The 144,179-nt window shown below is 39.5% G+C and overlaps 1 protein-coding gene, 2 long non-coding RNA genes and 1 other non-coding gene across 6 annotated transcripts; 2 read left to right on the top strand and 2 right to left on the bottom strand.

Moving 5' to 3' along the window:
- Window positions 1–24,599: 24,599 nt before the first annotated feature.
- On the bottom strand, window positions 24,600–111,473 carry LOC114498124 (androgen dependent TFPI regulating protein). Of its 3 annotated transcripts, XM_036026507.1 has the most exons (7): window positions 111,259–111,473; window positions 84,758–85,010; window positions 74,945–75,079; window positions 73,363–73,464; window positions 44,265–44,380; window positions 30,442–30,593; window positions 24,600–25,791 (listed from the first exon to the last, which is right to left on the bottom strand). In XM_036026507.1, the coding sequence occupies exons 2-7, from the start codon at window positions 84,908–84,910 to the stop codon at window positions 25,757–25,759; spliced, it is 693 nt and encodes a 230-aa protein (XP_035882400.1). In that variant the 5' UTR covers window positions 84,911–85,010; window positions 111,259–111,473; the 3' UTR covers window positions 24,600–25,756. The 3 variants fall into 3 exon arrangements, with proteins under 3 accessions (XP_035882400.1, XP_028370019.1, XP_035882401.1); XM_028514218.2 differs by lacking the exon at window positions 111,259–111,473 and having other exon boundaries at window positions 84,758–85,086; XM_036026508.1 differs by lacking the exons at window positions 73,363–73,464; window positions 111,259–111,473 and having other exon boundaries at window positions 84,758–85,092.
- LOC114498375 lies at window positions 43,914–44,108 on the top strand. Its single transcript, XR_003684791.1, has one exon. It is a non-coding gene; the product is annotated as a U2 spliceosomal RNA (small nuclear RNA).
- On the bottom strand, window positions 61,610–68,263 carry LOC118500729. The gene is made up of 2 exons (XR_004903306.1): window positions 65,241–68,263; window positions 61,610–65,029 (listed from the first exon to the last, which is right to left on the bottom strand). It is a non-coding gene; the product is annotated as an uncharacterized LOC118500729 (long non-coding RNA).
- LOC118500728 lies at window positions 84,936–101,380 on the top strand. Its single transcript, XR_004903305.1, has 3 exons — window positions 84,936–85,012; window positions 90,648–90,654; window positions 101,366–101,380. It is a non-coding gene; the product is annotated as an uncharacterized LOC118500728 (long non-coding RNA).
- Window positions 111,474–144,179: the final 32,706 nt, after the last annotated feature.

Below are 144,179 nucleotides of genomic sequence, written 5' to 3'. Positions count from 1 at the left end.
TAAATAAAACATGGGCATAGGATCAAGCAGTGTGCTCACTGTAGAAGGTGATTGTTAAAATTAACGGAGACACGTATGGATGATGTCAGTTTGTGGGAGCTGTGCAAGTCTACTGTGTCTCCTATTCTTCTGTCCCCATACAGGCCGCTCCTCTCTTCCCCTGTTAACCCAGTCACTATGTGTACCGTCTTTGTATTTCTGGTGTGTGTGTGTGTGTGTGTGTGTGTGTGTGTAATTCTAGATAGCTTGCTATATAGCTATGGAAAGTAATTCTACAGTAGACAAATACCACAAAATAACCAAAGGGGTTGGATAATGTTCTTAGTTGAATGTAATCCAAAATGAGATCAAGTTCATGGTTCTCTGTGGTTCATGTGAAGTAACATTCTCCTATAGAGATGAGAGAGGAGGACAGTTTTGCCTTAATATTGACTTTTGCACATTAGCCTATTGAAGAATTACTGAATTTTAAAGTTGAAAGGGCGTTTAGAGATCCAATTTTCTAACATTTTATTTTACAGGAAGGAAAATTGAGGCCTAGTTAAACAAAATTATATCTTTAATGCCACACAATCAGATGGTGGCAAGGCCAAGGTTGGCACAAAGATTCTCCAGTAACTTCATTGTTCCTTGTTACACGTGACATACATATGAATAGAAGAGGTCAAATACATTTTTATGCGTTCAGGCACATTTGAATATTTTTTTAAAACTCTGCTCTACTACACACTTAAGTGTATTCCATGCACAGAAATGGATTTAAAGACCTATTAAGCATTTACTTATATATTCTTAGGCAACAAAATTTTGCTATTTGTATAATATCAAACTATATCATTGAGAACTTTGCCCCTTTTATCTTTCTATAGTCTGCCTTTTGAAAGCTTCTTTGGGAACATTTCAGGATGATGATGAAGGGAATAATAAACTCATATTCTCTTTGGTAATCCTGCTGAAGGAAAGATTCCTCTTGAGGCAGTGTGGTTTCTGCACCGTGAAGGGGGAACAGGAAGCATAAAAACATACCAAAGGGTAGGGAGAGAGAAAACAGCAGGGCCTTGGTGGCAACTCTAGCTTCTGCTTGGTCTTTTCTGGAGACCTTTATCACCTTGAATCTTCCCTTTTGAAATTTGCTATGTGTTGCTTCTTTTAAGAATAACAGTCATGTCACAGGTGCATGTCATTCTGTCTAACATCAAACAGACCGCTCGTGTCTTTGCTGGCATTGTGGCTTATGACTGTCCTCAAGTGGCAGGCCATGGACTCACTAATCATCATTTCTAACCTTTACTCTTCCTTTCCCATTTTCATCAAATCCTGTAGCATCAGTTGTAAAATTATTCATTGTCATGAATGTTTATGTTTATGTGTACTACTATTTATTTCCACTTGCCATTGGAAAGAGCACTGTCAAAAGTTCTAATCTCAAGCTTCAGCTCAGCCTCTTCTCAACCCTGTCGCTATAACCAAATCACGTAAATTCTCAGACAGATTTATATTTTTCCTCTATATAGTTGTAAATTTTATACCTAGCCTGCCACTCCAGTGAGATAATGTGGGAGGTGCTTGTCATTCTCTGGTGAGGGTGATGAGCAGAATCCCCACCCCCCGCGGTACATGCCCTGTGTAATCCCATCCTCTTGAGTGTGGGTGAGACCTACGAATATGATAAGATTTCATGCCTATAATCTAGTTACTAATCAGTTGACTATGAGTTAATCAAAAGGGAAATTATTATGTATGGGCCTGCTCTAATCAATCGAACCTGTGAAAGAGGAACTGAATCTTTCTTGAACGGAGATATGAAACTGGAGAGAGATTTGTGCTGGCTCTAAAGAAGTCTATAGCTTTGTTGTGAACATGCAATGAAAAGAGGGGACTCTGAATATGGCAAGGACTTGAGTGTGGCTTCCAGTAGCTATGAATGGTCCTTACCTAAGAACTAACAATAAAGCAGAGACCACAGACATACAGCTGTAGATGATTGAATGAAATCTGACACCATCTGAGGGAGCTTGGACACAGATGCTTCCCCAGTTGGGCCTCCAGATGAAATGGCAGCTCAGTTGCCACCTTGACCTCAGACTTGTGAGACCCTGAGCAGAAAGCCCAGCTAAGGCTTTGCCAGAATTTTGGTTCACAGAAACTGTGAGATAACAAACTAGTGTCATTTGAAACTGCTAAGTCTGCAGTAATTTATTATGCAGCAGTAGAAATTAATATATTTACTCACTATTGAACACCAAGACGTAAGGGGTGGGGAAGTGAATATTGTTTCTTCTTGCCCCATCCCCATCTACCAACAGCTAGGGCATAAATGTCCCCAATCAGATGTGCACACCTGGGACTTTGAATCTGGAACGAAGGACACAAGGACATAGGGACTACCAGAGGTGAACTTCAGAAGGTAGTGGTAGTGCTGACAGATGCCCAGTGTAGCAGAGCCTAAGACAGCTTTCAGACCAAGTGTGGCTGTGGCAGCACTTTGGCTGTGCTACATGGAACAGGTCCCATAGTTTGTGACTGATCAGCATGCTTTGGTATGTATGTAAATTTTGTGAACTGTCCATTGTTTATTCAATACATTTATTTCTGCTGCTCCTGCTATTTGTCACCAAGAAACTAGATTATTATAGATCATATGTGTTGAAGTGCCTTGTAAACTGTGACAAACACTACAAATGTTACCTACTATTTTCTTTGTTTTCACTTTTATTCGGGCTCATATATATGACCTTAGGCTCTCTCTGAGCTGTTGTAATTCTTGGTGCCATTCTGCATGCTTATATTCCAAAAATAAATGGAAATAATATGTAAACCTATGTGGAAATTAAGAGATTGTTATTGAAAAAACTGAGTGAGAACATTTGGAGACTAAGAGAGGGTCCATTTTCTGGGAGTTTGAAGGGCTTGTTTAGATTTAAAGGACTGGGCCTTCAGTCAAACTCAAAGGTCAAACAAGGCAATCTCTGCCTGCCTTAAAAAATTTATAAGACAAGTGTTTGCTACTGTGAGGGTCTCCAGAGAAGATGTTCCCTTAATCATTCTTCAAAATGGGCTTTAATCTTAGGAACACATTGTTCCATTGGGTCAAATTCATATCTAGGGTTCGCACTTTTTACTTTGAGTGAACCAGAAGTCTGTACATATCTTCATAGACTCCCCACATTTTGGCCACTGATAGAATGGTAAATAAATGGAATGAGAAGCACCATCTTCAAAAGTAAATAATCACAAAACAAAAATTTAAAACACACACACACACACACACACACACACACACACACACACAGAAACCACTGAATTATCCAAGCCATCTTAGGGGTCTTGGGGTTCAGGGAAAGACTGGGTGGAGTTTGGACAGCTAACCACACTCCTTGCAGCTATGTTCTTAGATTTACATATTGGGGTTTTGAAGGTATAAAACTTTTGAGAGCACCCAGTGGCAGATGCATTTGCTTTGACTATATAAATCCAGGGCCATTTGGTCAATTTGCATATGGCCAGTGGGTTTCTGGAGACCCTTTATGCAGAATGGCCTCTGCATTATAATGGAAAAGCCTACAACCTCAACTTTCTTCTCTCATCACATTTGCATCTAGAATCCAGCAAGCAGAAATACGTTTTTGTTTTTGTTTTGTTTTTGCCTCTGATCCTTAGAAAGAGATCTCTGGTGAAGTAGAAAGCTTACTTGGGGCTGGAAGCAGTCAGAGAAGACACGTTCTCTTTAGAGCACAGAGAAAGTAGTAGGAGGAAGAGGAGTTGGAATATTGTGTGGTATTTGCTGAGTATCTTCCTCAGTATAACCACCTGAGGTTTCTAAATAGAGAAAAAAGCTGCCCTGATGACATCAACAGAGAAAGCTTTAAAGGTGAATAAATAGAGTAGATGTGTCCATGCAGGTAGCATAGGAGAATGCTGAGCTTGCCCCCTCCTAAGGACATGTCAAATGTACACCTATATTTACAGCCATTCTTCCTGAGAGACAACTGAAAGCCAGTTGAACAGCCTCTGCACAACAAACGAGAGAGAGAGAGACAGAGAGAGAGACAGAGAGAGAGAGAGAGAGAGAGAGAGAAACTGCATAGAGAAGGTTAGGGAACCATAAGAGAAAGAGCTCTCTGGGAGCCAAGGGAACTATCCAGCACCAGAGAAATTGGTGAGCACCATTGTTTATGTTTCCCCTACACTCGATTGCAGGTGGAAGCTCTATCCAGGTTCTCTGGCCAACCTACAGGGCTGCTTTAGCACATCCCACCCTTCCCAGAGTTAGCTCCAGCAGGAACAGTAGGGTAGTGAAGCATGCAAACAAGAGGCCTCTCTACCCAGAGATTGATCTAGTGGGTAGAGCAGGGCACTGATGCATGCACACATTGGGATACATGCGCATGTCAGGCTACCCTGCCTACAGAGTGTGTGAAACTAGCAAAGCATTGTGGTACACACACACAGGACTGCCCCATGTGGTAATAGTGGGGTGCTGCTAGCACACACATAGGGCTGCCCCACCAGGAGAAGGTGTGAAACTAGTAAAGTGCAGCCATGTGCACATAGAAGGCTACCCAGTCGGGAGAAAGTGTGGAGCTAGTAGAGTGTGGCAACACTGGTACTCAAAGCAGCCCACCCACAAAGACCCTGCTCTAGTGATAGACAATTAAAGCAAGAGGACACACCATACCTGCACTGGGCAGCTGTTCCAACAATGGGCAGCCCTGCCCTGATCAGAAGGTCAAGGAAGTGCACACATAGCAGGCTACCTCATCTGGAACCCACTCTTGGCTAGGTGGCACACCAGACACAGCATGCAACCACCCTGAATACAACCAGTTTGCCAAAACCATCTGGCATCCATTTCCCACGAAAGCCAGTTTTTCAGGATGGGGGATATAGCTATTTCATCTAACTCTTAGGAACAAACACAGAAGGTCAAACAAAAGAAGAGACAGAATGCATCACAGAAGAAGGAGCAAGAAAAAACTCAGATAGAAACTCTAATGAAACAAAGATAAGTAATTTACCTGACAAAGAACTCAAAGAAACTGGTATAATGATATTCAAGAAACCTGAAAGTAGAATAAGGAATTCAGAAGGAACTTCAACAAATAATTAGAAAATGTAATAAAGAACCAATCAGAGATGAAGGATACAAAAACTGAAATGAGGAATATTTTTGAAGAAATTAACAACAGATTAATTAATACAGAAGAATGAGTTAATGACCTGGAAGACAAAGTAATGGATACCATAAAAACAGAACAGCAAAATGAAAGATTTTATTTTTCTTAAATAAAGATAATATATGGGACCTCTGGGATAACCTCAAGTGTTGGAATGTTCTTGTTATAGGGATTCCAGAAGGAGAAGAGAGAGGAAAGGGGGCAACAAGTATATGTGAAGAAATAATGGTGGAAAACTTTTCCAGTCAGGGAAAGGAAACAGACACCTAGTTCCAAGAAGCAGAAAGCTCAAAACTAGATGAAACGAAAAAGGCCTACAGCAAGACATATTGTAATTAAATGGCAAAGGTTAAGAATAAAGAGAAAAGTTGAAGATAACAAGAATGAAACAAGTCACATACAAGGACAGTCCCACAAGGCTATCAGCTAATTTCTCAGCAGCAAATTTACAGACCAGAAGGAAGTGGCAGGAAATATTTAAAGTGATAAAAGAAAGGAAACTACAACTTAGAATACTATATCTGGCAAGGTTATCATTCGTAATTGAGGGAGACATAAAGAGCTTCCCTGAAAAGCAAAAACTAAAGAAGTTCACCACCACTAAACTGGCTTTCCAGGATTGTTAAAGGGTCTTTTTAATGCAGAAAAGTGAAGTCCATGACGAGAACTAAGAAATATAGGAAAGGAGGAAATCTCACTGGTAAAGGTAAGTATATAATAAACTCAGTGAATCAACTAATTAAGAAGCTAATATAGCCCTGGCTGGTGTAGCTCAGTGGCTTGAGCACAGGCTGTGAACCAAAGTGTCGCAGGTTCGATTCCCAGTCAGGGTACATGCCTGGGTTGCAGGCCATGGCCCTCAGCAACCACACATTAATGTTTCTCTCTCTCTCTCTCTCTCTCTCTCATCTCCGTCCCTTCCCTCTCTAAAAATAAATAAATAAAATCTTAAAAAAAGTAAAATGAAAAACATTTTTTTTAAAAAAAGAAGCTAATATAAAAGTTAATGACAAAAATAGCAAGATTAACTATAACTACAATATACAGGGATATGCAAAACAAAAGAGTAGAAAGCATGACATCATGTAAAGAGTAGAGGAAAAAGTAACAATGTAGTGCTTTTAGAATGTGTTTGAACTTAAAAGCCTGTCAGCTTAAAATAGATTGCTATAGATATAAATGGATATATATGAAACTTATGATAACCATAACCCAAAATCCTTTAAAAAAATACAGAAAAATAAAGAGAAGGGGACCAAATCAAAACACTAAATAAACCCAGAAAATCAAAAGGAGAGATCAAGAGAAGAAAGTAACACAGCAACACCCTCACAAAAAACAAACAAACAAAAACTATTTAAAAACAAAAAACTGTTTAACAAATGGCCATAAGCACACATCTACTCAATAATTACTTAAATTGTAAGTGGACTAAATGCTCTAATCAAAACACACAGGATAAAGAATGGACCAACCCCCCCCCCCAAAAACCAAAATGCCAAAATGATACCCGGCTATATGCTGCTTAAAAAAGACTCATTTTAAATTTAAGGACACACACAGACTAAACATGAGGGGATAGAAAAAGATGTTCCATGGAAATAGAAACTAAAGGAAAGCTGGGGTAGCAATCTCATGTAAGACAACACAGATTTTAAAACAAAGAATGGAAAAAGTGACAAAGAATATTATATAATAATTAAGGGGTCAACCCAAGAGGAAACTATAACAATTATAAATATCTATGTACTCTAATTGGGAGCACCCAAGTATATAAAGCAAATATTAATAAAGGCAGAAATTAACAGTAATATAATAATATTTGGGAACTTTAATACCCCACTTATCTCAATGTATCATCCAGGCAGAAGATTAATGAGGAAATAATGGCCTTATGTGTCACATTAGACCAGATCAACTTAGTAGACACTCACAGGACATTTCATCCCCAAATTAGAGATTCCACATTTTTCTCAAGTGTACTGGAACATTTTCTAGGATACACAGATTAGGCCACAAAACAAGCCTCAATATTCAATACAAGAAGACTGAAATTATAGCAAGTATATATTCTGACAACAATGGTATGAAAGTAGAAATCAACTACAGGAAGAAAACTGTAAAAACAACATGCTAATAAAGAACCAATGGATCAAAGAGAAAATTAAACAGGAAATCAAAACCTAACTTGAGACAAATGAAAATGAAAACAAAACTTTGTAAAATTTATGAGTTGTAGCAAAAGCAGTTATAAAAGAAAAGTTCATAGCCATACAAGCCTACAACAGGAAGCAAGAAAAATCCCAAGTAAACACTCTAACTTTCCAAAATACATAAAAAACTAATACAACTCAACACTAAACAACAAACAATCCAGTTAAAAAATTGGAAGAGAACTTGAACAGACACTTCTCCCAAGAAGACATGCAAATGGCCAACATATGTGTAAAATGATGTTCAACTTTACCAGCTATTAGGGAAATGCATCCCCAGTATATTGACCTAGTAAATACTTGGTTAGTGTCTCCTGTGCACCCTTACTGTGCAAGCCTCTCAGATAAGTCAGTGAATGGAACCTGACCCTGCTTTCAAAGAGTTTACAGTCCAGTGGGGTAGCCATTTATAAGGATTATTCTAGTATATTAGTGCATTTTAACTCAGCAGTTCCACTTCTAAGTACTTCCCCAAGAGAAAAGGGGAAATGGGTTATACATGTGTTCATAAAAGTTCTTGTATAGGACTATTCGTAGTAACTTTATTTATAATGGCTCAGACAGAAATTGACCCAAATGTTTAAATGTCAGAAAATGAATCAATTGTGATATATCCATACATACTAAAAGCAATAAAAAGGATGAAGCATAGGTCAAAGACATGGAAAACTTAAGAACATCATGACCATGCTAAAGGAAAGAAGCCAGTACATAATGCATAGTATAACTTATACAAAATTCTATAAAAGACAATCCATCGACTATGGTAAAAGGAATCAGAAGAGAGTTGCTTGAGGTTGGAGGTAGAACAAGTATTGACTGGGAAGGGGCATAAGGGAGCTAGCTTTCTGGAGTGATGACAGTGTTTTATACTTTGACCAGGGAAGGGAAGAGGTGTGGGATAGGGTGCACAGGTGTGTGCACTTGTCAGAGCTCATCAAACAGAGAACATAAGATGTGTGCATTTCACTGTATATAAATTTTCCCTTAACAAAAAACCCCCTAAGTACTGTATGCTTTTATACTATTTCTTTTAAATAGTATTTTTGAAAATCTTATCTTCCAAATGTTTGCTATTGATATATATAGCAAGACAATTGATTTTGTACATTGAACTTGTATCTTCTAACATTGATAAATTCACTAGTTAGTTCTGAAGTTGTTTTTTTATATATATATTTTTTGGCTTCTACATATGGTAGACCTTTTTCAGTTTTTCATTTCTCTTAACTACCTTCTTATCCTTCTTTACGCTACAGTTGGGATGATTTCTTTTGTTCTATGTTCCAGTTCTCTCTAGTTTTGTTGACTGTTCTCTTAAACCCATCTATTTAGTTTTTTGTATTTTACTTTATTTATTTTTTATTTAATTGTTTAAACATTTTTAAATTAAATTTGCTTGGGTGACATTGGTTTATAAAATTACATAGGTTTCAAATGCATAATTCTATAATACATTACTTGTATATTGCAATAAGTTTTATCACCCAAAGTCAAATCTCCTTCCATTACCATATATTTGACTTCCTTTAGCCTTTACTACCTCCCCCTGCAAACCTTTTCCCTCTGGTAACCACCATACTGTTGTCCATGTGTATGAAATTTTGTTTGTCTTTGCCAATTTGTTGCTTTCAGTTTTACATCCAACATATGAGTGAAAGTATATATGTTTTTAATTTATGTTTTTGTATTTTTCATTTCTAGATGTTTTGTTTGAATCTCCAAATCTGCTAGGTCACTTTTACCCCAAGTTTTTGTTTACTACAGATATTTTTAATATTTATTTTTCTAAACACAGCTATTTTATAATTTGCCTCTGATTATTCCAGGACCCAGAGTCTTTCAGAATTTATATAGTGGTTTTTTTTGTTGCCTTTTCTTTCTCATTACAACTTAGTTTCTTGCCACTGGATTACCATTGACTTCGGCACTGTTCATTGTCCATGAGACATGATTTTTGTGAGTTGGGTGAAGCAGCACTTCTCAGAGTTTTGCATTTGCCTCTCCTAGGCTTTTAGGGGCCCTACCTCTTTTCAATTCAAATTGAAATCATGGTTTGACATTTTCTTAACCGCTCCTGGGTTTTAAATTTAGGCTGTTATTTGAAACTCAGGGAGATGGTCTCTGGATAGTTCTCTACTCAGGGACAAATTATGAGTTTTTTTCTTCTGCTTTGCTCTATTCAGCATTAAGACACCTTTATTTGGGGACTGTTTGTTTGTTTGTTGAGGGAGAGAGGCAGGTAGTTTTTACTTCTGTTTTATTTTTATTCTGAGTGTTCTTCCTTTGGGATTCAGATTAGCATAAGACAGGATGTCTAATATTAACCTTTCAACCTGGGGACCCTGAGCTTTGATTTCTGTCCTTCTTACTCTGTGAGATCTTCAAAATAGTAACCTAAATTTGTAGGGCAAAAAGCTTTGGTGGTTTTTCTTGCCTTTATGGGTCCTCAGAGTCTCTTAGAAATTGGTGTAGTAATTCCTTATTATCTTGTCATATTTTTTGATAATTTTAAGCAGGTTAGAAAGTTATCTTATGCATTTTTTAGTTGATTTTAGCAGGAGGCTTGGTTCAAAAGCCTAGCTCTTTATTATTAGAAATGGAGGAAAATGAAATTTCAATATTGTTTAATATAGGCATACCTCAGAGATATTGTGGTTTAGTTCCAGGCAACCACAATAAAGTAAATATTGCAATAAAGTGATTCATATGAATTGTGTGGCTTCCAAGTACATATACAAGTTATGTTTACACTAAACTGTAGCTTGTTAAGTGTGCAATAGCATTATGTCTAAAAAACAATATATATAGCTTAATTAAAAAATACTCTATTGCTAAAAAATGCTGTTAACTAAGTCTTCAGCGAGTCATAATGCTTTTGCTAATGGAGGGTCTTGCCTCAATATTGATGAAGCTACATTACTGCAAAACACAATAAAGTGAACTGCAATAAAACAAGGTTTGCCTGTAGTCTCTTTTTCATCATTTCTAAGTAACAATGTAATTTCCTCTGGCAACCATTCTCTCTCTGTATCTATGAGACTATTTCAATTTTGTTTGTTTACTTATTTGTTCTTGAGATTCCAATATAAGTGAAATCATATGGTATTTGTCTTTCTCTGACTGATTTATTTCACTGAGCATAATCCCCTCTAGGTCCATCCATGCTGTCACAAATGATAAGATTTCATTCTTTTTAATGGCTGAGTATTATTCCATTGTATCTATGTACTAACGCTTTTTATCCACTCTATTGATGGGCATTGGGTTGCTTCCATAGCTTGGCTACTATAAATAATGTTGCACTGAATATAAGGGTGTGTATTCTTTTGAATTGGGGCATTAGGACACAGGGTAGAAGATGTGAAGGGACTAAGACGCACAAATTGGTGGCTACAAAATAGTCATGGGAAAGCAAGTAAAGCATAGGAAATATAATCAATAATATTGTGATAACTATGTATGATGCCAGTTGGGGTACTGGAAATATTGAGGGAAACACTATGTAAAGCACATGATTTTCTAACCACTAAACTGTACACCCAAAACCAATACATAATGAAAACAATAATGGAAATAAAAAGAATCTAGTAAAGAAGTAATTTCCTAAATTGCTAAGTTTCATTATGTAAAAATTAAAAATTTTTTGTGTCAAGAAAGGAAATTAAAAAATCACACAGAAGACCAGCAAATAGGAAGAAGTATTTAAAACTTGTATAAAGAAACTGAAACTCAAGAGAAAACTTATTTTCTTAATGTATTTAGATCTCTATACTATTATTCATTGATGCATAACAAATTACCCCTAAATTTAGCAGCTTAGAATAACAAATATTTATATCTCTTGGTTTCAGAGAGTCAAGAAACTGGGAATAGCTTAGCTGGGTGGTTCTGCCTCAGACTGTCTTATGAGATACCTGTTAAGCTTTCCACTGTGGGTATAGCCTTGTCTGAAGCCTCACCTGGGGCTAGAAGGACTCACCTGGGGCTAGAAGATCCACTTGGAAGGTCATTTATGTGGTTCTTGGAAGTGTCAGTTCCTCACAACATGGCCTTCTCTATCAGTAGCTGGACAACTTGGCAGCTGGTTTTTCCCAGAGCAAACGACTAAAGAGAGAGAGCAAGAGTCACCGAGAGAGCCAGGTGCCTTTTACAAACAAATATGGAAAAAAGACATCATAATTTCTGCCATATGCCATTGGTCACTCAGACCAACACTGGTACAATGTGGGAGGCTACGAAAGGGTGTGTATAGCAGGAAGTGAGAGTCATCTGGGATATCTTGTAGGCTGCCCACTACAAATCTCTGCAGTTCAATAAGAAATAAAACAAAGCCCTGGCTGGCGTAGCTCAGTGGATTGAGCGCGGGCTGGGAACCAAAGTGTCCCAGGTTCGATTCCCAGCCAGGGTACATTCCAGGGTTGCAGGCCAAAACCCCCAGAAACCGCACATTGATGTTTCTCTCTCTCTCTATCTCCCTCCCTTCCCTCTCTAAAAAAATAAATAAATAAAATCTTTAAAAAAATAACTTCCTTGTTTTAAAAAAAAATAAAACAAATACTCAGAACAACAGACAAAAGACATAAAAGTCTGTTCATACAAAATACATATAATTAACACATATTAAGATACATATTAAACATAAAAAGATGTTTGGCCTTAATCAGAATTAGAACAATATAAATTAAAACTGTGTTGAGCTATCATTTCTACCCATAAGATTGTACAACCCACTGTATTTGGGGATTTGGGTAAATATGATCTCATATTTTGTCAGGGAGTGTAGATGCTGGTAAAACCTCTATGAAGAATAATTTGGCAATAACTATCAAAAGTAAAAATACACATTTCCTTTGGCCCAACAATTCCACTTCTAGGAATTTATCCCAAGTATATTCTGGCACATGAGCAAAATGATGTCTATATGATTGTCTTTACCGGAACATTGACTTATAATAGCAAAAGATTGGAAACTATCTGAGTTTTCATCAATAGGGAACTGATTACATAAACTAAAGTGATATGCATAGAATTCTATGCATATCTTAAAAAATTGAGGCAGCCCTCTTTACACTGATTTAGAATTTTCTCCAACATATATTGAAAGATGCAAAAGCATGGTGCAGAAAAGCACACCATCATTTGTAAAAACAATATGTATATGCTTGGACATGAATACAGTGTCTGTGGAAGCTTTTACAAGAGGCTAGGGTTGTAGCTGCTTTCGTAGATGGGAACTAGGAGATAGGGTGTGAGAGAGACTTATTTTTTTATGCATTCACTATTGTATATTTTGAATTTTATGGTCTATGCATGCATTAACACTCAAAAACAATTTTTAAAATATTTTAAAGTAAATTTTAATAACTAGAAATGTTGTGTTACGCCAAGCTGCTGTCAATAGAAACAAAGTAGAATGGGCAGGACACAAGGAATGACTGGATTGATGGGTGGAAGAAGGAAGAGTCCAGAATGATCCTCAGATTCCTGCTAAATGCACTGAATGGATAGAAGACACAGAACCTAAAAGCATATCTCTTCAAAGAAAATTTAGCATATTTCATAAAACTATTAGGTTTATAAGAAAAACCACATTTAAAAATTCAAGGCTGTTCCTTTCTGTACTAAACTATCATAAACTACTTGTAATTAGAGATCACATTTTAACTTTTCTAATATGTCTGACAATAGCTGGTATGGTGTTTTACTTGTTATAGATATTATATATTTGTTAGATAAATGTCTGAAAATTAAATTTCTAGAAATGTGTTTAATTTTTTCGGAAAGTAGATTAAATACTTGCCCAGATCTTCGCTGAACGTGAGCATCAAAGAGATTGAAAGATAAAATATCTCATCATCTCTTTACCCCAGGGTGAACAGACACAGGTGGAGACAAGATGCAGTGCATGCAGCAAGTTGTTAATTGGAACAAGGCAGAGGACATTCAAAACACATTATTTAACATCTCTAAGCAAAGGGAAGGGTCCATTTAGCCACCAGAGGGCTCTCAACATTCCTTTTAATTGTAGGCCTAGAATTTTCATGAAATACAGAAAATGCAGTTGCAAGTAGCAAAGAATGTATATTCTCCCCCCTTCCTTTAAAGTTAGTTACACTACCATTGTGAGGACATATTGCCAAGTCATCTTATTATAAGATGAGAGAATTTAAACTCAGCAAACGTGCTTCAAATACTCTATTTCCAAATGTCAAGCATGGCCTTCTTATCTTTTGTTTTAATTTATCTCGAGCGCCTTGTAATGCAAGAACTGCTCAGGAGGTATTCTCATATGCTGGGCGGCGAAAGAGAGGAGTCTGCAATGGGCTGCTCCCCTGAATGTGAGCCTACCTGAAGTGGTGTGTTTGTTGAAACATTAGTGCTTTATGGAGACTTACAGGATTCTTAAAACTAGGATTGTGGAGTCTATGGCAGTTACAAGTTTTCATTGCCTTCTCCCCATTTTTATTCTGTTGGGTCATATGTAAAGATCTTATTTGTACTTCAAATCAAAGAATGATTAGGACCCCATCATTGATTTTGTGAAGTTACACAGACAATAAGTTAGTGTCCATTCCATTATAATCTTCTGACCCCCTGAGACCCTTTAGCTGTTTTGTCCTTTGTAATTTAACACTAAATCTACGAGGTTCACAAATGATAACTTATAACTATCCCTCAGTGGATTAATAGAGCTTTTGAGTTAAAAGAGCCAAGAAGGAAAGTGATGTTTATTGACTACCTGACCCTGGGCTGTGTTCTGGGACCATTATGACCTTCCATTCATACATTGTAGTAATTCTAACACAAGCTAAGTATTTCTCCCATAATTTATATATGAGTAAATCCAGCTCTGAAACATTCAATAAGTCATCCAAGATGATAACAGCTAAAGAAATAGGACTAACTGAATTTTGTCAGCCTGTAAAGCTCATGCTTTTTCTGATGTTGCAGTAGCCCCTATACTATGAGCTCGTACTTTGGGCTTGCTTTATCCTAGGGCTACTATCCTCTCCCCAAGCTGTTCAGGGGTCTTTGGAACTGCAGCTCACTGGTGGAGCTTTAAGGCAGTGTGTTCTGTAGCCCCTGCAATGATTACTAGGAAGGTGGTTGAATGGTGGTTACAGAAACATCACACAGCCACTCCCCAGGTGCAGTAGCAAGGGGAAGGTAATGTCCTCCTAATCCTCCATCAACCACAGTTCAAGGGACAGTGATGAGACCCTTGCAGTTCTTTTGCAGTAACTGCCATGAGTTTGGCTGTGGCTGCTCTTCTTATCCCAGCTACTAATGGCCTCTGACCTGGGACGGCCTGTAGGTAAACACAGGTGGGGTTAATGGGCCACCAGATTGGTGCTGTGGACTTTGTGTATTGATCATTTGTGCTGAGCTTATATAATAATGGGCCTTGCTCCCAGGAGGAAGGCACAGTGACCCACGGTCAAAAGGACATATACTTATGGATTTGCAGTGGCTCCTTCAAACCTTCTCACCCAATTCACCTGGTAAGCAATGTTAGTGTGAGGTTGCTTGTAAACTCTGTAACTTTGGAGGGCAATGGCCTTTAGCACCTCAATCAGGAAGCCACGCCCAAGACCGTTTGCCAAACAGGAATCTGTGCGGCACAGACTCAGCCCTGTACAGCTGATCTCTAAGGCAGAACATTTTGAAACACCAAGTCCCTTTATGGTTATGTGTGGAACTGTTTCAAAGCAACACTTATAGAGGTTTTTTTTTTCCTTTTCTTTCTGTCTTTCTTTTTTTTTTTTTCCTGAAATCTGTTCACTGAATGAGCTCATCTGAGGGAGGGAAGACTGTTGTTTCCTTGATTGGATGATGTGGGATTTCAAGAGATTCTTGAATGAAGGGAAGAGAGAGACTTTGGCAAATGGAAGTTAAATGGAAGCTGAGGGCTTATTTTAGGTTTATGAGTCAGGGACTTCAGGCAAATGATCTGGAAGACAAGTGGCTGAGGGCAGGTGCAGAGCAGGGTGAGAAGGCAAACCCAGAGAAAGTTAGACGAGTATATTATTCAGGGTTATTCAGAGAAATGGAACAAATAGGGTATGTGTGTGTGAGTGTGTGTACACATATGTGTGTGTTTTGATAGACAGGTTTATTTTAAAGCATTGGCTTGTGCTATTGAGGAGGCTGGCAAGTCCAAAGTCTGCAGGTTGGACCAGCAGGCTGGAGATCCAGGAGAGCTAGAGGTTAAGTCCAAAGGCTGACTGCTGGCACAATTCCCACAATGAGCTTCTGCCCTGTTCCAGCAGCCTGGGCTCCTTCACCACTAGGAAAGTGAATTGGGGCCTATAGGAAGATGTGACAACACCCAACTAGAAAGCTCTTCAGCAACTCTGAACGATTCCCAGAGCTGGCCCTGCACTCTGCCTTAAAGTCATCTCTGGTGTTGCATCCAAAGGGACTAGGCAATCAGCCATGCCACCAGTTCTGCCAAACATCAGGATGGCTGGGCACCTGAAGGCAGCTAGGAAAGAAGGTTGTAGCTCTTCCAGGTGATGTTTAAAACAACCTGATACTCGATCAGACTTCAGCTATCACTTTCAAAATAAAATTCAAGAATTCTCAACTATCAATACTTCTAGTGTTGGCTACACATTGGAATGACATAGAGGTGCTTTTAAAACTCCCAGTGCCTAATCCATAGCCAGACCAATACAAAATCTTGGAGGAAGGACCTGGGTATTTTATACCCCAGGTGACTGCAAATATGCCGACAAGACTGAATAGTTTTGCCATGTACCCCTCTGGCAGCCCTTTGTATTTTCACCCCCTAAAGCTCCTTTGATGTCCATTTAACACATTTTCTTGGCCATTCAAGCTGCAAGGACTCAGGAAAGAGGGTTTTGCACAATAATGTGTGAGTTTTTTCCTGTTTTGTTCAGGGCCTGCACAATTTTTACATTGCCTCAGAAGGTTTGGAATAAAAATGTTTGACATTTCAACCTCAGGGAGAAAGAAGAAAGGGTTGATCCTCTAGACATCATAAGGGAAAGAGAAGTAGGAATTTGTAGAAATTATGTGACATAAAGGAAAGGGGGCAGGCACCCCAGCTGACCATGCTGGGCATGGGCGCCTTTCTTGTTGGATAATTCTCCTTGGGACAATTCATTAATCTCACTGAGATTTAGAGTCCTCATCCTTAACATTAGGATATCAATGTCCACCTTTCAGGGATGTGGGGAGGACTACAGATAATAAATGGCAGTGACCCTTTATAGTAGGCTCTCAATAGTATAAATTATTGTGACTGCTTGGTTAAGACAGACAAGTGAGAAGAAAAGCTGGAATGTGATATCCAATGACCTGTGACCTTTAATCCCCTTGTTTGTAAAATAGAGATAATGGGGTGGATTGAAAAGCACCTCCCCAATATTTATGTCCACTTGGAACCTCAGAATGTGACCCTTATTTAGAAATAGGGTCTTGTAGATGTGATTAGTTAGTTAATCATCTCATAGTAAGTTAGAAGTGATCATCTCCTCTAGTCTCATAAATCAAGGGGATACAAAGAAAAGGGGACACAAAGAGATCATGGAAGCTGGGAGTCAGATGGACTTGTGTGGCCCCTAGTTCCTGCCCTAGGATTTCTGGCAGGTTTCTTGGCTGACACAGTATAGTGGGAATGAACCATCCTTTCTGGAACTGAAGAGCCTGGTCCAGAAAGCCCCTCCTCCTCCTTCCATCATCGTAGGAAAAGTGGCTGGTGTCTCCATCATGTGGGTAGACTTAAGTCTTGGGCTCCTTGTCTTTCTACCATGGGAGTTAGTTCACTGCTCCTATGGCCAGAAAAGATGCACTGGGAGGTGGGGGACATCTCTGTGGTGGGGTGGTTTGAATGAAACACCCTGGACTAAGGATGGGTCATAAAACCAATGACTGGTATCTTTATGAGAGAAAAGAGAGGGAGATTTGGACACAGAGTCCCTCTATGATAAGAGTTGCAGAGACATACATGGTAGAATGCCATAAGAAGATGGGGACAGAGATTGGAGCAGTGCAACCAGGAACCAAGGATTATCACAAACCATCAGAAGGAAATAGTCTTTTGTAGAGCCTTCAGAGGGAGCATGGTGCTGCTGACACCTTGAATTCATACTGCCAGCCTCTAGAACTGTGAGAGGACAAACTTCTGTTGTTTTTAAGCCATCTAGTTTGTGGTCTTTTGTTATGGTAGCCCTAGGAAACAAGTACAGATAATAATAGCTACACTCCTTACAAGTTATGGCAACTACAAATGAATTTATGTTGTAAACATAATTCAATTTAGTAATGGTAAAATTTTAGCTAAATGTTAGTTGGGATTATTTAGTTATTGGGTGAATAACCTAGTCCAAAGATATTCTGTAATAGGAGTCAAGACCACTGGTCAAGGGTGATCATGTGAGGTAAAGTGAATGACAAATATTAAATGTAAAAGGGGACAAGGTATGGGGCAGTAAGACAATAAGCCAAAATCAAAGAACTGCCCTCCATGGGTGCCTCCACCCACCAACAAGCAAAAAAGGCCTGGTTGTTCTTTGATCTCAGGTGCAAAAGCACAACCCCTGGTAACACACACAAACATATTCATGCACAAATGGCTTACAGCTTTGCTGGCTTTTATCCTTGGAGACCCAACCTGGAGTAGTGCTTTCAATCTCTTTTCCACTGAACCAAGGTTCATGTGGCATTTGTACTCAACCCGCTAGATTGCCCAGAAAAGTCTACCTTTATCATTGTTCACACAGTCGCTCAGTAATCCTGTATTCCATGTAGAGTCTAAGATGTTGGGGACCACCCTGCCTGGTATCAGAAGCTGTAACCCCCGCCAAGGCTAGTGCTGAGGGAGTGACCTTGGACTGTAAACCAGCAAGGAGACAAAAGTTTATCTTCCTAACAGAAGCGCTGCTTCTGCTACTTCATTCATAACTGACCCCTAATGCTTGGTCGGTTAGCCAATGACGGGTAAGATTCCCCAAGGGGGGAATGACTTAAGACAGGCATGATCATGTGGGAGGACCCTGAGAAAGGACTTTGGGGGCTACAGCAAAAAGGGGTGATGGACCCTCACCCCTCGGCTTTGACACAGCCTGAGTCCTCATGTCTGGGAGAAAATCTCCTTGTCTCTTGGTTGCCTTAGTTCCCTTGCTCCACCTAAGCCTGAAACAATGACCGGGTGGTGCAGCTCTGTGCTGAAAAGGGCCGGTTCCCCAGGGGTTAAGGCCCAAGAAAGAATATGTAAAATTCTGTGAAACCTGCTTTGTTTAAAATGCTCTCAGTTGAATGACAAGGGTCTAGGAAAGAAGTAAGTTTGTTCCTTAAAGTTTTTTGCAGCTCTTTGACCCTGACTCAAAATAGGCCCTCAGACTTCCTTGTTACCTATTGTTTGATCCTTACTTTCTAGCAATGAGTAATGAACTTTACCTGAATTCTTATGCAAATGAAACCAATAAAAAGCCTCTCTGGCAGGGGAACAGTGCACTCTCCCCACCAAAGAGAGTGGCCATTCTGTTCCTACTTCCCCACAGGACCTGGTTGTTGTCTCTGTGTATGTTTCTCTTATGTGTTGACAAGCCATCTGCAGCGTTCCGTGCTCACTGTCGGCCGGTGAGCACGCGTCACTAAGATGGCTCCCAGGTGAGCCTGAGAAAAGTTCATCTGTGAATTGGAAGGATATTTTGCAACAGGTCTTTTCTTTCCTTCAATGTGAAGCTTACCCAGGAAATCCCGTTGCTTTGCAGGGAAATTGTGACTAATTTGGTTGCAGATAGATCCCTTGGCCTCTTGCTTTTAGTTTGGTGACATGTGAGGGCACTAAAAGGTCAGGATGGCAGGAAATCTAGCAGATGAAAGTACAGATAGTGCCAATACAATCTGTTTTATAATAAAAAGAATTGTATATACTCACATGACTTTAAAAATTGGCAAAGTTGAATTAATGCATGTACATAAAATGACATGAGTACACTTTAGTATGTTAGAAGAAATTTCAAATGGAATAAAAAATGCCTAGATTGAGAGTTTTCAGAATTGTGCACCAGATTTCTGGCAAGGTAAAATCATACAATATTTGTTTTCCTAACTCTACAGTCCTCTGACTTTATAATTCGAGGCTTAATAAAATTAAGTGTTGAGTGAAAACAAATCCCTAAAATGTAACAAAATCTATCTGCTCATGCCAGACTTAAGCCTCAGAGGAAGATTCTGTAAGCTCTTATAGAGGAAGTGTTTTTTTCTCTTCTTCCTGTCTACATCTCAAAGGAGTTCAGTCTAGTAGTGCAGCTGCAAATGAGCAAGCTGGAAAAACAGGGCTTGGTTTTACATTTCCCAAAGTGCTGCAGGATGAAAGGATGGAAACCTCCAATCCTAATGCAGATGACCTGGACGATGACCACCATGCTCCTGTCTCCATTCTATGGCATGCATATGGCCAGGGCCAAACACATAGTAGGCACTTTATAATTACTTATTCAATGAATCCTACAATATGATGGAGTGCAGTGTTGTTCAACTTATCAGTTGCAACCCTATTGTTGGATTAAGAAATCAATTTAATGGTCACAGTATATTTCAAATAATAGAAGATTATAGGGTAGAAAATAAATGGGTTTATCATGCAAACTAAAGCCTGTGTTTGTGTTTCTACTGGGTCATGATGTAAAATGTATTTCTGAGGATATCAGGAAATATCAAAAGCCATTTGTGGAGTGGAAACTACGGGGGTATTTGAGTCAGATAGATCTAAATTTGAATTCTAATGCCTGCATGAGACACATGGGCATGTTCCTTAAATCTTCCCAAGCATCAAACGTACATTTAAAGTCTACTGTGTATTACACACTATGCTCTGGGTGGAATATATGGTGGTTAAAAATGTATGCTCCTCGACTTTAATAACCGTCAGTTCTCCTATAACACTTCAGTGGCTTTGGAATTGGTTGGTAAGATATTTGGGGAAGAAGAAATGTTGGGCAAGTTCAACCCTGGCTAAATCTCATGAGCCAATGAAATTCAAATTTCTTTCTGTACTCTGTCACCTCTCTCCTTTAAAATGATGACAACCCAACACTAACTTCTCTCCTCAGCCAAAAAACAGGTTTAAATTCCTGTAGTGCAGGTAACCAAGCCTAGAAACAGAGTGACATGTCACAGCTGTGCTTCCTCTTTCTATTCTTCCAAAGGCATGCAGAATTTTGTTGACCCATCAGTGGCCAAGATCGCTGTCTAGTTCCCTTTTGGGGTACTTGAACCATAGGTTAGCACTCTCAGAGAGGTGTGGAGAGCCAAGATACATTCCCAGTCTTTTCTTGGCAACTCACATAATAAAATGTTGTAGAGTACGCAAGGTTTCTCCTTGAAGTCTGAAGCGGACCCTCTCCGCAGCTGTTCTTTCCCTCCCAACATCCTCATTTTCACTGTGCTGAGTTCGCCCCTCCATATTAATACTTGCTTTCAAAGCATGACATATCTTTCACTGATAATTGAACATGAATGAGTATAAGTCAATAGGTCACCTGTAAGTATTTACATGCTAAATTTGTCTCTTCATGTCTCTAAATGGTAGGCTTTACCCTGGTGTAGGATTTTTTTTATACATTAGCAAGATTTATAAGGTGACAGTAAGAGCAGAGACCCTTTCCATGGTCCTTGAAGAATCACACTCCAGCAATGGCTGAAGAAGCCTCTAGTATGATAAATTGAATCAGATCAGACAAGGTCTTAATAACAGCAGATAGCATCTGCAAGGAAGGAGCGAGCAGGCCCCTAAAGGAAAATAAATTGATGTAAAGATTTGTCTTCAGTGTTCCCCCTGTCCCATTTTCATCTTAAAAATCAGTCTCCCAATTTGAAGCCTTTTACCCACAGGCTATCCCTGGGGTGGTCAGGGCCATTCAGTTGTCCAGTCTGGAGCTTCACCTGCTGCTATCTTTATTCTCCAGGCCATTTGTCTCTTTATCAAAATTTATTTGTCCTGTGTTCCATTTTATCAATGTGCTTTCTACTGCTAGGTCACATGAAACTATAACTTGATCATCATTGTTAATAGGATTCTGGGATATAAGTGGAGAGAGCATCTTAAATGAAATAGGGAGTCCTGTTTTGAGAATTTCAGTTTCCAGGAGAGGAGGAAGATATTAGGTGAGGAAGCCTATAGGATTAAGAAGGTATAAGTATGCTTTACTTAGTTCGTATTTTCAGTGTGTTCTCATGGTGCTGAGTTGGGCCTTGTAGGGGATACAAACAACATGACTCATGGCCTCAATGGGTTTGCAGTTAAGCAGAGTAGGCTGAGGAATCTTGGGTGCCAAGCACTTGCTTCTACCACGTTAAATCTTATTGTGGTGGGTATTATCATGTGACTTCAAGAGACCAAGGCTCAGAAAATAAACTATTTTCCCCAAGTTCTATATAAATTGTGAGAGGTAGAGTCAGGATTTAGATTCAAGTTTGGTCTGGTTTTGAAGATTATGTTCTTTCCAGCAGTCCATACTGTCACAGAAACAAAAACCAAGAGGCTAGATGGAGAAGAGAGTGACAGAACACTGTGTAGGGCTGACATGGCCTACAGTGCGAGTATCAAGAAAGGAATGAACCAGTGCCCACAGAACAAAGAGAAAACTTTTTAGGATAACTGGAAAGTGATGCTCCACTAAGTTCTGAAGCCGTGAAGACAACACATTTATTCAATAGTAGCTGGAAGAAGAGAGGTCTTTCCAGGAAGGGTGATCAGTTTAAGGAAAGGCTTGGGAGTAGGAATAAAAGTGTTCTGGAGGCTGAAAGGGGGAAACTTTATTAAGGTAATGAAAATTATTCTTTGTGGGCCACCTACTCTTTAACCTCATCTTAATTCAACTGAGGGAAGAAGAGTGAATGCAGGAGAAGTTTCCCCTCTCAGGGACAGGAGCTTAGCAAACCCAACCTTTCTCTAAATCTTACCTGGAGCCACTGCCTCAAAGGAGGATGGTCCCCAAGGCAAGGGGTTTTTTCTCAGAAGTCCCTAGTGACACAGGTTGTGAACTTTCAGGAGGAAGGGTGAAGGAGCCAGGTGTTTCTCTTTCCGTTTTGGAATCCTGGCCCATTTCAATTTACATAACACAGCTTAATCCACAGAAACAGGAGCTAGAAGGCAGGTCCTTTCTCTCTCTCTTTTTTTCTCCAAGACATAGAAACCTTTATTTTCTTCCTATACTGTGAACCAGTGCTGTTAAATAATATTGGATAATTGCACCTGTCGTACTCCCCATATTGTGCTGAGGAAAAATAATTGCTGGTTTTCTGCTTTGCAGTTTAGCTGTGACTCTGTCATTTGACTTGGAGCATGTCATTTTCTCCTATTTTAGACTGTGTACAGTCAAACTCTGTGAAAGGACTCACAGCGGCCCTGCGTGTGTGAGTGGGCATGGGCCTTATTCAGCAATGGTTTCTAATTTATACAGCATTGAAAATCCACAGCTATAAATAAACAGTCCTGATGGGCTTTGCTGCCTACTCAAATGCTTTATTAAAAAAAAAATGCTCCACCAACTGCATGAGGAAGGAAAACAATGTCTGGATGTGAATTCTGGTTTCTGATACTTGGCCCTTGGAGAGGGGGACACCCAGTTTGGGGATGGGTTCAGTGCTCACCCAGTTTGGGGATGGGAGGCCTGGTCTCACCCTGTTTGTTCCTTGGCCTGCTCCCACTCCCCATGTGCAGGCACAATGTGTTTGGGGATTACAGTATATGAGACTGACTTCCTATTATGACAAGTATTGCAAGTAGGTGCAGAGGAGCTAGAAATAGCTTGAGAAATGTATGACTCTTTTGGAAGGGGTAGGGCTAATGTATTGTTTAGGCAAATATAATAAATCTGCTCCCAAATTCAAAATTGATTTCACACTTGAGACAGAGCCTCCAGAACATAATAAGCACAGGGACCTGTGAGGTCCATGAGGCAGTGGTGTTGGTCCTACCTCTGCCTGTATGTACAGGTGAGAGTTTCCACCAAGTTGGGGTCCCCTGACCACCTTCTTTTGCCTTGCAAATATATAAGCACTTTTGCTTTTGTAAATAAAAGTTTTCAGACTAGTTACGACTTTGCCTGTAAATAAAAAGAAGGTGGGCTCAGGAGGTGACCATCTGTGTAACCTTGGACCAGTACTTTCCCTCCTCTGAACCCAGTGCTGAATTGGAGCCAGTTCGTACAGGCTTGCAAGGACCAAGTGTTGTTCTTCTCTTCCCAACTCTGCATTCAGTGACTTGTTGATAGCTTGAACAAGGCCATGGTAGAGTGTTTATACCATGGAAATGGTCAAACACTATAAAGCAGAACCTTAACATTTTTTCTAGAGAGTTGGTTTGTAAACATTTATCAGCACATCAATATCTGAAACTCAGTTTACTCATTCAAAAAATAAGAACACAATACATTTTCTGCTTAGAAGATTCCTATGAGGATAAAATAAGATCATGATGGTAGGTATGGTTGTAAATCACATGACACTATACAAACATTATGACTAGTTATCTCATCCTTTGTATTGCTTTTTAAGCACTAATAACCTAATGCAGCCTTATGTAGGCACTTCCTACCTTTTAATGAATGTTTAATCAATGTTCTTATATGTGTTTTTGTTGCTTCTCTTTTCTAAAGTTATAGCAGCACCAAGAGCATTGTGCTCAATGGGAAATGGTTCTGAGGTATTTCTGGTGTTGGGATACATACTGCACAATGGCCAGTTGGGCAGCCATCAAGGTTTTAGTTGGCCCCGAGGACAGTAAAGCTACAAATAGAAATCTGCATGTTCATTCCAGCCAAGAGCTTACTACAACTTTGAGAAGCATTGAGAAGCATACAGCCATAGTCACCTTTGGGATGTGGAAAATTTGGATGATCCTGATGGGCTTCATATTCAGGGAATTTCCACTGTGATTACTGCTTCTGTGCTCCTGTTGAGACCATGTGCTCTGAGCAGCCAAGAAACAGCAAGTATAGGAAAAAGGGGTGGGGGGGTGTCTCCAGCTCAATCTGGAAATACTTGAGGCTCATATTATATATGAGTGTAGAGAAGTAGGGACCAACCAGGTTTCTTGGTGCCCATTCTAGTCGTCCCTTATACTGCCTGCCCTACAGGTTTAGCCTGCTCTCTTCCCTAACCCTGCAAGACCACTCTTGATATTTTTGAGGAATTTCTAGTGCTGGAATATATATTGCACAATGGTCAATTATGTAGCAATCAAAGTTTTATTTGGTCCCAGGCAGTTTTACCACATTTTATGCATTTTCACCAAATTTCTCCTGTACTATGTTTGGTTGTGAAGCCCAAGTACAATTTACCCTGGTGCCCAAAACCCGATCCCTGGGCCTCATGACACATTATTACATTTGACTATCTCTATTCATCACTAGACATTTATCATTTGTGTTCTTTACCAAATAGGCTTGTAAGACCTGGGAAATTCCACTAGAAAAGTCAAAACAGGGTTTATTAATGTGCTTACTGACAGTCAGCTTTGTTAAGTCATAAATTAACTCAGTAAAGTGATTTGCTCCAAAGCACTCTCTGCACTCCTCATAACCATATCACTTTCCCAGTTAGACTGTTCCCCAAGTAAAATATACACTTATTTGACAAGTTAATCAATACTTGAATAGAAGAAATTTTGACAGTGTCACCAGGTTCAGTATTTATACCTTCCCAGAACGTTGCCCACAAGGGGGACAGATTTCCTAATATTTTTTATAACTTATTTTCTCATTGTCCCAAATATCATGCCAGGTAGACAACTTTAGTAGCTGCCATCTCCCTACACTTCTATCCAGATTGAGGGGGAAAAATAACAGATGAGCAGTCCATGAAAATAGCTAGCTTACGAAAATGCTTATTTTTAGGAAAGTTGGGATTATTAAAAAATGGCACAAGGCTGGGAATTAACATATCTGGGAGACAAAAGCTCTTGTCTCAGTTCTCACACTAAGTCTTTGGCCTCATGCAGGTAACTTCTCATCCAGGTCCACAACTGCTTCTGTGAGGAGTTTAAATGATCCTGAATTCTTTTCTCTGTGTAAACATTCTCTAACACTGAATTATGAGTTTCTTTGGCCTATGACCAGATTTTGACCACAGACTGTCCTCCACAGAGATCATATGAAGGTAATAAATTCTGAAACAGCAGGAGCTATTTTTGGCATGTCCAGTAAGCCTTTCAAAACCCAGGAATCCTCAAATTAATCTACCTTCATAACCCTCTTATTAAATTTAAATATTGTTTACTGTCTACTTTCTTATGGTTCTCCACCACCTCCCCCTACCAAATAAAAAAAAAGATTAAGAAAACTTTCATGTTGTCTTCCTTTTTAGTTCTTGCAAAACAGCAAATAATCACTTCTTCTTTTTCCTTGACTGCCCCAGGTCACCTGTGAAAATAAGAACAGAGAGAGACTTCAGACTTCAGGGTTTCGTAAACAGGAGTTCTTACATAGGACGACATTCATTGTGACTTGAGGCAGTGGAAAGTTGAAGACACATTTCCAAGGCAAGAGGATGTAATTTAAGGAAATCTCTCACATACCCACCAATATGCTAGAGAAGGCACTCTCCTCCAAAGTGTATCTGTGTGGAACTCCAACAGTTGTTTCCTTCTGTATAAACTTACATGGTGTGAATATAACAGAAATAATATTTTCTTTTTTTGTTTCTAGCAAGTGGGGGTGGGTCCTTAGTCTTGCATTCTCAGGGGGCTGAGCAGTTTCTAGGCTTCTTTTAATCTTCAAAATTCCTCTCTTACCATGTTTCCACAGTGAATGGCTAGAGATAAGAAAACTGTTGACTTAGATCATATTATCTCATCCAGACAGAGTTCATAAAATGGATTTCAAATTTTGGGAAATAATGTTGTTTGTTATTATTCTTTTCTTTTGATGGGAGGTTTTCCTATTAGAACACCTCCTATTTGGTGGTTAGGGAGTTAGGTCCACTTTTGAGTTTAGTTCTTTCTTTATCCTCTGTTAGTACTAAGGAGTAGAGATAGTTTAGGTCAAACATTTAATGGTCATCTTATATAAGATCCAAACATTTCTACTGGCATGGTAAAGGAACCATAATCAATATTACTATGGATACCATATATAATTATACATCTTATTATTCCAAGAGTCAGAACATAGGATGAGTGAAAACATACAATTCACAAAGATTTACACCTATGTATCTACAACTACAAAAGCTACTGCTAGACTTTGAATTGAAAATTTGAAGAACATGTGCCTTGTTTTAGCTAGCTGGCTTGAAAAAGGGTGAGAAGGCAGATGGTTAGGGGGGTATGAGGTGTTACAGGAATGAGATTTGAGCACTGATGAGTACAGTCACAGTGCAAAAGTTGCAGGAAATAAATGGAGCAGAGGGCTGCTGGAGAAAGCCTTGTGGGGAAAGAGGCCAAGGAAGAGGGATAAGGAATAATCTAGAGGAGACTGTTCAGGGGGAAGAAGTTAGGACAAGGAAGGCACAAGTGCTTTAGAAATACATGAAGAGTCATCCCATGACAAGATTCTTTTGTTATGAAATGACCAGGGACAACATGAAAGACAGACCTTGTAACAAATTTCTTCATGGATAAAAGCAAGAAAGTAAACTAGATGGCCTCTAAGCAGCTTTTAACAATAAAATCTCCTTTTAAAAATCTGCTCTAGAGCAAGTAGTATTAAAGGAAGACCTTAATTCATTCTTCCCAAAGCACCATCATGAGGTGACTTGGCCAGACTGAAATTTTCACTTGATAATCTATTCTTAGGAGGAAAGGATCTATGGTCTTAGACCTTAGCCCATATCCCTCCTGGATGTAAGTAGAGGGGTCATGGGCTCCAAAACCAAAATAGAAGGCCTCCTATATGTAGTAGGTACAGCCAGGAGGCAGTCAGTTCATTGTCCATTACTTAGTATTAGTATTTCTAAACTTTGCCTAGTTATTTCATAATGTACAGTCAAGGTCACAAACTACCGCTAGAGAGATACCTGCATATTAGATGGGTTTTGACTGATACTTCTTGACTGCTTAGTACTTGGCTAATGACTCCCAACTAAGGGCATAATGGGTCTCAGGATTTTATAAGCAGAGATTCCAATTAATTCTAGCTTGAGTTAGCTTGACCTCCTATTTCACAATAAATTATTCAGGAACTGCACCATTTCTGTCAATTTGCGTTCATTTAGGTGGTTGTTGCTTTTAATTGCCTTAGCTAGGGAAACTGGTAATTTATGCATAAATTAGCAGGAGAGGATTAGAATATCCACTTAGGAGAGAAGGTTGCACATTTTTGCTGAAGAAGAATGAGATCAACAGCAATAGTGACTAATTCTATGTGCTAGGCCCCATACTTGGCACCTGACACTTCCCAAGTCATTTATATATGGTTTTCCATTATCCTAGGAGGTGGGTACTAATACTGTCTCCATGATGCATAAGAGAAAACTGAAACAAAAAGACACTGAGTGCCTTGCAAAGTGTCAGAGATCTACAAGAGTATAAGATCTCTTGTAAGTAAGTTCTGGGTTAAGAACAAGTTAAGAACCTAGGCAGTCTGGCACAGAACTTTCTCCTAACCACTGCTTCCACAGCATCACCAATACACTCCTTTGAGTTTCTGTCCTCATCAAAGGAGTCTCAGGCTGTGGAAGGAGGTGAGAAAGTAAAATTAGTGCTGAATTTGGACAGGGTAGGTGGCTACTTAGTAGGTGTTCCCATAGATCCAGAAAAGAAGTTTTGGAGAACTCAGGGATAGAGGAACCATACAATTGACTGTCCAAGCCTAGACAATGTGATACCACATGTCCATGGACACAAAACTGAGACATGTAGTTGCCCTTACTTAGGAGTCATCTGAATGGTATTGACACAGGTAAATGATTGAGGGAAGCCTTAGTGTTTTAAGCAGACTAAGACATGGCAAAATGTCTTTGCATAGATAGCTCTGTTTAATTTTAGGCAATTTAAAAGTATTCACTGCTATTGCAATTTTAAGTGGTCTAATTTCTCTCTTTTAAAAAAAATTATTGATTTTAGAGACAGAGGAGAGAGAGGGAGTATGTGTATGTGTAAGAGAGGGAGAGAGAGAGAGAGAGACTGACTCAACCCGCAACCTTGGCATTTCAGGAGGATGTTGTAATCAACTGAGCTATCCAGCCAGGGTTCTGATTTCTCTTTTAACATTGATTCAACAATTTGTAATTAAGGTGTGTTCAGAATTTAACACATTTATGATACTACTGTGGTGCTATATAGCATGAATGACTTTTTATTCATTCTATCCTTAAGGAGTTAAAAATCAGGAGAGAGGAGAGACACAACAGTCTCCACCTCTTTACAGTAATCTGTCCCTCACCCAAACATTCACAGATACACAATGCAAATGAAGGTCTACATGGTGATGCCAGCCTGTTTGCTCATGGGTCCTAATTGTGGTGAAAAACTGGATACAGTACTCAAACAACAAGGCTTATTAAAAAGAGCTTGGTGTTGAAAATAGTGAATCAATAATATTAAATATAGTGAAAATTTTGTTTTGTAATTTAACGTATGTTTCAAAGTCACTGTTTAACAATTTAAAAATTAATCATTATTGAACTAAATACAACTGATTTAGTAAAAAGTTATTGTTCTCTGAGCTCTGAGTAATTGATTTTTCTCTGCACATCTTTATTTGCCCAATTTTAAATGGATTAGTTTCTTTTTTCTTCTTCTTCTTTTTTTTTAAAAAAAATAAAGATTTGGGGAAGGCTTCAGAAATCTTTACCCAGAATTTCAAGGAGCCAAAACTAGTTAGAATTAGATGTCAACACATCTGAAATGTTAACACATTTTTTTTCTAGATAGTTTCCTGTGATTTGGAGTCCTGATTTTGGGAGTAATTTTTAGTATTCCATTTTTAAGTGTTTGCTTTCAAGGAGGATATTGCCTTTGGGACTTTCTTAACTGGTTAAATTTTCCACAAGTAGAAAATATGTGAAAAAGCCAAATGCATGCTGATTTATCCAGGGCTTCATTCTCTTCTCAGAAATGTACACTCTTGTGCTGAAACTTCTGAAAATGTTGTGTTTTTTTTTCAGACACAGCTTATGTTTTCACACTAGTTCATAGATTGGGCGGAAGATGCCACTTCTGCCATTTCTATTTTGATAGAACAGAATGGCATGTGGGTGTGTGATGTGGGGGACTGTATGTGACTCTTGCCTTCCTTATATACAAAATCAGGGTACAGTTCTTGCACTTCTCCTTGGGTAGGGAAAAAATTGTGGGTATTTTGCAACCTGACTTTTTGATGGTTAATTTTCTAACAAAGTAATATTTGGGGGGGTTAGGGTAGTGAGCAAAGCAGGGACAATAAAATTTTTCATTTTAAAGTCACCTAAGATTAATTTTTCTTATGAAGAAGCAACATTATTCTACCCACCAATAATTAGAAAGCTTAGCTTGCTGACATATTCACATTGCCCTGTCTAAATGAGAATTTCAATCTCAAGTACAGGATGTGATCTTTTCTGGTAAATGCTTTACTAAAGTTTGAAAAGCAATCTAATGGGAGAGGGGAGGGAGCTCATCTGGGAAAGCACTGCTGAGATTGGAAGAGCTGAAAGGATAATTTCCTTCAAAACCAAACCAAACCAAATTAAAACAAACAAACAACAACAACAACAACACCTTGACATTTAAACATCTTGTATCTCTCAAGCACTCACTTAAGGGAGGGAGACTGAGAATCCATTTGTTCATGCTGGGAGTGGTGACACTTTGCTCTCTGGGTCCTAAGTTCTCTAAAGGTTATTTTTAACCTTGAAGTTAAATGAGGTGTCATTTTTGGTAGAAGGGGAGACAATTTCATGGGGTTCTCTGATAGAGTATGAACTTTCCTCAGTCTTTTCCTTTGCCTACTTGACAAGATTTGTCTGAGTCCTTGGGTAAAGGCATCAAGCATCACTGCTTTCTGCTTTGAACTAGTTTCTCCTCTGTTTCCAGGAGGAGTGGAGAGAGTGTAAGGAAGAAGTATCTCTAGGTAAAATACAAGTAAACTTACCCCATTTCCAGTGGTTGAGCTTCTCTCCAAGTAGGTAGATGCTGGCACTAAAGATGTAGCTCAAAGAGAAGAAGACTGCTAGACCCACTGCACTGAGTTTGGCAAACACCGGATACACCCATGTACCAGTCCTTAAGTAGATCCATAGAACCCTGTAGAAAATGACAAGTCACAATGATTAGGACAGTAAGGGGGAAAGCTATTTTATTTTTAGATCAATGAGTTCTAGCTCAAGCAAATTAAAAGAAGGCATGGGGGATATTTGTCACCAGTTAACATGTTCCACAAACCTGTAGAAGTAAGTCTTTTCTAGATAGACTTAATTCAGTGAGACATTCTATTTCATGGACTAGGCTTGGCTAGTTTATGTAATCAATTAAATTCAATGATGGTGAAGAAATATGGGAGGACATTGAACACATAATTAATCAAATACAATATGGGAGAACATGAATTATTCCTTTCCTTGAGGGATATGACCTGCTGAGACATGGAGCCTGCTAAAACGACATCCCTTTGCTGGGTCTCAGCCAGACAAGTGGGTTTGCATTTCTGTACCTAAGAGTCATGTCTAGTTTTCCATTAGTTCTCCAAGTCCATTGGGGCAGGAAGGACAGAGATTGAGCATTATCACTCTAACACAGTATGCCTGGGGTTTAATTCTTGGCCTTAATTTTACCATATAGCAATGGATAGAGTGTTAAATAGGAATGGATGGAATTACAGGAGGCTCAGGCCTTCCTTGTGTGAGGATAGAATATAAGTCACTTCTATAAGCCAAGAGAAGGAAATAAATGCTAGGAAAGAAGCCATAATGTCTAACTGAAACCTAAAGATGCAATTTTCTGAAAATCAACTGCACTAGAAGATCCCAAAGCCTGAAATAACTTTTAAAATTAAATATGAGGAAGATGATATATCAGCTACAGTTTATAATTGATTAAGAGCATAGAATCTGGAACCAGGTTTCCATGATTCAAATCCTAGCTCTGCCAACTGTCAGTCATGTTGCTTTCAACAATTTATTCAACTTTTCTGTCCCTTTCCCTCATGTGTAAAGTCGGGGTACAAATATCATGCACCTTATTAAGGCCATTGTAAGGATTAAGAGAGTTAACACATGTAAAATAGGATATTGCTTCTTGCTTGTTATTGCTTGTTAAGAGAGTTAACACATTGCATAGGATATTGCTTCTTTCCTCTAGGGATAGCACAGTGGGAGTCTTCTTAGGAACATTTCTTTTAAGGTTATTTATTTCTTGTTACAATTGGGATAAGCATTGTTTATATGTTATAAAGGACATTCAAATTTGTATACCCCAAGTTATCAAAGGATAGAAGAATAAAATTCTGAAAGCTTAATTGAACTTACAGAACCCCAAGTGTAATCATAATTGTTTCAAATACTTGAAGTTTGTCAAATACTTGTGGAAGAGGCAAGGGCTAATATTGGGCCAGGACTATGACGAGGCAAGGGAGGCACCTATGGCATGAAATTTAAGAGGCCATTTCTGTGTATCAAAAGACACAATCAACAGAATGAAAATGCAACTTATGGAATGGGAAAAATATTGGAAAATCATATATCTGACAAGGAATTAATTTCTAGAATATATACAGAACTCCTACAACTCAACAATCTAATTAAAAATCAATAATGGACTTGAATAGGCATTTCTCCAAAAAAGATATAAAAATGTCCAACAATCACATGAAAACATTTACATCTTCATTTCATTTGTATTTCCCTACAACATCACTAATCATTAGGGAAATGCAAATCAAAACTACAATGATATATCACTTCACACTTATTAGGATGGCTACTATTAAAACTGCAGAAAATATCAAGTGTTGGAGAAGTTATGGAGAAATTGGAACCTGTGTGCACTATTGATGTGTATGTAAAAGGGTATAACTGCTGTGGAAAACAACATGGTAACTGCTCAAAAAGAGTAAACATAGAATTACTATATGACCCAGCAATTCCACTTCTGGGTATGTACCCAAAAGATTTGAAAGCAAGAATGCAAACTGATATTTGTACATCTATGTTCATAGTTGTATTATTCACAATAGCTAGAACATGGAAGCAACCCAAAAGTCCAACTATGGATCAATAGATAAATAAAATGTGTATACACCCAATGGAATATTATTTGGCCTTGAAAAGGAAGGATATCCTGGCACATGCTACAACATTAATGAACTTTGGAGGATATTATGTTACGTGAAATAAGACAGACACAAAAGATAAAATATTATATGATTCTACTTATATGAAGTACCTAGAGTTAACAAATTCATAGAGACACAAAGTGGAATGGTGGTTCCCATGGGGGAAGGGGAAAGGGGAAATGAAGAGTTACTGTTTAATGGGTACAGAATCTCATATTGGGAAGAAAAAAGTTATGGAGATGGATGGTAGTGATGGCTGTGCAACAATAAAAATGTACTAAATGCCACTAAACTATATACATAAAAATGGTTAAAACTGAAAAATTTTATGTTATGTGTATTATATAAACACAATTTTAAAGCATATTTAAGGAGGCATCACTCTTAGGGTCATACAAGTGTTAGATTGGCCCTTGGTCCCTAGTTGTGGCCCTACTAGTACCACTCTGCTGTCTCAAACTTGTCTAGGTGCTCCTCTCATGTAATGAAAACTTTACTAGATTAAAAACAAATGATAATTATTATTTCCAATAGTTAAATTCTATGAATGTGCAGCCATTAACAAAGCATTTTAGAAAGACATCCATAGCACTTCTTTGCTCCAGGGCTGTCTCTCATAACAGCCCAGAGGATGTAGAAGGGACAGGAAGTAAATAGCCCTGAGTGGCTAGGGTTAGGAGTTTGGTGTCAGTGAGGACATCTGAGTATATTCTAAACAGGTTGCATTAATTAGTTCACTTTGTTTACTTTATATACTTGGAATGAGGGTTTCCTAGTTCCCATGCACATTTATATAAGATAGTCTATAAATAAGGACATTCCCTTAGAGGCCTGAAAAATTTGTTTATTTACTTAATTTTTGTTTCCTTCAACATAAGGTTTTTCAAAAGGAAAGTTTCTGAGGTAAACTAATGAAGTCTGTACTTTCACAGAAAAAGTGTGAAGAAAGTTGTATGTTAACTGACAGTGAGGAAAGTAATGAAAATTCAAATAAAGTGTCGGGCAAGAATGCAGTTATTTAATGAAGGGCAATCAGCAGAGAGGAGATGCCACACTCAGTTGGTATCAGTTCTTCATGGCTTGCCTGAATATATGTCGAAGGGGAGAGACAAGGAGAGGAAAATGGAGAAGGAGAGAGAAAGGAGTGGGGAAAGAACAGGAGGAGGAGAATAAAAAGGAGAAGGAGGTAGAGGAAGGGAGGGAAGGAGAGATGAAGTGAGAGAAGGGAAAAAAGGAAGGGAGGGAAGACTAACTTAGCAAGTCCAAACTGAACTCATCATTGTTCTCTCAGTCAGTGTCAACTTTTCCTTAGCCCCCAGGGGAGATCCCATAAAATCATACCTAAATGTTTCTGCAGTGCACTCATTTCATAATCTCAATCTAGGCTCCTTCATCTCACCTGGGTTTCTGGAATTGTTTACTCATTAGGCTTTCTTGCTTCTTCAACCCACTTTCCATACCACAGGCTACCAGTAATCTAATAATCTTTCTAAAAGAGAAACCTGTTCATGGTGTACCTCTGATTCCAGTTGAACATCATTGCTTTAGGAAAATATCCAAGCTCCTTCACCCAGCCCACCTGGCATTGCCTTGGCCCCCCCATCCACCCTCAGATCTGCAGTCCATCCATATTAAACTCCTTTCTGTTTCTTGAATACACCAAGTTCTGCAGCTTCTAGACCTTTACCCATGCTGTTGTCTCTGCTTGGAACACCTCTGACCTGAGACACACTTCTTGTTCTGGGTCTAGCTAAATGGTATCATGCTTCAAGTCTCAGCTTAAAAGTTAGTTTAACTAGAAAATATTTCCTGAACATTCTTTAACTTCCATTTACTTAGGTTCCTATGCCTTGTGCTTTCCCTACCCGTGTTACTTGTTTGACTGTCTTTCTCACTAGTCTAGAAGCTCTATAGGACAAGGATCATATCATCATGCACATCATGATGGTATGATGTGCATGATTTAGGAAATATCAGTTTCCTAAATGCTAGAACACAGCATGTTCTTTATGTTTTAAAGTCAATAGCTGTTGAAAAGGCCTAGGGAATTCCAGTCAAGATGGCAGCATAGGTAAATGTCACTCACCCTCTTGCACAGACACATCAAAATTACAACTAAACTATAGAACAGCCATCACTAAGAATCATCAGAAGTCAAGTTGAATGGAAGCCTAACAACTATGGAATTGAAGAAACGCATCTATCCAGGCTGATAGGAGGGGTGGAGACATGGAACAAACTGGTTCCACATTCATGTCCTGGATAAAAATTCAGGAGGGGTATCTCAGGATCAAGGAGTCCCAGCCCCACACCAGGCCTCCCAGCCCAGGGTTCCAGTGCCAGAAAGATAAATCCCTATAACCTCTAGCTGCAAAAACCAAGCAGGGATTGAGTCAGTGGAAGAAACTTCTGGAGTCCGAAGCAGTTCTTCTTAAAGAACCCACAAATGGACTTAATCAGACTCACTCCCTCTGCACTCCAGCACTAGGTTAGCAGCTTGAAAGGCATCAGTGGCATACAGGGAGAAACTTAACCATCTAGCATCAAGATGAGAGCTGGGGGACAGCTTTCTCCTGGACAGAAAGATGGGGAGAGGCCATTACTCCTTCTCTGACCCTTCAAACACAGAGCCACAGAGCTGGTAGGCTGGTGCCACAACTGAGACTCCACCAACCTGGCTAACACAGTTGGCCCCACTCTGGAGATCCCCTGAGGCACTATTGCACCCAACTCATGGGCCTACCCAAGCTGTTAACAGTGGCTTTTCCATATGAATGACTGGTCTAGGCTCATGCTTCACAACTTCCCAAATCCTTTCAAACAATCAACAGTTGGCCTCAGTGAGCCCTCAGCTCCCATATTTCTTGCTAAGTGGCCCCAGGTCAGGGACTAGCAGCAGACAGCCTAGACTCACAGCTTGGCTGCAGCTGGGAATCTCCAAGCCCAACATGAATAGCAACCATCTCAACTGCTTTATAATTCAGGCAGGGTGGCACCAAGCAAAACACAGGTGGGGCTGACTCTGACTTGTACCACCCAGAAACCCCATGGGTTGGGTACCCATTGGACAGCTACAGACCATATAGGAGCACCACCACCCTACCTCCACACAGCTGGTTCTTCACAGAGGGCAGAGGTTGTGGTCAGTGGTCACAGACAATAGTTGCAGCTGACTGGCCTAGGTAAGTTTCTCCTGTTGACCTGCAATGAAGCCAAGGCTCAACTACAAGAGGAGGGTGTACTCAACCCACATGGAGGGCACATCTCACGTACCCAGCTTGGGTGATAGGGAAGGCTATGCCACTGGACTCTATAGGACATCTACATTAGGCCACACTACCAAGATAGGGAGTCATAGAAGCTCTGCATAGTACATAGAAACAAACACTAGGAGACTGCCAAAATGAGGAGACAAAAAAACATGGCCTATATCAAAGAACAGATCAAAATTCCAGAAAAATAAATAAACAAAATGGAGATAAGCAATCTATCAGGTGCAGAGTTCAAAGCACTGGTTATGAGGATGCTCAAGGAACTTAGTAAGGACTTCTATCACATAAAAATGATCCAGTCAGAAACAAAGGACACACGAATTGAAATAAAGAACAATTTACAGGGAGACAACAGTAGACTGGATGAAACCAAGAATCAAATTGATGATTTTGAACTAAGGAAGCAAAAGACAACCAATAAGAACAACAAGAAGAAAAAAGAATTCAAGAAAATGAAGATACTGAATGAGGCTGCTTGGGACAACTTGAAGCATTTCAACATTTGAATCATAAAGGTGCCAGAAGAAGAGAAAGAGCAAGAAATTGGAAATCTATTTGAAAAAAATAATGAAAGAAAACTTCTTTAATTTGGTAAATGAAACAGATGTGCAAGTCCAGGAAGCACAGAGAGTCCCAAACAAGATGAATGCAAAGAGACCCTCTCCAAGACACACCATCATTAAAATACCAAAAGTTAAAGATAAAGAGAAAATCTTAGAAGCAGCAAGAGAAAAGCAGTTAGTTACCTACAGGGGAGTTTCCATAAGACTTCCAGCTGATTTCTCAAAAGACACTTTGCAGACTAGAAGGGATTGGCAAGAAATATTCAGTCTTGAAAAGCAGGTAACTGCAGGTAAGATTGCTCTGCCGGGCAAAGGTATCATTTAGAATGGAAAGGCAGATAAAGAGCTTGCCAGACAAGAAAAAACTAAAGGTATTCATCATTACCGGACCATTATTATATGAAATGTTAAAGGTACTTATTTAACAAAAAGAAGATTAAAACTATGAACAATATAATAGCAATAAATAAATATCCATCAACAATTGAATTTAAAAAAACAAACTAGGCAAACTAGAGACAGAATCATGGACACAGAGAGCATTTTGATGGCTACCAGATGGGAGGGGTTTGTGAGGGAGAATGGCTAAAGAGATGGGGGGGCACTTAAGAAGTTCAAACAGGTAGTTACAGAACAGCCATGGGGATGTGAAGTACAATATAGGAAATGGAGCAGCCAAAGAACTTATATGCATGACTCATGGACATGAACAATGACGGGGGATTGCCTGAGGGAATAGAGGCTGCTCTGTAGAGAGGGGGCAAAGAGGGAAAATTTGGGACAACTATAGGAGCACAATCAATAAAATTTAAAACAAGAAAAAAAAGCTAATGTCTTTTATGGGTGGCTTACTAGCACCTCTGAAAACAGTTTTGAACTGTTTTTCACTACAGCTGGTTGACCCAGCAGGAATATCACAGCCCCCCAAAACTGGGAAATGGACCCAGTAGCCTTCCAAATTAGTTAATCTGATGTTCACTTTATTAATACTTTGATGAGGCCAATTATTTTTACCCTCAGTTGAGTTATCAATAATATATATTTCTTCTGGAACTGTCTTCCATGTTAATCTGTGAGTCAGGGTGGGCAGGCATTGGTCAGTAAAAATTAATCTTGCAGTCTTCTCATCCCATACCTTATAGCATTGTAGAGTCAAATGATTATCACGAAATGCATATTTTCTGTATCTTATCAGTAGGGAAATAGTGGAAGGCTATGAGTTTGAGATTAGTAGATAGCTAGGGATTTTGTGGGTTTTACACATCATAATTCTTAAAGTATTATCCCTCATGTCATATGTATTTAGCCTAGCAGAATAGATAGAATAAAAGGATCCTCTGGTTGCACATTTCATGTTGACTTCTTACACAAACATATGAGAGGGTCATGGCTGCATCTAATGCCAGAGACAAACACAACCTACCTTCAAATTTGTAAGTGAATTCAACAAGTTAGCAGAAGATTTCCTACAATGAAAATGTCCCTGAGAATGATAACCTTGTGATTCCTTACCATGGAGCTTTAGTCCCTTGCTGCCTTTGAAAACCATCCCTGTGTCACACCTCAATTTACCTATCTTCCCAGGCTTTCTACTCATCTCATACAGAATGCTGCTAATCAAATATGAATAATGACATTAAAAACAACTTCTAGCTTTAATAGCTACAAAAATAAATCTGATTTCTAACATTAAGTTGTGAATTTCTACCATTCACAAAAAATAAATTCCTATCATGATTTACTTAACTTTCAACACATTTTAGGTGAAGCAAAAATAAGGAGATAGATGATAGATGATAGGAAGATGATAGATAGATAGATAGATAGATAGGTAGATAGATAGGTGTGATTAAAATTGCATTGGGGAGTTTAAAACTTCTGATGCCCAGAACATATCCTGAACCAATTAAATCAGGATCTTTTGGAATAAGACTCAGATATGGGATTTTAAATTGAGTTATTTACTTAAAACCAAAACTATTTATTTTCTAACTTCTGTACATTTATTAATGGAATCACTATATTCCCAGGCATCCAGCTGAAAATTCTTAGAATTATCCTTGATATTTTCTTTTTCATTTTGTCTGCTACATGCCAGTTAATCCACAGAACCTATTTGTTACTTCAACAACATGTCTCAGGTATGTGCCTCTTTTCTGATTGTACAGCTGTATCAATCTTCAGGTTTTCTTATTTCTAATTTCTGTAATAGGAATTTTGGTTGAGCAGGAGCTGAGTTTTGGTCAGAAAGGATGAAAGTATAGATAACCACTGCTTCTCCTAGCCCTCCACTACCACTCCTCTTCAATGTGCTGGCTAGCCTGGACCCCAAACGTTGATAACAAGGGGAGTTGTGTGGCATTTTTACATTTATTTTCATATGTAAATTTACATGACATCTAAGGAGTCCTGTGGAAAAATGAGGCTGGGATTCTGATCCCCATTTTGAGGTTATGAAACTATGGAGCATCTAGATGGTCCCAGAAGGAGGCCATATTTCAGAAAAGGGTAACAGTGGCTCTGGGAGAGAATTCACACAAGGCACTAGTGGGAGTAGAAGGGTATTGTCGATGCTAGACTTGGCAAGGTGGCTGGCTGATCCTGGAACTCAGCTTAGTCCAGCCCTCTGGCAGTTTTGAAGGTATTCTGGGGGTATGAAGTCTGTATGTATAAGCATGTATGTGTAAATGGGTGCATTAATTTAGAAGATTGTTAAACCTGGGGGCCCTGGCAGCTCTGTTGTGGTCTTCCCCTGAGTAAGCATAGAATACGAGAAAGGAATCACCTCTTACCTCTTCCAAACTGCTATTGAGAAGTGACTCTGAAAATATCTCCCCAAAAGATGGGGCAACTGTAACTGAACAACAATAAAAAAATTATAGAAGGAAAAAAAAGAAAATATCTCCCCCAAGGCTGGGTTATGGCTGCATATCTGTGTAACACTTGCACTTGGCCTGCAATTACACACTAGCAGAGATACCTATGGCATCAGCAAATTTCTGGTCCACCAAGAGCAAGGTGGTGATATACTTTGGGTTAGCTGGGGCTGTTGCAGTGGCCAGCAGCATTGTTCTCTTTCTACTAATACAGGGCACTAATGGGCAATAGACCATGGTAGTGTTGGCATTGTTAGCCATGGGGGTGGAATGCTAACCTTAAAGCAGAGCCAAGTGGAACTGTTGGGCTCAGAAGACTAGATATTGTGGCTCTACAGTCTCTGTGGGAGAGCAGTTTTCAGGACTGTGTACAACACGGGCATGTGAGCACTCATAAGATTATTAGAACTCTGTAGAGATGGAGGTCTTGGAGGACTGGGCTACCTACACAGGCAGAAGGTGCTCTGAGCACACAGCCATGGGATGACACTGGAACCATGAAATAACCATGGATGAAGAATAAGGAAATGTGATTAAACTAGATGAAAAGAATATTCTAGATAACTTATTTGTATATTATTTTATTCTGTTTTGCTTCCCATGCCTTGCCATTTCAATCCATTTTAAGCACTCTGGTCAAGTGAACCTTTTGAAAGCATGAGTCTCTGGCTGTGTTGCGAATACTTCTCACTCCCACCACCATGTCATAGAAATAAACAAACAACAGCAACAATCAGATCTCATATTGTCTAAACTATATCTAACTGCCTCTAGCCTGCCATCCACAAGCCTCCTTAGGAGGGCAGTTCCAGGGTGATTGCCTGTCATTCTCTTTCACTAAGAGGTCCAATTACAGTGAATTGTTGACCTTTCCTCTAATATGATCTGTGCTCCCTTAGTCTTGGGACTATGCTGTGTTGTTCACTTTCTCCCATTTTTTAAAAGCTCCAATCCAGTCAGTCCTTTAGGGCCCAGATTCAATGCACACCTTTCCCGCACTGCCCAGCAAGACACAATCACTTCCTCCTCCATGTTTCTATGGCTCCTTGTATTTGTTCTGACATTGTATTACTTCCCATTGTTTGCTCTTATAATTCGTATGCATGACTCATCTCCACTTACCAATAAGCACGTGCCCCTGGTAGGCTGGGGGGTGTCCTAATATAACTTTGCTTTTCCCAGCAAGACTAGCCCTGTATTAATGGAAATATTTGTTCAATAAAAGAATAAATAAGAGCCAGGAGTAGGAACATTTATATTTTCCTGCTCCTCACCACTGCCTCAGAGAAAGATAGTTGAGGTGTTCTGAGGTGAGAGAGAAGGGAGGAGTGAGTGAGTGAGCTACCATATTTATAGGTGACTAATGCTTTCCATAGGAAATGAAAGATTTGCAGTTATTACTACTTTGTGAGGTTTATTTTCCCACTTAGGAGCCAGCCTCCAATTTTGCAATCTGAAAAATAACAAAAAGTAAGTTCCACATGTAAGGCAGTCCCCACGGTCTTAGTAATTATTTTTAGGTTACTGTGATGTGATTTCTGCAGTGAAATGCTTCCCTAGCTCAGAGTTATTGCCGTTTTTCAGACTTGTGTTTGTTTCTCACGCTCTGTCTGGCCCAAGCCCATATTCTTGACCTCATTTCTGCTATACCGTTTCCCTATTTGACCATCCAAACAGGCACGCCTAACAGCTGATCCACGGCTACTTCTCTAAAACATCTCCATGGATATTCACAGTTTGTGGAGCTTGTTGATGGCCATCTGTGGCCGGGAGAGCTCATGGGCCCCAGAGCATTGCATCCTTAAGGGTGGAGACAGCAGGTGGCAAAGAGTCTAAGCCCCTTTAACCAGGGAATGGACAGAAGTGAGGAAGCTTCAGTCAATGGTGCAGCATAACATGCTCACATACAGGTGCATTTGATTTACTCTAGGAATAGTGGGGCCCCGATGGACCAAATGCTGATTTACTATTTTGTTAATGATAAGGAGGTCCAAATCCCAAACCACTGGGGTCCACCCAGTCACATTTCTGCTGGTGCTTCCTTCCACTTGCTCCATTACATCATTTTAACAGCACAAGCACAGCTCTGGATACAGCATCCTGAAAGCTTTTAGATAATAGGGACCACGTTAAGCTTTTTTGCATACCCAACTCCTCCAGCACTTAGCAGAATATGTTTTGCACATGCAGTGAACTGAAAATATACCTGGCCATGTGAATAGAGTGGAAAGAGAACTGGATTTGGAAATAGAAATGCATTTAAGTTCCAGCTTTCATTTTCTTGGCTATATGACCTTGGACATGTCATTTAACCCACTGAGGTCTCAGGTCTCCAGTGCTAGATGATCTCTTAGTCTCCTTCTCTGACTCACCTTCTATAATTCTACTTGAAATTGACTGATACTTTGATCAGTGTGCTAACAACAGGTCTCACAAGTGCTACCACTGTTCTCCTAATCTTTTTCCTCTTTAACTTTCACACTTAGACCAAAATCAACTTTTTAATCATATTTCTTACATAAGCCACATCATTTCATTCCTCTGCTTAAAACTTCCCCATAGAAAATCCCTCAGTTTAAAAGTCCAAACTCATTAATGTGAATTCATGATCTAGCTTTTCCATGTCCCACAATTCAGCCATACACTCAGCTCCTCCAGCCCTTCACAGGTGCTGATCCCTAAGCCTGAAGGTCTCATCCATGTCTCTTTTGACTTATTCCTAATCAGTCTTTGGGTCTCAGCTTAGACATTACTTCCTTAAGAAGCCAGTCCTCAGCAGCCCCCAGCACCCTGTGTTTACCCCTTTAATAGTCTCATCATCCTGTCTTCCCATTGTGTGTATATTTTCCTCTCTCCCAGATAGTCCCAGAAAGCAGCATGGGACTGTGTTTATTGCTGTATCCTTGGGATCTTAGCAGAGTGTCTGGCATTGTGAATATAATTAAATGTGAATATGATGTACTTACACCTGACCCCATCTTGTTGCACTTCTTCTCCCCAGCCACCCAGTTCTCTGTATTGTCAGAACACACAATCAGGCACTGACAAGTTAAACCCTCTCAACCACTGTTTCTCATCTTTTAGGGCTGCTACAATTTCCCCCCAAGTGCCAGTAGACTTGAGTGTTCTTGTGCCTTCTTGGTTACTGAGGAGAAAAAGAGCAGAGATCAGATCTGAAGATCAATGATCAACTTCCAAGTCTTTAGGTAGAAAAAGAGAATAGATCAAAAGTACTCTCTTCTATATAAACTCCAAAAGTCACACTTGGCAAGAAAGACTAAATAAGATTAAGGTCCACCAGAAAAACAAAACAAAACAATTGTAGTATGGAAATTCATGTACATAATCAACCAGCTACCACCCTTCTTCTCCCCACCCCATCCCAGGTATTCTGTCTTTAGAGACTTATTTCTTTGGTTAAGCCAGACTTAGCAAATATGTGGCACATATCCTGCTACTCCCTATGTTCATGCTATTGGCAGATATTGCTAAAAGACAACACAACTCTGTTTTGGTAGAACCTCAGAGTCCTTCCCAACACAGTGCTCCAGATATCAATTACCAGTAGGTTCCCAATATAAGCCTTATTGTCTAAAATGACATTTGTTAAAATGCAAAGGCTCCAGGCTGGAAAACAGTGTAGATCACTAGGATCTTGGGGTAGATTTACTGGGCAATACTTTTTTTAACACAGGAGAAGCAAGAAAGACTTTGGGCACTCAGGGAAAGAGGAGCACAGAAGAGACGGAGGAGCAGGCTTCCCATAAGGGAAGGAAACACTAGGAAGAAACCATCATCTGAGTTCTGGCACAAAGGTTACTTGCTCTAAGACAAAAGCTCATGAAGCCCATGGAGTGGGCACTTGGAGCCCAAGCCCCTTTGGATGTGTTCTCTACCTGGCTTCTGTCAGAGCACTGTACCTAGTTAGACATTCCCCCACATAATGATTGGGGGATTACCAAGATTGTCAGATATGAACAGTTTATGTGAGTCTAGACTACAGAAGGAACATCATGATTAGCTTCTGATCTGTAGGCATTATGCTTGGCATGCATCTTTCAGTAAAGCAAAAGCATGGAGTAAATAAGAAGGCTGTAGAATGGAAAGGGGCTTTCCACTCTCTGGGCAGTATGTCTGACAATTAGTGTCACCAGGTGGCTGAATGATAAAATCTAGACCAGCTGCTAAAATGATCTTGCATGCACCCTGCTAACTGTTCTGCAGGCCCCTGGGCAATTGCCCAAATGCCCTTTAGGAGCTCTAGTGCCAGATGTTGATACAAATAAACCCATAATGATATAGGCAACAGGAATGGGCCAAATCTATCATGTTCAACCTGTCAAATGCCTTTTTAAAAGGAGTATATTTAGGTGCCTTGGATCACTCAGCTATTTGAATATCTAATTGGAAATGGAACCAAAGATCAACATTTTCTTGAGGGAAGTAACATGTGTAGCTTTGCAATGATGAGTTCTGCATGAGAAAGAGAGGGGAAATCGGGCCTTGCTGTGTACCCATCTGTGCATTTTTTGGCCTGTGATGTTTCCAGGTGTACCAAAAGCAAACAATAAAAATTTTACTTGATCGCTTCTTGGCCTTTTGGCTAAGATCAAGTGTAGTTTAAGATCTGTTCTTATCAGTTTAATATGTGACACACCCTGTATCTGAGAACATTATATTAAATGGATATTTGGAGCCAGGAGGTGGAATAGGAGCTTGCTTCTCCACTCTGTGAATCCACTTGGTATTGCACTACTTCCAGCAATGGTGCACCAAAAAAAAAAAAAAAAGTACTTCTTACCTCAAAATTTAAAGGTGGCTAAAATCCCCATTAATTCAATATGAAGGCCCTCTAACAGAACAGTGTTTTTACGGAATATTCCTCAGAGACTTGAACTACAAGTCTAAGTTGATTTTCTCTCAGCAATTCTTACCTGCTAATGTAAACAAGGCAAGCAGCTGCCAACAAGGTGAGTCCTTTCTTCTTCATTGGATAGCAGTGTGGCCTGAGGATGATTTCAACCAGTGAGAAGGGGAATATGGATGTGTGCTGGAGGAGAAAAGATGACAAATGATACATCAGGGTGCCTTTGCTTCCTAGTGTTTCTCATTCTCTCTTCCCCAGCACTCTAGCTTCTTCCACAACTACTGGATGAAACTTTCCAAAACTTGTCTGAGATTATGCCCTTCAGATGCCCAAGGACCTACAGTGGTTCTCTATTGCTTATCATATTGATCCAAACTCCTTTGTCTGGCAACCAAGTTTCTTTGTAAAGTTCTGTCACTCTCTCTTGTTCTGCTTACTGCCTGCTGCTTCCCTCTCCTAACACACATGCACACACACACATGAATGTGCACACACACGCTCCTTCACTGGAACAAAGCTGTTTCCTTCATCCTTATTTGAACCCAATATGCTTGCTTTCACCTTCAGACAGACTTCCGTTCATGCATCAACTGTGTGAAATGTGTCTTCTCTCCCTTTATTCACATGGCCCATGCTCTTCACAACCTATGCAATCTTCCATGATGCTGTCTCTGAATTTTCCTCTTGCTAACATCTTTTATTCAATTCGATTGCATTTATAGCCTGTGCCAGCAGTTGAGCACTTATGATGTGCATTTGTAAGATCTCCGGGGTCAGAGAACACGTCTTAGCCTATCTCTGTGTTTCCATTGCGCTTGGGCCTATGGAACCATTCTGTTGATGGGAGGTCGGTGCTGTGGTGTGTGTGAGAGCCTCTCTCTAGAACCCTCTCTGTCCTCCCCATCCTTCCATGCTTCATCCTCTGCTTCACAACCATCTGCCTTCTCACATCTTCCAAACACTTGACACTACTTTTATAAAAAATAATGTAATCAAGGAAATAAGCCTTTAGTAATAGTGGTGTTTTCAGATGGAAAGACTACTGAGGCCTGCTCCCCTCTTAGTCATGGGAACTGATCTGAGAAAGGTAGGTGACTTGAGTTTATGTGAATGTACTTTCATTTATTAAATACATTAAATGAGCACTTCTGCCATACTCTGCACTTACTGGGAATACTAAATAATGTATTTTACAGTTTTTATATTTATAACTGTCATTCTTTTTTCATCTCTCTTGCATCCATAGCCTCTACCTGCCAGGTCCATCCCATGCCCACTCCTGAGCCCTGAGGCAGCTATGTCAGCACCTTGGCTACGGAAGTCACTCAGTACTTAGGAACATCACAGTGCCCTTGCCACCCTGCTCCCATGCCCAGCCATGCTTCTGGAACCCTGGGCACTGGCTGTGGATGGCCTTTGCTGTTATTTCTTGTGCTTAGAGCCAGCCCCAGGAGGTGGTAGCTTCCTCTGGCCTTACCTGGCCTAGCTAAGGTACAGCCATTCAGGAGATCAAGATTCTTACGTGACAGGAAATGAGACAAGTATTGACAGGGCAAGGGTAGGATGAGAAGCAACAAGCCTTAAGTATAGAGTGTTTACTGGGCCTCCTGGGGGGACTCTACCAAAGCTGCTATTGGGAACACAGAGCAGTTAGGCCTCTTAAAGGCCCTGAGTACCCACATTTTAGTAGCAAAGCATAGAGAAACAGGATTTCAGACAAACCATGCCTTTTATACACTTTGTCCAAGGTTGGCTCTGAACATACTGACTAGTTGAATATGCAAATAGAAAGACCTCTGACCCCACTGCCATACATGGCATCTTTTCTGGGTTTGATTTTAGGCTACAGCTTCTCTGTCTCTCTCCCCAATAAAGGAACATGGTGTTTAAGAGCACACACTTTCGAATCTGGCCTTGGGCTAGCTCCTGAATCTGTCTGAGCTTCAGCTTTCTCAGACATGAAATGGGATAATAAATCATACACATGTTTTAGGGGTGCTGCTCTGAGAATTGAGGTAAGTGTATGTAAAGGGCTGCTCCTTGGCTCAGGAGACTTCTCTTGAGCAGTAGCTGTAATTGTCACTCCTATTATGATACTGTCCTTCATCTCATTGCTGACCCAATGTGGAATGGGCAAGGTAAAGTTCTGGGATGTACACAGTACCTGGTGCTCAGACGCACCCTGACCTATAGCCTGCAGAACAATGTGGTGTACAAGCAGGTAGGGTGTGTTGCAGAGACGTCCCCATGGCCAGCCACCCCATGCCTCCCTCCTCAGCTCACAGCTGGTGCCTATGCTTCCAGCCATGGCCTCCTCGGAGCCCTGGCACTGTTCTGAGACTGACGTGGATGCTCTTTTCACCCAGAAGCCACCTCAGAATGTGAGAGATGGGGCTGTCTGCTCAGCAAAGCAACTGCCCCTCCATCCACCTTCATTCTACCACAGCCAGGAAAGATCCAACTTCTATTAGCAACTATTAAAAGTACCATTACACTGGCCATTGATCTGACAGATTGTATTAACCCTGTCCACAATCAGCAGCTTCTGCTCTCTACATTAATGATCATTTGGAACAGAATTCCTGTGAAACAATGTAGTGTGTTTGCTTTAAGAGAAAATGAGTTCATAGTGATTAATGCTTTTACAACAAATAACTTTGGGATGCATGACTGGTCACCTCTTTTAGGAGCCTGCCCTTTGCAAGTGACATCCAATTGGATTTCCAAATGAATTCTTCCTGATTACTTCTGGGAAGTTTATTTCACTGGTGTCATTAGTGATGGGCCATATACTGTGGCTTAATACCCACTAAAAGGTCTTTAAAGGAAACACATTTTTTAGTTGGGCTGGGGTAGAAATGAGAAAAGGAGGAAGACCACACTCTGTGAGCTTTCTAAATATTTAGCTACTGTGAGGAGCCAAGCATGACACAATAAACCTCCTAGTATTTCAAACGTACTGGTATTTCACCTCATGTTGATATAAATTATATAAACTTTGTCAGGCAGCACATATATATTTTTTATAAAAGAAGAAAAAATTCAGTAAGAGAAAAATCAAATATGCTTTCTACTTCCAAAAAATTCAATAATTAGGCTGAGATTGACACAAATTAGAATGCTGCCAAAAATTGCTCAAAACAGTGACTCATTCTGTATTTCAATTAACAGTTTCTCAGTTTCCCTTATAAACAGTGAAGCTGACAAAAATTAATTATCTCAGAGGGGGTAAAATATTTTCTTCCAAAGTAAACAAAACACCATGGGCTGAAACAATAGTATGCATAAACAGAGAGACAGAAGAAGCTATCTTTCCTGGTCAATTAAGCCATCATTCTGGTGGGTTTTTCTTGAAATATCTCATTTTAAAAGCGTTAGTTAAAAGGACAGTGTTGTTCTTTTCCCATTCTTTTCTACTAAATTATGTCTTTTCCTCTGTCCTTGGTGTAATGCCTACTTCCATTTGAATATCATGGAGACAGAAATGTAAGCATGAAATATCGATTTAAGCATTAGTAGAATAATTGCCATTTTTATTCCCTGGTTGCAAAATAGCCTCAGAGTTAAGTACTAAAATTTACCAGCCCATAGAAAATTCTTACAAGGTTACATGAGTGGCAACATGAGAAGTAATGAGCACTTACTTTTACTCACCTTGTACCAGTAGATAAGTAGCTGTTATAAACAGCTTCCTGTGTATGAACCTAAATCTACAATGGGATGCATTTGCCTGGCTCTTGTGCAAGAGGCCAGGCTTAATCACTGAGATAACCTGTGGAGCCCAAAGCTCATCACTGTCATACAGGCTCCAAGGACTGAAGCAGTAAGGCTAGGGTGGTCACACTCTTACCTCTGAGACAAGAACACTTAATTTTCTCCAGTGAGAGAAATTTCAGGGAGCCTACACATTTTAAAAATCAAAGAACATTTAAAACTATGATCTCTGCCTTTTTCCTCTATTTCATTTTCTTGTTGAACTAGCTCTTGTGTTGTCTAAGATAAAACAGCAGCTGCCTTCTTGGACTGGGCATTGAGAGACTTGCTCATTCATCTGCCATTTCTAGAGAACTTACATAATGTTGTCCACTTCATGTTTGCCTCATCTTCTCCCTTCACCTGTTTAGGCAACACCTGGGGCGAGAATTAACTTCTTCCATTGGCTCTTCCCAAATTGATGTCCTTTCCCCAAGTCTCTAAGATAATGTATTTTGTGTATGGTACCAATACATACGAAGTTTTAAATCAAATTTTATTGCACCAAAATCTCATTTCTGGGGATGTTAAGGTGGATATTTTTGCCCAGTATATATTAAATATGTCACTTTTTAATTTATTTAAAAAATGAAAGCCTTCACAAAATCTCAGGGCCAAACACATGGTCAAAACATTAATTAAAACTTAAACGTAAATACAAGACATGTGAAAATGGAAGCAAAACAAAACTTAATAGAATGCCATGTTAACAGGCTTGTTATTATACTGCTGGATCATGTTCCTTAAGCTTAAAAACTACATGCAGTAATAGTTGTATTTTAAACCCTCGTAAAGTAATCTCTCATTTTGAAAATACCATCCATTTGCCCGCTAAAAACTTTTACCTCACTCTTTACCACCTTCCCTCACTATAGTTTCTGCCTCTTACCACCTATACTCTCTATAGCTCCTATGTTGTTAAAGGTGAAATAAAGTTTGTGTTAAGTCAATCTGACATACAGTAACCCTGAAATGTAGACACAGGCTAAATTTATTATATCTCTAGGGGAAAAAATAATTTTTTCCACTCTCCCATCTATACTACTTGCAGGGTCTTTTTTCTCCCCTCAAATACTAGAGTATAGAAGATAATTGGATTTGTAAAGATACCCTTTTCCATGTTCTAGGAACTCAAGTGGATAGGCTAAGCACCACTATAGTTAAAGAGCCAATGTTCAAATGCCTGGGGAAGAGGGACTGGGAAGATAAACCACGCACAGGAAGAGCCACATCATCTATATATAGGTGAGCTGACACAGCCCAGCCTGCTAAAAATTCAAAAACAGAAATTAAAAACCAGTAGTTTTATTTACTGCAGAGTAGTAATGTTTGTAGTTACCCTGAAATGCACCAAATTAAAATGAATTGACAGATGGATAGATGTATACGACTAATACAGTAAACTATTAATAATAGAACCTAAGTGGTGGGTAATGCAAGTGTTCACTGTAAAATTCTTTAAGCTGTGCTTTATGTTAAAATTTTTTCATAATAAAATGTTTGAAGAAATACAAATAGTCTTCACTGGCCTGGAAAGGGAAATGAATGCTCCATTGGGCCAAAGAAGAAAAGACTGCCATTATTCATGAACTTGTGTGTGAATTAAACAGGTGGTTAAATGATAACTTTCTGAATCTTCTAAGGAGAGTTTCCAAGTGATTTTTTACTTCCTACACTGTTTTCCTATGGCTTAATATGTAATCTAGCCAACATCTCAAAGCAGCATTCTTCTACTGGAAAGCTAGTTGTCTCTGATGGTGTCCAGCCTGGTGAAGAGGTGGCTGTGTAGATTCTATTCAGTTACAGGTAAGACAATAGAAAGATCTGGGATCTTAGGACCCTACAATCAGGAGAGCATCTGCTTCTTCCTGCTCTTCTCCTCTCTCCTTCCCTCTCGAAAGCACTCAAATCCCTCTCTCTAATTAACTCTTTCTGGCAATAATAACAACCTTACACACCTGCTGTAATCACTGACTCATTCCTTTACTTCTCATATCCAAATGTGATTCACTTTCCCCCTCAAATTCCTCTTATAACTGCCTATTCTTAATGTCCCCAGCATCACCTGCCTAGTTTTCCCCAATTTTGGTACAATACATACTCAATGTTGCAATTTGACCAACCTTCCTAGAACAAGTTTCATATTGCTCAAAGACCTCTGGTTCACTGCTGCCTCAGTCCACTATCTATACCCCTTCTCTAAGCTCATACCTCTGCCATTTTCCACAGTATCTCAATGAGCTGCCTCCTTTCAACTCAAACTAGTTTTTTCATTATCCTTGTGCTTCATTCCATTTCTTTCCCCAGAATTCCTTTCTTTTCTCATTAATTCTTTAATTCATCTCTCCCAACCAGACCCACCTTTGATACATCTTATAACCAAAAGCACACATATTAGCATGAGAAGATATAAAAGAAAATTAGGACCCAGGAGAATACTGAAACACAAATTCACCAACCACAGGCTTGCTGGTCTACTACTATTGATATTCAAATTTATCAGTACCTTTCCAGACATCCAGAATAAAAAGAAAGAGATGAAATATACACCATTCTTTTTTTAAAAGGAAACTAATCTTTACTACTAATTAGGCCTAATTAATCAAATAAATTTTTACTATTGCATTCTAAGTAAGGGACAGTAAGTCATAGCAAAATAGAGGCCTGGTTTCCATAAACTGATAAAAATCTCAAGGCAAAAAATAAAACACAATGTATTAAAGGAGATTCTGCCAGTAAGGAGATAATATTGTATAATTATGTAGCTTTCTGATCATCAGAGCAGTAGAAGGACTCCAGAAATACTACTTCCTTCATGAGTGTTTTTATTTGTTTTTGTTCCAATTATGAGTCAGACAACAGCCAGTATTTTATTCTGTTTTTAGAGCCAAAAGTGTAGGTATTATACTGTTGATGACACAGAGATCTGAATGCATGGAGGAATTCAGACAGTCAATGGTAATGTTGGTGGCCTTTTATTGCAGATAAGGACTCTCATCAAGAAAACCATCCTGCCTCTTGGAGCTGAGCACCTGGCCCTTTCTGCTACCTCTGGGGCCCATGCTACATCCACATCACAGCCATATCATGTATCTGTCCTCATAGCTTTTTTGGTCCATGCTAGACTCTTCATTGCTTAATTACAGTCAGTTTCATTTTTTACACTGTCAGTTTCATGTATTTTCTCCTATTCTAAATTAAATGATAAGCAGTTTGAGGTCAAAGTTCTCCTCTCCTTTTTTAGGACTTCCCTCCCCCTCAGATTTATAAATGCTTTTTGACTGATTTTCTTCATTTAAACCTTTGTATTGCAAAGCAGAATTAAGCCTTGACATGGCTTACAAAGTCCCTCATGATCTACTAAACTGTCCTGTCTTACTTTCATGCCCAGCACCCCACCTACAGCCTTCACCCTGTCCTTATCTTCTGATTACTCTGCACTCTACCCATGGTTCCCTCTCTCGCCACTGATACACCACACACTTATCCCTCTCTTCTCTCAGCCTTCACACCTTCTTCTTACTGTGCAGGACTCAGCCTAGAGATCACTGACTCCAGGGCAGAATGTGAAGACTCCAGTCCCCTTCCCCAGCATGGCTGAACTTCCCTGTGCTCATCCCCTTCACAGCATCACATTATTGCATTCACCTAATTTTGGACAAACCTTCCTTAGAAACAATTCAAAGCTTAAGGCCGTTACCATTTTACCTCCAGTGCCTAGCATGGTGCTCAACCTACCCTGGCCACTTAGTAACTGTGGCATTAATGAATGAATCAAGACAAAAATGGAATGAGGTAGAAGGGGAAGAAGGGAGAGTTCTTCTTCACAGCCTCAGAAGACAATCCAGTGTCCTGGTGTGAGAAGACAACAGCTGCAGTTCAGATTTAACTGACATGGCAGTCGCACATCGGACTGTGTCCATAGCAGCAGAATCACAGAGCCAGTCCCACTTTAGGCTGGTCATCTTTACCCTTTGTAATGGCTATAGATTGTATGCCAAATCCTGAAAAATGGGTGTTGTATGTCACAGAGAAACTTGCAAGAAAATGTGACTTCTGGGAACAACCCATGGGTGCCTACATCGTGGTAATAAAACTGTAGACTCAATAAAGGGGGCGGGGGTCACCATCCAGGAGCTGGCAACCCTGCATAAGCTGAAATATATGTAGGCAACAGAGGCTATTTTTTGTTGATCTTGGGGCTCACTGGCCTCTGGCCCTCCATTCCAAAATTGGGCCAGATAGAAATCCTCCAGTTTTTGCTCAATATCTTCTTATACCCCTCCTCTGTATTAATCTGTAATCCATCCTTCCTCTATGATTCTGTGCCTGGCTCCACATAGCACACATGGAGACTTGTTTTTAAGACAGGGACAGATGGGCAGCTCTTTAGAAAGCTGCTCCAAGTTGGAGGAAGAAGACTGTTCTTTTCAAGAAAGAGAAAATTTAGGAAGCATAGGGATCTGTTCTTGCTTTAGAGCCACCATCTCTCAGGGCACTCTCCCTTCCTCTCAGATATCTTACCATGATGTACATAAAGGACTCACAATGTGTAGGCAGCTGGTTTCCCTGGGAGATAACAGTATTTTAGGAAAGCATCCTGTAAGCACAAGCTCTAAGGCAAAGTTCCAAACTCCTCGCATGACTGGTCCCATGACAAACCTGTTTCTACACTTTCTTCTTCCTGCTTCTAGCCTTCCCTTGCTAACCCATCAGGGTGCTTCTGAAGGGACTTGCCCACTGTTGTGTTAGAATGACAGTTACTCACTGGTGGTATTCCCAAATGCAAATAGTTGGTTGATTTAGAATTAGTCTATATGTCAGGCTCCATGAGGGGCCCATGAGATCACTGTGGGGGGCTTAACAATAGAGGATGAAAGGGCTGGTGGTGGGTCTAGAGGTAAAAGAAAAAGATAAGTATGCTTGGGAAATGCCCTCATTCAATACCTATTAAATATCTCATGAGAAGCAGTTATATTTCAGCATATCAGGCCATTAAAAAGTATGTAAGATATGGTCCTGGAACTCAAAAAAAAATAAAAAAAATTAACTTATGTGTGTATTGTAGCCCTGAAGAACTAGGGCTAGGCTAGTTTTAAAGAATTATATAGTGGAGCCTCTGAAAGTCATAAACAACAACAGGTGACCCTGGGTCAAGCCCTTGGAGTCCACAATGAAAGAGCACAGCTTCTTGTTTAATGCAAAGACCGACTTCTCTTTCACTCACTAGGTAAAAATCTTTCTTATCTAAAATACTTAGGAGTTTCTCTTCAAAAGTTTTTGTGTCATATCATACTGTGTCTTAGTATCTCATAGAGTGTCACTAAGTTGTGTTTTGTTCTTTCAAAATAAAAGTTAATTATACTTCCCCTTTATTAATATTTAAATTTGAGAACATAGATGGGGGCTTAGGTAGATACGCTGTGCCTCCTCACATACCCAAAAGAAAGACACCACCAAATTTAAAAACAAAAAACAACCAGAACTTCCAGAAAATCGAACTGTATGGAAGTCCAACAACTAAGGAGTTAAAGAAGAAACATTCATCCAGATCAGTAGGAGGGGCGTAGACCAGCAGCTGGGTGGAGAAGACTTGTAGCAAGGCAGCAGCTGGAGGACAGGGTGATGCCACATTTGCATGTAGATAAACCAGGAAGAACAACTGAGGAGCAAGACAGACCATACAACCCAGGGTTCCAGCACAGGGAAATAAGGCCTCAAAACCTCTGACTGAAAAAAACTGTGGGGATTGAAGTGGCAGGAGAAACTCCCAGCCTCACAGGAGAGTTCACTGGGGAGGCCCACAGGGTCCTAGGGTGTACACAAGCCCATCCACCTGAGAATCAGCACCAGAAGGGCCCAATTTGCTTGTGGGTAGTGGAGTAAGTGACTGAAAGTAGGCGGGAGCAGAGTAAGTAACATTGTTTGTTCTCAGACAACTCCCCACATACAGCGCCAAAACACAATGACATGGGTCACCCTGCCCTGGTGAATACCTAAGACTCCACTCCTTACTATATAATAGGCATGCCAAGACAAAAACGACATGGCCCAAATGAAAGAACAGATCAAAGCTCCAGAAAAAAAAAAAAAAACAGCCAAGCAATGAAGAGATAGCCAAACTATCAGATGCAGAGTTCAAAACACTGGTAATCAGGATGCTCACAGAAATGGTTGAGTATGGTTGCAAAATAGAGGAAGGAGTGAAGGCTATGCAAAATGAAATAAAGTAAAGTGTACAGTGTACCAACAGTGATGGGAAGGAAACCAGGACTCAAATCAATGGTGTGAACCAGAAGGAAGAAAGAAACATTCAACCAGAATAGAATGAAGAAACAAGAATTCAAAACAATGAGGAGAGGCTTAGGAACCTCAGGGACAACTTTGAATATTCCAACATCCAAATCATAGGGGTGCCAGAAGGAGAAGAGGAAGACCAAGAAATTGAAAATTTATTTGAAAATATAATGAAGGGAAACTTTCCTAATCTGGCAAAGGAAATAGGCTTCCAGGAAGTCCAGGAAGCTCAGAGAATCCCAAAGAAGTTGGACCCAAAGAAGCACACACCAAGGCACATCATAATTAAGTTACCCAAGATTAAAGATAAGGAGAGAATCTTAAAAGCAGCAAGAGAAAAGGAGACAATTACCTACAAAAGAGTTCTCATAAGACTGTCAGCTAATTTCTCAAGAGAAACCTTACAGGCAAGAAGGGGCTGGAAAGAAGTATTTGAAGTCATGAAAGGCAAGGACCTACACCCCAGATTGCTCTATCCAGCAAAGCTGTCATTTTGAATGGGAGAGCAGATAAAATCTTTCCCAGATAAGGTCAAGTTAAAGGAGTTCATCATCACCAAACCCTTATTATATGAAATGTTAAGGTGACTTACTTATCTAAGAAAAAAAAGAAGATAAAAAATATGAACAGTAAGATGACTACAAACTCACAACTATCAATAACTGAACCTAAAAACAAAAACAAAAATGAACTAAGTAAACAACTAGAACAGGAACAGAACCACAGAAATGGAGATCACATGGAGGATTATCAGTGGGGAAGGGGAGGAGGAAGGTTATCCCCTGTATGAAAAGGTACAGGGAATAAGTAGCATAAATGGTAGGTACAAAATTGACAGGGGGAGGTTAAGAATAACATAAGAAATGTCAAAGCCTAAGAACTTGCATGTACAACCCATGGGCATGAACTAAGGAGGTGGGAAATGCAGGTGGGAGGGGCTGTGCAGGGCAAAGGAGAGTAAAGGGGAGAAAAAAATAGAACTGTAATAGCATAATCAATCAACTATATTTAAAAAATTAATGCCATACAAAAAAATAAAGAAACTTGAGAACAACAATAAAAAAACAATTCCCTTTATTAAAAAATAGACAACTGTATATTAGACTACTTTTTCAGTTATGAGCTTTTATTCTTGCTGAGAAAAAAACAACAAAAAGGCTGTTTGCTGGACATGAAACTGAAGATGCCAAGTAGGATGATAGATAAGAGTTTGGTGCTCATAAGAGAAATTTAGCTGGAGAAAATATTTGGGAGCCAACAGAGTGTAGACGTGACTTTTCTTTTTCGTGGCAGTACATGAGATTGCCCTAAAAGAGTATGAGTTTAAAAACAGGGATCTTGGAGCAAACCCTGTGGAACAGCAATAGTTGAGCCAGAATTTCTCAGCCTCCACACTACTGATGTTGTAGAATAGATAATTTGTTGTTGTAGGAGCTGTCTGTGCATTGTAGGATATTTAGCAGCACCTTTGCTTCTAATTACTGGAGATCAGGAGCACCCATCCACCCCTAGTTGTGACAATCAAAACTGTCACCAGATATTGCCAAGTGACCCCTGAAGAATAAAATGAATCCCAGTTGAGAATACCTCATTTAAGGGATGAGCAAAGAATCCTTACAAATATAATTGACAAGGAGCAATCAGAAAATATGGAGGTAAGATAAAGAAGTAAAGAGAGTATTTTGAGAAAGATGTCATCAAATGTCAAGGAAATATATTAAGACATGAGTACCACTCCCCCTATCACTCAGTTTTAGAAACAAGGACACTGGTAATCACACAGAAATTTGCTCCTTGTGTTCAAAATTGCTTGTTCTTCCTTCTAGAATGACACCGCGTGTTCCTGTGCAGTCCTCTACAAATTTGGATTTCAACTCCCTGCTCACAGTATTCTTAGACTTGGACCTTGGAGCCCCTGGAAGCTTGGAGGTTAACACAGATATGTTTCCATGGCTGCGATTGCCATCTGTTCCACAAAACCTAAGGGTGCGTGGAAATCTAGACAACTTTGTAATTATAAAATTTAGTAACTTACATGCAGGACAAGTTGATGACAAGTTGGCTTGCACAGAGCCCTCTACACTTCTGGGAATGCAAGCCTGTGGCATTGAAACAATCTTCCCATTGCCAAGAAATTTGGCTCACTTCCTTATCCTGGTCTTCTTGAGAAAAACAGCAAAATTTCTTAAAAGGTCACAAAATTCCTTCTCACCACAGGATAGTAAATTGTGGCTTTTATGAGTTCCTAGATATGTTTACAGAGACACCAAAAACACACAAGCTTTTATTCCCAACCAATCCATAGTAAGAGAGCTCTTCAGAATACCTTTCTGAAATGATGAACTTTTTGGTTTCCAAACTCGGTGGGGGTGGGGGGGAGCATAAAAGTTTTTGTTTTGTTTTTAGCTTTCAAATGTGAATTTTCACTGGTAAATCTATTCCTACTGAGGGAAGTGAAATCCTGAAATTTCCCTTGCTTTTATGAGGCTTTTTTTATTCTGCCCTCAGAATAAGAAAACTCTTGATTACTATTGAACTGTTAAAATGTTAGGTTCCATGGCAGCCACCAACTATTGGTGGAGTTCCACATTTCTGGATTTGTTACTGTGGGAGGTTAACTAGTAATTAATAAGAAAGAGAGCAAAGTGAATTAGACATTGAGCTTAGTAAACTGGGGCACATGAACCTGTTTGCTTCACCAGGAAGTGACAGCTTCACACCGCAGGGGATCATCATTGCTCTGCCAAGGGGATTAACACTCCTCCCTTCTCTACTCTGGTATTGATTGTTGCAGGGCACAGGGGGAGGTGCTGGACCATAGAGGCCTGTCATTCTAACTAAGGGGTGTGAATCCACCCAAAGTCCATGAATGCTTGGGAAGTTGATTGGTTATTTTGAAAAAGCTCCTGGTTATAATCTCAAGCGAACAAAGAAGCTCTCTCCTCATTTCAGTGAACTGCATGCACCCCATGTGTTCATGTGTTGTCTCTTTCCCGGAAGCACATGACCATACGGGTCTAGCAGCCGTTGTGGTAGACCATGTGGGCTCCAAAGGACTAAGCTTTAGTATAAAGCAGAAACTCTGGACACTGGTCTTTGTTTTGGCCTTGCTGAAGACACAGTTGGACTTTTTCCATATAGGATAGAAGGAAATGAGACATTGGAAACCCAAGAGATATTTCTACGAGAATAAACCTTGACATATCACAATCTCCCATGCATGGATTATTGGAAAGTTTTCCTTGCAATCCCATGGAAGAGCTTGATTTCCACCTACAACAGATTCAGTTTTAACATACATACACTAATGAACCCTTACTAGCTTTTTTGTCCATCAGTAGGAACCCTGGGTTGGATATTATCTCTCAGGGCCAGTTTTAGCCCAGCAATAAAGAGGATGGGGAAATTGACCTTCCATACACTTCACAATGATAAAAAGTGATCTCACCTTTAAGTGGAACCTAATCAACAGAACAAACAAGCAAACACAATATAACCAGAGATATTGAAATTAAGAACAAACTGACAGTCACCAGAGGGAAGATAGGAGGGGATAATTGGGGGTAAAGGAAAAGGATTTTCAGGAACAACTATAAAGGACACATGGACAAAATCAACGGGGCGGGGAGCAACCAGGGGAGGGAGGTGGGGATGGCTGGGGTTGGGGGAATTCGTGGGGGGTAATGCAGACAACTGTACTTGAACAACAGTAAAAAGACGCTATTGTTTTAAACTGGTTCCTTTGACTACTTTTCTTTCATCTGGTTACCTCTGAGGCCCAGTGTTTATTCTTCCTTATTTCAATCTTTGTCACCTTTCTTTTCAATCCATGGCTTTTTAGAATTCTCTTTGGTTACATGAGTACCCAGTTACCTAATTAGATCTAAGAATGGTGGTAACAGAGGAAAGTGGGAGCCTGGAAATGGTTCTACTGAAGAGCATCCACCCTTGAGCCACAGTCAAAATCAGAACAAACATCATCTCTTCTTTCACAAAATATGTGCAACTACTATAACTCTGCATCTTTTTCAACATAAATCAGTCACTAATATATAATTTTTGATATAACAACTAAAAACTCCATAGATATTTGAAGGGACCAATACTTTCTCTCTAAAATTTCCTCACAACTTTCTCTACAAAAGAACACCTCAAAATATCAAAGCATATAATGTCAGCCACAGATTCTAAGGCAAGGCTACTAAAGGCTTTCTTTACCTTCAATGTCCCCTGGACTCAATACACCCCAATGATAAAGGAACTCTGGAATCAGTCAAGGGCACAGAGAACTCTGGAATCAGTCAAGGGCACAGAGAAACTACCAGAGTAATAAGAGATAAAGACCTCACTCATTCTTGTATGCAGCAATTTTCAGTAAGTGCCTTCCCCATGCTGGTCTGTGTTGGGTTGGGGATTAAATGGAAAACAAATATGGTCCCTGTCCTTTTAGTCCTTGTGGTCTAATCAGCAAGATTTTCTTTAAACAAGTAAAAAACTACACAAATATCAATTATGGCATGTTGCTCTGAAGGACACGAACAGGTATCTATGCATCAGAAGAAAAATAGAGGAACGTTAAATAAAGTAGTCAGGGAAGGCCAGTCTGAGGAGGTCATTCTTAAGCTGGTTGTTTTTTAATACTGTAGAGTAATAGGGAGGAGGATCTTTTCCAATTTACAGTTGACCCTTGAATAACACGGGGGTTAGAGATGCTAACATGACCCCACACCGCACAGTCAAAAGTTCACATGTAACTTTTGACACCCCAATAACTTAGTTGTCCTTTGGTGTCTGTGGGGGACTGGTTCTAAGACCCCTGTAGATATCAACATTTGTTGATGCTCAATGTATATAGTCATCCCTCTGCACCCATGAACTCCCAACCATGGACTGACTGAAAAAAAAAAGTCTATGTATAAGTGGCTTCATGCAGCTCAAATCCAAGTTGTTCAGGGACAACTGTACTTTGTTGCTGTAGGAGAAGGTTGAGAATAGAAGCAGGGAGACCAGTTTAGTGGTGTTGTATGGGGAAAGTGAAGGTAGACACCAAGTATTGGCAATGGAACTAGGAACTGAACAGATTTGTTATGTACTTTGGAGGTAGAAGGGACAAAATTAGCTAACTGATTGAATATAAGGGTGGTGGGATGGAGGGAGGTGGCAAGATCAATGCTGATTTCTATCTTGAGCAATCGGGAGAATGGTGGCTCATTTTCTTGAGAAGGAGCCCAGGACAGCTTGATAGTGAGTATTACATGTCCACTTCTGGACAAGTTGATTCAGAGATAGGCCGATACAGCAACGTCAGGTAGACAGAGATGCAAGTCTGGAACTCAGAGGAGATCTGAACTAGAGACTTAGCACATTGATAGAATTAAATCCAGGGGGATGGATGTGTGCTTCTAGGAAAAGAATACCGGCAAAGCACGTGGACCAGGACAAGCTTGGAAGAAAACCACCATTTAGAGGGCAAGTAGAGGACACAAGTAGAAACTGAGGTAGGAGAGAAACTAGTTAGTGCGCCATTAACAGAGCCGAAAATCAGAGTTTCAAAGAGGAAGAGGACTACTGTGATGAATGCTGCTGAGAGTTAAGTAAGATGGGGGAAAAAACAAAAGCCATGGATCTGCAATTTTGGAAACAACTGGTGAGCAGAATAAGAGGAATGAACAGAGCGAGTATAGATAATACATATAGGTTCAGAGCAATGCTCTTGGCCTCTGTTCCATTCAGAGAGGCATACATTCTTTTTCATGTGGTGTGAATGTCAAGGTCTCTGTCATGAAGGAAACTAATTAGCCAACCACCCCTCTGCCCTCCAAATCCTGGTGACAGTCAGGGCAGGGCTCAGGAAAATGAATTTATAACTTAAGGTTCACCCCTGCCTCAGGTGGCAGAAAGAAGCCATGTGCTTTTCCATGTCTTTCCTTTCATCTCCTCATAAAGGAGGCAGTTCAAAAGGCTGGATGCGAGACAGTAAGTCCCAGAAAAGTGACTTAGCAGCAAGCTTCCATCCTGCTTCTAATGAAGCTTTAGGTTTAAGAGACAATTCAGTATCATTTACCAGAATTCAAGGAAGTGGCAAATTGGGGGGTGAGGGGTGGGGAGCACCACCTCTGTTAACAAAGTCTCCTTCTTGGGTCATTAGGTATCTTGGGGGAGAGCTGAGTGTTTGGTTACTGGTTAAATTTCTCAATGGGGGACATCCCAGTTAACAGTTAGGCCCTGCAGTTCACACCTTCCCTGACCAGTAGGCCCAGATTGCTGTGTAGATTTGTGTGCAGAACTCCTATGTTGACATTAACCAGAAAGCAAATTAAGCAATCCCAGGGACTCTAAAACCCAACCTTGAAACTTTAATTATACATTAACACATAGACAGTGTGCTCTGGAAATAAAGAAATACAAACTTGTGCTTAATTGCTACATTACCAATCATGGAAGGCAGGCAATTCGATCACCTTAAGAGATCACTTTACGATCAAGAGCCTTTTCATAATTGCCGGAAAACTCTAAAGGCCTCCCCACCAGAGACAGCTGCAAGGATTAGAAAAGAGAACACTTCACCAAATTCATCTATAATCATGATTCAGTGTTACTCAATAGTAGCCTATGGGATAAACCTTAGGAAACAGGGCTCTTGTCTGGAATAAAGGGATGAACAAAATGGACTACTTAATCATTGGTTCTCTTTGTTTATGTCTACCCCTTTGAAATGAGCACTTTAGAATCTTCGAATTTTCTTCTCAAATGTTTCCTGACTTTCCCATATTGCCACCTGCCCTACATGTCTGACTACATGATTAATGGAAATAATCCAATTAGAGGTTATTGAATAATTTAGAGCTTTGCACCTTCAAGAATAGTAGAAATACTTCTAAAGAAAGGTAACTTAATCCTGTATAAAGGCCTTCCTGTATTCATGGACTGGCGTCTACCCCATATCCGGGCCTGTTCCCATGCTTTTCTCTACTCTTTAGAACAACCTCTAACCATGGATTCAAATTCTCATGAGTTTTTTCCCCCTATTCAGCTTTTCCTCTTCTACTAATGTAGAAGCAGTGCACTCCATTTCTATGTGGTTATTTTAGACATTATATCATGTTTATTTAATTTGGTAATGGCTAATATGTCATTATCCCTAGCATCTCCCCACCAGCAATCCAGGGAGACTTTAGAACACCTTAATTTCATACATTCCATTTATGTTCAGTATTTTAATGCATTCCTTTTCTAAGTAACCATAAGTTGAGCAAATTACTTGCCACTGCTTTTGATACCTTGGCCCTCCCTTGTGAGATCTTTTTGAAGTACGTCCTTCAGCATTTCCCATGGCTGAGGGTCTGTGGGTGATACGGTCTGTTTTTGTGTGTCTGAAAATATGTTCATATACTTTCAGGGAGTAAATAGGTTGGCAGTTTTTTTCTTTAATACTTTGAAGCTGTTATTCAATCATCTCCTGGCTTCTTTGTTGCTATTGAAAAATCAGCTATCAGTCTAACAGTAACTTCTTTTTGGGAAACTCATCTTCTTATAGAGGAGGCAGTTCTGAAGCCTGGATCCCAGATTGGCGGCTTCTTGGATATTGTCTTTGAATAAATGTATGTAGTGTCATACAAGTGGCTACATGTCTGCCCTTTGTCCTGGGTGGCATTTTGGGGGGCACCTTTTGAATCAGAGGATTAATTTTTTATAAATTCCAGGAAACAATCAGTGATTGTCTTCTTAAATATTGCCTATACCTCACTCTCTTTGTCAGATACTCTTCTGTTTTCTTTTAGTTTGAGGGAATTTCCATTACTTTCTTATCAATAAGTCAAATATTTAAAAATAGTTCCAGAAATATCTTACAGCAACATAGTAGGTGCCTTGTGATGGTTGTGTGTTTGTTTCAGGCTACTTGTCCACTTTATAGCCTGAAGCAAAGTCACTCAGAATTTTTCTCCCTTTTTTAAGGTTCATGGGCATGATTTGGAAGGAGCAGGAAATTTATGGTTATGTATCACTCACCAGTGCATCAGGAACACAGAAGTCCGTTAAGACATTCTGAGGAGGAAGATTTTAGAGCTTAGGCAGCTACCTGCTGGAAAGGGTAGGGCAGTAAAAGTCAGGAAACTTCTGCTGGAAGGAGGTGATTGCAGGGAGCTGGCAAAGAAGCTGTGGCAAACCTCAAGTGTCTGGGAGCTGCCACCATTGATCTTAGCAACTTGTAGTACAAAACGATGCCTAGGTGTTTGGCGGCAGCTGCTGCTGACCTTGTGTCTGGGTCTTCCTATAAAACTATTCTCACCTGCCACTAGAGAAGAATGGATTCTTCTGTTCCAGCCATATCTCATGAGAATGCCTCTCATTGGCTGACTATCATCTGGAACCACATGCAGAAAGAGATTCTGGGAGCCATGTGTGGTTCCTTTGCACTACATAGAGGAGACTGAAGAAGGGGTGATAGTGATTTCAAGTTGAGAGCAATTTGGCACAGGTCATTATGTATCACTGAAAGCACTATATGTTGCATATATATTATTTTATTTGCTCCTAATAACATTCTGAGAATTAAAAACTGACACACCCATTTTAAGGAACCCAGTACACAGAGAGTTCTATTAACTTTTCCAAAACCACATAGCAAGATAATGGCAGGAATGAGGCCAGAATTGGGTTTTTTCTGGTACTGAAATGAATTCTTTTCATGAAATTAAAAATTAACTTGTAGAAAACACCTGAGATTATCATTTCTGCAACTTAGACAAAGCTAAGAAATTTTGCTTCCATTCACCTGAATCTGACTTTTTAAAATCAAGCTCCAGCACCTGTTTTCCTAATAATTTACCCCTTTCAGTTTTGTAGCCCCCCAACACCTTAACACATGTGAAAGGACATTTGTGAAAGTAGAATATGATTAGAAGATGGTTCATTTCTCAATGACCTGTACCTGGAGATGTCTTGCATTATCTGCACCATGCTCTAAGAGTCATCACCTCAAAAAAAAGTCACCAAGGTTAAATGTCACTTCCATTGCACATGCAACTCAGTATTCCATTTGTCAAATATTCAACAAGTACTTCTTTAGCACCTTTTTCATGAGGCTTACAATTTCTGTGATCCACATGATATTTTTGTGCTATTAACTCTGACGTTATTAGGTTAGCCAAGTATTTTAAAATATGTCAGTTAAAGTATGCATATTAATTAAACTGTTCCTACATATAATCCTTAAACTAAACTCCCTGAGCTGACTGTAGACAAAAGACTTTTATTAAATACTATTTGATAGGTTAGGTATTTTAGTATCTCTGCCAATCATACTACAAAGAATATTTATTGTCAAGCATGAAATGGATAAGAAAGGGAAATATTGGCACATTATTGTCTGTTATAATCATATGTTCTTAAGACAACAGCAAAAACAGCATTTTCAAGCAATGGTTGAAAACATATTGCCCCAGATTGCAGGCCTGGTATTTAGCATCAGGTTTTCATTCTGTTTTAAATATCCACAATTAGATGGCTGATTCTTTGAGTGTATACATGGAGTATGAAGCAACATGCCTATAAATTTTTATGTTAATGGTGATGCTCTTTAGTGACATACAGGGCACTTTTAGATGTCAGCCCACTGTTAAAAGGCTGTGCATATATACTTGGCATTCAGTGTAAAGCACCAAGCACAGAAGCAGGGTCCCCTCTTGGAGCAAACCTTTTACTCACACTCCCACAGACTCTGACAGTCATTTCTGTCTCACACACCTCAGCATGCATGAGCTCCCTAGACAAAGAGCTTTTTCTTACCTGTATGTCTTTTCTCACTTTGCTTTAGTTTTGCTCTAATGTAAAATTTTAGAGAAAATGGTTGAATCTAGTAAGTACATGAAAGAGAGAGAGAACAAAGTTGCTTAGTAAGTAAGGATGGTGGTAGGTTGGAAGAGTTGGTGAGATTTAGGAAGAAGTTGACAATTAAGTACCTCTGCGTAAATGAATGTGGCCATTGGACTGGAAGAGGGAAATGAAGGGCAGGGCTCAGAATTCAAAATACTAGACATAAAGTATCCGAGAGTTAGAAATCCACGTGTGTGATCTATGGGCAAGTGGTGTCACCATCAAGAAGATTAGATAGTGCCCTATAGAAATAGTCTACTAGGTGGTAGGTAACACAAAGACCTGGAGGTAAGACAGAGGTAGAGGACTTGGACATCTCAAATTCCCAATTAAGCATGAGACTGCTCTGTCATCAGAGAAGATAAAGAGACCAGGGAAAGAGATGTGGGGGTTGGTTGAAAGCCTGTAAGCAGCTCCCTGTTCAAGGCAAGGACAGGACTCTGAAGCTGTCAGAGTGTCTGCCTGTGGGGTTATGTAGCAACTAGAAGTACACCAGTGGCTCTTCTGTGCTGCCCTCTGATCAGAATGGGGGTGTCCAATCAAATGTGACAGTGAAGGCTCTCCCACCTACTCACTCACTGGGCAGCTCTTGGGCATTTTCACTTCTATTCTGAGATCAGCTCTTTCCTATCCATGAAGATTCGAGTTTTTTTCTCTCAGTACATCAGAGGGGTTTAAGATCTTCTGTAAAGAGTTTCTTCATTCTGGTTATTCTCCAGTGTAAAGCCACTCTTCCCATTGGTAGTATTACACATGGTTGCCATGGAAGTGAGGATTAATTATATCACAGGAGGGGAGGAGACCCACTAGCAAACCCTCAAGGGCACCAAATGATTTCAACTATTCAAATTCCTACTAAATTCTTAGAGGACAAGACACATTTTCTGATCAGTAAAAACCTTTGACCTTGCCCTGGCTGGCATAGCTCAGTGGATTGAGTGCAGGCTGCAAACCAAAGCATTGCAGGTTCAATTCCCAGTGAGGGCACATGCCTGGGTTGCAGACCATGGCCCCCAGCAACTGCACATTGATGTCTCTCTCTCTCTCTCTCTTTCTCCCTCCTTCCCTCTCTAAAAAATAAATAAATAAAATCTTTAAATTAAAGAAAACCTTTGACCTTGATTTTGAAATTGGGATATATTTTCTGCTGGTACTCTATTTAAAAAGTTTCCTACAGATAGAGTCACTGGATAATGGAATTGTAAAAGCTAGTTACTCTACAGCACATGTTGAAAGTTCCCTGAATTGGAGTTTTCCAAAAAAGAAGATATTCTTTCACCATTTTGGTTTTTGCTCTCAAGAGATTAAGAAAACAGGCACTCTGAATGCTTGGTTCTAGTTGTATAAAACCTTAAGTGGATTGGTAATCCTTTGGCATTGCATTATCAGCATCTCCTCTATTTATCTTAAGATTTCCTGAGGAGCAAGATGCCTTTATTGTTCTTAGCTAATTCTGCTTCCTTATCTGAGTTTAGCTTCTAATTTCACTGCTGAGTTTTAAGCATTCATGTAACTTCTCAGAATTTCTCAGGTGAATGCCATTGGGGAGCCTAACCTACCTTAGAGTAAGAAGTGAATGGAATGAATAAAGGGATGGCTAGAATGTGTTTTAACCAAGAGGATTGTCCATAAATAACACTGAGGTGATTAAACCTGAAAAAATATCCAAGTAATTCTGTGTATGCTACAAATGATCCTATTTTCATTCTTGCTCAGGAGCCTTGGAACAATGCTCTGAAAAAGGACCTTTCCAGTGGCACATCATTAATACATCTATCATTGGCTCACCTAGTGGATCTCTACCTCCTGCAGGGTCATATGACAAGTTCTTTACCAATACCATTTCCTGGCCATTGGTGGCAATTGTACTTTCTCTTTCTAATGTGGACCTGGTCTAGAGTAGAAAATGCCAAGGAACGTTTTAGAATTTAATGGTACAACAAATTTGGGAGGAAGAAGCCACGGATTCAGGAATGTAGGTGACTGTAGATGGAAAAGGCAAGGAAACAAAGTCTCCTCTAGAGTCATCAGAAGAAATGCAGCTCTTCTGACACTTTGATTTTATCTCAGAAGACACATTTTGGACTGTAGACCTCCAGAAGTGTAAGTTAATAGACTTGTCTTGTTTTAAGACATTAAGGTTATTTTGCTTTGTTACAGCAGCAAAAGAAACTAATACATACAGCATTATTAAGGCTCTATGTCTCCCCACCACTGTATTAAACTGCCCTCATATCAGAAAGCTCAATAGTGCCAAATCCAATGGAAAAATCTCAACTCAAATCATGTTACAATGCCACCCTACTTAACCTCTCAGCAGGTTTTCACATAAAATACTTTCTCTTTCTTGAAACATTTTTATACTTGACTTTCAGGAGACTAAACTGCACTGGGTTTTCTCCTAACTCATTGGTACCTCTTTCTAAATTTTCTTTGCTGAATTATCCTGCTTTTTCTCCCAAGTACTAGAAGTTCTAAGGCCAAGTCCTGAGATATAGTTTCTAACCATTCTTACTCTTTATGCGATCTTACTTGTCTTTAAAAACCATCCTTATGATATAGACAACCAAATTTATCTCACCAGCCCAGAACTCTCCCCTAGGCTTATATGCCCAGCTCCCTAGATTTTGTTGTCTCAGGCACCTTGGAATCAATTTCCTTCTATACAATCCTTTGACCTCTCCTACCATCTCTATCCTTACTCCTTCCCTGTATCTTAAGCTAAAAATCTTATCAATACAACTGCCAAACCACTAACCCAAACAGCCTTCATCTCCCTGCACTGTGCAAGCACCTCCTAACTGGCCTTCACTCCTCGCTCCCCCACCATACCTCCACTGTGCCCCTCTTAGTGTGTAGTGAATGTGATGCTCTTGAAATGCAAGCAAGATAAATAATAAAATGCAATGCAGATTAGATGATAGGTAGATAAATAGATGATAGAGATGATAGATTAGGTAGATAGATAGATAGATACTGAAATGAAATAGGAATTTATATAGCCCTAAGCACTATTATGTATATATTATATGTAATGTGTTGGGAAGGGACAGCTAAGGCCTATTCCTCAGACTTTATATAGTTTATGTAGTTTAAACATTGGAAGTGCTCCTCCACAAGATAAGGCCTCCCTGAAAAGATGCTCTTCTCCATTCGTACTCAGAATAAAATCCTAATTCCTTATACATTTTATGAGGCATAATTCAAACCCTGGCTACAGTTCTAGTTCTTCTCTTTATTCAGTGCAGCCTGAACCAGCCACACTGGCCTTCCTGCTATTTCCTAAAGATGCTGGCATTCCCTCTCAGGGTCTTTGTCCTTGCTGTTCTGCCTGGCTGAGCCCTTCTTCTGCCAGAACTTCCTGTGGTATCTCCTTCACATTATCCAAATTTCTGTTTAAATATTAGTTCATCATAGAGAGATTCCCTGACCACCCTGACTGCTCTGCACCCTATTAGTTACTACCTGTAAATACCTGCACATTTTATTATTTGTTTATTATTTACATATTTATTGCTATCTGTAGCAACAAAATGTATGTGTCCTGCACAAAGACAGATTGGAGGGAAGGGTCATGTTTATTTCTGCATCCTTAGCTCCTAAAAGACAGTCTGGTATAGTAAGCACTCTATAAATAAGATAATATATTATATATATATGTATGTGTGTGTGTACATATATATAAAATAAGCAGATTGCTTATGGCAAGATAATACTTTATCTTGCCATAAGCAAAAATTGTGTCAATAAAGGTGTGGCTTACAAAGATACTATGTGGGGGTTTACTTTCTAGTGACCTCACTGTACAAGAGCTGCATGGTTTCCATTAACTTTGGTCCATGCTTTAAGCATCTTCCAAAGTATCTCACTTACTATTCTATGAGGGATATGGGCTGGGGTGTTGTATCAGCAGAACACACTCTGGTTCATGGTTTATGTCATGGGGAAACAGAAGTGGATGGGAGGTAGAGTCCCCCATGGGGACCCTGACTAGGTTCCTCTTTCTTTTTAGACATGGACTTTCAGGGCATTAATACTAGGGGGGGTTGTTTTTGCTTTTTAACTGTCCAAATGTTCTCCTGAAGATTCTGCAGAACATAGCCTCTGCCTTTAACAAGTTAAAAAGTCATTTGTGTTGGGGGCCATGTATATATATATATATATACATACATACATATATATATATACATATATATATATATATTTAGATATATTTAGATATATAATGTTTGTAATTTAAGCTTTTTGAGGTTGGGAACTATGTCTCATGCTTCTCTTATCACCCCATGGAAATGAAAACATCACTGAACACATAATAATGACTTTGAAAAATGAGTGTTCTTGATTTTGTCTTTTTGATATGAACTCAGAATTAGCAATCATTTGGGAGTTCTCTTTTCAAGTACATGCTCAGTTATGCCTGGAGATCTTAATCTGCATCCTATAAATGGAATTTTGAGGGTCCATAAACCTTCTAAAATAATGAACAAAGTGTTATGAGTATTTGTGTGTCTTTGGGAAATGGACCATAGATTTCCTTAGGTTCACAGAGGGGTCTATTCTCTGAAGGTTGAAAACAACTGAGCTATTCAGAGGTACCTCAACTGTGGGTCTCCTCTGTCTAGAAGAAGGGCTGGGTTGAAAAACCAGGAAGGTGTGCAGAGGGCTTTATAACGTTGGTGGACAAAAGGTGGCCAGTTAGCACTGACATGCCTGCAGTTGGCCTTCTTTACTCACCAGGACTCACCTAACTCTATTTAGCTGCCCACCAATTTCACATCAAGGTGAGAGAGAAAAATCCAAGATTGGGTATGAATTTAATGATAGTATCTTGCGTGCTATGAGTGAGAAAGAAATGGGAAGGATTAGAGTTTCACTCCCTTTTCATTTTGATGCCCCACTACGTCCTGGAGAGAGGTCAAAGGCCTTTCACAGTGTTTAGTCATGACCCACAAGTTGGTCACATCCAGGCCAGAATGCAAGGAGCATGAAGCATTCCTGTCCACGTCCTTCATTTGGTAGTAATCATACACTGCTGCATGCCACTACCTATATCAATGCCTTATATTAGTATCAACTGTTATCTTATTGCTTAATGTTGTGTGTATATACTAGGTTCACCCAGATTTAGGGTGCCAGAAGTCAAAACCCTTATCAAATATCAATCATGGTGCTATACACACAGTAGGTACTTAATAATTATTTCTTCCAGTGATAAAGACAACACATTAAATAACAAAGTAGCTGTATTTGGTATGTTTTTCCAATTTATAGAGACAAAGTAAGGCTTGGCTCTTAAGAGCAGATTGTTTGGCCCTGGCTGGTGTAGCTCAGTGGATTGAGCACAGGCTGTGAACCAAAGTGTCGCAGGTTCGATTCCCAGTCAGGATACATGCCTGGGTTGCAGGCCATGACCCCCAGCAACCGCACATTGATGTTTGTCTCCCTCTCTCTATATATATATCTCCCTCCCTTTCCTCTCTAAAAATAAATAAATAAAATATTTTTTAAAAAAGAGCAGATTGTTTGTAGTCCTCCATTGATATCAATGAAGTCTTTTCAGTTCTAAAACTCTGCTCATGGATTGAGAGTTTTACATGATAATGAGATATTTATGCAGTCCTTGATAGTTTACAAAGTAGTTGCATCACATTCTCAATTATCATGTATTATTTTCAAATGTAGAGAGGGTTTGAGGGGGTTCTCTGATCTATTTTGCCCCTCCTTTCAGGAAACCTGAAAAATTTAGGTTGATTTTCAGAGAAATAAGTTCCCCAGCTCCCTTCTGGTTACCATCTCATAGTTTCCTCAGTTACTGAGTCCTCTTCCTGCTATTTAAATCATCTGCACTGATTCTATCTTTAGTAGTCATTTAGATAAGACCTGAGGAGCTAATTTTTCCTAGCAAACCTGGAGAATACTTTGCTGTGCTTTCCCGTCTTTCATGAAAACTGGAGAACTGCTTAGCAGTAAAACATCAGGTTGATCGACTTGAAATAAGGTAGCCAGCTCAATGGGAGTGTTAGGCCACCAGTGAGGGTAGCCTGTCCATGGTTGATGCAAATGTTTCACTGATGTTACTATTTGGTTTGAATACAAAACAAAGGTAGAAAAATGTCCATGCAGATGAAAATCGGCTTTAAATTGTCCTACTGGAACGACAAATTTCTACTGAGCTAGAAGGCTTACACTGGAAGGATTCCAAAGACTTGATAAATCATGAAAGTTTAGAACTGCATTCTGTCAAGGGGGAGAATGGTATTTCTTAATATGACAAATACTACCCATAAAGCCCAGGGCATCATCACAAATGGCAACAGGTAAGATATTTCAAAGCTAAGGCTAAATAGCAAATATAAATCTTTTGTGAAATGGAGGAAACTTTCAGGAAATTACAACACTGAATATGTAGCCAATAATTCTTATATTGTGGAAGAGAAAAGGAGCAGTACAGAAAGCAATCCTCTGTAAGAGCAGGGCCAGCCCCAAGCATGTGTAGGCAACTAGTATCAGATGTCTGGCCTGACTGCCCATCATCACTCTGGCTGCCCCCGTGGTGGTTTCTGGGTAGTCATTCCTTTGGGTTGTCATAGAAGGACAGTGTTAAAGGTAGAATGTGTTAACAAATTGACCCAGGAACAGCCATTTCCATATTTCTTTATACTAGTATTTAAGAAATTAGCAGAAAGCATTCCTTGACACAATAGGCCACAAGAATTTAATAATGAGGACAGAAAATGTCCGGCATAAGGGACACAATCTGGAGACAGGGATGAGATGCAGCCACAAGGACACTGGACTTGGAGCAAACACCAACAGGAAGCATGAAAATCTGGAGAAGATCACAAAGCTGGCCTTGCTGATGCCAACATTTTCCCCTAGAAATGGCTCTGTTGGGATTTTGTCCATGTAAACGAACACAATCAGAGTCAATGTCTGACTGAACACAGGTTGCCACCTCCTCTTTTCTCTTTGTCACCATTGTCCCACCTCTTTTGACCCTAGTCCCTTCTCTCAAAGAGATTCAGGTTACTCGATTGACCAAGGGACTAGGACCAAAGAAGCCAGGCTGTGAAGGCACAAAAACATTTTGGGATCTCTATTGTACAATATTGTTTTTGTTCTTGGATCTGATGTACCTTGCAAAGCTATCTTGTTTTACAATTACTAAAAATCTATGTGGCTGCTTAGCAAGATCACAAATGCTGGGCATCACCAAAACAAGTATTTGGAAGAAATCTAATCTTACTTCCATCTGGAAAATGGAACCATAAAGAGCTAGGGAACATAACAGTTGCAGGAAAACTACTAGATGAGCTCACAAACTCTGGAAAAGGTATGATGTAGGTGGCCAGTCCCAAATAAAAGACACAAATGAAAGATTCTGCCTTTCTTTTTTCTTAGTAACATCTAGCTCAGTCAGTTGTCCCAAATCACTTAATTTTCTTAAGTCATGTTTTAGCTTATTAACATACAGATGGGGATTCTGGATGTTTTAAGTGAGAATTCTCACTTTGTTGTGTTAACCAAGCAGTCTTTTGATTGCACGGTGAATTATAAGACAAGATCAGACTACAGTCCTGCATTTACTATAGCAAAGAACAAGGGATAGCAGAATCAGCCTTGGATTTGAATCCTAGTGTCCCACCCATTAGCTCTGTGGCCCCAGGAAAATCACTTAACTTCTCTGAGATTTTCTTTTTTCTAATTTGTATAAATCAGGATTATAGTTATCTAAATGTTGTGTGAGTTAAATGAGCCCAAATTTGAGGAATGTACTCAGTAAAGTACCATGAAAAAGCAGGAATGTCCCTTAATAGTTGTCTCAGATTAATACTAATGGGAATTAGAAATGTAGGCAGACCTTCCTTAGAAGAGGTGGTCAGACAAAAAGAAGGTGGTAGGAGGAGCTCCCTGTGAGGTAAGACTCATTGAACACATAGTTTTTGGTGCTGAACTCTGAATTAGACTAGAACTTGGATATCTCAGTCATCAGTAATCTCACTGAGAACATATTTAAACTGAAAGTACATTTTTACTGGGGGATGAGGCATGTTGGAGGGGCAGAGTCAGTGGACTGAGCTGCTTTTCCTGATTGGTAATCATGAGAGTGTTGAGACAATGGAATGTTCAAATAAAGTCTGTGATCTCAAGGAGCCTTGCCAATGCTACTGCCTTGTGATTCCCCTAGTTTTTAAATGTCATTTGCTTTACACACTCTGAAACCTCACTCTGAGTTCCTGACTAATGTGGAAATACATCTGTTAATGTGCAACAGCAAAGCTAGGATGTTGAATGATTTCTTCATGCAGATAGTGCCATGACTCAGGCCTGTCTTTCATCCAAGACCTGGACAGCCTTGCTGCCATGCTGGTTGTCCAGGTGACTGTTATTGGTATTCAGGTGCTAGTAACCTGAATATTTCACAACAGGTTATGTTTATTATTTAGCCCTTTAAAAATAAGTGCATGACCCTGGATGTTGCAATTTAGTTGGTTGGAGCACCATTCCTATACACCAAAAAGTTGTAGGTATGATGCCTAGCCAGGGCACATAGCTAGATTGTTGGTTCAGTCCCGGGTCAGGGTGCGCATGGGAAGAAACTGATAGATATTTCTCTCTTACATCGATGTTTCGCTCTCTCTCTCTCATTCTCCCTCCCTCCCAGCATTCCTCTCTCTCTAAAATCAATAAATACATCCTTAGGTGAGGATTAAAAAAAAGTGCATGAATTAAAAAAAACCAAGAATGCATTCATAGAATATGTAAATAATCATTCCATTTGCAATGAATAATCCCGTGTTAGCTAAGAAGCTACTGCTGAGCTCTGAGATATTCTTTAGATGTTGGGGTGGATTTTTTTAAGCTTGCTTAATTCCAATTCTAGACCAGAATTTTCATTACATGTTATTTGCTGAAGTCACTTCTCTGTCACAACTGCAGCTGCCAAGAGGTTGCCTGCCCTTATGGTTGCGTGTCTTTTCAATGACTTCATGAGCAACTTGGCATGGTCTTGCCTGGTCATCCCCCTGTGCTCTCAGTGACTGTAATTACAGTACTAGTTTTTATTCATCTTATATCCTTAATGAGTTCTTTAAATAAATAGTGACAGGATGCAGAGGGAGGAGTGAACAGGATGTTGGGGTTCAGGAAAAGTTTGGAAACATAAATAAGGCACTTTAGAGTTCAGTTTAGAGGTTATTGCCTTTCTATAAGCACTAAATTTTTCCCTCACTCACCATTGCATGATTCATCCACACTGGAAAGATCCCATCTAGGTGCTTAGGGTAAACAAGTTCTCGATCATAGAGAAAGAGGATCCAGAATGACAAAAATACAAACTGGAAAATAAATCACAAAAATAGCATTAGGTTTGTTTTCAATCATAGCTCTCTAAGATAAAAGGAAAACATAGCAAAAAGTAGATCACAGTTTTAGAGACATTATAAAAATGTAAAATAAAGAAAAAATGTCATACCCTAAGGAATCTGGAGAGTTAGGGATCAATTATTTGTCATTGGGGCAGGCAGTGAGGATATAGACAAACGGGGTTTGCAGACCATTAAGATGTTTCATTTTAACCAATGACTTCTCTCTTCTTTACACTTTCACCAGGAGTGCTGAGAGCAGCCACTTGGAATGCCTTGAGTCTTAACACTTTCCTTGCTCACCCTCTCCATAGACATGACAAGGGGAGGTAGGAAGGCTGGGAGAGAGGAACAACAAACTCCCAGGACCACTCACAAGCTAGTTAACAGAGTTAAATCTCTCCATTGCTCAGAGGTTTAGGTTGATCCTCATCCTCTTATATCCCTTGGCTGTCTTTTCAAAGTGTCTGTCCTTTATATCAAAGTCAATTTAGAGATGGAAAAAAAGAAACTATTAACCTTCCAATCTTCTTAAATTCCAAAGGCTTGATTTGTAGGCCTTAAAAAAATGAATAAATTCCATTGTTATAAAAAACTTGGCCTTTAGATTTATGGGCTGAAGAAGAGGTGTCTTGCAAAGCGAAACTAGAATGCCAGTACTTGCTCTGTTATCTGAGAATTTCGTTTTGCATTTAAGTTTCGAGTCTCAATACTATAAGAAGTAGGACAATAGCAGGTGGAAGGAGGTAGTCACGTCTAATTATAGGCCCTGCTGGGCAGCTGGCATGCTTGATCTCAGTTTGTTTCCATTCTAATGAATGAAAATTTAAGCATGCCATAGAAACGTGGACAGTGTCAGCAAACAAGCTTACTCCCCCTTGCATATGTCTTGCTTCTTTCCAATGTCCATTCATTCAACAAAACAAATGAGGCCCCCTTTTTGTGCCCCACAATGGGTATTTCAGACAGATTGTCTGTCTCTCCTCAGTCGTCTTTTTCATGTGCCAACTTTAAGTTTCTCATATCTTTTTTTTTTTTGCGGTTTCCTCTTGCAGAAGTAACATATACTTACTGTAGCAAGTGAAACAAGATGTATAAAAGGGAAAATTAGTTGTCTTTCTCTCTAGCACTCTCCATCTCCATTGCCCTGCTGAAACCAAGGTTAACTCAGTTGTATTTTGATTAAGAATGGTCCTTTAAACTTCTTTATTAGACAGCAACATGGATCTTGTGTCAAAAGTTCACAAAGACACAAAAGCTAATGCTAAGTCTGTCAGTAATGTGCTCTATTTCCTGAAAACGCTGGGCAATGTGATGCAGTCCTTGGGACATTTATGCAAATACAGTTGTTCTTGTCTACAATAATGGACTCCCAAACAGCCTCACCACCCAGGAGATGAGTTCATCCACATGTACATGTGTATCATATTGCATATACATCTTTGCAACTCACTGTGGATACAGGAAAGGCCAGTGTGGTGAAAAGCAGGTCCCTGAAGGCAGTTACGAACTTAATGTCTTTTTTCCCTTTCATTCTTTTCAGTGTATCTTCCAGGCAGGCGACTCCATAGAAAATGGCCTGCAAGAACTAAATTCATTACAACAAATGAGGGCGTTTTCATTTGCTTTAATTAATACATTCTTCACTGACGCAAAGCTCTATCCCTCTGGGAGCAATGTTGATTTAAGAAGGAGGGGGCTGTTGGCTGTTTTGGTTGAAAGCCAATTTGAGGATTGGTCTTCCAGCTCACTGGGCCTTGACCTTGTTGCTAAAACTGATTGAGTAAAGTTGTTTAGGGGATAATAATGTGTACAGTATTTAGTGTAATGGACTTGAGCTAAAATGGAAAAAAAAAAGAGTCAGCTTAAATGCAGAATGTAATGAGCTAGATACCTTGGCTGCACAGAGGTGGGACAAACCGAGTAAACAGCACAGGGGCAGAGGGCCAGACACAATGGTGGATATGGTCTTCCTAGGTAGAAAAATGCCTGGTGCTGCCATCTAATTAGAGAAGCCAGAATCAGGGTCAAGAGCACAATGAAGGAACTGTGTGCTCCTGAGGGAGATGCACCGAATGGCATCTGCTTATCTGAGGGAGAAGCCAGGTTCTTCTTTCATTAAAACAGGGTACCTGAAGCCCTCACAGAGAAAAACTGTCTGAGAGGGGGATTTAAATCCACAGGGACACAGCAAGCTATGGGCTCTGGTCAGTCACTAAGTACTCTGAGGTCATATAAAGGAGAAAAGGGCCTTTTCCAAAGAAGTAAGATCACATAAAGCAAGTGTTGCCCATCCTTATGTTTTGCACAAACCTGTGACTTCTAATCCAGAGTTGGGGTTGTTTTTGAATTATGCTTGCATCATAATTGATTTATTCCTTTAAAGCTCTGGATTGGTACAAAAGAATCAGGACTCTACTCTGACAGTATAAGTCAGGCAAGTTTTGGAACCTAGGGAGCTTGATGGATCAAGTTGGCTATTGGTGAATGACCTCTGAGGTCTGAACATAGGAAAGGTCTCACAGAGTTGGCCTCCTGAGTCTGCTTAGTCTGAAGGTACGGGCAGGAGATGGTATGGGGGTGGATTAGGTCAGGAATACTCCCAGGTAGGTCCTCACACCAGGAGCACCAGTATCACCTGAAAGCTTCCTGGGAAGGTAGAAATTTTTGCCTTGACCAGTGTGGCTCAGTTGGTTGGGCATCAACATGTAAAGTAAAAGGTAGCTGGTTCAATTCCTGGTCTAGACACATGCCTGGCTCATGGGCCTGGAACCCCCGATGTATGTTTCTTTCCTCTTTCTCCTTCCCTTCCCCTCTCTAAAAAATAAAAATGAAATGCAGGATTTTTTTTTAATCCTGTTGCCTCCTATATGTGCCCCAACCAGAGATCGAACCCACAACCTATGTATGTGCCCTGGCCAAGAACTGAACCCACAACCTTTTGGTGTATAGGATGATACTCCAACCAACTGAATCACCTGGCCAAACCAATAATTTTTTTTTAATACTCTTCAGATGATTTCAGGTGATCTTTATATATGCTAAAGCTCCAGAACATTGGATTAAACATAATTCTAGGGACTAGTTAAAGCTATAAGAGCTAACTTCTAATTATCTCTTTTTTTAAGTGCCAGGTACTGATCTAGGCTTTTAATTTCTAATAACAACCTTATGAGCTAAGTCCTATTATTATTTCTTCTCTTAACCCTTTTTACAGATGAGGAAACTGAAGCATAGTCAGATGAACAAACTTTCCCAAAGTCTCATAGTTAGTAAATGTCAACGCCAAGATTTGAGACCCAGACACTGGTTCTTGAGCCAGACTTAAAAAAAAAATGTATCATGTTTCTAAGAACAGTTCAGATAAAGAATTGTGGGAGATGTGAAAAGAGAAAATAATCTTCAAGAGGGAGACTTAAAAATGACTCCAAAAAATACCGATGCCTGATTTCCACTCACCCAGAGATTCTAATTGAATGGGTCTGGGGGTTTGGCCTGGGCTTCAGGACTAAAAAAAAATTCTCCCAGGTGACTCTAATCAGGGCAGCTGAGGTTGAGAACCACTTGCCTAGAGGAACTTCCATTTGGAAAATCAGACCTGGCCTTCTCAGTAGAGGTGGAGTTGTAGGTGGAGAGGTGGAGATCTAGGGAGTTGAATTGCCCTGGTCAGATGAGATTGCTAGAGAAAGGAAGGAAAAGAGAGAAGAGAAGAAGAGAGACATGGGAAATGAATGCTGAGGAATGCCCTCATCTAAGGAACAGAAGCGGGTAAAGGGCCAGCAAAATGGCAAAGACTGGTCAGATGGTAGAAAACCAGGGATGTACAGGAAACTCCTTGAAGGAGAAGCTTCAAGCAAGAAGGGGGCATTTCAGGGAGGGGTGGGCAGCAATTTTAAATGTCATGAAGAGGTTGCCATCCTAATATTTGTCATTTACTTTTGAACATTTGGTCCCTAGGGCTGTAGATTTTGAAATGCAGTCTTCTGCACAGGAGTGTTAGAAGTCCCTCCACACTACCCCCCTACCCTCACTGGGTTTCACTTCCAGCTATTCAACCCACAGCAGGCAACTGCTTTAGTTAGCAAAGGCAGGCATGGGACCTGGGCTCCGGGTAAGGAGGCCTGCACTATTCTATCAACATAGCAATTAATCACATACTGAGCACTGAGTGTCTGCCAGGTTTTCCCCATATGGGGAGAGGCTGCCTCCACCCAGCATGTGAAGTACATGTGACCACTTTCTTTAGCAAAATCCTCCTAGGGTCATCATGAGTCAAGCTCATCCTGACTTGCTCTTGCCTTTCCCAGTCACAGAATGTGGAAATTGGATTGAGGAAAAGAACACATTACTCAGAGCTTCCATGGCTCTCATTCACCAATAAAAATTTGCTTCACACCACAAACTTGCCAATGACTCCTCCCCCTCCACCCTCAGCTCACACATTATTTCACAGGCATATGCCACAGAGTAAAGATACCAGCTGTGCATGTGAGAGGCAGCCTTGTCCCCATTGATCTTAATCCACATTCACATACCATCATCTGTATCAACAAGGAATATTTACAGTGCCTCCACATAGCAGCCCAGGAGCAGAGAGCTAGAGTGTAGCCAAGAGAAATAAAGAGGCAGGAACTAGGACACAGAGGAGCCACACTGGAGCAAAGCTGGAGGGTAAGGAGAGGAGGTGCTATGACCTTACTCAGTGAGGAGGCTTCTGGGGACCTTGGGGACAGGTTTGAATGAGCTCACTGAACTGCACAATAGACTGCTCTTTCTCTAAGGAAAAACAATGGACTGTTTTATAAAACATGCACAGAAAGAACAGTGAAGGGAGAAAATGATAGTAGTTCAGGGTGAATTGTGTCCCCTGCCTCAAAACTGATGTGTTGAATAACCCCTACTTCAGAATGTGACTGTATTTGGATATAGGGTCTTTAAAGAGGTGATTAAGTTATGACTGTGTCTTTAAAAGAGATCAGGACACTGACACATAGAAGGAAGACCATGTGAAAACACAAGAAGAAGGTGACTATCTGCAAGCCAAGGGGAGAGACCTCAGGAGAATCCAACCCTGCCAGTACCTTGATCTTGGACTTTTAGCCTATGGAAAACTAGAGAAATAGTAGATTTCTGCTGTTTAAGCCCCCGGTCTGTGGTGCTATATTATGATAGCCTGAGGAGAATAACACAGCAACATTAAAATAAGATAGCAAAAACTGGCCTTCTTTTAACAACATTACTGCTGTTTACATTTTCAACTACTTGGGCTGCCCAGGAAAGCAGAGCTAATGGTATCTTGATCAAGACTTACTTCAGAGCTGCTGCTCTCTGATTTATTTTTTCTACCAGTCCCTTCCTAATTCTGTTTGTTCTTTTGTGCCTTTTTCTGAAATGCTGCTGGCCTAAGTTTGTTAGATGTCTTCCATTTTTGTAGCTAGCTGACAAACTTCCTACCTGGGAGAGCTGAACTTACGTTTGTATAACTAGTGCAATTTAAGAAACCATAGCTAAAGGATATTCAGTTTTTATATTCACATGTCTTCATGAAAGTCACAAAAATCTTGAAATCACCAAAACAGTCTTTCTAAGTCATCAAGTTTATGTCTTTGCCTTTAAGCCAGAACCCTTTTAAACTATTGCAAGAAATGAGAATTTTTTTTTCTATTTAAAATATAATTCCAGAGAGGGAGATTCCACAAGCTTTCTGAGCAAGACATTACAACTCTTTTTAGATGAGTCATGTAATCCAATGCCCAGCTCAGCACTCCATGCCTGACTTGGACAAGCCAGGACTTTCTTTGGTCTTGCCTTGCAAATGATGCAATACTTATACTTGCAGCGAGAGACTATTTCAGAATAAAACAGCAAATGGGGACTAATTGTGATGAGTATTTTCTATAACTGTGGTGGTTAGGGTGGTGGCATGTGGGGCAGGTAGAGGAAGACTTTGCCAAATATATTTATCTGTAGGATTTGTGTATATTATTTCAATCATCATTAATGCATTTAGCCTAAGAAATTGAGATAAAGGATAAAAAAAAAGCACATAGGGGAAGAAATGATATAAAAATCACAAGCTGGAATGATGAGAGAAAGAGAAAAGAAAACAAGAATGTTGAGGGACAGGTTGGAAAGAAGAATTATAAGCATGTTTGTACTTACATGACTACAGGCATCAGTATAATAGTAGAATGGACATAGGTAGGCTGTCTAAAGTCCATAGAAAGTGGCTCTTACTAGTTAGAACCATGTTCTGGCCATTTACTCATGCAATCAACATTCACAGAGTGCCCATGGGGTGCTAGAAATTGTATTAGATATAATACAGGCCAGGGCAGGCTCTATATTAAGAGGCTTTTAGTAGGAAGAAAAGAGAGGCAGAGGAGGAGGAGGAGGAAACTTTTCTGTAAGTTTATTATTTTATATTATGTAGGTCAGGTTCCTTGGGAAACAGAATCTGAGACTCTAAGTTCTGCTTGCAGAGTGTTCATTGACAGTGCTCTTATATCATCTGTAAGAGTAAGGGGAGGAAGTAGGAAACAGGACCAGTCATTGGATATAGCAACCCCAAGTAGGTCCCTTAGCCTTGGTCTAGGCAACTCCCTTCTGCTGAGCCAATTTCTGGGACAGATTCTTGTCTGTGAGTCATCAGCCAATAATACTTCTCCCAACTGTGGAGTGATGAGTTCCTCAATGCCTGGGGGTGGGGGGATCTGAGTGCCACCCCACAGTATCCACTATGTATGAGGAAACTGAGGAACAGAGAAGTTAAGTGACTCACTCAAGATCCCACAGCAAATGAAAGGCAGAGCTAGCATTCACACCCAGGGAGTCTGACTCCTGAAGCTAAGCCTTCAATATGTACACTGTGTGTAAAGAACCTACCAAAATGCTCTCATTAAATTATAGCTATTCTATTTTGGATGTTGGTGGTGACTATTCTCTTCTATCAGCCTTCATCCCTTTAGTTTGGGTTCTGTAACATAAATGAATTCTTGTCTTCTCACTTTTCATGGGCTGCCTTAGAATTCAGACCAATGGAGCTTCCTCAAGGTTCTTTCTTCCCCAGGCTCTGCTTTGCCATCCCTGCGGACCTATGTGATGAACTCACTGTAATCACCCTGAGAGCTTGAGAATAATGAAGTTAGAGCTGCCTGAGGTTTGGGCAAATTAATGAAGAGGGGAGGAAAAGTCATGCCTCTGTTGGTAGGGTGAAGTGGGTGGGGGAGTGGGGAGGGACCCACTCCGAGTCTCTCCTGAAGAGCCCAGTTATATAGCATCACCCCTAACAATATTTCAGAAGGACAATTACTTATTAAAAGAGGGAAATCCAGAAAACTCTATGAATTCTGTGGCCCCCGTCCCCAGCTTGCCTTCCCTGGAGTTAGAGACAGTCACTAAGGACATTGGTGGAATACTGAGGCACAGGAATTCTGAGCTAACATGTGCACCCTGAGGATGTCCACAATACTGCCTTGCTTCCACACCCAGCTCTGAAGGCTTTCCCCTTGAGCACCACTCAGTGCTGTCTGTCTGAGCCTGCAAATTCTACCTCCAGGACTGTCCCAATGCTGAGGGCATCCTCCTGGGCAGCTATTGCAGGGAAAGCAGGGACTCCATGGGAAGCCAGAGCCTATACCCTGAAGAAGGAGGTAGTAAGCAATGAGGAGGGTGGAGGGCCCTTACCTGAAAACATGACCCACCAACCATGGTGCTCAGTGAAGAGACCCATGTTCCACTAAATTACCCTCCCCTCTGTACCACCACTACTGAAAGATAAGATGAGTAGAAGCTCACTACCACTTCCCATCTTCTCTTTCTCTCGTCTACAGCTTCAGGGGCATCCACCCTTTTGGTGTCTCTGGGCCACACTGGAAGAAGAGTTGTCTTGGGCCATACATTAAATACATTGTGACACATAATCACAAAAAAATCTCATACTGTTTTAAGTAAATTTACAATTTTGTGTTGGGCTGCATTCATAGCCACCCTGGGCTGCATGCAGCCTGCAGGGGTTGGACACCCCTGGACCATTCTGAGAGCTTCCCACATGCCAAGTTATTTATCCCTCATGGTCACTGTGTGGTTATGAACTAATTTTTTTCAAAATTTTATTTATTTATTTTTAGAGAAAGGGGAAGGAAGGGAGAAAGAGAGGGAGAGAAACATAGATCCTGACAGGGAATCAAACCTGGGACCCTTTGGTTTGCAGGCCAGCGTTCAATCCTCTGAACCACACCAGCCAGGGCTGAACTATTTTTATTCCTGTTTGATAGATTTAGAAATGGAAGGCACAAAGAAATATGTAGCTCTAGGTCACAGAGCCAGTAGGTGGTGAAGCTGAAGTACCATCCCAGAGAGCTCATGACCCCAAAACTCTGCTTGTAACCTCTAGGTAATACCACCTCTCCCTTAGGCACTAGGCATGAATTGGTCACCATAACCACTTCTCAGTGACACCCCCTCACACCTCATCCCACCCCACCCCACCCCCTGCTTCCTGCTTCTTCCCTTTGAATCTTCTGGGATAACTTTAGGAGGAATGAGGCCTACTCGGAATGCTGACTTCCACTAAGGTGGACTTGCTCTTAAAAGGGGGGATAACTGATATTCAGTCAACTAGCAAGTAAAGCTGTTTAAAGGGGAGGGGTGTAAATTTCCTGGAAAGCAGGATCAGGTACAGACTTCAACAAGCTTACATAAATAAAATTTAAAATGTTATAGGAAGTTATGGGACCTCTATAACTTTATAGGCACAACTGTCAACTAATTAATCATTATTTAACACTAATTAATCATTAGGAAATATAAGCTTTAATTGGCACGAGACCTTAAGAACTAGAAATTTTAAGGCCCAACATTTTACCTGAAGTAACATATTTGAAATCTATTCTTAAATTAATCCTCTGAAATACATTCAATCCATCTTTACCAACTGAGAAACTTTGCATTATTACACTCTCCAAATCACACCTAACAGATCTCAGAAAGGAAACAATCACGGGTAAGCCCCTCTCTGCTCATTTCAAGGGTGAGGAGATGTCAGAAGAGACTAATTGCTCAGGAATGCAGAAAAAGCTAAGGTCAAGTTCAGCCAACATACCAAGTCACCCAGTGTTTATTATGAGGGTACTCTGTGCCAGCAATTGTACAAATGCAACTTAGAATCATAGACCGTTAGGACTGGCAAGGACCTAAGGGACAAAATTCCTGTTTTTTGGAGCCATTTACATACTGATTGGAATATTAAGACTCACATGTGGGTAGAAATTAGAAAACAATACTACATATAAATAAGGAGACACTGAGAGATGTTGTAAAAACTTAGGGAAAGGAAACCCAAATTGGAGCTGAAGTTGGTCAGCAGAGATTTTAAAGAAAATATGGGATTTCATGTGATCTATGCAAATAACAAAGTGGTAGAGAAGCTGGTAGGCATTTCATTCAAGGATAGTGTGAACATGGGTTGAATAGTTATAGCAAGAAGCCTGGGGACCAGCACTGGAGAATACACAGGCATTCCTGGGGAAGAGACTAGCCTTCCTCGGGGGAGGGCAACCTGAAGCCTGGGTAGTTTGGAATTGGTCCCAAAAGGTAGAAGGAAGCCACTGTAGTTTCTAGAGTAGCAGACCACATTTCTTAAACTCGCTTATGATGTTTAAAACCAAACCAAACCAAAAACAGTGCTTTGCAAAGATTAATCTGGATTGGAGTGGTAGATGGATGGATTGATAATGAGATGATCTGACCTTCCAAGTTAAAATTAATTAGAGCCTGTGATGAGAGAGACAGTAAGATTAGGGAAGATGGGATGAATAAAGCACAAGAAAACACATAGGATTTAGTGGATAATTACTTAGGAAAGCAAAAGGGGATTTCACTAAGAAATAATAAATCTGAAAAAATAAATGGATTTTTTTTCATTTTTAGAAATGTGGGAGCTCTGGGGCATGTAACTGAAGTAGGAGTAAGAGGTCAGGGAGCTGGTTTATGGGAGTAGGTGATAAATCTGTTCTTAACCAAAATGAGTGTGAGGTGGGACACTGGAATTTAGATTGCTTTAGAGTATTAATTCTGGCTACAGACACAGCTCTCTTTTCATTGATCATTTTTTAACATAAAGCCAACAAATACACAAAGCTGAGATCTTTATTGTATTATTTTAGCTCCACAAAAGCTTTTCTTTTGTTGTTTTCTTTTACACCTATAAAATTCTATAATTGAAATAAATTATCACCTTGATATTTTCAAGCATATTAAAGCTGTGTTCAGGCTTCAGATTTTTCAGGCCAAAATCAAAAGTCAGCAAATGATCAGAGAATGAGAAGCAGAATCTCCAGGCTTGTTTGATTTGAACTTTCTGAATTTCAAACCCTTAGTATTTCAGAGTGTCACTTTTTCTGACCATACACATAACCTCTGCTTAGGAGTCTGATTCCAGAGGATTAGAATATTTTGTCCAGCTTCTGAAATCAGATGTTGATATTGACACTCTAAACTTTAGTTAAAAATATCAAATGTTAATTAGCATCCCCAAAGGATGTGACATTTTTAGCTTTTAACTCTAAAAAATTTGTTTATATGTTACCAAAACATTTTTAAAAATTATTTCTCCCATTCATTCACACTTCATTCATCAGAATGTGGTCATCAGGGTTAGAAAGACAAGAAGGGATCAAGTCATATGAATGGTTTGTAAATATAATTGAAAATCTGCATTTGCCATTTGGTTGGGTGATTTTGTCCTTTAAGGTGGAGATGTGAGCCTATAAAAAACTGAAGTGGGATCTGAACATGGCAAAATATATTTGTTTTTTTCAGATAAATCTGTTAGTCTGTGTATGCTGTAAAATGGCATTATTCCTCCATAAGAAATTACATTTCTATTCAACATACACCATTCTGCCTTCTTCACAGATTTCACCAAGCCAAGTTCAAAATCCTGTCTGCATTTGTAGTCAGTCTCATGATGAAAACATTGATTTAGTCCCCCCACTTGAGATCAGCTGAGAAGAGCCCCCAAATAAGATTCTTTTCAAAAAAGCATTTAACAATTAGCAAGCACAAAAGGTACCTTTGAAGAACTTCTAAATTGGGCTTCTCAGAGTAAACTTTTAGGTAAAAGAGAAAGCCAAAAGTCAAAAACCATGAAGAAGGAATAGAAATAATGGAACTTTGTATTTAATAAAACTTAAAGGTGATATGTGTAGAAGATCCAATATTACAGACAAATCAATTACTTCCTGAGATGCTCATTTGGACTTACCAGATTAAGGAATGTCAAGTACTTCCACTGTCCACCGTTTTGAAAGATTTTGGATTTCTGCTTATCCTTTTCTTGTTGTGAGATGTAATAATTGAGGAAAACATACCAGTTCAAAACAAGGAAGTGGTATATGCATGTAGAAGTCCTCGTCATAGCTTGCTGTGACCAGAGCAGAACTATGAATGTCTTTAGCAGCTTTCCCCTGGCGTCCTTCTGTTGGGTAGGAGCTGAGGTCCCACAGCAGGCTGCAGAGCTGTAAAACACACATGCCGCTGAGGGTGAGAGTTCCAACAAGATTGAATTGTCCTTCTCTGATAGGCTGCCTTCCCGAGAACTTTGGTGACAGGATTATTGGTTGTTTTCAGATGTCCTATTTAGATAACAGATAATCTGTAGATTTGCATAAAGGTAGAGATCCATGCAAGAGCTGCACTTTGCCCTATTAACCTGGGATAGGTGTATGGTTAACTAACCTTCTTATGAAGTGCCGCTAAACTGGTGAAATACTGTTATAACTATATTCTCTTTTCTTTCCTTTCCATTTTAGCAGAACAAGGAAGTCACAATATCTTTTGAGAGAATGAGGAGCAGGTTGGTAAACCAGGAAGGAGAGAGACTGTGGGCATGTTTAGGACAAGGAGGGAAGTAGGTACAAAGGGAAGGGATGTTGTAATCTTGCTCCTGAGGTCTCTGATGACCCATAAAATCTGAATCAACCTCTGGTCCTCCAAGGGGCAATTCCAAGGTTTTATTTTGTTTTGTTTTAATTTTGTATCTATATCCTAAAGAACCAAGGGCTACCCAGGGCTACCCCAGACACTTTATTCACCTAAGTGTTTCTATACCCTGGGAGAGAAGAAGCATAGCAAGTGGTCTGTGACCAAAGAAGCAGTGTGTGGTCCTGACTCCAACATACCTGAGTTTAGACATTGCTGGGAGAAAGTGAGAGTCTCAGCGTGGCCTGGGAGAGGATAAGAATGCACTCAGGCTGGGCGGAGCTTATAGACCTGAACCTTGCTTTGAGCTGAGCAAAGGGACCTGAAGGAGAGCTAAAGGAGTGATACCTTGTGACATCACCAGCTTGTTTCCCTGGGCAACTAGGATGGTTCTGAGCAAATTCCTAAGGGAAATGCTCTCAATGCAGTTACATAAGTTTGTAGTTGGTACTGTTCAGTAATTTAATCAGGCTGCACAAGTACTAGGAAAAAGAATTGCAGGTTGTACCTGCAGGACAAAACAAAACAAACCTACCATGTGAGTCAGTCATACCATTGCAAACCTTAGGAACTGCAGATGGGTAAACAGCAAACCTGAGCTGGCAATAAAGGGTCTGCACTGTAAACATTCCCAAAGGAGAGGGGGTTCTGAGAAATGTGTGACATAAAACTCTGTACACAATTCCATGGCCTAGGCTAAAATTGTGAATACAATAGCAGGTAATACTTTACTTAATGTATGACAGACATTGTTCTAAGGGCTTTACACATATTAACTCATTTACACTCTAAATACCACTATGAATTAAGTACTATTATTTTTGGTTTTGTTCTTTTTAATTAAGTACTATTATGATCCTAACTTTCAGATGAGGAAATTGAAGCCCTGACTGCTAAAAGGAAGCATTCAAAACCTTAAGAGGCAGAGCTGCAGTCTGTCCTCTAACCAGTGTGCCTGACCACAAAAAAAACAATCTGCATTCCCTGCTGAGCCCCTTATATCCTTTCTCTCTCATCAGAAAATTCTCTATAAGACTATATAATATATATATTTTTATATATGCATGTATATATATATATCATACATATGTTTTAAAACATGGTACACATTTAAATTGTGCTGTGTCTCTCAGGGCATTTTCATGGTAAATATCACTGTAGATTTAGGGTTTTTTTCTTTTATAAAAACATCTGAAGCATAAGTCTACAGATGAGTAAGAATTTGAGGCACAAAGAGAAAAGAGAGGAAGACACACAAATCTCTAAAATGTGTATGTTCAGACTTCCAGCCAAGATGGAGGCATAGGTGGATATACATTGCCTCCCCACACAACCAAAATTACAACAACAAATTTAAAAACAAAAAACAACCAGAACTGCCAGAAAATCAAATTGTATGTAAGTCCAACAATCAAAGGGTTAAAGAAGAGATATTCATCCACAGCAGTAGGAAGGGTAGAGATAGGCAGCCAGACCAGAGAGGACTCATGGCAAGGTAACATCTGGAGACCTGGGTGGGCAAGGTGGCAGCTGGTGGACTGGGCAGTCACACATTTGCGTGCAGATAATCTAGGAGGAACAGCCAAGGAGCGACACAGACCATGCAACCCAGGGTTCCAGCACAGGGAAATAAAGCCTCAAAACCTCTGAGTGAAAAAAACTGTGGGGATTGAAATGGCAGGAGAAACTCCCAGCCTTACAGGAGAGTTTACTGGGGAGACCCACAATGTACACAAATCTATCCACCCATGAATCAGCACCAGAAGGGCCCAATTTGCTTGTGGGTAGTAGAGGAAGTAACTGAAAGCATTGGAGAACGGAACAAGCTGCACTGTTCCCTCTCAGACCCCTCCCACACATAGAGTACCACAACGCAGCAACCTGGGTTTCCCCGCCCTGGTAAATACCCAAGGCTCCACCCCTTATTACATAACAGGCACGCCAAGACAAAAACAACATGGCCCAAATGAAAGAACAGATCAAAGCTCCAGAAAAAAAAACAGCCAAGCAATGAAAAGATAGCCAAACTATTAGATGCAGAGTTCAAAACACTAGTAATCGGGATGCTCACAGAAATGGTTGAGTATGGTTGCAAAATAGAGGAAGGAGTGAAGGCTATGCAAAATGAAATAAAGTAAAGTGTACAGGGTACCAACAGTGATGGGAAGGAAACCAGGACTCAAATCAATGGTGTGAACCAGAAGGAAGAAAGAAACATTCAACCAGAATAGAATGAAGAAACAAGAATTCAAAACAATGAGGAGAGGCTTAGGAACCTCAGGGGCAATTTTAAATATTCCAACATCCAAATCATAGGGGTGCCAGAAGGAGAAGAGGAAGACCAAGAAATTGAAAATTTATTTGAAAATATAATGAAGGGAAACTTTCCTAATCTGGCAAAGGAAATAGGCTTCTAGGAAGTCCAGGAAGCTCAGAGAATCCCAGAGAAGTTGGACCCAAAGAAGCACACACCAAGGCACATCATAATTAAGTTACCCAAGATTAAAGATAAGGAGAGAATCTTAAAAGCAGCAGGAAAAAAGGAGACAGTTACCTACAAAGGAGTTCCCATAAGACTGTCAGCTGATTTCTCAAGAGAAACCTTACAGGCAAGAAAGGGCTGGAAAGAAGTATTTGAAGTCATGAAAGGCAAGGACCTACATCCAAGATTATTCTATCAAGCAAAGCTATCATTTAGAATGGAAGGGCAGATAAAGTGCTTCTCAGATAAGGTCAAGTTAAAGGAGTTCATCATCACCCACCCCTTATTACTAGAAATGTTAAAGGTATTTATCTAAGACAAAGAAGAACATCAAAACTATGAAAAGTAAAATGACAACAAACTCACAACTATCAAGTAGCAAACCTAAAAAAAAAACAAAAATAACACACTAAGCAAACAACTAGAACAGGAACAGAATCAGAAAAATAGAGATCACATGAAGGGTTATCAGCAAGGAGGGGTCGAGGAAGAATGAAGGAAAAGGTTCAGGGAATAAGCAACATAAATGGTAGCTACAAAATAGACAGGAGGAGGTTAAAAATAGTATAGGAAATGGAGAAGCCAAAGTACTTATATGTACAACCCATAGACATAAACTAAGGGTGGGTAATGTGGGTGGAAGTGGGGGTACAGGGTAGAGGGAAATGAAGGAGGGGAATGGGAGAAATGTAATAGTATAACCAATAAAATATGTTAAATAGAAATAGAAATAAATAAATAAATAAATGCGTATGTTCAAACTTGGAGACTGACCTTTTAACAAAGGTTTTGTTCCCCTGCATTAGCCTCAATGGTCACAGATGAGGCCTGTCAAAAATACTGACAAAATTATTTAAATTTATTTGTAAGACACTGACATTTTGTAACAGGGTGCAGCCAAGGTGGGGGGGTGCAAATAGGGATTTGTAATGGGGTTCAGAACTCAGGGTGTTCAGGAAATATTAGAGAAAAATATATATATGATGTCCTCACCCCCACCGGTCTGGGCTGGGAGATAGGACAAGTGGAGCAGGCCCATTGAGAGCTGTTTTGAATAACAACAGCTTTGCAGCTAACCTCTGGCATGGTCATTTAACATATCTATAGCCTTTAACTGGGTTTCATAGATATGTTAAATAGCCATGGCCAGGCTTTGAGCCAGGGGGATGGGAGTGACTTCAACCCAGGATGTAACTGGAAAGCAACTCCCCCTGGTTACGGTGCCTGCAGGAGAGCTTGGAGATGATTGGCTCCACGCCATGGGGCCATGCCTGCCCAGACTTACTATGGCAGCCCAGTAAAGCTGGAAGAATACAGGAATGCTGGTAGGTGTAACTGATTATGGGAGGAATCGGAAATAGGGGTATAAAGGAAGATTGGCACAGGGATTTAAACCCAGGCATGGCAGCCATACCAGGGCAGGACCAGAGGCTTTGTCAGAGGTCAGGACTACGCAGCTCTGGGCTGCTCCCTTTTGCCATGTGGCTTAGGCAGCAGGAAAGACTTTGCCTGGAAGAAGAGGAGTGAAAGGACTCTTCCTGGTGGGCCATGAAAAGGTGCCACATGGCTTTGGATTAACTGGAGATCATGACAGCAACACAAGGGATGATGCCAGAAGTGAGGGATTGCCTGAACCACGGACTTCTACTTCTTCTCCTGAGATATGGTACCCCAGACTGGGCAAAGGGGAGGAGGAAGGACTGTGTGCATTTGTGGGTATTCTAAAGAACTTTAGTATTTTAATGAAGACATTAAGTCATTACTCTAAGTCTGTATAACTTTGAAATAAATAATTCCTTTCTTTTCACCAGTCTCTGGCATTGAGAGATGTCTTTCCTCTGGCAGCAAGCAAAGCGAAACTAGTATGGCGGGGGAAACCCTGGAGAGAAAGAGGGGGGTCCTTTCAGTAATAGTATATCATTTACCACCCCTGGGTCTGTTCTGTAACAATTTAACATTGAAATTCAACTTTTAGAATTTCAATAAATTACAACATGTAATATACATATGAGTATATATAGTCATGCATTACCTATGAATGGGGAAACATTCTGAAAAATGTCACCAGGCAATTTCATTGTTGTGTGAACACCAGAGAGTTCACTCACACAAATCTAGATGGTATAGCCCACTATACCCCTAGTCTGTATGGTTTAGCCATTGCTCTATAAGGGAGAAAAATAATTTTCCCTTTATCCTTCTGGTTCTTGGCTGAGACATCTTTGAAATAAAAGATAGGTTAACAGAAGACAAAAGTTTAACATGTATAACATACAATATTTATATCCTGTAAATATGGGAGAAACCCAGGAAAGCTGAGTAACTTGCCAAAATGACTAAAGCTATAGCCTTAAATAACATCTCCAGGTGAAGATAAAAGATGTAGGGGTTGCGGGGGGAGGTTACCAGAAAAAAACACAGGGAGCAAGGTAAGGTTTTTATGCAGATTTAACTCAGTAGTCTTCTGCATTGATAAGAGTTTCTAGAGATAAGATAGTTCCCCTCTTATCTTACAAAGGGTAACTTCTATTTGATTTTCAGAGCTTCTCCCACATCTGCTGTTTTTTAAAATTAGCCTCAAATAATCCTTATGCCAAACAGACATATTTTGGGGTGATGAATTCTGTTGCCTTGCAACTCCTAGGCTTCAAACCTGTATCCTGCATGTTACCACACTGAATGAACACTGTAGGCAATTTGTGCAGTGCATTGTACTGTGACTTCACTATGGCTGTGACATCACTAGGCGATGTGAATTTTTCAGCTCCCTTTTGATCCTATGGGACCACCATTGTATATGCAGTCTGTCATTGACTCAGTGAATGAAAATAAGCCATGTAACAAATATGACAAGCTTAGTGGCCAAAAGTTACTTCACTAGGCAGGTCACAGTAGGTAGTCACAACCCAGGCCTATAACTTCCTTAGTAAAAGGTTTACCTTTGCCTTAACGAAGCAAGTCCTGTCCATTGTTCTTGTGCTTCTAGGCTAACACACCATTGAAATGCCAGAGTAATCCTCTTTTCCAGACCCCTGGGAGGCATAACCACTCTGGAGGGAGCACATGATCTTGTTGCCTGTATATCATCTGTATTTACCATGTTAAAAGTTACCTATCCTGCATCCTGCAGTGTAAAAGAAGTATGAGGGGAGACCCCAAAAAACAGCATATATTTATAAAAAATTGTGGGTTTTTCTTATATGTTCGAACTTCAGTCATCTTCAAAGTACTCTCCATTTGATGCAATACACCTATTGAGACCTTTCTTCTACTGCTCAAAACAGTTTTTGAATAAATGGATTTTGATGCCTTTTAGTGTTTTTGCTGTTTTTTGTTTGTTTGTTTCACCTCTTCCACATCAGCAAAAAGTTTCCCTTTGAGGACTTTTTTCATCTTGGGAAATAAAAAAGTTGCTCAGAGCATGCCATTTTTGGTAAAAAACTGCTGACTGCTTAGCACTTTGTGGGCAGGTACACTCATAAATCACCCATGATGAAATGGGCAAACAAGACAAAAGAGTCTTCAAAAAAATTTACTGAAGCCGAACACAGACTCTCACAACAGCACCAGCTGGTGCACTCACTGATAGAGATGGGTTCCTAGAACATTCACCTAGCAGGGGAAGCCTGTACTACAAGGGGCCTGCCCTCCAGAATAATTCTGGTTTTTTTTTTCTCCCCCTTCATATGTTTCTATTTTACTTTTCATTCAATGGAAGAGATTTCTAGTATTTAGTATATGGCAGGTATTGTTCCAAGTGCTCAGTTTGGCTCAAATAAACTCCTAGAAAATTTTCTCTAGGTTTGGATGTTCTCACATGGACAACTGAACCACCCTCATGAGGCACCTGGTTACATATGAGGATTTGCATATGGAAAATATGTAACTTCTTAATTCAACATTATTTTCTTATAATTTCTTTTACAAAAGTGTTGCCTAAAGGAAATTCTATATTGTGAACATATATACATGATAATTTGTATCCATGGTTGAATGACCAGATAAATTTTTATAAAACACTTTGTACATCTGTTCCCTGGCACTTTGGGGAACAGGTAGAACTTTGGGGAACAATGGCAGTGTTACCACTTAGCTACGCAGTATTCAAAATAATAAATACTAAGTCTGTTGTTAGCCTGCCTCTCTCCACTCTCCAAGTATTTGAAGGTCTCAAGTCATATCCAGAAGCAGCAGGAACTGTTCCTACTTCTTAAAAATTTACAGAAATTAAATTTATTTTACATAGGAAATACTAAAAATATACAATGGGCATTATTTTACACTTTGAACTAAACATACAGATACCAAGTTGATTATTAAAAGTGACATTTTTAAAGAACTCTCTACCCTCTGGAGGTTTCTACAAACACTTGTTGAGCAACTAATTGTCAGGCACTTGCTAGACTCTGAGGATTCCCTGGGGAACAGGAGAGATCCATTCCCTGCTCCCATGGAATTTATATTCTAGCAGGAGAGATAGACATTAAATAATAACACAATCAGGTATTAATGCATAGTTGCAGCAGATTCTGTGAAGGACAAGCACAGAGGACTTACTAAAGGGACAACAGTCCCAGACTCGGGGTAGTCAGGAGGTCAGGAAATAGCTGGCCTGAGGAAGCCACAGGTGAGCAGTACTGGTCCTCCCAGCATTCCTAACATGTCCTGATGGTCCTTCTCAATCTTTTTCTGTGAGTTCATCTTCTCCCACCAGCTCCTTACATGTTGGTATGTCCCAGGGAGTGTGGTCAGCCACTGCCCATTTCACACTAAATACTTACTCTGGGGATTTTTCCCACTCTCACAGTTTCTACTACTATGTTAGTTTATGATCACAAATTATACACCTCTAGTCCCAGCCCTTTCCTCATCTCACCCAAACTTCAAACATATCTTCAACTTCTTCTTGGATGCTTCCTGAATGAATTAAGTATACCTCAAACTCAAGATGTCTAAGATGAACTCAGTATGTTCCCCCAAGCCTGGTCTTTTTCTCTATTTTGTTTTCAGAGGCTGCTTTTATCAACCTCTCATCTCTCTTGTCTCCTGTCTTTCCCTTATATCCCAAATCCAATTAACCACCAAATCTTGCCAAGTTCATCTGCCAAGTCAAGCTTAAATCAGTCCTCTTCTTTCCATCCCTTCTACAACTGTCCTAGTTCAAGCTTTCGTTATTTCTTTCCAGTGCCATAGCAACTGTCTTCTGACTGGTTTTCCTGATTTTCAGTCTTATCCCCCCACTCTGTTTTTCACAAGGCTGCAGTGGGATGGGGAAGCTGATTTTATCTGGAATGCCAGTCGTATCACATCCCCATCCCCAGCTTGAGTCCCTTTACCGAATCAATATCACCTACAGCCTAACATCTGAATTCCATTACTTTTAATAAACTTCCCACTTCCATATGGCTTTGCTACTCTCTCCAGTCTCATCTCATGTCTCACACTTGATGGTCCCTCCAACACCACCCAACTGGCAGTGTTCCACCCACACATGGCTGTGTTGTGTCCCAGCACCTTTATTCCCACTGACTCCTCTCCCTGATGGCCTTCTTTCAACATGGCTTTGACTAGTTATCTCAGAATCATCCTCCAAAACACAGCTCAGAAGTTTGCTTCCCTAAGAACTCTTCCCTCAGGCATTCCTCAGGCAGGCCATATTAAATAGCCCCCTCTAGTCTTCATTAATACCCTGTGCATCTCCATAAATTGCATGACGAATAATTACTATCTTAGTCCATTTGAGGGGTTATAACAAAAATACCACACATTAGGTATGAACAACAGAAAGTTATTTCTCACAGTTCTGGAGGCTGGGTAGTCCAAGATGCAGGCACCAGCAGATTCAATGTTTGTTGAGAGCTCACTTCTTTAACAGTTGTCTTCTCATTGGGTCCTTACTACCTGAAGGAGCTAGGGGTCTGCCTGGCACTTCTTTTGTAAAGACACTAATCCCATTTATAGAGGCTCCACCTCATAGTCTAATCACCTCCCAAAGGCCTCCATCTCCTAATACCACTACTTGGGAGGTTAGGATTTCCACATATGAATTTTAGAGAAACAAAAACAACTAGTCTACAATAATTATGAATTTAATCGTATGTGCTGCTATCTCCCCAGTTCATAGGTAGTGTGTTTGAATTTCTACAGCTTAGCATATTTCTGGGCACACAGTGAGAAGTTAATAAGTATCTACTGAATAAATGAATATGTTGCATATCAGACTTACCTGTCTGCTGAGCCTTGCTACAAAGCTAGCTCATTTATTTAAAACCTACTTTTCTCAAAGTGTTTAACTGCTGGGTCCTGGGGAGCAGGTAGAATAGTAAGAAGAGTAAAACATAGCCTAGGCCCTGGAGGAACTTGCAGTCAAATGTCAGAGACAGACATGTAAACAGAAAATTACAGCATGATGTGATAAGTACTATAATAGAGGCATGTATAATGTACTAATGGAGCCTAAATTATCCTGCACATTATTCTGTCATTCTGAATATACAGAAGATGGAGTTAAAGATGAATGTATTGGGTAAATCATGAGAAACTTCAGACATCGTGTAAGAGGAGATAAGGATTAAAGTAATCTCTCTGAGCAAAGTAGTCACAGCCACTAGCAAAGATAACACTTTTGCCTGATAAGGATTATAACTCATTTCAAGGCCAGTCACTGAGTGATGAGGTACAAAGAGCAGAAGATCAAACCAGGGCGTGATTCTACTGCACAACCTTGAGCTTGTCAACCATCAACCTCCTTGGGGTGTTAGTTCCCTGGAGCATGAAATGGGGCCCCAGGATTCTAGAGAGCTGATAGTGTCCTAAAGCCAGGATACCTGCTCAGCTAAAGGAACAATTGAACAGGGTTGGCATCAAAGAGATCGGAGAGAGGCCCCAAGCCTACGCAGGTACACCTTCACTCCCACACATACCGTGGAACTAACCGTAGTGAAAGGTGTTAGCAAACCTACCACACTGCTGGCTACAGGTAGCACAGTGACGAGAAGGAACCAAGGATGGCAGAGCTCACAATTCTTGAGTTTATGGTGGAAAGTTTTGAGGGAGTGTGATTTTGTTCTGGCATAAGGGAGAGGCCTCTGCAGATGCTGGTGCTAAACAAACAAACAAAATAAACTAACCAGTAAATCCCAATTATTTTAAGCTTCATGACATGTCAGTGGGACTTATCTGTGTTCACTTAACCTCTCAACCCACACATTCCCTTTACAGTTGATACATACCTCCACAGACCTTACGGGGTTCCCTTACCTCTCTTTGGTCAATAGTCCCATCATTAAAATCTCAAATGGGTGGACTACATTTTCCTGCTGGAACTCTAACTAATGTGGCCAACCTGACTGTGAGCTCCTCTAGGGTGTCTGATACCTCTGGGCCCTCAGCACACAGATGGCACATGGTAGCAGACAACTTCAAGATGCTAATAAAGCTTTGTTTGCATAGATCAATTCTGGTGTCATGGTATTCTTAATATCTACTTAGGGGGTCTCTAACTCTTGGGCCTCCTGATTATTACCACCCTCATCATACTGTGCTGTTTGCATTTTCCTGGCACCCCTACTGCCTGGTATTTATATTTGCTATTCCTTCTTTGTTTTTTTTTAATTGATGTTTACATGGTACATATTTGTCAATCCTTTTACTGTCACTGTCTTCTAAAGGCCTCTCCTTGATAAAAGGTAGATGGTTCTGGAAATAATTAAATTTGTGTGTGTTACCCAGTAGAAACCAAGGTGAAGGGAGACTAGGACCTTCCTTTCAGTGGACTTTGCATCCCTAGAGGCCCGTGTCCATTTGCTGTGATGCAGCTGAGAACTGAGTTAGAATGAAGCTCCCCTGTTGGGTTACTTATACCGCATCTAAGAGCACTTGTTTTTCTCAGAGGTTACTGTGACTGTCCTTTTAAAAAACTAGAACATTTATTAAAGGCCCGCATCTGAAGTCTGTTTGATGAGATCATGTTTGGTTTTTCAGTCACCAAACCAAGCCAACTCTGAAAGGCACTGGAACCTATATTTTTAGAATATGAGATCTTTCTTGGCCCACCACTTTGCCTGTTGCATTGGGAAACCTGATTCAGGTCTGCCTTACTCCTTGATCTCTAGCTTTGCTTTCACAATGAAATGCAATGTTCTGTGGTGATCTCAGATTGACTCAGAAGAGCAGAGAGTTCTCTGTTGACAGTTTTGAAGGTTCATTTTCAGTTGTGAGGCCAAAGAATGCTTCCTGTTTACAAGCATGAAACTGATTCACATTGTTTTAAAAGTTTAGAGCAGGAAAGATCCATTTGAGGTCACTTGATTCAATGTTTTTATCTCGCAGGTGGGAAAAGGAAAGCTCAAAGAGATTAAGGGATTTGCCCCAAACCACACAGCTATTAATGGAGAAGTAATGACCAGAATACAAGTTTCTTAACTAATAACAAGCCCAATAAGCTTTCACTCTTTCTTGAATTATTTTGTTTTGTACCTAAATTCTAGAATTTTCAAGTGAATTTCTCTTGTTTGAATTAGCTTACATGTTACTTGATTATGTGAGGTCCAATGAAGTTATTAAAGAGAAACTATCTACATAGGAACACCTTTTTTTTTACACTGTCTCAGATTTCATGTGTTTTGCAAACACCTTGTTAATCAGAAATGCATGCACTTTCTCATAAGAAAACTCATATATTCACTCATAGGTTTTTATTTCTTGAATTAATCAGCAAAGTTAAGAAACATATTTAATGCTGACCATAAACACATTTAATTTTAAGATTTTGAGTATTTTTCATGTGAATTCTTGCTTTTTTGAGAAATTCACCACAGAAACTTGTTTTAGCCATCTATAGAGATATATGTCTGAGTCATGGACACTCATATATCACATGGACGGCACTCTGATTTGCTGATTTTCTGTCTAACAATTATATCATTTGCTGAAAACAGGGCTGTTGCAGTATTAGCAATAATTGTAAATTTGTTTATTTCTCCTTTCAGCTCTACCAGTTTTTGCTTTATGTACTTGAGGCACTGTTGTCTGGTGCATATACCTTTAGGATTGCTGTGTTTTCTTGTTGATGGATCTTTTTATCATTATGTAATATTTCTCTTTGTTTCTGGTAAGTTTCTATGCTCAGAAAAACTCTAATTTACCTGATATTTACATTGTTTTTTCTTGTTTTTTAAATTGATGCTTACATGGTATATATTTGTCAGTTCTTTTACTGTCCTGCCACCTACTTCACTGACATTAAAGTGAGTGTCTTGTAAACAATATAGTTGGGTTATGGTTGTTGATTTTTTTTAATCCACTATGCCAATATCTGTCTTGTAATTGGTGTACTTTGACCATTTATATTTAAAGTAGTTGTTGATATGTTAGTGCTCCTTAAGTCTTCCACTTAATTATTTGTTTTCTATTTTCTTTGTATTTTTTTGTACTTTTGTTTCCCCTTTCTTGCTTTTCTGAGTATTTAGAAGCATGTGCTGAACACCTTTGACAATTCCATATTGATTTATAGTGTTTTTGAGTGTTTCTGTCTCTTCATATAGTTTTCTTTGCAGTTGCCCTGGGCATGACAATGTACAAATGTGACTTTTCGCAGTCTACTGGCATTATTTTACCACTTCAGATGAAGTGTGGACACCTTGCTTTCATTTCAGTCCCTTTACCTTTTCCAGTTTTAAATATCATAGTGTTGGGCATCAGATGATCAGTTTTGTTCTAACCATTACATGTGGTTTGTAAAATGTATGAGAATAATCTATTTTTTTTCTGTTCTTTGCATTGTTCTTCTATCCTTTCCAATGCTTCAAGTTTTTCTTTTATTGTTGTCTTTCAGTGTGAATTACTTCCTTTAGTAATTCTTTAAGGGAGTGTCTGCTAACAGAATTCTTTAAATTTTCCTTAATCTGAGAGTGTCTTTATTTACTTTTAGTTTCTGAGAAATAGTTTTGTAAGATATAGAATTCACCATTGACAGTTCTTTTCTTCTAGCACTTGCAAAAGTGTGTGCAACTCTCTTCTGGCCTCTGTGGTTTTAGATGAGAAATTTGATTTTTTTGAATTTATATTCCCCTATGGTTAATGCATCACTTCTCTCTGATTACTTTAACGACTTTCTGTCTTTAATTTTCAGAAGTTTAATTATGATCTGTTGTGACATATATTTCCTTGATTTATCATATTTAGAGAAATTTTCAATTTCTTAAATCTATAAATTTACATCTTTGACAAATTTGAGAAATTTTCAGCTATTATTATTTTTTAACATTCTTTTAATCCAACTCTTTTTCCACTTATCCAGGATTCCAATGATGTGAATTTTGTATATTTTACTATTGCTTCACAGTTAGTCCCTTGAGGCTCTCTTCTTTTTTTTTTCAGTCTTATTTTCTCTTCATTTTACAAACTGAGCAAATTGTATTAATCTGTTCTGAAGTTCATGGATACTATCCTTCATCATTTTCGCTCTACAGTTGAGATCATCCAGTAAGTCTTTTTTTATAATTTAAAATTTTTTTAAAAAACCAGTTCTGTTGTTGTATCTTTCAGTTCTATAGTTCCTGCTTGGTTCTTTTTTTTTTTTTTTTACTTTTATTTCCTTGCTGATATTTTCTATTTTTCATTTGTTTCAAGAGAAGTTATAATTGTTGAAATACTTTTATAATAACTGCCTTAAAATCTTTATCGGATAATTCTAACATCTGATTCTTCTCTGTGTTGGTATCAATCAGTTGATAGCCTTTTTTTCATTTAAGCTGTACTTTTCCTTCTTAGTATGGCTAGTGATTTTCAGATGTAACCTAGATATTTGGATTATTATATTAAAAGTTCTTAAGTTCTGTTTAAATTTTTATTTAAGCAGTCAGCCACCATGTTTAGGTGTAACACATGGATCCTGGCCTCACTTTTCTAGGCTATGGTTCCAATGATAATTTAATTTTCCCTTTGTTATGCTACTTTGATCCACTTTGTTTATATGGTGCCACTGGGGTTCCCAGTATAGGAACCAAAAATATTTGCTACATTACCAAAAGTGCTCTAGGAAAAAAATCATCTCTAATTGCTTTAAAGAAAATTGCTGTATAGAGACCAGAAGAATTCAATGTCCCCAGTGTGGGACAGACCATGGTCCCATGGAAAGAAGGGCATGTATTCTCCCCTAAAGTCCTAGGAAAGCACTTTAGGATCCCAATCTGTGTTTGCATGCACCAACTCCTGTGGCCCGGGAAGAGAAAAAGGATTTTTTTTTGCCTCTTTCCACAACTGCCCATACTTGTACTCAGCAAGGCTACTGATAAGGACTCTTATAGTGGAGCAGAATTTGATTTCCTGTGTAACCCAGCTCAGAGACTAATCTAGCCCTTGACAAACAAGTGGTCTTTATTAAAGAATTACAGCTATCAAGTGTCAAGGTGAAATCCTCTTAGAATTACATATGTATGCATGCATATTTTTATGTTCTGCTTTAAGACATGCTGCCAAGATCATTATCAGATACATCCTTTTGCTTGGTTTTCTTATTTCTACATTGCTAAAACAACATCACATGACCTCTGAAAGATTTTGTTTTTCTGCCTGGAAACATAGGGCAGTGCTTTGTAGAAGCAAGGAAAAGGTTGCCGTGCTTTAAATTAAAAAAAAAAAATCTCTAACTTAAAAAAAGAAGAAACAGAACAGAAGCTGCAAAATTGTTCCTTCTGGAGTTGACTTATCTGGTCAAAAGGAGTTGTTTGAGTTAATTGTTTACTGCCATCTAATAAAAGTGCCATTTTCAAACTGTAAGAAAATGAAACAAAACTTCACAGAATCTTTGTTTATAAAAATTGCTGAAGGTAAAGGTCAAATGTGTTGGCTTCCTTGGCATTTTCTGCCTACCAAGCAAATCTAAATTAGTGTATATTAATTATTCATCTGGAATTATTTTACATTATCTCCTCGGTTGAGGAGCACCCACGGTCACTAAGCATTTTCCAACAATCTCCTCTAGAACAGTCATGATGTTTTGGAATATTCAAAGTGATTTCAACTTTTGTCATGGCCTAAAATAAATGACATGCCAATGAAGAATAAACTCAGCCTCTCTCTCTCATTCTCACCTTCAACAAATTAGATTTCTTTGAAACTTGGCCTGCTCAGGATAAGAATGCTTTATAGGTTATAAGCTCCTGGAGAAAGAAGTGCAGATGATATTCAGTTGGAAAGATGAAATATCTTCTCCTGATCCTGTACTCCAGTACCAACCCTTTGTACACTTGTCTTTAAAGATGTCAAAACTTTTCCATGATATTCTGACTTTTTCCTTTCTGTCTCCACTTTACAAAATTCAGAGGCAGTCATGCTACAATGATTCAGAAAAGGCCTACACAGAGAGTATGTGAAGCATAGCCATTTGTCTTCAGGGCTGTTCTCAAACCATGAGTCCTCTTTGCCAATGAACTTACTTGAAGTGCTAGAAAACTGATTTTTTTCCCCTGTTCTTAGAAACAACAATTATTCTACTATAGAACTAATGAGACTGTCCCCCATAGTTGTAGTAACATAAAACAGTTTTTATGTAGTTTTTGGCTCTTGAGTTAGTGTAAGCACCCCTGGCCCCATCAATCTGGCTTTAACTTTCAAATAAGCTTGATTGCTCAGGAGCTAAGGAAGTACACACTGGGTGTTGAAGCCACTGGGCTGTGACCAAGTAGGAAAATCCAGCCCTTGGCCCTGGTACTGCCATTGTTCTACCATCAGTGATACCATTGGGGTGACTCTAAGAGTAAAAGGATAACTGAGGAAATGTTTGGAAGTTGCTAGATGATTTGAGTGGCTCTCAATTTGCTTTGTCATTTTGACAGGCTCCCAGCCTGCAGCTAACTGTTGGCTGCTAAAGAAGCATGGACTCCACGGTGAAATGAGGTGAAATATTTTACCTAGTGGCCAAGAGTGAGGGATCCAAGGTTAGTGTGCCCAACTTCAGTCCTGGTTTCACTTTTTCCCACCTGTGTGACCATTGGCAAGCTAATGAAACTCTCTGTGTCTCAGAATGAGGATGAGGATGAGGATGAAGATGATGATGATGATGATAATGCCCAACTCATAGCATTGCTGTGTAAGCTGAACAAGATAGTACCTGTGGAGTGCCAACAATAGAGCCTTTAAGATAGTAAGTCCTCAATAAGCATTAAGGTTTATGATAGAGGAGGTACTTGGAGAATGTCTGCCCTCACAGCCACCTCCTGAGCAGAATGCCCATCTGGCCCACAAGAAGTATTTTACCACTAGGAAGTGTGTTTGCAGGAGCAACTTTTGCAGTGTCTTCAGTGATTCGCACGGTGGAGGTGCTAAACCTATCAATATTCTTCCCATTGCAAGCCTGAATTCCTTCCAGAAAACATTCAATAGGAACAATTTTCAAACATATTGCAGAGTTTTCTTAAGGTCAGCATTAGTTTTTAAACTGGAAAAATGTTGTAACTCTTGACCCGGGGCTTTCCATTAAGACTATGATGACCCAGAATTTCCCAATATCCCTGTTAAGTTTCTTAGGAATTGAAAAAAACAACTGAAACTAACCTAAAGTCCAAGGTTTATGAATTATCATTACCTCTCTGAGAGAGAGAGAGAGAGAGAGAAATGGAGAGAGAGAGAGAGAGAGAAATGGAGAGAGGGAGAGAGAGAGAAACAACTAACTAGGGACAGGTTCATGTAAGCAAGGGGGATTAGGGTAAAAGAAAACACTCAATATTGAGTTTGTTTTAATCAAGGGGGATGTTAAGGCATAGAAGTGTCTTTTAGGTAACAGACAGAAGTGTGGACAAATTCAAGTGTGCTCAACTGTTTGTCAAATTATGAAGCTATAAAACTAAGTTTGAATGCATAGGCCAAATGCTGTCTAGTTAGGAGTATTTCCTTCTAAAGAAATCAGATCTTAGGAGTGACTGTTATTCAATGATAGAGGTTAAGTGTGCATAACCCTAAGAGACTTGGGCATCTTGGGTATTCTCTGTGCTTGAGAAGTAAAGAAAAAGTCCTCAGTACCTCAGAGATCATAGAAGGAAAGAGGTTGCTTGGTCCCACAGTTTCCCTGCCCTTTCAGTCCCATCTCCAGCTCAGCATAGAGACAAGGGAAGCTGAATTGTGAACTATTCACCAGACCCACAGAAGAGGGAGTACCTTTGTCCATGCTCAGAGCATCTAAGAGGGTACTCTGTTAGCCTTCTTAGTGAGCTCATATTGAACACAACAAAGCAGATCATTTCAGCTTTCTATCCTGTCAGTGCTATGGACTAAATGTTTGTTCCTCCCAAAATTCACATATGTAAACCTTAACCCTCAATTTGATGGTTTTGGGAGATGGGGCTTTTAGAAGGTAATCAGGTCACAAGGGTGAAGCCCTTATGATGGGATTAGTGCTCTTAGAAGACACAGCACAGAGTTGGCTTCCTCTCTGTGCTCTCATATTTGTCCTTGCCTGCAACCCTCTAAAGCAAGTATTATTGTGCCATTTTTTCAATTCAAGAAGCCACATTTGTGGAAATGAGTGGTTAAATAACTTGTCCAAGGACACAATAATAAATAACAGAAAACTCAATCCATTGCTCTCTGACTTAGAAAACCATTATCATATGGGGACTCTATGTATTAGTTTTGCAACTACTCCATTTGGTAACTAAAATTTTGCCTAAATAAAAAAGTTACTGAAAATGAAATCCATTACTTAAATTGCTCTACTCTCTCCAAATAACTCTTCAAATATCTCTCCAAATAACTTATGAGAGTTCTGTTTTGTTTATATGCTAAACTTCTTGGAAATTAAAAAAAAATAATATGCTATATTTTTACTGGTGATATTTCCAGCATCTATGCGTGTATTCCCAAAGTATTGTACTTCTTGATGTAAAACACTTAGAAATAGAACTTCCTATTGGGAAAGATCCCAGTAAATGTTAGGTTTGTCGTCATCGTCATCATCATCATCATTACCACCACTGCCTAAACAAATAATCATCTGTTACATTACACTTTTAAAGCCAGTGAACATGTTAGACTCCCCCACTGGACTGTGAATGACTCAAGAGTAGCAACTTAGTAGGTGCTAAGTAACATTTTATAAGACAAATACAGACATATCTCATTTATTGTGCTTTGCTGTATTGAGCTTTGCAGAAACTGAATTTTCATCAAAATTGAGGCAAGACCCTCCACCAACAAAAAGGCTATGACTCTCTAAAGGCTTAGATGATAGTTAGCATTTTTTAGAAAGAAAGTATTTTTAATTAATGTATGAACATTTTTTAGACCTGACACTATTGCACACTTAATAAGAGACAATAGTACAATGTAAACCTAACTTTGATAAGCTCTGGGAAACCAAAAACTTTGTGTGACTTCGTTGCAATATTCACTTGATTGCAGTGGACTGGAACCAAACCCACAACATCTCTGGGGTGTGCCTGTAAATCCCTGTGCTCACAATTACATCTTTCAGCAATGCATTTTAAAACCAATAGGCAGTTTTTGTTTCTGTTTCTAATTCACCTTTTCCCTGAGAGAAGAGGGACATGGCCAAAGTGGTGTGTTCTCCACGACTCTTGGCCACTTTTCACAAGAAGCCTAGTTTTTCTATGCAACTGATGTTTGGGGTAGGGATCTGATAGACTTAAACCAACCCATTCCAAGGTGGTTTCCCTCATGCATGTCCTCCTTCAGCTGTGACTCAACTAGGTCCTGCTATCTTCTCTTCTTTGCTGTACATCAAGGGAAAATCTCCACACTGGAACAAAATTAGAGTGACCCTCATACCTTATAGACAGACACAATTTAAAAGGGGTCAAGTCATCTTTTCTTGCTGTCATGTCAAATGTTTCTCATGCCATGTTCCCATTTCCACTGTGGCTTTGCTGAGCTAGTGTATTCTGTGTGTCTACTGAAATAGCATGCCCCATCATATGAACTTGGTCAGCCAAATGGTGATGCTTGACTAGGGTATTATTGTTTTAAAAGATGTTAGTTCTAGGTAATTGCAGGCTCAGCACTATCCAACAGACCCTTCTGCAGTGATGGAGGGGTTTTTTTATCTACACTGTCCAATAAGGTAGCTGCTAGCCACATGAGTTATTAAACCCTTGAAATATGGCTAGTACAACTGAGGAACTTAATTTTTAAATTCCATTTAAGTTGATTGATATTTAATTAGTCCCACATGGACATTGACTACCATTCTGGGCAGTGCAACTCTTGAATGACCAACTGTCCCACTTTACCCAGGACTGAAGGGTTTCCTAGGATGCAGAACTTTCAGTGATAAACTAGGACAATACCAGGCAAACTAGTACAGTTGGTCACCCTAAACCACATCCTTTCATAAAATATATTTAGCATTTTTGGAAGTGGGAATTGGACATGTTCCAGCTATAGTGTAGAGTAAAAGGGAGAAAGATGCAAAGACAAATAAAGAACTGAGGGTTTTCCTTCCCAAGCAGAACACAAATACATACATGTTTTTCTTAGAAAAAATATGAATGAATTGAAGAGGCCACAGGGCCCATCCTTTAACTGAAATAGTCTATTTAAAACAGCAATAAAAATAAGAATATAGAAAACACAAGACACTCATCCTCAAATGGCCTGCTGAGCCCACCAGTAACCCGCCTGACTATATTTTGAATTTCATTGGAAAGTGGAAGGCAACTGCTGAATTCACTGAAAAATCATAACTACCTTGAATTTCTGTTTCCAACCGAAGGTGTTTCTTCTAGAAGTTTCTTTACATATATGCTTCTCCTGGAAAAGGTTTTTCTACCTCAACTCATATCTACTTGCCAACCAGAAAGCCTGAAACTCGCCACTAGAGATGGATTCCTTCAGGTTAAACACTGTTCTCTATTAAAATACAGATATCTTCTAAGACAAGTCACATATGACCATAAATGAGTGCCATTTGTAACTTTTTTAATTTTTCAGATTGATAACTTTCAAGGTACTCAAGGAATGAGATAGATAGACCTGTAGTCTCCCTTATTAAATTGCTAAAAATTTTGAGCTATGTCCATGTGTATGTTAGGTAACCATTGTCAACCCACACACTTTTATAAAAGATTTTAAAGAAGAATGCCACAGTTACCTTTTACTTTGTTTTATTTTGCTTTGCTGTTCTTATGTCTCTGGTTCACTTGAGTTAAATAAATACTCATATTAAAATGCACGCGTAGTTCGATATTAGTCACCTGAGTCACAATCACTAATGATGTCTTTGCATGATCAAAAAGAGTTAAAAATCTCACCATTAGCAGTAACCTAATCAACAAAATGAACAAGCAAGCAAAGTATAACCAAAGACATTGAAATTGAGAACAGGCTGACAGTGACCAGAGGGGAGGGGGGAGATAATGGGAGACAAAGGTGAAGTGTTTACAGGAACAACTATAAAAGACAAATAGACAATAATGGGGGGGTTGGAAAGAGGGGAGGGAGGTGGGGAGGACTAGGGTGGAGGGGAAGGGTGGTGAGAAAAGGTAGAAAACTGTACTTGAATAAAAATAAAAAATGTTAAAAAATAAAAAGTTAAAAATCACTCTATTTCAGCATTCTAGCATTTTTTACTTAAATTTTTATTTCTCCTTTTCATTTAATCTTGTCTTGTGCATTTCTTTTTCTTATATTGGGTCACTGGTGGAAACTAGAGCTATAGTTGCTGAGATAAATAGAATGATTCAAGGTCTTAGTTTTGGTTTCCATATGAACCAATTTATTTTCAATATTTATGGCAATGATTACCAAACTTTACTGTGCATAAGAATTACTTAGGGCTCTTTAAAAAACTTTCCCAATTTCTCCCAAGTGATTCTGCTCCAACAGGTGTGGGGGAAGGTCAAGAATCAGCTTTGTAATAAGACATTCCCCCACCCCCATACAAACAGTCCATGATTGAGCTGTACACATGTCCCCAGGAACACTGGAGGAGACAGTGAGAATGGATACTCACTAATGCAACCTCATACTGGGTAAAACAGTCTCTCTCAACTATATTTCATGGTGACCACAGCTTAGAGGCATGATCGCAGAATTGCTAGCAATTCTGGGGGGACTGGTAGGAGGAGGTATAAGGATGTGGGTGTAGATGTGTGCAGGTAGAATGCCAGGTTTCTATGAAGTTAAACACTTGGAATTGTTTTCCTTTTCTTTTGCAAAAATGAAGTTTGTTTAGAATATATCTATTTTCAATAAACTAAATACTCCTTTAGAAATTATGCTTTGTGTCCTTGTTAGATGACTGGATAAAGAAGATGTGGTACATGTATACAGTGGAATACTGCTGAGCCATAAGAAAAGATGCAACACTGCCATTTGCAAAAATATGAACGGATCTTGAGAGTACCACGGTAAGTGAAATAAATCAATAGAAAAAGTTAAGAACCATATGATTTTATTCAGATGTGGAAAATAAAATTGAAAGCAACAAATGAACAAGAAACACAAACAAGAAAAAACAAACAAAAACTCATATACACAGACAACCGTATGGTGGTTACCATAGGGAAGGAGGATAAGAGATAGTAAAGGATAATGGGGGTCAAATGTATGATGATAGAAGATTAGGCATTGGGTGGTGGGCACACAACACAATAATAAGATGCTGTATTACAGAACTATACACTTGAAACCTATATAATCTTATTAACTATTCTCACCCCAATAAATTTAATTAAAAAATAAACTATGCTTTTAAAGCTTATATCTCTAAAGAATAATTTATAAAGTCTTGTCTAATTAACAATTGTGCCATTTTTTTCTCATAAAAAAACAACTGTTCAAATTGGTTTTGAACAATTTGAATGTCTTGGTTCATGGTTAACAATGAGACTTGGGTCAGGTGTGAATCTTGGCCCTAGAGTAAGCTTATCACTGGGGCATCAAAAGAATACAAACATCGGACATCTGGCTAAGATGGAGGCATAGGTAGACACACTGTGACTCCTCACACAACCAAAAGAAGGACAACAAAAATTTAAAAGCAAAAAAAAAAAAACCAACCAGAACTGATAGAAAATCAAACTGTATGGAAGTTCCACAAGCAAGGAATTAAAGAAGAAATATTCATCCAGATCAGTAGGAGGGTTGGAGATACCCAGGCAGGTGGAGAGGACTCCCAGCAAGGTAGTGGCTGGCCAGCAAGGCAGCAGCTAGTGGAGATGGCAGTCCCATATTTGCATGCAGATAAACCAGGAGGATCAACTGAGGAGCAAGACGGACTGCACAACCCAGGGTCTCTGTGTGGGGAAATAAAGCCTCAAGCCACTCATTGAAAACACCTGTGGGGGTTGAGGCAGCAGCAGTGGGAGAAACTCCCAGCCTCATAGGAAAATTCACTGGAGAAACCCACAGGGTCCTAGAATGTACACAAGCTCACCCTCCAGGAATCAGCACCAGAAGGGCCCAATTTCCTTGTGGGTAGCAGGGGGAAGTGACTGAAAACTGGCAGAGAATGGAGCAGGCACCTTTGTTCCCTCTCATACCCCTCCCCCTCATACAGCGTCATGAGTCAGCCATGAGGGATATCCTGCCCTGGTGAACATCTAAGGCTGTGCCCCAAACTACATAGCAGCCTCGCTGAAAAAAAAAAATGGCCCAAATGAAAGAACAGATCAAATCTCCAGAACAAATATAACTAAGCAATGAAGAGATAACCAACCTATCAGGTGCACAGTTCAAAACACTGGTAATCAGGATGCTCACAGAATTGGTTAAACTTGGTCACAAATTAGATGAAAAAAATGAAGATATGCTAAGTGAAATAAAGGAAAATATACAGGGAACCAATAGTGATGGGAAGGAAACTGGGACTCAAATCAATGATGTGGACCAAAAGGAAGAAAAAACCATTCAACAAGAAAAGAATGAAGAAACAAGAATTCAAAAAAACAAGGAGAGGCTTTAGAACCTCCAGGACATCTTTAAATGTTCCAACATCTGGATTATAGGGGCACCAGAAGGAGAGCAAAACTGAAAACTTACTTGAACAAATAATGAAGGAGAACTTCCCCAATCTGGCAAAGGAAATAGACTTCCAGGAAGTCCAGGAAGCTCAGAGAGTCCCAAAGAAGTTGGACCCAAGGAGAAACACACCAAGGCACGTCATAATTACATTACCTAAGATTAAAAATGAGGAGAGAATCTTAGAAGCAGCAAGAGAAAAGGAGACAGTCACCTACAAAGGAGTGCCCACAAGACTGTCAGCTGATTTCTCAAAAGAGATCTTACAGGCAAGAAGGGGCTGGAAAGAAGTATTCAAAGGCATGAAAGGCAAGGACCTACATCCAAGATTACTCTACCCAACAAAACTTTCATTTAGAATGGAAGGGCAGATAAAGTGCTTCCCAGATAAGGTCAAGTTAAAGGAGTTCATCATCACCAAGCCCTTATTATATGAAATGTTAAAGGGCTTTATCTAAGAGAAAAAAAGATAAAAAATATGAACAATAAAATGACAGTAAACTCACAGTTATTAACTACCACACCTAAAACAAAAACAAAAGCAAAACAAGCAAACAACTAGAACAGGAACAGAACCACAGAAATGGAGATCACATGGAGGGTGATCAACAGGGGAGTAGAAGGGAGAGAGAAGGGGAAAAGTACAGAGAATAAGTAGCATAAATGGTAAATAGAAAATAGACAGGGGGAGGAGGTTAAGAATAATATAGGAAAAGTAGAAGCCAAAGAACCTATATATATGACCCGTGGACATGAATTAAAGGGGTGGGGTGGGGGGAATGTAGGTGGGAGGGGGTGTGCAGGGTGGAGGGGAATAAAGGGGGGAAAGGGGAACAACTAATAGCACAATCAATAAAATATATTTTTTAAAAAAGGAATACAAATATCATATGACATCCAACTGTACTTTTGCTTTTTGCCACAGATGAGTCATGTACTTGGGCCAGAGGGATAGAAGTAACATTTATTTCCTAGAAACCTCTTAAGCCCCAGCAGATAGATCTTAAATTGATGAACCTGCTCCTCAGATCGTAAATATATCCAGACCAGTCTTTCCCAACATAAACACAGAGCATTGTCCTGAAGGTAGGTATCAATGAATATTCATTGATAAAAAGAATGGTAGTTATTATAAAAATAGAAATCAAACATAATTTCAAATTCAGGTTCTTCATACTGTAATTTTTAAACCTTCACCATTTTCATTTCTTTGTTTTGAGTCATTACCTTGTAAAATTCATAAGCATAATTAGACTTATTGAACTGAATTGAATTTCTTTTCCTTTGTTTATAGGAATTAATTTGGCAAGCCATAGTGAATTTAGAGAGCATGTTTGCACTAAACATCTTATGTATCTGACCCATTGTATACAATTGTGCACTGTGATCCCTTCAAAATGCTGCCTACAGCCCTTGCTGTGACAGTTCAGAGCTGCAGGTGTGCTTTAGGGGGACATTAACAGTGTGAGAAAGGGTTTCCTGTTTCTGTATTTCACATAAGACGTATCCTCAAGCATAAATCTCTTTATTGCTCATTGAAATCTTGCCAGTGCTGAGAGAAGAGTATTCTGGAGATTAGTTTAAATCAAATCCATGGGATTTCTGACCCAGAAACCCTGTCATTTGCCAGTTGGGCTCAGTAGGAAGATCTGACAGCAAAGACACCCCTAAACAGTAAGGACACAGCACGCTACAGAGGGTTTATGTTCAGCACCCCTTTCTGTCGCCTTCCTTCCAGGGCTATCATGCTTCCCCACCAAATTTCATCTCTCCTCTCTTGTAGGCCTTCAGGATAGTTTCCAGTGTTTTCCAAGTATCTTTCCACTAGTCCCTTCCCTGGTACATGGAGAGGCTAAAGAACAGTAATGGGAGTAGCAGCTAGCTGTTCGGCTTGACTGAATGGCACAGCACCCCGGCCAGTGATTTCCCCATCAGCCTGTAGTATGTGGGGTTGAGGGGTGCACTTTCCACCCCTGCCTCTCCCAGCTGGAAATTTCATCACCAATATGTATAAATATCTGACATACTGAGCAATGCAGGTCGGGCTGTACTAAACACCTCTGAGATTTTTTCTTTCTCAGGACCTAGGGAAAACTTTTCCTGGTTATGAAAAACAGAGTAAATGACAGTCAGACTCCTAGGCTTTAAAAGGAAGAAGTATGGGGGAAAGGACATTTTCTTAATTTCAAGATATCCAGTGTCCCAGGGATGATTCACTGTGTGCTCAAATGGCTGCTGCCTGGGGACCCATTGCTGCTTATCTGGATAAGTGAGTTGGGTGTAGCACAGCATGCGTGTGCACACCTAAGCAGCAAGTGGTAGGACACACCTGTGCTTGCTTTTCTCCCTCCCCCACCTTTGGTCTTGTTGTATTTGTGGGGTCTCAATCTTCCAGAGAGGGGTCACTCCCCAGCTGGGCCTGTGGTTCCATGTGTACTTTACCAGGGGCCTTCTGACAGCAAAAACCCCATATTGGTTGGCTAACCTACTAGTGACATCAACAGTTTAAAGTTTTGGAACATTTTAGCTAGGTTAGAGCAAGTCCCTGGGGAGGATTTAGAAGTGAGGAAGGCCTTTCAATGTTTTAGAAGACACATCCTGCCTAAACTTGCCTGCTCTGCAGTTTCCACCTGCAGGTTGTTGCCTAATGGGGTCAGGAAACACTATTTACACTATAGGAATCTGATAATAAATACTCACTGTCAGCTGGTTATTTCTTGAGAACAAAAGAAAACAAATGCACAGTGTAGTGTTTAATTTAGAGAAAACTAGAAGTGGATAAAAGGCATCATGCTCTTGGATCCCATTTTACTGAGTGGGCAAGAAGTTTCCCCATCAACCCCTCTTCATCTCTGACCAAAGCAATAAAGGGCTTTAGACCTCTTTGTGTGAATTCACACTGGAGTTAAAATTGAGAGAACATCTGGCAACAGTTTATTGACACACAAGATAAATGTTCAGAAACCCAAGTTGCAATTCTGAGAAGCTACACAAATCCATGTCCCTTCCAACCCACTCCCTCTCTGTAACTGTTCATCTTCACACAGTGATGAACCTCAGATGCTGACTCTAACATGCATGGAACTTGTCCCAGATTGCCGGAGTCTCCTAAGAAGGGGAAAGAAAGTAGAGAGCTCGAGACCAAGCCCAGCTTCCTGTGCATAGGGGATTTCTAGGCCCAGAGCACCGGCCTGCTGAGTGAGACCTGCTGAAGATCAGAAATGTTATGTGGATACAGCAGCCTCATTACCCTCTCAGCCCACTGCCTTCTCACCTGGTCACGCAGCCCCCTCTCCAAGTAATTGTCAGGCTGGGCAGACACTTACCTGCAAGCTACTTTTCTTAAGATTTGGCTTCACCTTCTGAACGGCTGTCTTCTTGAATACAGTCATTGTGACTCAGCATGACAAAGAGCGAGGGTCCCCTTCATTTTTTGGTGGTAACTCATTCTGCATATTGAAAAACAAAAGAACCAGAAGGATGGCTCTGGTTTGGAGAGTGTCTTAGGCTGGTAGCCTGTGAGAATGCTATCAAAGGTGAGCAGACAACATACCTAACTAATGAATGGTGATAGTTGAGACTGCCAGAAAGTGTGGGTGCGGCAGCTGTCAAGAGCCGCTTTTTTTTTTTGTGAGTGGGAGTTCAGAGGCAACTCCCTCCAGAGTTGGCATCATCCACCTAGAGTAGGAATGTGCAGGGGTAGGGTGACAGAGGAAGAGTGTGGGAGTGTGTGGATGAGGGTGTGTGCAGACACAACACAATGAGTTTCTCAATGAAACTAAGAACAGTTTTCCTTTTTAAAAAAATAACTTTATCGAGGTATAATCAATATACAAAAAACATACTTAACAAGTACAATTTGATAAATTCAGACAAGCAAACATTTATAATACCATCATCCCCACACTCAAGATAATAGACATATCTAATACCTCCCAAAGTTTTCTTGTGTCCCTTAGCCTTTTTTGTGTCTGTGTGGTAAAATCACTTAACATGAAATCTACCCTCTTAACAACATTCTAAGTGCATAATACCATACTGTTAACTATGGGCACGACGCTGTACAGCAGATCTCCAGCACTTACTCATTCAGCATAACTGAAGCTTTACATCCATTGAACAACAGCTCCCCATTTAGAACCAATTTTCCATTAACTAAACCTCTATTTTACAAGAAGTTACAAGAGCTTTGGGGTTTTCTGCCTCGGCATAGCATGATTTAGCAGTGATTTTAAAACACTTTGAAAGCATTAGAGGCCTCTTTCTTTCAAAGTCCTACACCTGAGCCCCAAGTGACAAAAGATATCGAAGCACAGCTTCCCTGGTTGGTGAGGTTGCTGGCCCCAGAGATATAGACTCTCTACTGACCATCTGTTTGAGGGCCAGGTCCAAGAGACACCCACGTGGAGGCCCCAAAGCTTTCTAGAACAAAATTTAACAAATGTGTCGTATGAAGAGGTTTGGTACATGGAGTCTTTATACAGCATATTGTTGCTATAATTAAAACTTTGGGGATGTGGGGTGCCTAATGGAAAAAATAATAACAGCAAGGAGACTTCCTTTACCACACTCTTATAGCTGCTGCTGTCCTATTTGGCAAGTCTTTTCCCAAAGCATCTGAATGTTTTGTCTGATATCTTCTCTTTAAAAACAGGACCATCAAGAGAGTAAATAGACAACCCAGTAAATGGAGGAAAATACTCGTAAATCTGATGAGTTTAATATTCAGAATATATAAGATCTACTACAACTCAAAAACAAAATGACAGAAACAACCCAATTTAAAAATAGGCAAAGAACTTCTCCAGAAAGGGTATCTAAATGATGAACAAGCACAGGAAAACATGCCCCACATCCTTCATCATTAGGAAAATGAAAATCAAAACTACAATTAGATACACCTTTTTATCCGCAAGCATGGCAATAATAATAGAGAAAACGACAAGTATTGGTGAGAACGTGGAGAAACTGTAACCCTTACACATTGCTAAGGGAAATGTAAAATGGTACAACCTCTACGGAAAACAGTTCAATAATCTCTTAGTAAGTTAAGCATAGAACTGCCACATGGACCTACCAGTTCCCCTCCTAGGCCTATACTCAAAGAAAGTGAAAACAAATGTTCAAATAAAAACTTGTACATAAATGTTCATAGCAACACTATTCACAATATGCAAAAGGTGGAAACAACCCAAATGTCTACCAACTGATAAATGAACAAGCCATTGGAATATCATCCATCCATAAAAGGAATGAAGTATTAAACATGCTACCACATGGGTGACCCTTGAAAACATTATGCCAAATGAAAGAAGCCAGACACAAAAGGTCACATATTGTATGATTCCATTTGTATGAAATATGCAGAAGTGGCAAATCTATAGTGACAGAAAGAAATTAGTAGTGGTCAGGGGCTGGGGAAGGTGAGAATGGGGCAATCACTGCTAATAGGTACAAGTTTCCTTAAAGGGTGATGAAAACATTCTGGAACTAGATGGTGGTGATGGACACACAACATTATGAATGTACTTAATGTCTTTGACTTGTAAAATAAAATGAAATACAAGCTTTCTGTTATGTGTATTTTATCACAATTAAAAAAAAAAGGGCAAGTGTACCTCCAGCCAAAATGCAGCCAGTGCATTTTTAAAGTGATTTCAAAGGCTTTTTTTTTCTTTTTCTCTTTGAGCTACCTGCATGGACACAGCAAAACAGAGCCCTGAAACCAGGATATTTGTGCTAAAGAAGGGTCACTCTTATTTCAGGGGCTCATATCCCTCCAGAGAGCCAAGGAAAACTGGCCTGGAGAATATGAGTGTCCACTCCTCCCTCAAAATACAACTTAAAAAGGAGACTTTCCAGGAGCCTGGCCAAGAGTCTATTGGGGCATGACCAAGTACCCCATTGCTTAGCTTGGATGGGGCTACTCTCAGCTAAGAGGGAGCTGCCACGGTTCAGGTCATGTCTTGTCATGTTGCCCTATTTAATCCAGAACCATTTCCTCTGGCTTCTATCCTAGAAAGGAAATGTGTCAGGAGCTGTAGTCTCAGGGATATTCCTTGGGATTTCAAATGAGACTCGGCTCTAGGGCAAGTTTTGGAATCCCGTGGGCTGTGTTTGGCCCAGATACTACCCTTTGGCCACTTTGGCTGTTGCTATTATTTTTAATTGGCAGGGCAATTATTGTACCCCTTTGCACAGTCTTCTTAGGGAGAGTCTTAAAGATCTTTCATGCATTTCATTCCATCACAGCCCTTTTAGCAATGATTATTCTTTTGCATTTCAAACTAGAAAAAAAAAAACCCTCTTGCTGAGGCAAACAAACTCATTCCAACCAAGTAAAGGACACCCCTTGGGGAGGGAAGCACCTACCTGCTCACCTGGAATGACCTTAACTCACATCTGTCCATATATACAAACACTTGTCCTTTTCTGAGCCAACCCCCTGGGTCCCAAGCAATTCTCTTTAAAAGAGTTGGGTTTGATTTTGTTTTTCTGCCTTTAGCTACTTCCTGCTTTATTATTCAACAGCCTAAATTTAGTTCCACACTTTATCTTTATAGCCCAGATTTCCAATGCACATGAGAAGTAGAAGTATATGAGTGGGAGGCATTAGACAGGGACTGGGGGGCAAGGGAGGCACTTGAATACTTATGGGAGGAAGAGAAGTCATCATATTTGCAGAGCTGGATTCTGACATTCCAAGAGGCTGCCCTCAGACCTTTAACAGATCTTAGTACCACAGGATCCTTTTAATTCAACTAAAGGGAGGTACAGAGCTGCCTGTCATGAAATAAGTAATCAGTTCTTTCCTTCCTACATCCATTCAGCTGTATGGAGTGTTGGCACAATGCATAGTACTTGTTAACCACTCCAGCAAAAGAAAGGGCCACTCACTCTGATTAGCTGTCAGAACTAATTTTCATCCATGTTATTATACAGTAAAGAGGAAAAAGGAAATCCAAGGAAACTGTGCTTAAGGCCAGTGCCTAATCAGGTTTTTTCCCCTTCATCTGTTTCATACAAAAGCTGCCTGGAATCACTGGTGTGAGCCATTAGGTTTCTCTCTTCAAGTGTTAATTAAATGTGATATTTTAAAATATACACTCTTCTTTTCAGGTAGAACAATCTGAGCCCTTTGTAAATTGCTCAGTGCCTGTTGGTCCCCCCTCGAAGCTCTACTTCATTGCCTTGTACCTTCTACTCTCCTGTTGGGCCATAACTCCAGCAGCAATAAGTATAGAGTAATTATTTCTGCCAGAAATGTTTCCCCTGAAAGGGGCTTGCCTTATTTTTGTTGTATGTGTGTGCTTGAAAGAAAAGCGTATTATAATATTAAGCCTCTTTGTTTTCCCTCTTTTAATACTCACTGGTTCTCTAAGATGTCATTGGCAAACACAACACCATTTGCTTTTGTTCCCTTTACAAATATTTTCCACTTGAGCCCTATTTCTTACTTACAACTGCTGAGTGTCTTGCTACAGAAAGCAACTGTTCCAAAGTAGTAGGTTGAATGAACACAGCCTGTGTGATTTTGATTTAGGAAATATTTACTAAGCTTTTGGTCTAAAACACCTTGGAATCTGAAGCAGTTTACAGTCTCTTGGATTCTTGAAGCCATCTCAAATGGCAGGTATGTGTGTGTAAGGTGGGAGTTGGGGTAGGTGGGGAGATTTGGAAAATCCAATTTACTTGTCTGTCAGGTCTATCTCAATCATTCAGTTACCTACTCAACAACAATGGCTGAATGTCTATGTGTTTGCTACTTCTGATTAAGAACCCCCCACCCAGGGTGACCATTCATTCCAAGTAGAAAGCTTGTTTAGATGCTCCATGTAAAGAAAATTAAGAGACCAGACTTCATCATTGTCACAATCTATGTAAGATATAAGTCCTATCTAGAAATCTGGAGACATTGAACATTTCCTTATCTTGGAAGAAAGTTTACTATAAGATGCTTAGATAATTAAGTACTTTTTTATTTAAAAAATAAATAAATTTTACATTATGTCAACAGACAAATCACATTATTGACTCTTACTCCAATAAGGCCTCCAGACTGTTTTACATTGTATCCAGGTCTTCTCTTGCCAGAATTCATTGTAATAAGATGCTTGAAAAGGTGTTTTCTGTCCAGAGTCAGGTCCAACAAATCTAATCCTACATTTAGCTGTTAAACATGAAGACAGGCAATTGGGTATGAGAGGCATGAATAACATCCTCAAGATTCTACCATCTCCATCTGAGAAATGTGCCCCACGCTGTCCAGATAGACTCCAGTTTTAATTTGATCACACCCCTATGACTCATTCTCCCAGAAGAAGTGGGTTGTAACTCACTCTACAACCATTCCTTTTAAAAGTATTGTAGAAACTCAAGCCATTATTTCTTAGTTTGCTCCCATTAAGCTCTTCATTGGCTACACAAATTTTCCAGGACTCTTAGAAGAATCTGATTAAGTAGACTTTGAGGAGCTCTATCCTGAGATTCTCATTTCAAGCATACATCTAATTTTACAAGACATAGGGGCAAAGGTTGAAGGACAGGGACTTGCACTTCTCCTCTTGTGCAGCCCACCATACCTATCTAGTGCTAGCATTGGAGAGGACACAAAATGTATTGCTATAGGGTAATACACTTGGGATACTCCATTAGTTGGCAATGCCAACTGATATTTTTACTCAAGTAGTGAAAAAACTCTGGCCTTTCTTCACCCAATACATTGATTAGGACTGTGTTGATTCATTAATAGAAATGTACATCTATAACAGGAGAACTAGCAAAATCTCAAGCATGCCAACCTCTATTTTCTTTAAATGATATCATAACCTTTTCCCTGTCATTTAAAATAGTTCAAGTGCCATGCAAGGGCACTTTCAAAAAAAAACCTGTGGTAAATTATGTTTTCAAGGTGTCTGCAACAATAGTTCTCATTCTACAGCTCTTTTGCACTATGGTCTTTCCACTCTCTATTAAACAGGTAGAGCCTATGGCCTTGTCCACCCACCTGGGATCTAGGCTTGCCATGTGACCTCTTTTGACTAGTATAATGCTGCCAGATTACACTGTGCACTCTCTAAAGCAAAGTCTTAAAAGATCTAAAACTCTTACCTTTATTTTCTGGAAGGCTCCTTCTTAGAATCCAACCACCGTACAATTAGGAAGCCCAAGCAGGCAGGTTCATATGAAGGAGAACTGAAGCACTCTGCTAAGAGCTTAGCTGAGCTCCTAGACAGCCACCAGCACCAACTAAATATCAGCCATGTGACTGGAGCCCTTTTAAACCTTCCAGCTCTTTCACACCCCAGCCAACATCATGCAGAAAAGAACTTCCTGAATTGTGAGAAATAATAAATCACCTTATCTTTATAAGCCCAAAAATATTGCAATGACCTTACCCCCCCACAGCAATAGATAATCAAAATAGGCCTCTTAAGGGCCCATTTTTTTCTAGGCTATTTGTGTATATGTGTATGTGAGTATGGTCTGGTGTTTCTAAAAATCTATTCTTATGCACTTATTTATCTAATCCTTTATGTTTACTATTGACTTGATAATTTCCATTAAATCTCAACAGCATAAATAGGGAGAAAGAGGTATTCATTCAGAGGTTGAAACCTGCTTCCCTAATCATCTCTTCTGCTCTTTCATACACACTATTTCAAGTAAACTTTCTAAAAATATAGATAAAATCATATGGCCCTTCTTCAAAAACTACCAATTGTTCCACTTTGATTACATAATAAACTCTTACCTCAACAGATGTTTTTTTTTTATTGGATGTCAGTTTTCCAATACAAAGATGCTGTTCAGGGGAGAGAATTGCTGGAACACAATGGTTATTGTTGTGGAGATGCTGAGGCCACTGGTCCCAGAAGCAGAACTAGAAATTGAAAGCCAGAAGAGAGAGTTCAGATCAACATAGAAGATTTGGAACATCTAGAGATACATAATGGAGAATCCAAGGGGTGAAATGAGTTCTGAACATTGGAATAGAACACATTTGATTTGGTTTCTTGGAAGCCAAGTTGGACTAGAGTCTAGACAGACTGTGGTTAGAGGTACTATGTTTGTTCCAGAACAGAAAACGTGAAATAATGTACAATTGATCAAATTAAACAAAGATGAGAAAGACAACATTACAATTACCACACACTTGTCTTCTAACAATAGACAGTTATATAAGCTGTCTGAATCATGCTGTGAATCCCCAACATGGTAGCCTGTGCAAAAAGAGAAGAATCACATCTGTGTAAAAGGCCAGGTTTCACTTGGACCCATGGGATTCAAGATGGAATATAGAAACAGGAATTATTTTATCATGAAGGGTCTGGATTACTGAGTCTCAGTGTTCACACTGAACAGGTGAAGCTTCAGGACTGTAATCTTTTACTAAAGGCATCACATATATGCAGGAGGACCTGGCTTTTTACTGCCTCAGGGTTCTAGAACATGAATGAGAATCCCTGGAGCAGAAATAGTGATTAATGACATTCCTAGCATTACAGGGCAGATAGAGGAAGGGGTGTGAGTTACATTTAGGATAACTGGACTTTCCCAATCTTTGAAATCATGCCATTTGGTTTCCTGACCACTCTTATGGGAAATTGGGAAGGATGAAAGATAAAAAGAATCCAGAATTGTTTTTATTTGAATAATAATATATTAAAGACAGGCTCTGAGTGGCCTATTCAGCCCTCCTCTCGGGGGATGCTTGGTGGGCAGGGGATTAAAGTCAGAGGCAGCATTCTTCCATATTCTCATGGAGTTTTTAAATAGTTCTCTCCTTCCCAATACTTCCTTATCCCCCGCAACTACAAGTTATCTTTTGTTCAAGCAAAGAATCAGTATTGCTTATCTATGAGCATCTACAGTAGTATTCAAGCTAAATGGGCTTTCTCACAAGCCACATCAGGTAGGACTCCAGTATTAACAGGAGTGATGACCTCTTTCCATTAGGAAACTTCAAAAAGATTCTCATGAAAATAAAGCTTATACCCAAAGAGGTGCCGAGAAGAGGTCTATGTGACCCATGGAGGCTGAGATTCTGTTTCTCCAGATTTGAAAGAGCTGGAGAAACTTAAATTTTACACAGATGAATAATATGAGATTGGAGTGTGCTTGCCATAATGTTCCTCCTATGGATACATCCATCTCTGCATGTGGTGACTCAACTGAACTTCCGCTTGGCTGGAAGGAGTTTTGTTGTAGATCAGTATTTCTCATGCTTCAAGGTACATGCACATTATTTGGGATCTGGATAAAATGCAGATTCAGTAGGCCTGGAAGTGCCTAAAATTGCATTTCTAACACATTTTCAGGGGATGCTGATGCTGCTGATCTGCAGAACATGCTTTGAATATCAAGGATGTGGTGAATTGACTCCAAATCAATGAGTCAAAAGACATGGGTTCAATTCAAGTTCTACCTGACTTTGTGTAAGTTACTTAATCTCACTAAAATTCTGATTTTTCATCTATAAAATAACAATGAATGATATCTGCTCCAAAGTATTGTTTTAAACATTCAGTGGGATAACCAGTAAAATATTTTATAAGTCTACATTGGTTGGTGACCTTGAGCCTGCTTGGATTCTCCACCAAGAGTGTAGTTAACAGCTGTGGGCTTTTCACAGCAGAGAACAGTGTGGGGAGCCCAGCTTCAAGAAGTGACTGATAGTCCCCATGGCTGCTCCTTGGGTCTAAGTGGAGGGGTAAGCAAAGGCTCAGACTGATCGTGTTGATACCACCAGGGGCCAGTCACTTGAGTCCTCAGCTTCCTACAGAGGGAAGCAGCTATTTTTTTTTTCATTTCCAAAGGAAAGCCAAGTCTACACATTTCTCTTTTGATTCTATACCTTACTAAAGAGAAAGGCTGGAAAATAAGACCTTTTAATGAAATATTGGAGTCAATGAATTTATGGGACAAATGGAACAATTTTCTCCTAGGATTAAAAGAGAAAACAAAAGAAAAAAGTGGTAACTCATGTAAAAGGCCTTTGAACTTTCACATACTTTCAGAGTTGTAAGGCCAGTTCTATTATTGTGGAGTTTCATGGTTGAGAAAGACCTGTTAGGCAGCCTGTTGATCGTGTTTAATTGGTAAAAGTCTTATAATTCATTCAAGTGCCTTACCCGGGTCATGGTTAGTTAAGCGGGGTTAATTATGAGTGCTATAATGGGGAGAAACTGCTTGGATAAAGGTCAAACAAAAATCACATTCTCTTGAACAATTATTAAACTCCTAAAACCAGTTTATATCAACCTCTGTATGATGCTCTATAAAGCTTCTCCCAAATTCTTTTTTATTTTGTTTTTCTGCCAGAAATGAATGCAGATGCATTAGCTACCTCACAAGGAAAACCTGTTCTCACAAGTTTTATCACCCCACTTGGCAGGGAAAAAGACTTGGGTAGAGGCTGAGAACTTTCACATAGTTCCAGAAAGCTTGGGAATTCAGCCATCTTGACTTATTGCCCATCACGGAAAAGAAACTTAGCAAATTCTAAGAGCCAGGATCTCAGATTCCCTTAATGGGGGGGGGGGGGGGGGGGTAGTCTACAGGATTCATCTTCTGCTTTGTGACAAATTTCATAGATTGTTACAAAGACAGGCCATATTAAAACTGTTCAGGATAGTGAGGGAGCTTAAAGTTGCCATGGCTCCCTACTCTCACACTCCCCTTACCCTTTCCTCCCAACCTTCACTGGCCCAGGGCAAGTTCCCTCAGAAGATTGTAACTCCAGGAAAATTCCAAATGGTGCTAGAAGGGATGAGGGGTAGTACAGCAAGGGGAGTAACAAGGAGAATTATTTCAGTTGTGCTATTTTATGTTTTGGGGAGTCCACAAGAAATATGAGATGGGCTCATTCTAATTAAAGAGGAAACAATTAAGACCATGGAAATACAACTGGGAATCTGCTGAGAATGTTTTCACATTACTCACAAGTTAATAATTTTCTCAAGAGTGGGAGTTTCTTGAGGATGTTTGCAATTTATTTTTAAGTTTTTTTAGAGCTTTAGAATAACACTTGCAGTTTCTGTTTGACTGTTTTCATAGTTTACAAAGGTTTCAAACCGACACATTTTAGAGCCCACTCCCTTTCTTAGATGTAGATAAACTAGTTAGAAACATACAGGGACCTCTCAAAATCATTGCAGAGCTTATCAGGAATATGTGAGAGATAGACTGATAGGTAGATTCTATATCTTATTAAAGAGAAAGGATAGAAAATAGAATCTTTTTTTACTGAAATATTGGAATCAACAAATTTATGGAACAGATGAATTCTCTCCTAGGATTAAAAGTTATGTGTAGGTTTATATCACATATATATATAGTTAATATCATACATATATACACACATTTCTATCCTATATTATCTTCATGGGACATTGTATATTTTTGTTTGTTTAAGCAACTGCTTTTTATTTTTTATTAAATACTTTTGAATTTTATTGTTATTCAAGTACAGTTTTCTGCCTTTTCCCCCACCCTTCCACACCACCCCAGCCATCCCCACCTCCCTCCCCTGTTTCCACCCCCCCCTTGTTTTTGTACACGTGTCCTTTATAGTTGTTCCTGTAAGCCCTTCACCCTTGCCCCCCTCAACCCATTATCCCCTCTGCTCTCCCCTCTGGTTACTGTCAGTTTGTTCTTAATTTCAGTGTCTTTGGTTATATTTTGCTTGCTTGTTTATTTTGTTGATTAGGTTTCAGTTAAATGTGAGATCATATGGTATTTGTCTTTCATCACCTGGCTTATTTCACTTAGCATAATGCTCTCCATTTCCATCCATGCTGTCACAAAGGATAGGAACTCCTTCTTTCATTTTGCTGTGTAGAATTCCACTGTATAAATGTACCATAGTTTTTTGATCCATTCATTTAGTGACAGGCACTTGGGTTTCTTCCAGTACTTGGCTATTATAAATTGTGCTTCTGTGAACATTGGGGCGCATAGGTTATTTTGGATTGGCATTTCAGTGTTCTTAGGATATAATCCTGGCAGTGGAATTGCCGGATCAAAAGGCAGTTCCATTTTTAGTTTTCTGAGGACATTCCATACTGTTTTCCATAGTGGTTGTACCAGTCTGCAATCCCACCAACAGTGCACTAGGGTTCCCTTTTCTCCACAACGTCTCCAACACTTGTTGTTTGTTGTTGTTCATTTATAATGGCCATTCTCACTGGTGTGAAGTGGTATCTCACTATGGTTTTAATTTGCATATCTCTGATGGCTAGCTATCCTGAGCATCTTTTCATGTGTCTCTGGACCCTCTGTATGCCCTCTTTGGAGAAATGTCTGTTCAAGTTCCTTTCCCATTTTTTAATTGAGTTGCTCATCTTCTTAGATTGGAGTTGTGTGAATTCTTTACATATTTTGGAGATCAAACCCTTGTCTGAGGTATCATTGGCAAATATGTTTTCCCATATGGTTGGTTCTCTTTTCATTTTAATGATGTTTTCTTTAGTCATGCAGAGCTTTTATTTTGATAAGATTCATGGGACACTGTATATTGATTCCATTGCAAATTTAGTATCATGTTGCTTATATATGACCACAGTGATGTCCCCAAGCTATAATCATCACTTAATTGGTGCTGTGGAATATATAAAAGTTGAAGGGCATTTTCTGAGTACGTATTGGGCAGGTACCATTGTACTAGAGACTGCAAGTAAATATATCATCAGAAGATGTGACTTTTTTGCCTAGTAGAAGAGGCTTCTAAAAAATTAAAAGGGAGAGAAAAAAACAGTCATGTATTTGGATTTCAATCTGCCCATGTTACCATATTACACAAGGGGAAAAGAAAACATTGAGATTACTGACCATTTGTTGATTTCATTGATAATTTTATTTCAAGTGCTATTAAGCCTAATAAACATGTGAAGATGAATATGCAATATGATTAAATGACCATAAATCAATGAAGCCAAGTAAAGTATGGCACATAGTAAGGATGTAATGAATGTTAGTTGTTATTATCATCTTTATCATCCTTATGATAATTTCTGTCATTAGTTAAGGACCCCTAAACCTAGTAGGATAAATGACATGCACATATTTGTAATAAAAGGCAGAAAGTATACAGATTATATTATTCATATAGATCAAAGTCTATAGGAATACAAGGAAAGGACAAATCATTTCAGACTAGAAATAAGCATTTAAGACATATAATAATAGGGAAGCCTAATTCCCCCATCCCCTCAGTATTATGTGTCTGATAAGGCTATCTATCAAGTAACATTTTTGCAAGAAGGTGTGGTAATGTGCCCTTCAGCACAAGAATCCCAAATATTCCTGATATCTTTAATAATATATTGTGGCTCTGTGTACCATTAATTGATTCCTGTCCTTCTAAGATATATTTGTATTTTTAATCATATGATCACTAACTGAGTTCTTCAAGTCTGTTGTTCGCCAAGTCTCTATCAGTGGTAGAATTTTCAGATTTAATATACAGTTCATGCATATTAAATATGCAGTTTATCTTCATTATTTTATAAACTTTTTTACAAAAGGCAATTTATTTCAAAAGTATAATATTATATAAACTTTGACTGTATTTTTGTCAACCTTTCTGTAGTCTAAATAAGCAATTCTAGTATGTCCACTAATTTTCCGAAAATGAATCCAATTACATTACCCTTTGAAATGCCTTCACAAGGGTCTCCACAGCTCTCAGTTATCACTTTTAAGGTCTGACAACAGAATGACACACAGACTTCCCCAGGTAGACGTATCTTGGTTGGGCTCAAGAATGTGATATTATTTTAATCCTATTACTAAAAACCATCTCCACATTAGCACAAGCTATGGAACCAGCTGCAGGCTGTATGTGTCATTGGTTATAAAGGATTGTTTGTTATCCAGGTTACAAAAAGAAATAATGTTCAGTTATAAATTGATGATGGCTTCTCATGAAGTTGCCTGGAAAGTGACATGACATGATTAATCTTCTCTCACACATCCTTTTTACACCCTGTTTTTGGGAAATACATCAATCAAAATATTTATTGAGCACGATTTATATACTCAGCATTGTGCCAGGCACTCTAGGGATTACCAGAGAAGCAGATGGTAGGTACCCTGTCCTTCAGAAGTTTTAAATCTACCTGAAACAATATGAAACATGAGAGGAGAGCACATGACACAATGCAATCTCTAATAAATGTTCTGCAGAAAGCTTCAGGCATAAAGAGCTTTTAAGAGTTCAGAGAGAGGCGAGATGAATGTCAACCAAAGTAGTCAGGTGAGGGGCATGTTTGGGAGCTGGGAAGAGCTCTCTTGGTCTGCATTATGGAGCAGAAATGGCCTCTTGTCATAGCTCCCAGTACTCAAGGGCCTTTAAAATAAAAATCACAAGTGGGCTCCTTGTGTAATGAAGAACATCCTGTGTGTTCTCACATGTTTTCAAAGGAGGGAGCTATAAAGAATGAAGTCCTGTGAGTGCTTTTACACACTCCATGTTGTTCCTGAGCAGAACCAAATGATCAATCGCTTCTCCCTGAGGAAAATGTCTACATTATCTTGTCAGAACAGATGAAAGTTTGCCGTCATCCTCATACTTGCTGGCAAAGGGGAAGGGAATATTTTTCAGCTGAGAGGGGAGCATGTCTGGTCATATCCTCTACATTACCAAACCTTAAAAAAAATTTACATCTGCCCCTTTTTGAGAAAATGCCTTGATGAAAATGCCACAAGCACCAGCTTTACAAAATCATCAAATATGTGCTTTGCTTTTCATAAAGTAACCTGCACTACGAGGCAAACGAATCAGAACCGAGCCAGGGTGAAAGTGGGTCAGGCTGGTCCAAAGGCTAGCATCTCAGAATTAAACCTCTCAGTCTTTCAGTGGACAATCTTCTGGGCCTTCCATGGTCACAGACACACAATCCCAGGTTATGTTTACCATGGAGGACAATTTTGTGACTGCAAAGACATGACCTATTCACCACCCAGCACTCATGGGAAGTTTCTCATTTGCAAGCCATGGTAGACACAGGGCCATGGAAACTTCTGTAACCAGAATGAACACCCAGGCAAAGAAGACTGGATCAAAAAGCCCCGTGGCCGGGTGAAAGCATCTTCGTCGCTCACTATGTAGGCTTATTCATCTGACCACCATTTGCTGAACATCTGTGATCTGCTGGCCACCTCTCTGGGAACTATCTAGGCAAAGACAAAAAAGCCTCATTTCTAAGCTTTCCCTAGTCTTAGAAGAGCTAGACATGGAAATATGCCATCAGAATACTATGGGAAGAGCTACAGAAGACCTATAAACAAAGTGTCATTGATCTCAGCAAAAGGCATGACTAGCTTTGCATGAGGTGTGACAGTCCAGACAACTTTTGAGCTGCTGTATCTTGAGGGGTTAGTTGGAGTTCCAGTGGAGCCATGGAAGAGGGGCCAGAGTATTTGAGAAATTGCAAATAGTCTTGTTTATGGATGGAGCGTAGGATCCAGGGGTTTGGATTGGAGGTGAGGGAAGGGCTGGTGACAAATGATGGCAAGAAAGCTGAAGGATTATCTGAAGATAGACTCTCCAACGGGCTTTAGATGTTATGCTAAACTTTGGAGTCAAATGGAGGATCTTTAGTAGTTTGTCATTGGGAGAATAGCATGGTGAATGAGGTGTCTGTTTTAAACACTTAACCTTGTGGCAAGGGGTTAGCGAGAAGTGAGACTGGGGCAGAAAGAACTATTAGGCGATTAGCTCTCAAACTGGAGAGTGTGTGAGGGAGAGCTAATGCCACAGGTTTAAAAGACCAATCCCATCAGCAAGAGAAAGACTACCTGCTGATTCTTACTGCCACGGTAGAGGTAAATTCTGTGTGGTTCTTCTCATCCTATCAGCCTGTCATTCAATTATCACATTTCCTATTAAATCTTTATTGAGCAATTACTATGTGCTAGACACAGATATAAAACAGCCATAGTTTTCCTTCTTGGAAGCAATTGTGATTGAGTTTACTTCACCTGGACCCAAGTTAAATACAATATCTAAAGAACCACAGTTTAAAGCATGCTAAAAGAGTGCCCTTCAAATCTCCTCAAAACTGCCTAACTTTTAGCTCCTAGTTATTTGTTGAATGGAGGCATAAATAAACAATTGAGTGCAAAGAGATTTCAGCCCCTCAGAGCTGTGTATTCCCGGGACTTTCTCTGACTGTAGGGCTCCTGTCTCTGCATCTTAGTTCATAGGGAGAGACAGTTTAATAAAAGTGAATAGGGAAAACCTACTTAGGTACCAGGTCCTACACCTTCTTAACTGAAGGAAGTTAAGCAAGTTCCTTAATCTCTCTGAATTTGTTTTCTTACCTAAAAAAATAGAGATGTTAAAATCTACCTTGCAAGGATACTAGATGAAAGATTAAAAGGATTTAAATGTGAAGATTAAGCAAAAGGATATGTTTCGGTACCAGGCACAAAGGAAAATGGTTAAGGAGTAAATGTTATGATTCTGTTGGGTCCACCTGTGACTTTTCTACCTATAGAGCACTTGAAAGAGCTTTGGAGTTAATCCTTGATCATGCCACTCTTCTACCTAAAACTTTAAGTAACTCTCTATTACCTCTCAATATAACATTTAAGGCCCTCCATGAATGAGTCCTAGTCTCTCTTTCCGATCTCATTTTCCTTTGCCAACTTGGCATCATTGCCGCCTCTTCTAGGGCCTGTGCATTGCAGAGAAGCCAGGGATTGCATTTCCCCAGTCTCTTATGCCATATTGCTCCAGGTTAGAATTTGCCAGTGGGAACAATTTGCACAAGATTGGGAAGGGAGAAGGAAAAGTCATTGTTCCATGGCGGCAGTTGCAGTTTAACTGGTAGTAATTTGGTTTCCATGGTTGAATATTTATTCTCTACCAGCAGCAAATAAGGAGATGATTTTCATGAGGAGAACAGTAGTTAGTTTTCAGAAGAGGAAACAGCTATGCATCCAAATTTCAGAAGTCTGCATAGTGATACTCCTATCAAAGTTTTCAAAGACCTCATCTGGCATCAGATGTTTCACTCACCCTGTGATCTTCTAGATCAAAGCATTCAAGTTGTAGAGCAGTTTATGTAGTGGCCTGGACCTGTTGTAGATACTTTTCTTGCTCTTGACACCCTGCAAAACTAGCTAGCTTAATGATAACTTGGTAAACTGTGTAGAATAGCACACTTACCTATGACACATGCTGCCTCCTGAGTCCAGAGTCCTACCAGCCTTTGTGCCTCATTCTTAGTGGTAGGAGGCACAAAATGATGCAACTTTGGATTCATCTCTGAAGGAATACCTCAATATTCCCCAGACCACTGGGCCTCTAGAAACTTCTCCATAGGTTTGAGTTTCTGCTTTCTGCTATAAGAGGAGCATATCCCAGCTAGAGGCTGCTCCGCTAGCCTGATGACCCAAATAAGAAGACACTTAGTATAGGGTCAAACAGAGCTACAGAGAGTTGGCAGATTTTTGAGCAGGACAATAGTTGTTACAGTAGTTGCCTCTTATGCACTGAGGATACTTTCCAGGACCCCCAGTGGAGACCTGAAACTGTAGATAGTACCAAAACCTATAGATACTATGTTTTTCCTACACATACATACCTGTGATAAAACTTAGCTTACAATGTAGGCACAGTAGCAGATTAACAACAATAACTAAAAATAAAATAGAATGATTATAACAGTATATTGTAATAATAGTTATATGAATGTTTTCTCTCTTCCTCTCAAAATATCTTATTGTAACTGTGCCTTACTTCCAGTGAATGGCTTGGTGTCACTGACATATGGGTTCAGTGCTTTCTGGTGCAACACATTGCCATCAGTCAGAATACATTTCTATCAGTCAGAATACATTTCCAGAATACATACAGTCAGAATGGTTTTTCCTTCTTAACTAGGTACTTATCATGCACTGTGGCCATAATTTTTGCAGTTAGAAATGTGACACCAAAACTGGAACAAATTTCTTCTTACTTCTTTACAATTTCACAGACAGAATTTCATTCTTACCATAGATCTTAGCAACCTCAGCATAAACTTTTTTTCTTCTCTTATTAAGTTGATAACTTTTACCTTTTCACTTAAAGGAAGCACTTTATGACTTTTCTTGGACATATTCAAATTGCCAGCATCACTACTCTGGTGCTTTGTGGTCATTATGAAGTATATTAAGGGTTCCTTGAACATGAACACAGTGATGCCAGGAGAGTCGATCTGATAATCATGGTGGCTACTGAGTGGGTAAATAACAGGTGAGGACTGTATAGGGCAGGGAGACAAAGGGATGACTCATGTCCCAGTGGATGAAGCAGGACTGCATGAGATTTCATCATTTTACTTAACATAGCACACAATTTAAAACTTATGAATTGTTTATTTCTAGAGTTTTTCATTTGATATTTTTAGACCACAGTTGGACACAGGTAACTGAAATCATGGAAAGTAAAACCATGGAGAAAGGCGAACTACTGCAAACCTCTGAAATGTGGGCTTATTGTAATAGCAAAAGCTAACTGCTATACCTTCACATATCTTTACTTCAGCCAAATGTACCTGGTAACTTTATATGTGTCCTATTATTTTTCTTTCTTTTTTTTGACTGGCAAATTAAAATGCTCTTTTTTATCTTCTGTATAATTCCAGTATTCCACTCCAGAAGTCAGGTTTTTTTTAATCCCCCGCTGGAAATAAGTTCTTTAGGTTTAACTCCCAAAACACAGTTATGTCGCTTTATGATTCAACAATTTCAATCTTGCAATTTGTGACTTGTTTGCCTGCCTGCTATAGCTCTTACAGTTGATTTCCCAACATCCACTTGATCTGAAATAGTCTAAGCCAAACACAGCAATTCCATTCTTTTATTAGTAATGGTTTTAGCAGTGGTCTTAGAGCCAAAATCTAGCTACTGAAAAAATAGTGGAAAGCTCTGGAAGATTTCTAGGAACAATTTACTTGATTCTGAAAAATGGGGGGGAGGGGCAGAGAAAGAAGTGGCAGAGGCAGCCCTCTCCTGTCCTTGCTTTCTCTGCTCTGCTAACAATGTGAGGATTAATCAAACATAAGAGAGGAAGCCAAGCTGAAACAAGCACCCAGGAGTGACCTGCATAGCTTGGGGCCCTGTGCCCCTGCCCTGGGAGACTCCGGGTCTGTGTCAGCTGCAGCCTTCCCCACAGAACTCAGTGTGGGCCCAAATAATTTATTACATGAATAAATAAAAAGACGTATTTATCAGGGTTTAAGCTTAAGTATATAGATGATTGAATAAAGCATAGATAACCACTATTGTTACAGCCTGGAAAGTTGGTGGTGGAGCTGCCCAAGTACTCATGTGTATTTTTTTAAAAAGCAAACAAACAAAAACTTTTAATGGGCTAAGAATCATTGAAAAAAAATAAGGAAAGAAACTTCTGGAACAAAACTTGCATAATCTCTTTTTCTGACATCTTTGTGAACTAAGCCAAAGATTGTATGGATTTTCATCTATACATTGAAATCTTGGTTTATCTCTGTCCATAGGATTCCAGCAAGTGTGGCCAGACCTAAAAAGGGTGGGAACCAGCATTCAATATTACTGATCAAGACCACACTTTAAAAAATTATAATTTATTATACCAAATAAAATTGACAGGTATTTCCAGTATTCATAAATCTAAGTGTAGTAGTTTCATATCAAATCTTTTAGAGAACATAGCATTATATCCAGTCGCCACAAATTAGAATAGCCACTTTTCCCTTTTTGCAGAGGGCTGCACATACAGTTCCATTGCTGTCTTCAGGCTGAGTTTTGACCACTTCTGTACTGAACAAATAGTAGATGACACATCTTCTGGACCTTCCTAAGACTCTACATCAATGACCAACCTTGAGGCTCCAAAATAGGAATGGTTCTTTGGAGACCTGTGGAAATTGTTTTAACTCCATTAAATTGCTCAACTTCTTAGCATGGAATAATTCAAGTTCACAGTAAATAAATGCTTTAAGTAAGGTGAATAAACTTCTGTAGAGTGTTTTATCTTTAGAAATAGTAGATGTGCTACATGGATGGGGCAGTTGAGTTTTCCATCCTTAAAAAATGTACAATTACAAAATCTATTACTATATAGTTATTAATCCCTTTCTTACCCTGGGGAAGAAAAGGAAAACTCAGTTTTCCTCTCTACTGTGATCCCCACCTACTTTAAAATCTAAGTACATAAACATTACTGGGGAGAATGATAAGACCGAGGGCTAACATGGTTACTGGTAAATTAAAAACAGCAGTTCTTGTTTAATTAACTATATACTAAGAGACAGGAAAATCTGCCCTGTAGCTATTACTTTTTTCCTCTGCAACACTGAAATGAAGTTGCTTCATGCAAGTGTAATGGTATGTCTAATAGGACAGACCATTGAAGAATCAATATTCAGGTTCAAAGGAGTTAGTTATCCTCTCATGCACACAAAATGTGTGATTCCTAGGTACTGACATGCTCATTCTGTAGTCGTGCAGTTTAAGGTAAGTGATCGAGTGTGGTGCAGGGTAAGAAAGTTTAATATAAGATTTCTGACTTTTGTACCACAAAAAAGTGTAAAAATAAAGTAAATAAAATGATTCTTTATCTCATGACTCAGTTTTTTTCTTCAGAAAATGAATACATTATATTACAAAAATCTTAGCACATAGTGTTGAGAAGAGCAAGCCAGATGTTTTCCTTCAGACTTCCCTTTATTAAAAACAACTAACTTTTGACTCACCAATACACACCTTTGCAAAAAGTATGTTCTTAGTACATGGTCGTTGAGTCACATTTTTATAAAAACACAAGTGTGCATTCATGGATGGAAGGGTTCCTTTGAAAAATAGATGGCGAGCAAGTGGCTTTGTTTGACTTTTTGGGGTAGAAGTTATCTATCTGGGGTAGAGGCTAAGGAGTAATCTTTACAAGAATTTTGTGGGGAGAGGACTAAAATGGAAGAGGAGGAAGCAAGCTGGGGTCTGGGCTGATTCAGGATTAGTAACAGGATAAAGGGGAAGCAGAACAGAGAGAGTATCCTTTGTCTTTTTTACTTAGCTTGTCCATTAAAAGATATGGAATTATTTTATGGGATAGCAATAATGTGTTAGACTTTTATGATAAAAGATTAATCTTCTAACAATTCTTAAGTCACTGAAACTATGGTTTGTTGCCACTGGTTGACTTATTTAACTAAGAAGCATTATGGATATTCAGGTAGTTGACTGGAGATTCTGAAAAAGATGGTTGTTCAGATTTCCTTTGGTATTTTCATTTGCATTTACTCATTTATATACATTATTAAATAAAAAGCTACAAATAGACATGAAAGGTGAAGTGGCTGTGAAAATCGTAGTATAACTGAACAACTCCAGCAATTACACCCTGAAAAACACCACACTGGTTCCATGGCCTTGCTTCCTATGGGCTGCCCCCAGGCAGCAACCGAGTGGGGCAGGATTATACGTCATGCCCTTTCCTGGATGACAAGGATTCCTCTGTCGGGTATCCTTGGCTCAAGGACTCCATATTAGCTTTGCCTTTTTTTTTTTTTTTTTTTTACTGTACTGCTGTCTAAGGCAATTGCACTTAGCCATCTTTTCCTATCTTCTCCAAGTTCTAATGGTTCTTTCAACCCCATCTGCCTCACTTGCTACCTTTCCCTCAAAGGCATTTCCCCTAATGAATTCTCTTGCACAGCTAATTCATCTTGGGGTCTTTTTCTTGGAGGGTTCAGACTAACACAGAGTAGAAGAAAAAATATATATATTGGCTAACACCTACGTACCCAGCAACATTAATGTTTAAATCTATCTATATCCATGTCTATCTATATCTATGTCTACATCTGTATCTATATATCTACATCTATATCTATATTCATTTGATATTTATTAATTTTCTACTATGTCCCAGTTACTGTGGTAGCATTTAATGACAATAGAAACAAAACTCAAAGTTTACAGAGACTCAAAGACCAAGGTGTGTTGATTGCATTTCTAACCTTACCATTGATACAGAAATAAGTTGTTGTGGTTTGATTAGCAAAGAGGCAACAGGATACCTAGAGGATGTAGTTAGACACCTAAGCACAGAGGATATATTTTTCTTGGCATTGTTTCCTCTACAGCTTGGTCCACAAATTCAACTTTTCAGTGCCTCAAAATTGATTTTAGATTCTTAAGAACTGATACACAGTAAGTGTACATACATTCAAGGTCACCAGTGACTTCCACATTGCTAAACCCGATGATCAGGTTTCAGCCCTCATCTTACTGAACTATCTATGGCATTTGGCAAACACAATTGATTACTCTCACTGCCCTGGAAACAACATCATCACATGGCATCCAAGAACCACACTATCCTGAGTTGCTTCTTACACCCTGGCCACTCATTCTTGTCTCTTTTGCTGGTTCTTCCTCATGCATTTGACCTCTTATCATTGCAGTGCACCAGGCCTTAAGCCCTGGAAAGTTTTTCTTTCTGTACCCTCCCCTCAGCAGTTTCATGCAACCTCTTATTTTTTTTTTAATGCCACCTATATAATATGACTCTAAAATATATATCTCTAGCCTGCACCTCTACCCCAAATTCCAAATCATTTTCTTTTTTTTTTTTTTCTGTAAGATTTTATTTTATTTTTTTACTATATGATCTCCATTTTATTTTTAATTATGTTTTATTGATTATGATATTACAGTTGTCCTGATTTTTCCCTGTTGCCCTGTTCCATCTAGCATCCCCCATTCCCTCAGGCAATGTCCCTATCATTGTTCACATCCATGGGTCAGGTGTATAAGTTCTTTGGCTACTCCATTTCCTATACTGCACTTTACATCCCAATAGCTATACTGTATGTACCTATTTTATTTCTTAATCCCCTCACCTCTTTACTCATTTCCTCATATCTCCATATCATTGGGCAACCATCAAAATGCTCTCTGTATCCATGATTCTGTCTCTGTTCTTCTTGTTTGCTTAATTTGGTTTTTAGATACAGTTTTTGATAGATCTGCATTTGTGCCATTTTATTGTTGGTAGTTTTGATCTCCTTTTTCTTAAATAAGTTCCTTTAACATTTCATATAATAATGGTTTGGTGATGACGAACTCCATTTTTCTTATTTTTTCTTATCTATGAAGTTCTTTATCTGTCCTTCAATTATAAGTGATATCTTTGGGGGTAGAGCAATCTTGGCTATAGGCCCTTGCTTTCCATCATTTTGAATATTTCTTCCCCATCCTTTCTAGCCTACAAAGTTTATTTTAAGATATCGGCTGACAGTCTTATGCGAACTCCTTTGTAGGTAACTAACTTCTTTTCTCTTGTTGCTTTTAAGATTCTCTCTTTATCTAACATTTTGCATTTTAACTATGATGTGTCTTGGAGTGGGCCTCTTTGCATCCATCTTGTCTGGGACTCTCTGTGCTTCCTGGGCTCCCTGCATGTCTATCTTTCACCAAATCCAGGAAGTTTTCTTTCATTATTTTTTCAAATAGATTTCTAATTTCTTCCTGTTTCTCTCTCCTCTGTTCCATCCATGCTACAAATGTTGGACTTCTTGAAGTCGTCCTAGAAGCTACTTATACTATCCTCATTTTTTTTGGATTCTTTATTCTTCTTGTTGTTCTGATGGATCGTTTTTTTGCATCCTTATGTTCCATATTGACTTGATTCTGGCTTTATCCACTCTACTGTTGTTTTCCTGTAAATTGTTTTCTTATATAATTAGTGTATCCTTCATTTCTGACTGGGTATTTCTTATGCTGCTGAGGTCTGCACTAATTTCCTTGAGCATCCTTATAACAGTGTTTTGAACTCTGCATCTGACAGATTGCTTATCTTCATTCTGTTTAGCTCTTTTTTGGAGTTTTGATCTGTTCTTTCATGTGGGCCATGTTTCTTTGTCTCCTTGTTTTGGCAACCTCCTTGTGTCTGTTTCTATATATTAGGTAAAGCTGCTTTGACTCTGTGTCTTGGTACTGTGGCCTAATGTAGAAGGTGTCCAAAGGGTAAAATAGCGTAACCTCCCCTATCACCCAAGCTGGGTAGTTAGGTACATCCTTCATATGGACTGAGTACATCCTCCTCTTGTAGTTGAGCATTGGTTGCTGTTGGTGGATCAATGGGAAGGATTTATCTAGGCCAGTCAGCTGCAAAAATTGGCTGTGACTGCTGACCACCAACCTCTGCCCTCTTCAGAGGAGCAGCTGTGCAGGGGAAAGGAGGTGGTGCTCTGATGTGGTCTGTAGCTATCCACTGGGTGCACTGGCCCTGGGATTCTCAGGTGGTGCAGGTCAAGGTCAGCCTCCGCCTGTGTTTCTCCTGGTGCCACCCTGCCTGAGCTATAAAACAATCTGAAATGGCTGCTATTTGTTCTGGGCTTGGAGATTCCCAGGTGAAGCCAAGCTGTGAATCTAGGCTGGCCGCTGCTAGTCCCGGGCCGGGGCTCACTGAGGCCAGCTGTGCTCACTTGATAGGATTTAGGAAGTTAGGAAGCATGAGCCAAGATCAGCCATTCATATGGAAAGGCAGCTTGGCTGGGCCCTTTTTGGGTGGGGGAGTCTCTGGCGATCTCCAAGGCAGGTCAAACAGTGTTAGTCAAATTGATGGAGCCTCAGATATGTCACCAGCTTGCAGGTTCTATGAAGGGTTCTAGAAAAGGGACAAAGGCCTCTGCTTGCCCTGATGCCAGACACTTCAGTTTCTCCCTGTGTACCACTGGTGCCTTTTAAGCTGCTACCCCAGTGCTGGAGCTCAGAGGGAGTGAGTCTGAGTAGGTGAGTCTGTGTGTGTTAAGAGGAAATGCCTGGGGCTACAAAAGTTTCTCCCACTCTGTCAATCTCCACTGATTTTTTGCAGCCAGAACTTGTGGGGACTTATCTTCCTGGCACAGGAATCCTGAGCTGGGGAGCCTGGTGTGGATCTGGGACTCTTCACTCCAGAAGATGCCCCTTTTGAATTTTATCCACCACACATGAGTGAGGGACCAACCCATTCCACATCTGCACCCTTTCTACCCATCTGGATGGATGTGGTTTCTTTAGTTCTGTAGTTGTCAGACTTCTATTCACCTCAATTTTGATGGTTCTATGTGATGGTTGTTCATATTTTAGTTGTAATTTTGATGTAGTTGTATGAAGAGGTAAGCCATGTCTACCTGCACTACCATTTTTACCAGAAGTCCCAGATTCATTTTCAGATGTCTACCTGACATCTCTTTTAGATGGCTAATAGGCATCTCAAACTTAATGTATCCTAAACAGAATTTCTAATCATGTCGCCGCAATCTTCTTGTCCCATATTTGCCCATGCCTGGTAAGAACAACTCCATCCTTTCAGCTGCTCAGGCCAAAAGCCCTAGGTTATTCTTGAAAATTTCCCTTTTGTAGCCTGTATTCAATTCTAAAGCAATTTTTACAGCTCAAGTTTTTAAATATTTCCCAAGTACAAACTTTTATTACTACCTCAACCAAACTGTCACCTTGGACTGAGCTGCCTAATTGTTGTAAAAGGCCCCCAGCTATTACCCCTTCTTATCAATTGCATTCCTATAGCTCTTCAGTCTGTTCTATCAGCAGCTCAGTACTCATGTTAAAATCTAAGTGAAGTGTTAGACCTGAGCTGAGTGGTTGTCCCCTCACAAAGTGATATGTTGAGCCTTAAACACCCAGGAAAAGCAGAAGCAGCTATAGTTGGAAAGGTTCTTAGATAGGTAAGTAAGTTAAAAAGGTCATAGGGGGTAGGGGACCCTAATCCATTAGGACTGGGGCCTTACAAGAAGGAAAGGAGACACAGACATGTACAGAAGGGAAGACCATGTGAGTTCCACAGAGAGACACCAATCTGCACACTAAGGAGTGAGGACTCAGAAGAAACTGACCCTGCTGACACTTTGACTTTGGATTTCTAATCTCCAGAATTGTGAGAATATACATTTTTTTTTTTTAAATTACCCAATCTGTGATATTTTGTGATGATAGCCATAGAAAACTAATATGAATTTTAGTACCTAGAAAAAGGTGCTGCTATAACAAATAGCTAAAGGGAAGGCAGCTATGGAAGTAGGGAGAGACTGGAAGAGTTTTGAAGTGCATGTTGGAAAAAGCTTAGATTACCATGAAGAGATTGTTGGTAGAAATAAGAATGTTAGAAGTGTTACTGGTGAGGTCTGAGATGGAATTGAGAAGCATGTTATTGAACATTAAAGGAAAGGCAATCCTTGTTATAATTGTAAAGTGGCAGAGAACTGGGCCACATTATATTCTAGAATTTTGTGGAAGGTAGACCTTATAAATGATAAACTTGGATCTTTAACTGAGGAGATTTCCAAGCAAATGTTAAAGGTCTGGCCTAGTTTCTGTTTACAGTAAATATAAAATGAGAGAGATAAATTGAAGAAGTAATTATTAAGTAAAAAAAGAATCAAACTTGAAGATTTGGAAAATTCTCAATCATATTGCAAAAAATAAAAAGTGTGTTCTGTAGAGAACCCCAAGGGTTTGGGCTGGACATTCATTTGTTGAAGAGACTACAGGTGTGACTCATGAATTCAATCAATCATGTCAGTAGAAACACTGCCAGTTTGGTCTAAAGGGGACAGGGGAAATAAAGGAAAGCAATTGTATTTTGGAATGCTATAGGACAGGCCAATAGAGCTATACAGTTGCAATCATGTATTATCCTTTAAGAGCATAAAAGAATGACCATGAAGGTTACTCGAGATAGGCAGGTATGCCACTGCCACCACTGGCCCAGAGGCCATGAAGGGTTGGAGGAGTGTGAGGCTCTCTCCTCCAGTCTAACAGGGTGGGAGCCACCTCCTGAGTTTTGGCAGAACAGGCTATTACTGCCCAGGGCCACAGGGGAAGTGTTGCCCTTAAAGTAGGGCCACCCCTTAAAGTAGGGCCATCCCACTATTGAGCCCAGAGGACAGAGAATGGAAGCAAAGAGGTTATTCTTGAACCCTAAAATCTAATGGAATTCTTGCTAAGTTTTCAAATTGCTTGAGACCCATCACTCCTTCTTTGATTTCTCCCTTTTGGAATAGGAATGTCTATCTTACACCTGTCCCACTGTTGTAATTTGGCAGTAGATAACTTCCAGTTCCCATAGGTTCACAGTTGGAGAGGAATTTTGTTTCAGGATGAATCACACCTTGAGTCTTAACCATACCCAACTTAAATGATATTTAGGTGAGACTTTGGACTTAAAGTTAGTGCTGAAACAAATTAAGGGTAAGATTTTGGAGGCTGTTGGATGAGATGACCATCCTTTTCATATGAGAAGAATACAGATTTGGAGGGGGTATTATGGACTGAATTGTTTCCTCAAAAAAAAAGTTGAAGTTATAACCCCTAGTACTTCAGAATGTGATTATATATGTGTTTGGGGACTGGGTATCTAAAAACTTAATTAACATACAAAGAGATCATATGGTGGGCCCAATTCCAATATTACTTGTTTTCTTGGAAAAGAGATTAGGACACAGACAATACACAGACTGAGGATGACCGCGTGAGGACACAGAAAGAAGGAGAAAGTCCTCAGAAGAAACCTACCCTACTGGCACCTTGACTTTGGACTTCCAGTCTCCAGAACTTTAAGAAAATAAATCCTTGTTGTTTAAGCCACCAGTCTTTAGTGTTTTGTTATGACAGCCCTAGCAACCTAATTTATGAAATGATAACATTCCTTTGCTTAGAACTCTCCAATAGCTCTCCACCTTCCCAAGGGTTTTTACAGGGGTCTACTAGGTCCACAATCTGGTGCCCAGATCCCAGGTGTAGGGAGGAGGGGTGAGTGTTGGAAAGACCTTAATTACTAGAAGCTGAAAGCCTCCTGCACCTTTTCTCAAAGGCTAACTGTACTATCCAATAGTGCCATTAGCCTGATGTACATTCTACTGGACAATAATATAAAAGTACACTTAGTTTTTGCCTTTGTAGCCTCTCATTTTGTATTTTTATTTAGGGCATTTTCCTCTGGTTAACACATTCTTTCTTTAGATGTATCCATACTTGATTAGGCTTTGGAGCCACGTAAACCTCAGATAAGTTATTTAAACTATGTGAATCTTAATTTCTTCATAAATAAATGGGGAATAATAATATCATTTTGGTAGAGTCCATTCATTATTTGGTCAGTAATATGCATAGAAAACTGGTTGGTTCCAGGCACTATGTTGTGAAACTAAAAGTTAGGTAAAATATATAAAGCGTTAAGTTTATAACTTGGTTATATTAGTTGCTCAATAAGTGATAATATGTATCAATTTATTATTATTTTTATTATTCTTGATGTTGTGATGGAGTGCTAATTCTGCTCTTTAACCTGAGAAATGTTTTATCTTCTTCAAGGGCTTTTTGCATAGATGACCCCATCATTATTTGCTAATTTGTGAATTTAATCCCATAATTCTGAAATCCCACATTCTCCCCAGTTTATCACCCTATTCCTCTTTTACTCTTCACATTCAAATTCCCTGAAAAAGTTAGCTACACTCCATCTCTATTTACTCATGTCCCACTTATTCCTCGACATGCTCCACTCCAGTTTTTCACCTCCTTTACTCCTCAGAACTTCATCATGGGTCATTTACTACTGCCATAACAAAATACCACAGATTAAGAGGCTTAAACAATGGAAATTTATTTTCTTATAGTACTGGAGGCTGAAAGTCCAAGATCAAGGTATCAACAAGGTTGGTTTTTCCTGAGGTCTCTCTCCTTGGCCACCCTCCTTGGCCACCTTCTCCTGTGTCTTTACATGTTCTTCCTGCTGCATGCATTCATCCCTGGAGTCTCTTTCTATTTATAAGGAACCCAGGGATATAGGATTAGAACCACACCTTTTTGACATCATTTAACCTTAATTACCTCCTTAAAGGCCTTATTTCCAAAATAGTTATATAGGGATTAGGGCTTCAACATATGAATTTTGGGGGATATAATTCACTTATTATGAATTATATTCATCATAATTCATAATACACTTAGTAATATTTCATGTGCTTATTTTATTTGCCCTTACATGAGAACTCAAAAGTATTATCCACACTTACCTTCTCAAAACTCTCTTCTCTGGATTTCTTCAGCCCCACATGCTCCTAGTTTTTCTCCTTATTCTGACCACTTCTTGGAGTACCATTTTTCACTCTCTAACAACTGAATGTTAAAGCTCCTTAAGACTTTGACCTTGAGTCCTTCACTTCTCACTAAATACTGTACTCTCTTTTGATGTGGTGAAGTCATCCATCCACCTGGGCTCCATCCCACCAGTAGCAGAAAACTCTCAGTTTTTTATCTGTAGATCAGAACTGTTGACTTGACCTTGTCATGTACTTGCCCCTCCCTGGAAATTATCAAACATTGAGAAAAACACAGTTTTAGTGCTTTCTTTTTCTTCTGTTAAGAAAGGTTGGCTGTATTGAAACTCATTTATCCTTTAAAATCACCGTTCATTCCACTGCACCATCACACTCATAGAAGGGAATTTCCAGGGTAACCTCAGATGAACTTGTGTGACCCTTTACAGAAGTGACCACATATATAGTTCTTGACACCAAGGTGTCAGGGAAAGGGGAATTCCGAGCTTCAGAGTGCCTGAAAATAATGTTTAAAAGTAAACTGATAACCATCTACAGTGCAGGCATCCTGTGACTATTATTTATGATTAAGGACTTTGAGTCTATTGCACTACATTCTACCAGTATGGAAGAGGGGAAATTTTTTAGTTTGGGCTGAGTTGTTCATTTGCTGGGCTATGGTGAACAATTTCAAGATATATATAACTCTCTAAATTTTAGATGTAATTATATATTCATGAGGTAATATATTACTAGTTATTACTAATTAGAAATGAAAGGGGTAAAATCAAATCATTCATAAAGAACATGTATGTTGAACATTCGTACCAGGTATCAAGCATTGTGCTAATGAGAGGAGAGAGTGAACAGATGAGACGGTCCCAAAGAGAAGTCCTCAACCTCACAGTGTCATGATTGTGTCTGAGCCAGCCTGTTCATCCCACTCAGAATCACTCCATGTATGCCTTGGATGTGCACACCTTAGCTTGCCAACAGACCTGGCTCACATTTGTCCAGAGGTGGCCTACCTCTAGATACACAATTCTGACCATCCAAGTTCTTTTCACCAGGAATTATTTAATAACACACATTTATGTTTGTCCTGAGGTAAATTAGCATAAGTGGTATTGTATCAATATATCCAACTAAATTTACTTAAGGCCATCTAACTTATCAAATGTCACATAATCAACATGTCCTGTACTTACATATTTATATCTGTAAAGACTAATTCAAAATAGTTCCAGTAGATGTTGGTCGACTCTTTCTTGGATTTTTGGTTTCTCTCCCTTTTGGCTAACAAGTGTTTTTTCTCTGCTTTTTTTTTTTTACTGTTATTCAGTTACAGTTGTCCCCATTTCCCCCCATTCCTCTCCCCTGCCCTACTAATTTTATTTTTAAAAATCTCCCTTTTTAGGTGATGCAGAGTTCCCTGTGTCAACTCCATCATCAACAATGAGTTATGACATTTCATCTAACCTTACCTAAATCTTAGGTTAAGGATAAATGAAATTTCAATACAAGCACCCAGATCAGTAAAAAAGGGGGGGATTGAACCATTAAGAATAGTGGAGAAACAGATACTTTATGTAACTTATCTTTGAAGAAAAAAATAAACAACTTCACCCCATTTCAAGTGGAGGTAAGTGGGCTCCAGTGAAAATAAGATTAAGTGTGTTGGAATGACTTGTTCTTCCCCTGCCTGTCCCCTTTCTACTGAATGCCTGTGTATTTTGCCCATATATGGGGCTCTCACTAAATTCAAAGAACTCAGGAAAGTGAAGATTTCCAAGCAAAAGGAAATGAGATGGGGATGAAAAATGAACTCCTGATTTCAGCTGAATTCACCTAGATGGCAAAAAGAAAAAAAAATAAGTGACAATTTTGACTTTAGAAAGCAGCAGAGTAGTAAGAAAAGTCGACTTGAGCTCAACTCCAATTTCCTCTTTGATGGCTAAATAAATGTTAAAGTAGTTTGTAAATATTTTTAAATGACTGGCTTTGGAGTGGGAGCGGTAGGAAAGAAAGAGAAAAAAAGGTTAACTACCACACATAAAACAACCAGCTCATACAGCTTATGGCCAATTTTTACAGCTGGATTTTTATAAACTCCTTGCAGAGCTGGGTGAGGAACAGGTTTATGATGTTACCATGGCATTACTGTAGTTCTTTTGACAAAATATTGTGACACTGAAGCAGATGTACGTACAGTGAGAAGATAGGCACAGCGGTTGGGACAAGTATGAAGGAATTTAAGACCCTCACTAAATACTTCAGTGAAGAATGTCTCACTGAACTGTTGCTGGGTTTAATTAGCTGTAGAATGAAAGATGAAGGGTTAATCCAAGGTCAGTGTGGGGGAGAATGAAGCCTGTGACACATGCAGCTATTTAATATTTGCTGAATGCCACACTCTGGTCACTAGAATAGTAAATTAACAGTGCAGGAAAGAATGGCCACCTAGGGTTTGTTTTTTGTTTTTAAGCCAATTTGATATGATGGTGTTCAATATTTAATTTCCATATGCATTTATTTAAAATTCTTTCTGTCAGTCTAGTCATTTGTCTGAAATGTTTTTTTTAAGATTTTATTTATTTATTTTTAGAGAAACGGGAAGGGAGAGAGAAGAAGAGGGAATGAAACATCGATGTGCAAGTGATACCTCACGCACACTCCTAGCTGGGGACCTAGCCTGCAACCCAGGCATGTGCCCTGACTGGGAATAGAACAGGTGACCCTTCAGTTCACAGGCTGACACTCAATCCACTGAGCCATACCAGCCAGGGAAATGTTAAAAGTGACTGCCAAGTGCATAAGAAGCATTCTCTGATCCTCAGTGATATATAACTTAATTGAATTCATTTAAAAATAATTATAGTTGTTAATAATATATTGCTTAGTGTCTATATTTGTCTATTTACACTACTTCAATTTTTTTCTTATTCACAGGTAGAAAAAAATGTTGGGCAGACATCTTTTTTTTCTATATGTAAACTTCATGACAAGCTTGTTTGAGAAGAACAAATTCTGAACTCTGTCTAGAATAAGGGAAGATTTGTCAGGCATAGTGGGCATTTCATCTTCCATTAACTGATTCAATAAATATTCCTTGAGCATCTGTTATGGGTCAGGCACTGTGTTTCCCACTAATTAACAGGACAGAGTTCTAGTCTTCATAGAACCCTATGAGTTGGGACCTAGAACAATGGCATCTTTTCAGAGAAAACTCTCAGGTGGATGACACACCTGAACCAGCCATTTTAATATGTACAAACATACTGAATAGTTCTCTCACTTCTATTCTCTGATTTAACCACTGGACAGATGGTCCATATAAATTAAACATATGTACTTTTATATACTATTAAAGACACATTTTGAATTTTGTTTCATTTTTCAGGATTTTTACTAATAGTATAACTTTATATACACAATCAAAGTGAGCAATTTAGTCTGGACTGAATGGTATGAATGAGCAAATATCACCTACTCACCACTAACATAGTAGGGAAGAGAGACCAAAATCAACTAACTAGCTAAGTTAGAACAGTAAACTCCCAAAAGGGTCCTGAGTAATGTTGAAATAACAAGCAAATGTAAGCCAACATTAAACCATGTTTTCACATTAGGCACAGACATCAATCCAAGCTAACGTACATTCTGAAAAGCATTGGACAATTCTAACTGCACTGATATCCATGGCAGATATCAGAAGGAACTCTGTTTAGTAATGGGCTCTATTTAGAATGGCCAAAGATTAAGTGTGTACCTTGGGGAATACTGCAGCCTCTACCAGCTGCCCCTCCATGACTGACCTTGGAGCTTAAGGGCCTGACAACTGTGAACTTAGCAGTTGTGGAAATAAGATACTGCAGTTTCTGTACTCCTACCCCAACACCTCATGCAATTAATCCAGTTGAAACTTGTTTACTGAATGCTATTCTTCAGCAGGTGTTGTACTGGCTGAGGAGGATGCAGTCTCAGGCAAGAAAGAAACTGTCCTCGGGTGGCTCCATAGAACCCGTGTGGGAGGAGTGTGAATTGGTGACTGGGGCATTTGAGTAAACTGAGTTTTTCATTGCATTAAGATGAGTGACCCCTGCCCTGGTCCTTTCCACTGAAGGTCTCTGTCATCAAGCAGACACAAGGACAAGGACTTTACTCCATGAAGTCAGGTGTGGCTGATACAAAGCGGAAAGTGTCTTGGAGGTCCCTGCCTACCCAGCATTCTGCATGTGGCAAGAGGTCACAGAGGGCCAAAGTCCCCAGCACTTTTTCCATCCTTGGCTATTCTTCAATACTCTCATAACAGCTATTCAGAACTGGTAAATGGGTATCACCACATTGGTAATGATATTCACATTTGACCTTCCTTGATTGCTCAAAGCTAAACACTTTGGAACCATCCCCTTCTGCAAGTGAATGTAGGAGCAGAACATATATTTCTGTGTCTGGAAGAGAGAGTTGGAAGAACAGGAACAGGGGTCACAGTGCTCATGGTTAAATGACATACATTTTCATGGGATTCTTAGTTTATTGCTTCATAAATTCTCAAACTAAACTGACACTACTCATCTTATTGATTCATGGATGTTCATCTTCCACAAGGAGTAGATCCACCTAACTTAAACTCATGGAAAAGAAAACAACATCAAAACTTCTACCTAAAAAGAATTACTCTCACTGCTAAATACTACTTAAAACCAGTTTGGGAATGAGTTGTTTACTTGTTGAAAGAAAGGATGTAGGCCACCAGGTCAGAAGTGTACGTGTTTCTGCAATGTGAAAAGTTGATGGCACAGTTAATCTGTTTCATTTAACCTTGGTTAACCAGACAATTATTACCTGTGAGTAGGAAAAACACTTCCATGAATATAATTCTCTTCCTATAAAGTCAAGTAGGATGACTGTTTGAATGCAATTAGTGCCTTTTAAAGTTATAATTGTGTATTCAGCAGAACAGAAAAGCAATTTAAGAAAATGCTGACCCCAAAACTCCAAAGCCATTGAGATCTTCTTAAAATCTCTGGGCAAAAAAAAACAAAGGTGAACCTGAATTTTTATTTCCTATTGGGAAATTAAATAACAAGTAAGGGTTATCACTGAGGTCTGCTATGTTGATAATCACTAGAGGTTTTATGAGCTAAGTTCTCCGTGACTGCTTCAAC

The sequence above is a fragment of the Phyllostomus discolor genome, chromosome 5 (genome assembly GCF_004126475.2).
Source record: "Phyllostomus discolor isolate MPI-MPIP mPhyDis1 chromosome 5, mPhyDis1.pri.v3, whole genome shotgun sequence".
Classification (NCBI taxonomy): Eukaryota; Metazoa; Chordata; class Mammalia; order Chiroptera; family Phyllostomidae; genus Phyllostomus; species Phyllostomus discolor.
Note: the sequence above shows the minus strand (reverse complement) of the source record. Positions and strands in the feature narration are given on the sequence as shown.

What these genes read in the sequence shown, in the direction of transcription:
- LOC114498124 (XM_036026507.1), bottom strand. Translation starts at nt 84,910, where the DNA reads ATGACGAGGACTTCTACATGCATATACCACTTCCTTGTTTTGAACTGG. An exon ending in TGTGGATGAATCATGCAATG is followed by an intron (nt 44,381 to 73,362) that starts GTGAGTGAGGGA and finishes TTTCTCCTCCAG; the next exon opens with CACACATCCATATTCCCCTT. An exon ending in TGCCTTGTTTACATTAGCAG is followed by an intron (nt 30,594 to 44,264) that starts GTAAGAATTGCT and finishes CATTTTCTACAG; the next exon opens with GGTTCTATGGATCTACTTAA.